The sequence below is a fragment of the Trematomus bernacchii genome, unplaced genomic scaffold, assembly GCF_902827165.1.
Source record: "Trematomus bernacchii unplaced genomic scaffold, fTreBer1.1, whole genome shotgun sequence".
Lineage (NCBI taxonomy): Eukaryota > Metazoa > Chordata > Actinopteri > Perciformes > Nototheniidae > Trematomus > Trematomus bernacchii.
The window spans coordinates 123,231-265,588 of NW_022987828.1; the positions used below are offsets into that span (position 1 = coordinate 123,231).

Genomic DNA, 142,358 nt, shown 5'->3' on the forward strand with positions numbered 1-142,358 from the left:
GTTGGCCGCTAGATGGGGCAGTTTAAAATGAGGGTGTAAAAGTAAATTAGTAACCAAAGAGACGTTTCACAGGTCGCATCAGGTTCACACACACTGATGTGATTAAAGACTTTCCTTCATTATCGGGAATTAAGAAGTCGACCCAGTGTGGTCACTGCTGGGCCATTTATCGCCGAAAGAGTCAAGGCACCTTACAAGGAAGGACATGAAGTGTAATTGTAGCAAATACATCAAACATCATGCAGGTGCATTGCAAAGGATTTAAGTATCACTTGACTTCCTGAAGCTTAACACCCTCATTTCATTAATCATTGATACTTTCTTTTGCATTTAAAATGAAGGTCTAAATGTTTTAAAGCCGTCTCTACTGAATAAAAGTCTGTAGGCGAAATACTGAAGACTTGGGTCCATTTTTTATTTTGCTGGAATATAGCAGTTAAAGTTTAATATAGCCCACTGAATCCAAAATATACTCATGGAGCCACTTCGTGCATGTGCTACCCATGTATTTGTCTATAGGCCTCAATAACTACTTAAACTACTCAAATTTTGAGGTGTAGAAAACATGAGTAACTTTATATTTCTGCTCCAGTTAAGATGGAGATATATTTCTTCTTACTCACAAAACATTTTGAATAGCAGCAGGTCGTTTTCAGATAAAGATAGAGAAAGTGTGTGCAGCCATGCTTGTTGCTATCTAAAGCTGTATGCTACTTGCTCATCAACATCATGCTTAAAGTGAAAACAGGTAATATTTACCATGCTCATCATCTTCGTTTAGCCTGTTAGCATGCTACATTTAGCCTAAAATCTGTAAACAAGTAAAAATGTTTGCACCTCTGCAAGTAAACATTTTTGCACCTTTGCACCTTGTCTGGAAGATTTAGTTTAACTGGATGTTTGGTTAAACAGTTGATATAACACCTGTGGTTAACATTAGCTTAAGAGATTGTAAAGTTTTGTTCTACATACAACATAACATCCGCCAGTACAAATACCACACTAGTGAAATTAGATTTGTTTACCTTCCTCAAAAGAGGTGTTTGCTCAGTAGCTTAATAAAACGTGATCACAACAACAGTCTTTTAGTTTAGTGGTTGTGACACAAAGTCCTGCAACAGTGGTGTAGTTTGTTCATAGCAAACGTTAGCTTCGTACCTCTTGCAATTACATTTAAGCTTCAGAAGAACATGGGAATAGTTTGTGAATATTGTCTGCTGAAGAAAATATGTAAGTGTCATAAACTTGTGTTGATGACAGAGCCTATTTACTGCAATAATCCAAAATTCAATAATAAACAAACATGTGCCTTTTTACTTTCCCTGCAGCACTCTTCTTCTGTGGCCACCTGCAACATTATACATTAATGCATCAGTAAAAATAATCATTGTACCTGCATACCTCTAGTCGCTACTTATACTTTTCTACTCTATTAGGTACATTTTGATTGCAGGACTTTTTATATTGTTGTCTTGCTACTTTTACTTTAAATGTTTCTACCACAGGCAACAGAGGTATGCTAGCCTGTCCCTAGAGTATTGCAGTCCTTTTCCACCAGGGATTATGTGACAGCCCTGCCTACAAATTTACAACAAGCGTTCTAGTGGTTGTACACCTACAAAAATAAATACAGTATTTATTTACCTCCAAATAGTTTTTTCAAAACGTCATGACGGCAGCTCCAAAACCCTGCCTCCTGCCCGTGTCAGGTTGAAAAAGGAAATCATTAATATAGCATTAGAAGCTGGCTGTGAACCCATAACTGCCCTGGGCTCCCATCAGCATACATGCAGCACTGTTCTCCAGTGCTACACCTTCCCCGAGGTTCAAATGTCATCCTTCACTGTCATTACATTACTGCACCCATTAACTATTGATTATCTTCCACTTCAGCATTTCGAGCCCTCCTGTGGAAGTGGCCCGCATGGCTCGCTATACCCGTACTCCATGGATCAGGCAGAGTGCCCACCTCATGGTTTTTACAGTAAAAGAGGGGGAAGTAAAAATCAAAGGGGGTAGGGATAAAGCAGCACAGACTTCACTGCCCTACCTGCCCATTAGCAGTATGCTTGAGCGGACAACTGGAGGTTAAGTTGTTCTTTTCCAGGACCCGTGAGAATTTGCCACAACATGTGCTGAATATTTACTGTGAGGTTAGCACAAGTTTGCTTCTGTTTTAAAGAGAGTGCAGGTCGAAAAGTTTGTTTGGGCAGGAGCTTTGTGTTCTCTGCCATCAACAAACTGCCCCCATAATACCACGGACTAGTCGGTGCTGGATTGTGTTTGTATAACTGCCAAAACCTGTAAATGTCTGAGTGTTGCAGACTGCTAATGGCCTCCGATACCACTCTATTGTTTTCTATATTTCTGTTTCACTGCTGTTTAATGTTTTACATGTCCAGGCTGTAAATGCACAATTTCTTTTTGGAGAAATATAAGAAAATGGAGAATAATATCTGTTTGCTATGAGTCATATTACTCCAGGTGTCTGGTTTTATACAAGTCAGACAGAAACACGGGATAAATGTAACCTTTTCATGTCAGTTTGTTTACAATATGTCAATGATTTGCAACAACAAAATGTGAAAATTAGATAAATATCACACCATATCAATAGCTCAAACACCTCATCCACTGCATGCATACATAGTCTCAAACATAAAGATTTCGTTTGAACAAAAAGAAAAAGAATGCAAAATGCGTTTTAACTGTAATTTGTTGTATTGATTTTTATAATTACAGCTCAATGCTTAAGAATAAACAATGCATCATTTAACAGAGTCGATGTTTGTATTTAAGAGTTTGATTAACAAAAATGTGAAGTATGATTAAAAGAAAGCAACCAATCTGTATTCATAAAAAGTCCCATTTATTTCAAAGTCATTTCATCAACGAATTTTACAAATCTGCATTGTTTGGGGGTAGACCCACATCAGAAACACATGAATAAAACATTTATTAAAATAATTGCTCAGAATCCACTTCAGACGCTGAAAATTGAAGCATTCCAGTCATTTAGGTTTGGAAAAAAGAACAGGAAACAAAACTAGCGTACAGAAACAATGAATGAGTTATGCCAGTCCCGCTCTACAGGATTACTGTGTAGAGTGAAATCCACAAGAATCCAATGTGGCTTTAGGATAATCCCATCAGAACGGCAACAGCGCAATGCTACTACAGAACACCCAAGCCTGTTAGCACTGAGGAGAGCCTATAGTGAGGAAAGGTTAAGTTGACAATCCATAAAACCATAACAAAATCTTAAAAAAAATACTAAACACACTGACCTCTACTGTACGAGACAAACATTTTAACAGCCTGCTGCCAACAAAGCACCATACTCATGATACTAGTTTGCATGATCTAATACAAAAGTATTGTAAACTAGTGACACTGATAAAAAACTAAGTCAATATTTGCATCATGTAAAATACCTCTCCTGGAGTCTTCATATAAAGCTCTGTAACATGAATCCATTGGAAAAAAATTCCTTTTTCCAGGATACTAATATAAGCCTGAGTTACCAACATTAATTAATTCTTATGCATGTCCACAAGATAATACTGAGTTAATATGCACCTCTGCTGCCAGTTTTAATTAATGAGGACATGTTTTAACACAAACACCCTTTCAGTTCTGTTCTTAATAATCTTCCAATTTATGTGAAACAAGTGCTACACTGGCAAAACTTGCACACACTGGCGTAAGCTATTTTTAAGCCTCTATGGTCATTTTAAAATAATTTCTCATCATTTTTTATGTCTTGCCAGTCAGCTACACTGACTAGACTAATAAAGCTGACATCAATAAGGAGCGAACTTCTGCCGGTCAGACTTTTTCATGCCGGCGGTTGACATTTTTGCAGTGTAAGGGCATAAACCCTGAGCTAGGCTGGAAGCGGCTGCTGGGTGGACAGCCAGGAGAGTTTTCATGCCAAGCAGGCTGGAAACGGGGACGGCGTAATGTTGGTTTTGGAGGGCTTGTAAGGTGGAGGGAGAGTGAACGTTAATGGGGGCTTGGGTGTTTGCCGCCAGGACGGCCATAGAGGTAGCAGCATTGGAGGGAGCGGACTGAGAGAAGCTCATGTTGAGGTCAATGGGGGTCGCAGAGGAAGCGGCCTGCATGGTGTATTTAGCCATCTCTAAGCTGCAGGATGTGACGTTTGGAGGGGGGGGGGGTTCAGATGGTGAAGGGTTAAGAGGAGAAGGTGGAAAATGAAAATGGGGTGAGACAAAAAGGAGAAGGGAGGTGAGAGAAAGGAGAAAACATGAGTATCAAAGAAGGAATGTGTTAAAAAAGCAAAGACAATAAGGATTTGAATGCAGTCAAGAGACCGGAACAGTGAGATGGAACAAATCCAGCCTCACTCTGAGCACAATAACTCTGCCCTCTTAAAAAGCATGCTGTTTGGCTGTCTTATCATCAGGCTGTGGTGTGACGCCCTGCTGAGCACGGCCACCCTGCCTGAATTCTTACCTGGCGTTGATGAGGTACTGGGCGACGCTGATGCTGGCCGGCGAGCCTGTGATCGTGACTTGGCGCATGGCTGAGCCATCAGTGGCACTGGCAATTTTGATGTGAGCTCCAGAGACCTGGCGAATCTCATTGATCTTACTGCCTTGTCTTCCAATTATGCAGCCAATAAACTAGAAAAGGGAAGAATGGAAACATGTTAATGGCAAAACAGTTCATGTTTCTATGATTTTCAGGAAATAGATTTCAAAACAGCATGTGGAAGCAAATGCCAAACAGCTGTGTGATTGCAGCACCTTCTCAAAGTTATTTCAGAAGAAGACTTTACTAACATACCATAATGCTATTGTAAGATGACTTGAAATACTGCAAATCATAACACTACAGGCTTGTTTGACATTTGGGGAGATATACATTTGATCTTTTTCCCGATAATTAGATAGATCATAGATACAACTCCCATGCCTGTAAGGCAAATACAAAGCTAACTTTAGCAACCAGTTAGCTTAGCTCTGCACAAAGACAGGAAACAGATAGCCACGAAATGAACATTTGTCTACTAAACCTCCTTAACACATGCTATTTGCTCAAATGTTATTATTTACTACACTCCTGAATTAAAATCTGACACTTGCAGAGGTGTGCCGCATCTAAAGAAGGTAACATTTTAAGGTTTTTAGCAAAAATCTGTGTTTGGGGAGTAATGAGCATAGAACTTTACATTAAAATGTACATGAGCTGTTTTAAACTTGGTCAACATTCACCCAATTCTTCAATAAAGAATTCAAGGTAACAAAGGGTGAGTAATTGGTAAACAAATTATCATTATGTTAGTCTATTATTCCCTTATCCACCAAGTGCCCAAGAAATAGTCCATAACCTCAATAAAACCACAACATTTTGTTTTTGTACAGATTAAACAAACATATCAGATATAACATGATAACTAGCCAGCCACCATTATGTTAAGCTAAGTGTGTGCTTTTTATAATATGTTTTATGTAATTGCCCTACAGTATGTGTGTTTTTGCTATTGCTGTTTGCACTGTTGCACATAGCAATAGTCCCTATCTGGGCATATTAGGTTGGACTTGAGATATGAGAGTTATCTGTCCTCCAACTCTCCACAAGAATGTGAATCAACACATTTGTCAAACATTTCAACTCCTCAATCTATGTCAAAGGCTCGGATAAAACCTATACAACCCAACATCACATGTCATTCTGAGATTATTATAGATTCTGGTGATAGATTATAAAGAAACCTTATCTAAAACTGAAGTAGAATAGCGAATAGAATGCTGTATATTATTGTTTAAATGTTTTCTATTTTTGGTAATATTCTAGCCACAACAAATACTAGAATGATAATTGTGGTGTGTTTATGCAACAATTCAAGTTAATAAATGTATCCAAAATACCCAATTAAAGCTGTCATCCTAGAAAGTGTTAATGCGGTAAGTAGCATGAGGATTAGCGGTGCGGGGAGAACACAAACACTGTGACACTTACATCATTAGGTATTGCCAGCTCTTGTGAACTTGTGAGGCCAGATGCATCATATCCTGCAAAGTAGGACAAGAGATGTGAACAACAGTATGGCACTAATGGCTTCCATTTTCACTGCATGACAAGTTAACCTACTTTATCTAGTTTATCACTGGTACACTGCTAAATTAGGAATGTGAGAAAATCTTTCTATAGAGGCACATATAAACATCTTCAGCACACATTCTATGGTTTACTTTGCTACAATAAGATAAGCTACATTCTGGTAAAAGTAACAAGTATATATATATATATAAAATCAGAAATGTTGAAATGTTGTGTCCTGAGTTAGTTGTGGCAGAGTTTATGAGTACGTGGGGGGGCTGAGGTCAGGGATGGTTTGGCCGAGAAGACGATGTTAGATTTGGAGGAGAAATGTTGCAGAGGTGGAGGGTGGGGTCGAGAGATTAGGATTTGTTTTTTGGAGGGGGAAATCGGACAAATGGAGCTGAATTTCTTGGTGAGTATATGAGAAATAGTTAAATATTTACCACACTGTAAATATTTCTGAAACTTGTCACATTTACCTCTCAGAGAACTCTGTTTTAATGTATTTAATTCGGTCTGTCACATAGTGTTAATACATATTTCAGTGACTTACTTTCAATATTGCTGATAGACTATTATGGTGGCTTAACCTTGAAAAGATCCCTTTTAATATGATTTTGTTTTATCTGGTACAAATAGATTCAGATGCCGAAGCTTAACAGGTCAGTTTTTGTTATATGCACATCTCTGTTAAGCCACCTTCTACTAAAAGAAACCTGTGCGAGTGTGAAAACTCTGAGAGAATGGAGATATCGGTGTTCCTCTCTGAAGTGACAGGGGGTGTTGATGGTGTGATTCGAAGAGGAGTGAAGACAGAGGGATAGATGGACTTCCCCGGGGAGCCGTGGGTACGTACCAGGGAAGGTAGGGTTGCTCTGCCCAAGGGAAGGGAGGGGGATATGCTGCATAGCCAACTGGTGAAGCTTGGTCAACTGCAGGGTAGGAAGGAAGTTAGAGCTAACCAATCAATCTGGATTATTTCAGAGGAGCTGACAGCTACAATACAGAGCCAATCTGAAGTTCACAAACATCACAGATAGTGTCAGTGTGAAGAGATTCATTTCATTCAGAAAGCATGCTGGCTTCTCATGGCAGTCATCTGCAAAAATACAGTCACATCTACAAAGCTATCACTGATCATGAACTCTTTAAGATCTTCACTTTCATTTCAATCGATGCATGCTGCTACAATGTGTTAGTATTAGTAATGTCAACAGATCAGGGTTACTGAAGATTCATCTTTGCAGAGTAGGGAACACAGAGGGCAAAGTGGTGGCTTGGAAGGATTGGGCAGAGGGAAGGTCATAAGGGCGGGTGTCACTCACTCAAATGAGCATACTTACATCTTGATGCGCAAAAGCATACTGCCCTGGAAATGCAAAGGCCTGAAAGGAATAGGAAAGGAGATGGGGTTATATAACTGGGAGGTATAGACATGTTCGCACATGCCATGTGAAATGTGAATTTGTCGCCAGGGCAATCTCTGAGTGCAATTCTGAAAATCCATTCTCTTCCTCTTTTCCATAGCTCTAATGTGTATGGATTTGATGGGATTTCATCTAAAATGTCATCTGCTGTTTTTCCCCCTGTTTCACCATGGCCAGAAATCCAATAACACCAACAGATGTCTGATAGGTCAGAGCAGGCTGTGCCAAATTCAGGACAGCGACTAGTCAGCTCATGAGCTAAAGTCACGACATATTTTAGGTCTCACACTGCGTGGGGAATTATTAATGTAAATGGCTATTCATGTCTCCGGCACATTACAGCTTGTCCGAATACTTTCTAATGTGATCATTACCTCATCTTACTGCTTACAGCATTACAATATGAAAAGCTTATCGCTGTATAATTACACAGATGTGTCCCTCTAGTGGTGAAGAGGGCTTAATGATCTGAGTCTGAGCTCCCACTAAAAAGGAGCCCATTCAATTGTAATGTTAGAATCTCAGTTATCGTACTACTTACTTGTGCAGGGTGTTGCTGTGCTAATACTGCATGGGCTCCAGCAGGAATACCCTTAGGACGGTAGGGTATTGTTGCTCCTTTTGGTGGAGACTGGAGACACAGCATTGCAAACAAAAAAGGCAGAATTTATACACCGCTGGGAAGGAGAAAATAGCTCTTTCTGACACTGATGCATTTTATATCCCTTTTATACCTCCCGCTGAATCTTTTTATTCCCCTTTCAATCGGCTGAGAAAGTTACATGAGACCTTGGCCCGCAGAAATTCCTGATACAAATGTGAAAATACTGGAAAATAGGTCATTTCTTTTGACAAAACAAAGAGAAAGATTGAATGCTCTAAACTCATTCTTCCTACTTAAATCTATAGTTCCAATTCTCTAAAAAGAATATAAAAAAAATGATAGTATGCTATATATATCAGGGATTACCAAAAAAGGGTACGTCTGTAGTTAAAGAAATATTAATAGGGGCCCTATTATTTATTTTTTGGGGGGGGGGGGGGGGGGGGGGGGGGGGTCCCTGTCCTGTAGTGTGTTATATAGGATTTTGTGCATGTAAATGGTCTGCAAATGCTAAAATCCCCGCCCCCCGGAAACACTACCATTGGACTCCTTAGTTTACTTATGTGACATGGTGACATCACTATGTAACACTCTCACTTCTATTGGCTAGTGCTCCAACACATTGTATGTAAGGGGCGGGACATCTCTAAGTAGTTGACCAATTACAACAGAGCCGGGCCGAGCTAACTAATCAGAGCAGACTTCAATAGTAAGGCCCCTTTAAAAAAAAAAGAAAACGGAAATTATGATTTAATAGAAAAAGTATATCAACATATTTGTGTTAAGTACAAATATTCCTTTGACAAGGTTTTAGGGGTATAACAGTCAAATAAATATATTAAGAGTAATAATGTGTTGAACATCCTTACAAATATTGCCATTATTGTTGCTCATGACTTACTGCAACAACCTGAACACAAAGCTTAAGCCGTGCAGGAGTAAAAAAGTATAAATGCACCAGAAAATGTCCTGAAAGTGCTACTGAATACCTTTTACCCCCCTGTAAACAAATGTGACAGACTTGACGCCAAAATAGAGTTGTTGGACGTGAGGATCATCTGCTGTGTGACAGTGCTTACCTCCAGCATGACAGAGCAGATGTGTCTTACACACTGAGTGATGGCCTGTGGAGTGCCGGAGATTGTGACAGCCCTCTCTGTAGAGTCCGGCAGCATGTCTCCTGCCACCTGAACCTGAGCGCCTGTGGTCTTAACATGGACAGACAACAGAAGACACAAAAGCTATTTATTGCTGAAAAGTGCTCGCCATCACCCAAATTGAAATGCGGTTTCAAGCACCCCGCAAATTACCCCGAACACATTTTGACATGCAGGGAGCAGCTGCAAGCCAAATAGCAATGTGTGCTCCAATATTTGAAGAGGCGCACAGAAACATTGTCCATTCAGAATGAGTATCCACCCTCCGCCGATCTTTACAGGAATAATCAGTGGGATTTTCATGAGCAGAAACCCAAAAAATACAAAAAATGTTAAGGCAGAAAAAAATAAAAGTTTGACAGGAGTGTTTGATACTTGGTATCAAATCAGCAGGGAGGAGATTGCGTGTCCCCGTTTGGGAGCAGGAAACAGCTTCCCTATATATAACAAATTATTAAATAAATAAAAGAACCCCTACCTCTCTGATCTCCTTGATCTTGGAGCCTCCTTTGCCAATCAGGGAGCCACACTGGCTCCCTGGGAAAACCAGGCGCAGTGTCACAGGTGGCTTGCTTGTCACGTTACTGTTTGTCATCGCTGCAGTAATATCCTGAGGGAGAATTCAAAAATATGTTTTTCAGCCCAGACTGTAAGAACGTCAGCTTGATTTGACAAGTTTCCTTTTTCTGCAGACTGTGAAAAAAGGGCATTCAGTGCACTTAAAAAAAATCTTTAAAAGAATCTTGCTCTTGTGTTAAACAATATAATGTTATTGATATCTTAAAAGTTGCAGTGGGTAGTAATGGGAATTATGTTATTGGAGCAGGTTATATAAACGTAAAAAAGTACATTAATATAAGGAATAATATTCTGCACCGGTCAATAAGCAATTCTGTTCGCCTGCTCCACCTCTCCTCTCTGTCTCTCACACACACATCACACACACATCACTAGCAGTGGGGTTTGTTGCACATTCATTTCTGTGTACCTCCTCAAACTTCTGTGCGATCATGGAGAAAGCTCTGAAGATGCCCTCTGTCGGCCCTGTGATGGTAACTATTCTCTCAGGAGATGATCCCTCAGATATGTTGATACGAGCGCCACTCTGGAAACACAATTATTCAGCCTCAATTTTGTTGTAATTGATATGCCAGAACACATTAAATTAAAGTGAATGCTCACCTCCTCTCTCATTTTCTTCACTGTTTCTCCTTTCTAGAATCATGTGGGAAAATACCAAACAGGACAATTGATTAGTTTCTTTAAATGAAGACACTTGGAAAGAAAGCAGTATGAATCAATAAATGCTGATGGATTGTAAAATAAATATACCTTCCCAATTATGCTGCCAACTTCCTGTGAATGAAAAGATTACAAGGCTTAGCAAACAATCACAATTTCTTCTCAGCTTTTCACATCCAGAGCAGGAGGTAATCATTTTTACAACAATGACATGCTATTACCCGACCATTAGGTTATTACTACAAAAATACAGTCAATTATTTGAACTACTTCCGCATCTGTCAATGTTACCTTCCCATGCATCAGCAGCCTGAGAGTCAGCGTGACATTCAGACTCCCATCTGAAACCATTTCCTCCTTGTCAGACATTCTGTGTTTGCCAAGCTTAAATGTAAGCTCTCTGCAATAAAGAAAGAAACGTTTAACACAAATCCTGAGCATAACATTAACTCCAGTGTTCCAGGTGATTCAGTAAATTATCTGTTAAATAAAGAGGCAATCTACAACATTGGAGTTTTATTACAAAGTCAAACTGTGTGAAGAGGACTGATGAACGTTTTAATACACGTTTTGCCTTCTCTGTCTGTTAAGTCATTGTGTTCATCATCACTGCTCATGATAACTACCCAGTTCTTCTATGTACAGAATTACAGCCCCATTGGCGAGAAATGTATCATTGCCTGTGCTCAACAGGATGTTTTCTGGGAAAGAGTGACCAGATGTTAAGATCACCGTTTAGATTGCGGAAAAAGGTTGGACCCAAATGCAGACTACAAAAAAGGTAAAAAGGTCTATAAACAAAAAGCGAGCTTTATTCAAAAGCCGATGACAAAAAACATGACATGAACATAACGAAAGCATAAGGAAGAAACATTTACCGTAAGACTGACCGTGACTGACATGGAGGAAGACAGGAAAAACAAACAATGAATCGACCAGGAAACACAGGAAAAGACAAGACTAAATACAGGGTGGAACAAGAAACAGCTGGGTAAAGGAGGGAGAAACACAAGGGCAACAGGTGAACACAATCAGACAATCAGACACACCAGGGAAACTAACGACAGGGAGGAAACACAGGGAGAAGGACCAGACAAGAAACAAGGAGGAAAACATGAATCAGGGAGAACAGAACAGCAAAATAAACCCAAACATACAAAACTAAAAACGTGACATAACATAAGAATCGTGACAGAACCCCCCCCTCAAGGGACGGATCCTAGACGTCCACAAACACACAAACAAAGTCCAATACTTCGAAAGGGGTGGGTGGAGGGGGTCCGGAGGACGGGTCTGGGTAGACAGCCCAGAGGCAAGGCAGAGGAACAGAAGGTGGTCTCGGGCGGACGTACCGGGGGCAAGGCAGAGTTCATGGAGGAGGTCTCGGGCGGACGGCCCTGGGGCAAGGCATAGTTCGAAAAGTCAGGGGGCCGGGCTCGAGGGCGAAGACCACGGCTGGGGAACTCAGGAGGCCGGGCTCGAGGGCGAAGGCCGCTGGGGAACTCAGGAGGACACCGCAATGGGACCCCTCCAGTGTCAGCTGGATCGCCGGAGCACTGGGATCGAAAGCAGGAGCTGGTGGGACCCCTGGCGGGACAGGCGTAGACGGAACTCTGGACGGAACATGGACTGGTGTCAGTGGGACCCCGGACGGAGCAAGAGCTGGTGTCGACGGGACCTCCAACATGACAGGACATGGTGTTGGTAGGAAATCCGGCGGCGCAGGTGTTGGCGGAACCCCCAACAGGACAGGATATGGTGTTGGCAGGAAACCCGGCGGAGCAGGTGTCGGCGGGACCCCCAAAGGGACAGGACATGGAGTTGGCAGGACCTCCGACGAAACAGGTGTCGGCCGGACCCCCAACGGCACAGGACATAGGGTTGGCAGGACCCCCGGCAGAAGAGTAGTCGGCGGGACCTCCAACGGCACAGGACATAGGGTTGGCAGGACCCCCGGCAGAAGAGTAGTCGGCGGGACCTCCAACGGCACAGGACATAGGGTTGGCAGGACCCCCGGCAGAAGAGTAGTCGGCTGGACCTCCAACGGCACAGGACATAGGGTTGGCAGGACCCCCGGCAGAAGAGTAGTCGGCTGGACCCCCAACAAAACAGGACATGGAGTTGGCAGGACCCCCAGCGGAACCTCCAACGGCACAGGACATAGGATAGGGACTTGAGAGGGGACTCGAGAGGTGACTTGAAAGGGGACTTGAGAGGGAACTCGAGAGGAGACTTGAGAGGGAACTTGAGAGATGACTTGAAAGGGAACTCGAGAGGAGACTCGAGAGGAGACTTGAGAGGGAACTCGAGAGGAGACTTGAGAGGAGACTTGAGAGGGAACTCGAGAAGGAACTTGAGAGAGGGCTGGAGTCGGCCGGACAGGGACCATGGCTGTGGGGACCGGAACTGAAGCCTGGATCATGGCTGTGTGGGCCGGTATTGGAGCAGGGACCATGGCTGCTGGGCACGGAACCGGAACACGGAACCATGACTGTGTGGGCCGGCACTGGAGCACAGAAACATGGCTGTAAGGTCCGGTTCTGGAGCAGGGACCATGGCTGCTGGGGCCGGCACTGGAGCCGGAACCATGGCTGCTGGGACCGGTACCTGAGTACGAGCTGGCTTCCTGACCTTGCGTTTTTTAGAGGTCTTTTGGAGGCTCCGTGGACCTCCAAACGCCAGGCGGGATCCCAAAAAAGGGTCAGAGAATGGAGACTGACACTCAGGGCTACGCGAAAAAACTCAGAGCAATTCAGGCAACGAGCTCCTCAACCATGGCACGTTGTCCACCTCCATTTGTGCTTTTTTGAGGACAGCCTCTTTGTCCCTTTTAGCCGAGGTTCTACTCCACTCAGCATAATGACACTGAAGAGTGTACACTAGGGAGATCAAATCAAAATCAAAATCCGCTGGGTCCATAGTTGGTCGGTTCATTCTGTTAAGATCACTGTTTAGATTGCGGAAAAAGGTTGGACCCAAATGCAGACTACAAAAAAGGTAAAAAGGTCTATAAACAAAAAGCGAGCTTTATTCAAAAGCCGATGACAAAAAACATGACATGAACATAACGAAAGCATAAGGAAGAAACATTTACCGAAAGACTGACCGTGACTGACATGGAGGAAGACAGGAAAAACAAACAATGAATCGACCAGGAATCACAGGAAAAGACAAGACTAAATACAGGGAGGGGTAATCAAGGAACAAGAAACAGCTGGGTAAAGGAGGGAGAAACACAAGGGCAACAGGTGAACACAATCAGACAATCAGACACACCAGGGAAACTAACGACAGGGAGGAAAACACAGGGAGAAGGACCAGACAAGAAACAAGGAGGAAAACATGAATCAGGGAGAACAGAACAGCAAAATAAACCCAAACCTAGACATACAAAACTAAAAACGTGACATAACATAAGAATCGTGACACCAGACACAGCCAATGTGAAAGCTTTCATTAACTGTGCATAAGCTGCATCATCGTTGTTAAATCAGTCTGCAGCAGATAAAACAGGCCTCAATTTGAAACTGTCATGGCTCATTACCTTAACTATTTGGAGTGTAAAGTAGCCAGAAAAGTTGGAACAGTTATTGTAATGCAGCTAAAAGGCTGAAATTGATCAAGGGGCTGATGTTCTCTGAAGAGTTGTGGATCATTGTTGTCATCTGACCGTGTTGATGTGAACGGTTGAAGATAATCCTATCAGGTGCAATCTTCACATGGGACTGTTTCTTTAGTTCCGGCTAAACACAAGTTGTGAGAGTCTCTTGGATAAGATAAGATACAAAGGACCAGGAGATGTGAGTGTGACTGTCTCTTAATATCACACCACACAATGTCGGCTCTGTTGTAGCCGCGTATCCAATTTGTTGTATTTGCAGAACAAATAAAGAATGTCTCGATGCAGTGTAGGAAGGGCAGTTTATTGCACAATAACAGACAGTGAGAAGACTTCACGTCTAAGAAGTGCAAATGTCACCTTGTTTATTACACCATCGTGGTTCTGAGAAATGCTTTCACCAGATTTATTTTTACACCAGGCTTTGTACAAGCCACAGTTGGGAGACATTGTACACAATTTAATTTAAAAAGGGGACTGTTTACATGGACTGAGTGAGCGGAGAGACTTCACCTAGCTATTGGCATATTGCAAAAGTGGATTTACTTTCTTAGATAAAGGGCGGGAAAAAGGCAGCAGTTACAGTACATTAGAAGATATTGCTCCCTTGTCTGTATGCTAGATCTGTAGCAAGTTAGCTTACTTTAGAATAAAGACTGTAAACACCTTTCTTGATGCTGTCAAACTACAACAAAAATACCTACAAAAACATAAAAAAGATGATAACATGTAATATTTGTCTCGCACTTTACTTAATCCCTGTGAAGATGAAATACACCTGATATAATCTGTTAACAAATGACCTTAACAGGGGCTGGATTTTGATACATTTGGACAAAGCCAGGCTTGCTTTATCCCCTGCATCCAGCCTTTATGCTAAGCTAAGCTAAACGGCTAATGGCTGTAGCTTCAGATTAAATAGACAGATATGAAACTGGTATCAATCTTCTCATCCAACTCTCATAATGAGTGCTTCCCCAAAACATCAAACTATCCAACATACCCTGCTTAGATATTCACAGAAACCAAGAAATACAGATATCTCTGTTGCCATTTCACACCTAAAAAATTACCAAGATAAGTGTGGGTTTCACTGAAGTATTGCTAACTCTGGGGATAAAACAACTGGCTGAACTGGAATGTGACCAAATCAGGAAATAAATCACACTGAATTTTTCAGAAGCAGAAACACATTTACAACAAGATATTGTTCTAGCAGCTTCTAGTATTTATAATACCCGAATGAGCTAAAGGACTTACAAGTGGAGGTTGTCATCAAGACACACAGCTATTCTTCTCTCTCTGTATCATTACAAAGTTACAGTGAATACATCAAATAAACAGCACACATCTCTGTCTAATCCTATAGGCTGGGATTTGTTTAGTTAATGCTAAGACCCTTTTGACCCATTTCTGTCACCTCTAGCACGTCAGCGCCCACTCAAGACTTCCGAACAAAACACTGGTGCACAATAGCACCCTCAGAGTATACATGATAAAACAGATATACTACAGGAATCATCCTAGAGCACTGACAAGCAGACATGTGCTTCAGACAATGAAAAAAAACAGGGCATTAATCCTTGAGGGAAATAGAGAACAATGTGTAAGTGGATTACTTGAGAGGTTTCATAAGAAAATGTATTCAAAATGTGAGGCTAAAACAAAGCCATGTTTCACATTCTGAAAATTGTAATGAAAAGATCATTGTATTTTAAAAGATAATTACATACAATAGTGCTACAGTTTAGGGTGAAAAGCCCTTTAATAGAGAACATTGGTATAATGTTCTAAACATTTTGAAACAATATGTGTTAAATTATTTGTCTTTATCAAAAGGAAATTATTTCAAATATCTACATTAAATATCTATTTATAACCATCAAATATCAGACCATAAACATGGGGCCATGCAGCATGGCAATCATCCCTCAACACAAAGGTTTCACTATCAGAGATTCATGTCTGCATTAATGTGAAAATTACTATCTCTGAAGTTAAGAGAGCAACAAAGTGCTTTTAGACACAGCAGAGTGGAAAACAACCAGCACAAATTAACTAATGGGAGTCAGGAGGGGTGCATTAAAATGAAGGCAGACACTCCCTTTAGTTTTAAAGAACCAAAAAGGACGGCTAAATAAAAAGTTAAACATCAACTTTGTGTCTGGCTAAACCCCAACATTACTGCAGTCTGCAACATTGTTGGCGGTTGAATCTGAGCTGTGAGGAGTCTGACCCTGGCAGTTGTGGCTCAGCAAGAGGCCTGTAATGAAAAAAGAAGTTCAAAGTACTGACCTTTTACAAATATTTGCTCCTTTTCTGTATTTCTGGAATCTCCTAAATGAACAGCCTTTTAGTTTGTAGTCCGTGTTCAATGTTTGTCCCTTTGTTGTCAGCTATCCACAGACTGGACAGATGGTTCCCTCTGCCCTCAGACCGGCTGGAGCGGAGGCTGGCTTTGCTATTAGTCCCTCAGCTTAGCCCAAGATAAGCCCCTACGTAGGGCAAGTGAACCCGCATCTCTTGCCTAATTCTCCCTGTCACAGGCACCAAAGAGGCGTTCCTCTGCACGGAGATCCACAAGCTGCGAGGCCTGAGGGCAGGGCAAAGAGGCTCTTCGGCTGGACACTGTCCAGCACAGATAGGGCAGGCTACAGTTACAGCTCACACAACAAAAAAATTGAGAGGTCTAGCCTTTTGCAGGCATCAAAAACACACATGGAGTCACTGAAGAGAAGCTTTGTTAACCGATGTTGCTCTGAGACTAACAACTCTGCATGACTGCTGTGTTCTTCATTAGATTTTCAGTGAACTTCCCGCATGCACAGGGCCGGATTTTCTCTAAAAATAAATCTTCCTGTATGAAATCGGTGCTTTGTACAAGGACCCCAACTAATTGAGGGCTGGGAAGGACAATGTAGCGTTTGAGGTATTTAGTGATGTTAAGCACAATGTCTTCATGGGGTGCTTCTCCCCCCTCACTGCCTCTGCCCTCCCCCACACCAAGCCCTTCTGCCCTTGTAATGAGGCCATACTGGATACAATACAACCCTTCTGCAAAGAAAAAATGTATTCAGCTGAGCTTCAAAATTGTGAAGGAAATGAATCAGTGAAGCATAAGTGGCAGATTTAATTACTACTCACTGCGTTGCACGGGGACAATGATGACTGCTGTAAGCCTCATGGCCATCTATCAGACATCTAAGCAGGCACATTTACTTCTCAACTGGGATTTCAATACAATTTCAAAATGGTATCCCTGTTATTAAACGGATTGAATGTCCTTATGAGAACACAAAGATGAAGATAATCTTATAGCAAAGGTCGTTGCCATTCTTCTCTTTTAAAGGGACTTTTTGGAAATGTGGGGTTAAGTAAAGGTCATTCAAAGTCCAGAATAAGTCTGATAAAACGTGAACAACCATATGTCTTTTTGTTTTCAAACTACAAACATAATCATAACCACAACAAAGCTGTAAAATCTGTCAAGGGCATGTTGTCTGACAAAGTATGTGACAGTTATTGCTATCCTTTTAGAGACCATGGATGATCAGGCATTTCATGCCAATTACTTGTGACTAATGTCCTCCTCCTTCATATACCTTTGCGTGGCAATGAGATTAAAGAGTCTGGGATTATATGTAATGGGATTACTGTGAAGTGATTTCTGAGACTTGTTGGTGGTGTAATCAGTTGCAATTACTGAAAGCAGCGTAGAAAAATTATGAAACATAAAGTATGAAAAATGAAGAGAAATGCAAGTTATAGCTGAAATTATTGTATCTAACTGAAACATTCATATAAAATACATGGTTTATCATTAGCTTTAATAACACTCTGCAGGTCTAATAACCTGAGATGAAGTAATCATTACAATGGAATAACATCAACTTTTAACAAGGTGATTGCTTCATGTGCATCTTCCTTTAGTGCAATGAGGACTTGGGTTTAAGTTAAGGATATGGTTTAAATACTGAAGATCAATAAAGGTTTACCCTAAAAAAAACAAAGGGGGAGGGGTACCTTGAATACACTGATAAAAGATCAATATATAATATTTAAATTATTCTTTCTTTTTCATTTGAACTAAATATAACATTTTCAAGCCTGGTGGACTGACATGACCCACTTAAAATCTGATACATTACCACTTGTGAAAATTACAGTATTGTTAACAACGTTAATAGACATTTTTTTTTTTTGGCGTAGAAAAATCTGTGTCTTTATCTTATTGTATGAGATTAAATAAAGATGTAGAAAACATTGTTTCTCCCTTACCTCATGGTGGAAATCCTGCAGCATCCTGCCTGTGTATGTGGTATTATTAAGAGAAAGAAACTAAGAAGATACTTATTCTTTTCAAATGTTTTGCAAAACAAACTTAGTAAACCCTACTGTAACGTAATGCATAGCAGGGCTATTTTTATAAAACTTAAAACCATATAAAAAAAAAAAAATTGAAATAAATATCAGCTATTTCAGTCTGTAGGCCTATTTGTTTGCTTTTCTATGTATCCTGTCTATATATTTGTTTCTTTTCTATATCTGTTTTGTACGGTGGCCCAGAAGTGCAAGACACCACAGCATTTCACAAAACACCACAGCATTTCAGAAAACACAACAGCATTTCAGAAAACACAACAGCATTTCAGAAAACGCTACACCATTTCAGAAAACACAACAGCATTTCAGAAAACACAACAGCATTTCAGAAAACGCTACACCATTTCAGAAAACACAACAGCATTTCAGAAAACGCTACACCATTTCAGAAAACACAACAGCATTTCAGAAAACACCACAGCATTTCACAAAACGCCGCAGCATTTCAGAAAACACAACAGCATTTCAGAAAACGCAACAGCATTTCAGAAAACGCAACAGCATTTCAGAAAACGCTACACCATTTCAGAAAACACAACAGCATTTCAGAAAACACCACAGCATTTCAGAAAACGCCGCAGCATTTCAGAAAACACAACAGCATTTCACAAAATGCCGCAGCATTTCACAAAACGCCGCAGCATTTCACAAAACACAACAGCATTTCAGAAAACGCCGCAGCATTTCAGAAAACACAATAGCATTTCAGAAAACACAACAGCATTTCAGAAAACACAACAGCATTTCAGAAAACACCACAGCATTTCACATTGGACGGAAAGGGTATTCCTTTAGGGAGAACACTTCTTGTTTGTGATTGGACAGAGCCAGCCAGAGAAGCACTGCTGTGATTGGTTGTTTTTGCTGCCAGTCAAGAAATGACGCTTCGTGATTGGTCAGCACCCGAGCGCAACATGTCCCAACACATCAACCGTTAGCTGTTAGCACACACTCAGAGCTCACAGCTCCTCATATCTGTTCAGAAACTGGACAAAAGTTAAACAAGTACAAACCACAGACTGTCTATGTCATGGCGAATACAGTCGCTGCTTTATTTATGTCTGTATGACGCTGTTGTGAGTGTGGACGGAGCAGCTACAGGTTAGTTTAGCCTGATCGATCCGCCCCCTCTCCAGCACGTCTTGTTTGAATGACAGGAGTAAACACAGGCAGCTGCGGTGTTTTCTGAATGGAATCGGATCCATCAGGCTAAACTAACCTGTAGCTGCTCCGTCCACACTCACAACAACGTCATACAGACATAAATAAAGCAGCGACTGTATTCGCCATGACATATACAGTCTATGGTTTGTACTTGTTTAACTTTTGTCCCGTTTCTGAACAGATATGAGCTGTGAGCTCTGAGTGTGTGCTAACAGCTAACGACTGATGTGTTGGGACATATAGCTGTTAGCACACACTCAGAGCTCACAGCTCCTCATATCTGTTCAGAAACTGGACAAAAGTTAAACATGTACAAACCACAGACTGTCTATGTCATGGCGAATACAGTCGCTGCTTTATTTATGTCTGTATGACGTTGTTGTGAGTGTGGACGGAGCAGCTACAGGCCTGATCGATCCGATTCCATTCAGAAAACACACATATTAAAAGCTTTTCGCCTGCCGTCTTGTCTGCAGACTTGTCAAAGCATTAATTCATGATTTTTACTAACCGGTATCAGTATGTAGTTACTTCGGCATCACTTTGAAACGTGTATTACAATTAAATCACGGTCAATATGTTCATTTTGTTGTAGTTGGTATCTCCCATAGGATTTACATGGAGATACGCCCCGCCCCCTCTCCAGCGCGTCTTGTTTGAATGACAGGAGCAAACACAGCTGACAGCCGCCGTGAAACTCGAGCGATTAGAGCGATGCGAATATTGGGTAGTCTACCATAGTATTTACATGGAGATACGCCCCTTAAAAACCATGAATTAATAAAGCATTAATTAATGTTTTTTTTGCATCGCTCTAATCGCTCGAGTTTCACCGCAGCTGTCAGTGTTTACTCCTGTCATTCAAACAAGACGTGCTGGAGAGGGGGTGGATCGATCAGGCTAAACTAACCTGTAGCTGCTCCGTCCACACTCACAACAGCGTCATACAGACATAAATAAAGCAGCGACTGTATTCGCCATGACATAGACAGTCTGTGGTTTGTACTTGTTTAACTTTTGTCCAGTTTCTGAACAGATATGAGGAGCTGTGAGCTCTGAGTGTGTGCTCACAGCTAACGGTTGATGTGTTGGGACATGTTGGCTGTCGGGTGCTGACCGATCACGAAGCGTCATTTCTTGACTGGCAGCAAAAACAACCCATCACAGCAGTGCTTCTCTGGCTGGCTCTGTCCAATCACAAACAAGAAGTGTTCTCCCTAAAGGAATACCCTTTCCGTCCAATGTGAAATGCTGTGGTGTTTTCTGAAATGCTGTTGTGTTTTCTGAAATGCTGTTGTGTTTTGTGAAATGCTGTTGTGTTTTCTGAAATGCTGTTGTGTTTTCTGAAATGCTGTAGTGTTTTCTGAAATGCTGTTGTGTTTTCTGAAATGCTGTTGTGTTTTCTGAAATGCTGTAGTGTTTTCTGAAATGCTGTTGTGTTTTCTGAAATGCTGTTGTGTTTTGTGAAATGCTGTTGTGTTTTCTGAAATGCTGCGGCGTTTTGTGAAATGCTGTGGCGTTTTGTGAAATGCTGTTGTGTTTTCTGAAATGCTGTTGTGTTTTCTGAAATGGTGTAGCGTTTTCTGAAATGCTGTTGCGTTTTGTGAAATGCTGTTGTGTTTTCTGAAATGCTGTAGTGTTTTCTGAAATGGTGTAGCGTTTTCTGAAATGCTGTGGTGTTTTCTGAAATGCTGTTGTGTTTTCTGAAATGGTGTAGCGTTTTCTGAAATGCTGTGGTGTTTTCTGAAATGCTGTGGTGTTTTCTGTAATGCTGTGGTGTTTTCTGAAATGCTGTTGTGTTTTCTGAAATGCTGTGGTGTTTTCTGAAATGCTGTTGTGTTTTCTGAAATGCTGTGGTGTTTTCTGAAATGCTGTAGTGTTTTGTGAAATGCTGTGGTGTCTTGCACTTCCGGGCCACCGTAGTTTTGATGTCTATAATCTGTGATTCTACAATTTAGGGTACATTCCATGTCCATTGATGTCCATTGATGATAATTATAATTATTCTAACAATTTTCTTCAAAAATATCATATTTTGCCTATTATTGGAAAGCATGTTATAATATCACACAAACATTATGTGCATCCTATGCTTTATTTAGCTTGAAATGTGTCATGATGTTCTTTGTCAGTTTTTGCTATGTCCGTTTTTCAGTTGAGGGTGTCTTGGTTTCAAAATAATGAATAAAAACCATTAAAGTAAATTAAAAAAATTATTCATTTATTTCAAAAGTCTAAATACTAAAGAATAATAACATCTTTTTAATTGATTTCCTCCTTTAAATAATTTAAATATCTTAATATATGAATGTCCGCAAAAGTTCTGTCAACTATGTTACTAACAGAACTCCCCCCTTTAACTCAAAAATGGTTTGTCCCAATACCATGTCACCAGCATCACATGATGCCATGTTCCTCTTTGGCAGACATTTTGAACACACTGTGGTGATTGTCCTCTAATTTTTTACAATATTTTATGTATAATAGCACATTGTCAATGAGTATATTAATTGACCATCAACAATGTTAAGTACATTGTTATGGTTTACAATTGTTTAATGATTTTAATTCAATTATATGTTCAAATGTGATGTTAACCTGTTCAAGAAAATGACATGTGGTCATCCAGGCAAGGCCTACCATTGAAATGATGGGTCAAAATAGGGAAATTGTCAACTAGGTTACCTGTCAACTAAGTTACCCAGTACTGTAATAACTGTAGTAACTTAGTTGACAGGTAACCTAGTTGACAATTTGTATGACATGTAGACGTCATTACACATCATTATCAATGGAATTTTGCACTTCTGCCTTGAAATGAACATAGTGCTGATGGTTAATAATGTGTCCAGTCAACTATGTTATTTGCGTCAAATGTTTGACTTTCATTGTCAACTATGTTGCACCACATTTTTTCAAATTTAAAATATCTAAAATAGTGCTTCTGATATCCTTTATAGTATAATGTACATCTACACAGGTTGGAGTTTTACATGACATCTCTTAAAACTATCAAAATGACCTGTATGGTAGTTTTATAATACAAAATATCCCTAAACGTAATGACAGTGCTGAACATATCACATGAAAAAACAAAACTTTAATACAATTATTTTTTAAACTTTAAAAAATCTTTGGATATATGGTAGAATAGACTCAAGAGCCTTTCAAATTTGATTTTACTTGAAGTGCAGGACTTAATCAAATGATTGTAATGACATCAAGTTTGTCTGTAACATAGTTGACAAACTGAGTAGTGAAAACATCCTTTCCCTTAAAATAAAATAAAATAAAAAAATGTTTAAGCTTTGCAACTAGTGGATATGTTACACTGAGGAATATACTAACTTGAACCACTGATTGTTCTATTGAGAAAGAACACTTTCTTTGTACTGTTTTGTTGATGTGAAATGCACCCTAAATTATAGAATCAGTCTGTATACTGTAGGTTATCACAGTGGGCTTTATTCTGTTGTATTTGAAATATACATATTAACAAACAAATCATGATACAAATAGTTATTGGTAAAATGTGTGTTGGACCCCACATCTACCCAAATACAAGCATAATGTGTAAACATAGGCTATAGTAATTTTTTATAATATAGGCCTATAATGTTCATTATTTAACATACATTAGAATGAAGTTGAATACTCACTGAACATTTGTAAATGGCTTTCTTATTTTCCTTCTCTGGTGTTCTGCCAAGCTAGCTGCTGTTTGCATTGCACTCCATATTAAGCAAATTTTAGCTAATATTGAGCAACATGCTAATAGCTATCTAAAAAATAATGCTAAAAATGGAAGGGGGAGGAGAGTAAAAAAAAAAAAACGTTCAGTCACATGATAGCAAACCAGTTGTTACAGAAGTCTTGCCAGCTGTGCTGACCTCCACAAAAAGTAAACTGTAACGTATTCGTCTCACGTGTTAACATGGCTGTACCTACCAGAAAGTAAGTAACGTTAGCCTCGAGCCGGTATGCAAGAGGACTCTAAGGAGGACTATGCTCAGCTGCAGTACACCGGACTTTGAAACGTGTCAATGAGTATAAAGCAGTAGTGTCTGTCGAAACGCCTGAAACCACAACAGCCCCGCGGTCTGCTCTGTAGCTGTCTAACCGAAAAGAGGTCGATGGATTTCCAAACACTTTGCACTTTTAACACTTTTAAGCGGTGGTGGAGTCACTACGGTTATGGGGAAAACTTACAAGACGTGATTGAGCAGGAGTTCAAACGCACTAAAGGTAATGGCTGTTCACAAGCCGCAGTGACAGGCTACTCGTCTCTATATTTACATGGCTGCTCTACTCATTCAAACAGGGATAACATATCTGGATCATGCAGCAACTACACTGTACCCAGAGTCTCTGGTCAGGGACTACTTCCAGGACATTTCAAGGAATGTGTATGGTGAGAGAAATCACATTAATAAATCCCATCAACTGTTTATCTTTTTCTAAAAACTAAAAACATTTATTTGTATATGTTCAAATAGGAAACCCCCACAGCCATCACCCCAGCAGTAGATTGACACATGACACAGTGGAGAGAGTCAGATTCAGGTACAATCTATGAATACATATTTTTATCAGGGCCCCTTTTCTGGATGAAATAGGTGTACATAAATGTTTTGGTGTTTTTACAGGATATTGCAGCATTTTAACACCACCCCTGAGGAGTACTCTGTGATTTTCACTTCTGGATGTACAGCCGCACTCAAATTAGTTGCTGAGAGCTTTCCCTGGAGTCCGCAGTCTGAGAGCGAGGCTGGGAGTCTCTTCTGCTATTTTACTGACAGCCACACCTCTGTAGTAGGCATGAGAGGACTGACTTCTGCCCAGGGAGCAGTTGCCCTGCTTGTCTCCCCTCAGGAAGTGGAAAACATGGCAAAGGATGAGGCTCAAGGTGAAGATGTTATTTGCCAGACGGCACATCTTTTCTGCTACCCAGCGCAGAGCAACTTCTCTGGGAGGAAGTATCCCCTCAGCCATGTGAGAGGCATCCAGACGAAACACCTTTACCCAGCATGTGACCACCAAGGACGCTGGTTTGTGCTGCTCGATGCTGCATCTCATGTCAGCTGCTCCCCTCTAAATCTACAGGAGTGCCCTGCTGATTTCATTCCCGTCTCCTTCTATAAGATATTTGGCTTCCCCACAGGTCTTGGGGCCCTTATTGTCCGTAACAACGCAGCAGGCATACTAAAAAAGACTTATTTTGGAGGAGGCACAGCAGCAGCTTACCTTTCTGGGGAAGATTATTATGTGCCAGCTGCAAACATTTCTGACAGGTAAAGTACTGTACAAGCCTGCTAAATCTTAGATATCCTTTGAAAGCTGCTGCAACCTTATTTTAAAATGCACTGTTTACTTTTTCGACGATAAAGGTTTGAAGACGGGACTGTCTCTTTCTTGGACATTATTGCTGTCAATCATGGATTTGAAGCTCTTGACAGAATCACAGGTGCTGTATGGAAAAACTTAAAACATATTTTAATAGCAGAATTATAATACATATGCAATGTATTCATGATCTGCTTAAGGTTAACATCAAGCCTCCCTGTGTTCATCCCTTTTTGGCTCCAGGGGGAATGCACAACATCCAACAGCACACGTTTGGCTTGGCACGCTACACTTACATGCTGCTCTCAAGTGTTTGCCATGGCAACGGGCGACCAGTGGCTCAGATATACGCCGAAGGCCAGTTTGAGAGTCCAAGCACACAGGGCGCAATCCTAAACTTCAACCTCAAGGATTCTCATGGACAGATAATTGGGTATTCTCAGGTGCATTCAATAAATAGGATTTTGTTCTATTTCACAACAGTTCAATTATTGCATATTTATGCGTAGGCAGCGCTGTTGAATATTAACACAATTGCTCCGTTGCCCTCAGGTGGACAGAATGGCCAGTCTGTACAATATCCATGTGCGAACAGGTTGCTTCTGCAACACCGGGGCCTGTCAGTCCTTCCTCGGGATTAGCAATGAGCAGATAAGGAGAAACCTGCAGGTGAGAGTCAAGCAAAAGGAAAAATGTCAAAGTGTGTGTGTAGGTAGAATAAAACATTGTCTTTTCTCTCCTCAAGGCCGGCCACGTCTGCGGAGACAGCATCGACCTAGTGGAGGGCCAGCCGACCGGATCTGTACGTGTGTCCTTTGGCTACATGTCGACATTTGAAGACTGTCAAAAGTTCCTGAACTTTGTCTCTGAGTGCTTTGTAGAGAAACCAGTCACAGTGGACCAAGTGAGACTAGAGAAGCTAAAAGCGGCCACAGCAGCATCCCACGGCGTGAATGAAGATATTCCAATCAGAATAACGAATGGAGAAATATGTAAAGTAGATGGGAAGGAGAAGAGTACAGAAGCACTGAGGGGATTTGGACACCGAGACTCAAACAGCCACGGGGGGGCTTATACTCTTACCAACATCTACATATATCCTATTAAATCCTGTGGGGCCTTTGAGGTTAGAACCAAACATTTCTGTCTTTTTAAAATATGTTTCTGTCCCCTTCTTTCCTATTTCTCTTTGCTTAGACTCTGCTGTTTCTTCATGCAGGTCCACGACTGGCCGGTAGGACCGCTGGGTTTACGCTATGACAGAAGCTGGATGGTGGTGAATGGAAACGGCGTGTGTCTGAGCCAGAAGAGGGAGCGGCGTTTATGCCTCATTCGCCCCGAAGTCCACCTGCCCTCAAACAAACTGCTCCTGCAGGCATCAGGTCAAGCAGTGTGTCTGCAGCTGACTAAAAATAAACACCACTTTTAGACATAGGAAGTATCAATCATTTGGATTTCCTATGATAAATTCCATTTGTTGAAGTATTAATGTTTGTTTTTCAAATGACCTGCAGGGATGGATACCATTTCGGTTCCCCTGGAGAACAACACTCAAACGCACACGAGCTACCGGGTCTGTCAGAGTAAAGTTTGTGGTGACAGGTGAGCTGGCGGTGTTAAAACATGTGAAAGCAGCTGCTGCAGGAAATACTGTGACACATATCACTCATATTTTTCACTCGTATCAGTGAATTCTCTTGCTACATTGTTCTTGCTGTGGCATTATAAGGTCCCCTGCTTTCTCTTTAATATGAAATTCCAGTTATTTACTACTTTTAATGGAAAAACAATGAACAAGAGATTATATTGATTTACTCAGATACCCGTATGACAAGTTTGTATTGATCTAATTGTCCTCCACTGATTTTTGGATTAAATGCAGCACCAGATAGTGAGCGGCATAAAACCTTGTAGATTTCCCTCGGGGCCTCCAGATCATAATCCTCCATCTTCCTCCAGGGTGGAGACTGTCGACTGTGGGGATGAGGCTGCATCATGGCTCTCAGACTTCCTTGGGCAGCCATGCCGCCTGATAAGACAAAGTCCTGATTTTACCCGAGACATGAAGAAGAAGCCTATTGGAGGTACCTATATAAGCATCTTACCTGCTCTGCCAGTCTTATTTCTGTACTGTGGATTTATCTGTTATGCTGTACATGAGCAGTCCAAGGTCACATATCCTGTTATAACTGCCTGGCTTAGGCTGCGACCTTGCATTCCCTTCTGATGGTCACTTGGAAATGTCCTCTTTTTCTCCCTTTGCAAGTTGCTCTTTTGAATAGAACCAGTGTATTATGTAAAAGGAAATGTGCCATTCAGGCTAAGATTGGCTGATTTAATGATATACACATATACAGTGGTAGAAAGTCAAAAAGTAAATACACTAAAGTACCATTTATTGATTTACTCATATTTTAGTGTTTCAATATCCATCTACTTTATACTTCTACTCCACTGCATTTCTGTGGCAAATATTGTACTTTTTACTCCTTTACATTTATTTTGCAACACAAGTGATCTTACATACAGAATTTAAATACGTGTATACATTATAATACATTTTACTGTCTACAATACAGTGTGAAAATAAAATAGAGCTTACATAACACTCGGTCAATGTATTTATTATAATGTAATTGTTATAGATTTAGATTTCCAGCAGTATATAAGGTAATAAAATGAGCTCCACTTTCACCATCTGCAGCATTAAAGTGATGAACAGTATTAAAACATCAAAAATCATAACTTGGTAATTGATATATATATATATAATCCCTGACATGACGTGATGCAACTATTTGCATTCTGAGTAGCAATCCTTATTACAAATATACCGACTCTTTTGTCCTCCCATAATATCTAAAAGCTTATTAAGCACAGTGAATTTGAATTTTGAGTGAATTTACCCAAATCACCCACCCCCAATTCACGCATGTTGAATTGTGAGTGCACCCTTTTGATTAAAGGAGCCCTATTATACTCATTTGCAGGTTCATAATTATATGTTGAGCCTCTACTGTGACATGTCTCCATGCTTTAATGTTCAAAAAGCTCTTTATTGTTCTCATAATACCTGTGCTGCAAGCACCTCTTTTCACCCTCTGTCGGAAACCAAAGCCCAGTCTGCTCTGATTGGTTAGCTGGCCGGCTCTCTTGTGATTGGTCAACCTTTAAGTGATGTCCCGGCCCTTAGCCTATTCGTACAATGTTTTGAAGCGCTAACCAATAGAAGTTTGAGGGTTACGTAGTGATGTCACTATGTTACGGAAGTAAACAAAGGAGTCCAATGGAGGCGTTTCAGGCAGAGGGGAATGTGTGGGAGAGAAACCTTTGGATTGCATACCCACAAAGCATAATAGAGCTCCTTTGATATCTACAAAAAGAGTTGCACTTGTTTCTCCCTCTGTAGTACAGCAGAAGCTCAGTTTTGTTCCACAGTGAAGATGCATGCTGCAAACCAGAGATTAAAATGTTTTCCTCGGATTGAACAAATCACTGGAGTAATATAAACTCTTTCCTTTCTAGCTGCCACCACCACATCCCTCTCCCTGGTGAATGAAGCTCAGTATCTCATGATCAACCGTGCCAGTGTGGAGCTCATTCAGAAAGTAATGAGCAGCAGGTTGGAACACAGGATTTGTTATTCAAAATAAGCAATGCTCTGTAGAGAAAAAAAGAATCAGGATCCGTCTACGCCTGTACATTTACATTACAATGGATCATTTACAGAGCGACGCTAAATAACATGCAATTTCCCCCACTCCCTTCCTCAGGCAGGACGACTCCGAGGGCGATCAGCTTCTTGACACACAGAATGTCATTAGCCGCTTCCGAGCCAATTTAGTAATCGCTGGAGTAGAACCATTTGAGGAGGATAATTGGCCACACTTGATTATTGGCAACACTAGATTTGTGGTGAGCTAACACTTCCAGATACATGATGAAATCTTCAAATGAATTAAAGGCAGATTGCTCTAAAAAATAACGTCCTCCTCTTTGTGATGAACCCAAAGGTCGCAGGTCAGTGTGGAAGGTGCCAGATGATTGGCGTAGACCAGGAGACTGGGGGCAGAACAAAAGAGCCGCTCATGTCTTTGTCTGCCTACCGCAACGGGAAGGTCAGCCAAAAATAATTACTGCTCATTTGGGTGCTATATGAAGTTAAAATGTGCATGAAAAGATTAATGAGTTGTGTTTTTATATATTTTTAGGTCACTTTTGGTGTGTACCTGACCCATCAGCTACCAGAGGGCTCCACTGAAACAGGCATCCTCTCTGCTGGTTCCCTGATACAGACACAGTCCTTGAAGTAGTCATTTACAACTTGTTTTTAATCAATTTTTCAGACATCTTTTGTCCTAATCAGTACGTCTGCTCATCACGTAGTAAAAATCACCTGTCAAACACTGTGGGGAGTTTCTATTGATGCTGCTCTCTTTATTTGTCTGTGCAGCTCTGGTGGCTTTTCCCCTCTCAAGTGTCCTTTTCACACCAGAGCATTCAGATTAGATTCTATACAAGTCTGTTTTAATGGGAAGTGAAATTCGTTTTCTGGATATTTTTTTAATATAAAGTTTTTTAAATACGTGCAATAAAGAAGATGTGAAGTATTAAGTGGATGATAACATCATAAGTGTACTGTATTACTGTTATTTGAGCCAAAACATGTCGGACTCGATGCAATAATCGCTGCTCACATTAAACTCAGACAGTTTATTCCTGTGCGGGATTATATTGCTTTTAATTCCAAACACCACTGAACACTGTTACTGCTGCTACAAATCAATAACATATATTGGTTTAATGGAAAAAACCTTCCAGGCACTGCGTGCTTAGTAAATGCTCCAGAAATGGGGTGGATACGTTTTATGACAAAAAGAGTATACCATTTATTTATTTATACAATTTACTTTTATTTTAGAGTTACACAGAAAGTGCACATTAATAGACAATTCTGTAAATGTGCGTGGTGTAATGAAAGCTCCAAAGCAAACATAAAATACATTTAAACAGGAATGCCAATACATAAACCATAATAGAAAGCACACTTCAGGTTATTTCCTGTTTAAGATAACTATGTGTATTTTCACAGGGACATTTTGGCCATCAGAAATGATGTGCTCAGAGTTCTACCAAAAGTAATGTTATGTGCTTAACTGATCTGTCAAAGTCTGACATGTCTTTGTTATAGAAATCAGTAATGGGGCTGCTGTGTGTCACTTGGTTTTGTACTGCTTGTAGCATGTTTACCTGTATGTGCGTGCCCACATGGGGCATAGAAATGACATGTATAAAAGGAGAGAATGGTAATATAGAGATGGATGACAAATTAAAGCCTCCAGGATATCTTCAGCACTCCTTGGTATTATTTCTCCAAGTCTCTGGAACTGTAATGGATGGATGAACGTTATTCTTCTAATATTCCCTCATGTAGTCTTTAATTGACTAGGATATATGAATCAAAGCATGTCATGTCACTTCATTTACTCTGCTCTTTCAAAACAGTCACTCAAAATGGTTGCAGCAAAGTTTGTAACTGTTTTAATCAGTGATGTTTTACTTTCTATCCAAATGTATTTTCCTCTGGAATTGTATTGTCTGAACCATTCAACTTAATAACAGTTGAGACTGTTACTGTAAATCTATTATCTAAATATCTATTTTAGTTGCATTGCAAGAATCTTTCTGAATAATGACAGGAAATACATGCTGGTTAACTGTATTGACTGTTTTTAAGGTGGCATTATGTGTAACATGTATTGTGCTTTCTACTAAACACTGTAAAGCAGTGCTACCTTAAATCCCAGGTGCCTCCCCTTCCGCGCGATTAAACTGCACTTTGTGCAAACTTTTTTGCTGCCAAGTGACACAGAAACACTAAGGAACTGGGCTAGGGGTTAGAATAAATATTAAAAGGGCATTCATTTGATAAATTAAACGGACTTCACATGACGAGGAAGAGGGTCGTCAAACAGCATGGTGCATCCTCCGCAGCCAGCAAAGTTCAGAGCCGGGTCCAGAGGGATGAAGCACCGTGAGTTAGCTTGTCATTATTAAGTCAGAGGTTATACTGCTGCTAACTCTGCATTGAAGTGCTGCTGGGATTAAAGTCGATATCGATTTCTCTTCCCCCCTATTGTTGTCCTAATCAACTAAAAGTTCGATATTTTAGAGATTTCATGATTGCATTTTTATTACAGTGACCACAAGTTTAAACTTAAAGGTCCCATGTCATGCTTTTCAGGTTATTACCCGTCCCCTTGTGTGTTATGAAGGTTTGTATGCATGCAAACGGTCTGCAAAGTCACAAACCCTCAAAGTAGGCTAAAGGCCCTGACACACCAGGCAGTCACCAGAGAACTCGCCGACATCCGACACCGACAGATCCATCGACGAGTTCTCCTGCGTATTGGCCGTGTGTCGCACTGAAATACACCGCTTTACTACAGCCGAGCACGTACGAACTGCGCATGCGTGAGTGGCAATAACTCTCCTTACCAGCAGGCGGCGGTAGTGTGTATTCGTCATTCAAAATAGGCAACAACCGGAAGACAGAGAAGAAGAACAGACTGATATACTATGGCCCAATCCCAAACCACGCCCTACGCCCTACCCCTACACACTCCCCCTCCGTGACGGAGTGAACTCCGTGGAGTGACACTCGCAGCTCAACGAGGCTCCCTCCTGTCAGATGGAGGGAGTAAATACAGCGGCAAGCTTTGGGACAAACTCCCCTCTCTCCGGCAGAAACAGGAAATGCCGTAACTGTATGTAACAATGGTTTCAAATCAGCATCTCTTTGACAAAAAATGTAAATTAAGAACTCAAATAAAACTCCAAACATCTTTCATTGTGTTACTTTTTTGTAAAGCTCTTTTAGTTTTAAACCTGATGTTTATAATTTTCTTAGTTTTTGCAACAGTCTGTAAATATACACAACTTTATAATAAAATGCACACATTTACCTTTTTCTAGATTAAACACAGGTATGATCCTAAGTTAAAAAAATATGAGGTTATCATGAGGTTGTTAACATCGCAATTTATCAGTGGATGTTTGCTGGAACTACTTTTTAACAGCGTGTTTCCTGACGGACACACACAGCGTGACTCCGGTCAGGTAGAGACCAGTCTCAAGTCAGCACCGATGCAGACTCGCTGTTTGAGGGCTTGATAGCCCCCTCCACACCTCTTCACACTCGTTGGTTTGGAACAGCACTTAGGCGCCGTTTACACGAGGAGAAAACGGCTTGTATCTGCATAGTTTCGCGTGCGTATAGCCCTATTATTTAGACGAGGCCGATAGAAACTGACCACACAAACGATAACGGGTCTCAAGGTGGATAGATTTGCAAACGAAACGCTCTGGGGGGTCAACCGAGTCCGTTTAATCGCCTCTATACGAATATTGCCTGAAAAAATAACGACAGCCCCGCCTCTTCGCACCTCTTCCCACCTCTCCCCCGCCTCATTGCTGATTTGTTTCTACAACAACAACAACAAGAATGGCGGATCACAGGGTTGCTGTTGTGCTCCAGACGCTACTGACCATGATTAATATGTTAGTGCTACAACTACGGTGCTTCTACGACAACCACAAGCAACTAGTGGACATGAAGAACCACATACACGACATGTGGCTAAATCCACCGCGGAGAACAACCAGAAGGGCGACCAGGAGAAAGTTTTGGGTAAGACCGGGCAGAACTAGCAGTTGGTGGGACAATTTTGTCAATGGCGTTGTCGTGGACGATGAATGGAGGGAGAACTTCCGCATGTCCAAAGCCTCTGTCGTTGCCCTGACTGAAGAACTGCGCCCATATATCGAGAAGAAAACTACAAACATGAGGGCGCCAATTGATCCACTGAAAAGGGTTGCTGCGGTTCTTTATTACCTGAGCGACGAGGGAAGGCTACGGAAGACTGCTAACGCCTTCGGAGTTTCCCGCCCGTCTTTGTCCCTCATTATTAGGGAGACATGCAGAGCGATCACCATCCACCTGGGTCCAAAATACATCAAGCTGCCTTTTACTGAGCCCGAGACCGCGGATCTGGTTGAGGGGTTCCATTGTACACATGGCATGCCACAATGTTTAGGAGCAGTGGACGGAACCCACATCGAAATCAAGCAGCCATCTAACGACTCCACTAGTTACATCAACAGGAAAGGAAAATATTCCTTTAATGTACAGGCTGTCTGTGATTACAGGTACCGATTCATGGATGTCGTGGTAAAGTGGCCTGGGAGTGTGCATGATGCACGGGTCTTTGCTAATTCCAAGCTAAACATGTACTTAAAAACTGGAAAGATCCCTGCTCTGAAAAAACAGATTGTGGACGAAGAGGAGGCCATACCATGTATGTACATAGACTGTACATTTTTTTTAAAGGTGTTTATTAAGATGTGATAAACATTCTTTGTTACATTCCCTGTCCTCACTGTGCAGCTCCTTCAGCGACAGGCTGCTGTACAATATTCATATACCTGGCTAGGTATATGTACCTGGCTGCTAAATCTGAGGACTGTTACAGGATTTTTTGTATTATATCCTAACTGTTTTTAGTACTTTTTAATGCATGTCACATGTGTGAAACTAAGCAAATAACTATGTGATTCTCCAATGTCAAAAGTGTGAAACTAAAAATAAAATTGGCTGCAACCACTTCCAGACTTTCTTTGAACTTAATGTGCAACAAATGTCATCATCCTCATGAATGAAGTTATATGGCCCATTCTACCGAGTCAGGTTGTCCATATATATTTTGTACCGTATTTATTTACACATATAGTAAAAGAACCGTACATTTTGATATGGTATTTTCAGACTGTATTGGCCACTAGCGAAACATAGTACATACACTGTAGTAAAAAACTATTATATTAACCTGTTAAGATTGTGTTACCTTCCCTTCTCTAAATAGTATTTTAACCAATATTTGAGGATTTTCAGTAAAAGTAATATAAGCAAATGTTGAATCAAAGTTGAATTTATACAATTCATAAAAATCATAATGCAAACTTTCTTTGTGAAATGCATAATACTGATCATATTGATTCCAGAGATGAAATAGAAGGGAATGAGGCTATAATGGGTAATTTTTTTGGTATTTTGAGCAAAACACTTCATAGACATGTTTTTTATATATCTGAGACTATAATATATGCCTAACAATAGTTTGGGCTTTACCATTAAGGCCCAATGTGACATATCACAGTTCAGATATTTGACACTAGGGGGGGGTTACTTTTCATAAATGTGGTGTATTTAGTCAAAATTAGGTTTACAAGGTGAAAAGGACTTACAGCCTCCCACACACTGATATAGATATCTCACTGACTGTAATGAGGGAGAAGGAAAGAGAGTGAGGAGAGTGCTTGCGGAGTACATTGACCCTTACATGAAAGACAAGACTGTTCTTTTATTTTAATAAGGTTTTTTATTAATAACATTATTTATAAATGTGTACACAGTAAAAGGGAAAAAAATACCTTTGCTAGCTAAAAAAAAAAGGCTTAAAAAAAAAGTGATTCTCCATTTGTACAAAGTCTGGTGGAGTTAAAAATAAAAATGTTTACAGACTTCCTTTGACCAAAAAGTGCTGTGAAAAAAAAAGAAGCTCACTGCTTTACTGCTCCTCCTCATCCAGTGACCGCCTGAATGAATATGGAGGAGATTGTTGCTGTGGGGTGTGTGGTACAGAGGGGTTTAATCTTGGTGTGGCCGTGTGTGGCCTTCGGGGTGGGTATGAGGGCACCTGGAAGTGTCCATATCCACTGTTGTTAGTATGAACTTGCATGAACTGGCTCATCAGGGAAAGGCCATTCTGTACAGTCACATTAATGTTGTCCATGGTGTTGTTCATACGATCCATGCTGGCTGCGCTGCGGCTGGTTGCTTCCTCCATTAAGTCCAACATCCGGCTTTTTAATCGCAGCTCTTCCTGCACCGCATGTTCAGCTGGAAGCTTCCTCTTCATGCGGTCACTTCTGTGGCCGTCCAGCCGTGCCTATAATAAACCAGAGAAAGTTTGAATTAATACACAATAGGACCATAGCCACCAGATAACAGAACACAAAAGGCATGTTGTGAAATAGCTCTCAATACATTTTACAAATAAAACAGCTCTAAATACTTTCTAATTTTACCAAGCTTAAACCGGTTCAGTTTTTCAGTGGAAGGTACTGCATCATAGTATATAGCAAGCCCTTTAAGATTGAAATCATGAACATACCTGGAGCAGATCCCTGCGATGACTCACAACCGCAGCAGTTGGCAGAGTTCCGTTGGATCTACTCGACTCTGGCAAATCCGTGGAATGCTCCAAACTCGGGGATGAACTTGGTCCGGGCAACGACTCTTCCATGTCGAACAAGTCCCCTTGTACCTGTTTTAGTTTCGCTGTAAGCTGGCCCTGTGAAATTGTGTTCTTCTCGTGAGGGAAATCTTTTTCAGTCGGGGTCCTCGGATATTGCGCCTGAAATAAGTCGGCTATCTCCGTATATTTAGGCTTGCAGGACTCCCAGTCTACATTATCCTGTATTTTTGTCGTCTTATACTCAAGTGTTACACTTAAAAGAAGTTCCACCTCGTCGTCGGACCACGAAAATAGCTCCTTTCTTGCGCGAATAACAGCCATCTTCGTTTGTTTGTTTTGTTTGTGCCTCACACACATCCGGGGGGGATCTTATACTCGCTGCTTTTGGTGTATTTTGTGGCGGAAGTTACAGCGCCACTTACAGTCCCGCCATATGTACTACAGCTTTCGAGCGGTCTCGTGTGGAAGTACAGCGCCACTTACAGTCCCAGCATATGTACTACAGAGTTTCCAGCGGCCTCGTTTGAACAGACACGTTAAATGAAACAAATGCATGTGAACGGAAGACTTTTTTGAATACGAATACTGTGCATAAAACGCAAACGGCCTCGTGTGAGCGGGGCCTTAATGTGGCGGACCCTCCGCGCGAACGCGCAAACGGAGGGGTAGTGTGTAGGGGTAGGGTGTAGGGCGTGGTTTGGGATTGGGCCAAACAAATAGCGGGTGCCGTTCCATTTTCACTCTCGTCCATCGAAAACATGTTTTAGAATATAAAAATACATGCATGATGAAATGAGCACATAAAGTGCAGACATACTATCAAATCACAGTTAATAGACCTGCATCTGATGATCGCAGTGTTCTGGCGGGTGTGTAGTTTATTGAGTCAGCAATGTAATAATGGCCACTTCTTGCTAAATTTACGATGAGATGAAAAACCGGACTTGACCAAACAAATCACGGAGCTCTCAGCAGAGGACAGCCGGGGACGCTCCCGCCGATATCAGAGATGTCCCTGCTATGTGTGGGAGGTAAGAGAGGACATTTAAATCGTTTGTTTACGTCCCTCACTTCCGTTTCGCTTCTCATTTGCTAGCTGAACAGCTGATCAGAGTGGTTTCTTGGCCCGATAGCTTGTGTCCAACACCCGGCCGATTCAACATGTTGAATCGGCCGGGTGTCGATCGTGAAAGGCCAAATAAGGCGTGTCACGGCCGAGGGTTCGGGACACACCAAATTGACTTTGGGCGACAAGGAACCCGTTTTCGCCCAACAACGCAAGACGGCCGATATCGGCCTGGTGTGTAGGGGCCTTAAGGCTACACCCTGTAGCGAGTAAAACTCTAACACAGAAAATGGACCAATCCGTGGATCCGTTACGTTACGTCCGCGGAGCCGTTAGGTTAAGTTTTTGGATTTGGATTGGAAAAGAGATTCAGAGTGTTGGCAGTACACTTTAAAGGTAGGGTAGGTCCGTTTGAGAAACCGGCTCGAGATCGCTAGAATTTGAAAATACACAACCGGAGAAAATCTGCCACTTCCTTATAGAGCCCCTCCTCCAACACACACGAACGCGCACATGACCAATGAGGGCACGAGATAAGTTTGTGCACAGATGGAAGGCTGACAGGCAGGTAGGCCATCCAGTTATTTTAGCCGGGCCGGCTAAAATGATTGGTCGTACTTTTTACAGTATTACGGCTTCCACAGATGACATTTTTTTATGGATTTTTTGTCAAAGCACTTAAGATATTCATTGCTATCGGGATGTTAAGAGCATTCCATGGAATATAACAAAAAGTGTATCTCGAGCCGGTTTCTCAAACTTACCTACCCCACCTTTAAGGTAACAGTGACATTATTATTTCTTAGAAATATTAGAACAATGTGCAGTAAAATAGTTGTCTAGAATACAAATGGTTGCATTACAGCACACTGCAGTTGTGCATTCATTAGAACAATCTGGCATGGGGTTTTGGACCTCTTCTAAAAAGGGTTGGGAAGTTAATGGTATAGTAGAAATGTTAACTCTTGGCAGATGAGGCGATGAGTTTGATGGCTGTTGAAATAGATGACCTCCTATATGTTTCCCTCGAGCTGTGAGGAGGAATCAGTCTTCGACTAAAAGGGCTCTTCTGGCTGAGTAGAGTGTTAATGGAGGGGGTGGGCTGCATTGTCCAATAATTGGCAATAGCCTGAATAGCATCCTCTTGCCTGTTGCCTCTAGGGAGTAATGACGGACTCCAATGGCAGCCTGCCTTCTTGATTAGATTACACAGTCCTTCTCTCCCATATTAATCCTGCAACCACAGATTGGTGGGACATGTGTGGAGTGGATCTCTACATGCCAATGGGCTTGAGTGTACATTCTCTTGTACATCTGTTGTTTGAATGGCGATGTGTTCATTCACTGTCGACACACTGAAGCGCATTTGAACAGCGAACCAACCATAGTGTCAGTCAGTAACTAAGACTCTGAAGTGAATTGGGTTTTGAATCAGTAAAGTTATTTGTGGTTTCCACCTTGAGACATTACTATTGCTGAGTCATCCAAAAACGTTTGCAGCTCAAACGAAGCAGAGTTGCAGTGGGAGTGAAATAAAGTGAGCCGAATTATCAGCAGAGGTACTATATACAAACAGACTGTGTCCTAGAAACCAACCATACAAACTGAATGAAGCAGATTCATGCTCCAAATCTGTGTTTCTTCAAAGCTGTTTGGCTGCTGCTAATGTTTTCTCAGCTCGTTTTACAGATGACTTAAGATCCAGGCTTCTGATGACTAAAGTCCTTAATCCGGTTAAAATACACAGAATTAACAACCAGTATCCCAAAACTGTATAATTTAGATGTGGATTAAAACTGGAAAATAAAGTCCATTTATTTATTCCAGCACATGCACATAAGGATATGACTGCATTAAAGGAGAGTAAATAAAACGGACAGATACTTAGATAAAAATGATGTATTTCTCTGGGTTTTAAAACTGTAAAATGTAGGATAATGTAAGTACACAACTAAACAAAAAAAATGTGTCTTTAGAATTCTAATGTGGAAATGTTTTTTTGGAAATTACACTTTTAAATTAACAGATGGTGTTGCATGGTGCTCTTACTCCCCTCAATTGCAGTCTGCTCTTGTTTGGCTCAGTTACAAAAATTACAATTCAACAAGTATTTGAGTCAGTATGAAAGACAACCTGGAGGGTCGTCTGCCATTACTGACACGAGTTATATAAACTGATGGCCAGATGGTGAGCGGTCACATTGATTTCTGTCTGTTCTCAGGTCCCGGTGGTGGCTGAAAAGAGGCTTATTGGCCCTCTTTGTTTTCTTCATTTTGGTGCCCTGCTTGCAGAGGACACTCCCAGAATTAATCCAGCACCTTGTTTACACTCACAGAAGTATGTGAATTCCCTCTTGGCTTCTGTGAAGTATTGTAAATATTCAAGTGGATCACACAAAAAATGGCCGCACTTCTCTTCTCTCCTGTTCGTAGTCAGGGTGCCGTTCTTTACTGACCTGAGCCGACCCTCTGATCTCTCCCTTAATCACACCGTCAACATGTACTTAACATCAGAGGAAGGAATCTCCCTTGGCGTGTGGTGAGTATAGGCCACGTTTTAAATGTTTTTATCATAGCTATAAAAGGGCTAGGACCTTTTTAATGATCCAGTTATCAGTTGTGCCTTTAAGCTGCTTTATTGTTCTGCACTGTTCAAGGCACACTGTCCCTGAAAGTAAGTGGAAGGAGGCACAAGGGAAGGATTTGGCATGGTACCAGAACACTTTAAGGGATGGAAGTCCAGTTTTTATATATCTTCACGGAAACACAGGCACAAGGTATGATGAATAATGCATTCGTGTTAAATTGATCCCAGAAGAAGCAGATATTAAATGTTTCACACAGCTAGACATATTTGGGAATGTTTCAAAAAAATGTTTTTTACTATTGGCCCCTGTGTTATCTGTGAATCATTCCAACAGGGCAGCCGCTCATCGGATCGGAGTGGCAAAAGTGAGTGATCGCCGGCACAAACATATGAATCTTTTGAAGGTCTAAAAAACGTAAGAAGCAGCAATTCTGAAGACAAATAAGCATTATGTGTCAACAGGTATTGAGTGCACTTGGTTACCACGTGCTGGTGCTTGACTACAGAGGTAGGTGAAAATGAAGATTTATGACTCATCTTCTCAACATATTTTCCATCTCCACGCTTCTTTGGCTTTTTATTGATTGTAATACACCAACCTCTCACATTGATTTAAAATCATTTGCAGGCATAAGATGTAGAGTGATGCACTTGTGCTTGATGAGTTGTTTGTTGTTAAGCCGTCAAAAGACAGTAGTTCAATTTAAGGTCAGACGCTAGTGCAGGTTTCCCTCTGAGTGGCTGCCCCCTGGTGGCCGTGAAGAGCATCTCTTGGGATCTGACGGTGAGCTGAAGTTGATGAGAGAAACTTTACAGGGTTTGGAGATTCCACCGGGGAGCCGACTGAGGCCGGTGTGACCACAGATGCCCTCTACGTTTACAACTGGGTCAAAGAACGCAGCGGGGACAGCCTGGTCGTCATCTGGGGACACTCTCTTGGCACCGGGTCAGTGACAAAACACTCCTTACCCTCAGCATTTGTCTCAAGTAGAGACTTCCACTTAACTTCCACAAGTAAAGTTAATTCAGGTCAATGTTATGAATGTGTATAACATGCTTTTCTTTTTTTAAATATTGGACTTTGATGTACTAGACACCTCTCTATCCTTTAGTTATCTAATTGCTGTTGAAACAAAACATTTGCTGTTCCTCTTATTTGATATAATACCTTGTAAATGTTTATAATACAGCAACGACTTACACCATTTAACCTGAGCAGGGATGGGCATGGCTGAACAGATGAAAGAGACCCACACACAGAAACACAACATCTAACCATTGGAAATCATTGCTGTGCAAAACACTTTGAATTCAGCACAGAATCACTACAAAGGAGACTGTTAAGAACAGTTGTTTCCCCTAAATATTGATTAGTTACATAGCTTGATTGACTCATTGGTCCTTAATGTTTCACCGTTTCAGGTCCAGTGTATTGAAATGCCAGTGACACCTATGCAAAGAAAATCATAAATAGTGAGTGTTAGACAAATATTGATACAAACTTTAGATCTCATCATATGAAATACTATCATGTCTGTCAATATATCGATGTAAATGTTACTTTGCATTATATTTGACAGTGCTGTACACATGAAGGCTTAACAATTAGCTCACGTCCATCAAACTCAGAGTTTGAGCTGCTTCCAAAAAATAAACAATAAAACTTATATTCCCTTATTATTAAATAAGATATGTGCTCTTTTATATAATATATAACACATTTTTGGCTATACTTTGTATGCTGTCTGTTGTGGTACAACATTTGGTATGTTTTGTCATATGCATTGTATGTATATTTACTGTACTTGGGAGAAGAAAAGGACACATTTTAATGGTGTAAAATAAGGCAAAGTAGGTCTTTTAATATGCTGATAGGAGAGTAATGTTGCATAGAAAATTATTTAAATCACAAAAGGTTGATTAAGATTAGCCCACAGCTACAATAAACCTGCTAACATCAGAACTAGCTGAACTGTTAATTCCAACTACACTAAATGAGACACTGAGGATGTTTCTCTTCTGTGCAGAGTGGCCACTAGTGCTGCAGTTAAACTGCATGAGCAAGGTAAGTTGATACCAGTGTATTTTGGAAAATGGAAATAAAAGGACTCTTGATGACTGTTTCCTGTTTTCAGGGAGGAGTTTTGATGGTGTGATTCTGGAGGGTACATTCAATACTAAGGGACAGGAGATACCGGCTTTTACCTGGGTAAACTCCTGGAACTTGTCACTTCTGACATGTGGTTTGTGCATTTCAAGTAGCTGCTTCATCATTACGCTTAACCTTTTAATGTATTATTTTCTTTCGGTTCTAAGTATTACTGGAGGCTTCCAGGCTCTGGATACTTATTCCCAGATCCAGGGGAAGAAAACAAGGCTTTATTTCCTTCTCAAGAAAAGTAAGTTTCCATTTAACGCTTGCTTTAAAACAACAGTTAATCAGCTATTAATATTGTTATTACAATTAAAATGCAATGACTTAATAATATGGACTTGTTATCTTGCAGTTTGAAGAAAATGACATGCCCGATCCTTTTCCTCCATTCAGAGGACGATCACTTGGCTCCTATTCAGACTGTTCAGGAGGTATTACCGGAACAGAAAGCTGTAATAGATTAGGTGTTTTCTGTGGGATAGATTTTTGTTGTAACTGGACCAAACTTTCCTTGCTTTTTTTCTGTCCCAGATGTATGAGGTAGCAGTGAGGGCCCAGAATGCAGAGCGGGTCAAGATGGTGCCATTTGACGGTTCTCTGGGGTATCTGCACAACGGCTTATATCGAGACCCCCATCTGCCTGACAGCTTACAGTGAGAAAACATTTCACTCATTGACATTCAAATGATTTTATATTGGCAAATATGTATCTGTTCATATCTTCAACATCTATTTCATCATGTCTCCTCCGCAGGAAGTTTGTCCTGTCGCTGTAAAGTTGGAAGCAGAAGACTTCAGACACACATTGATCACACACTACATTCCAATCAATTGCTTTTGTCTTTATGACTGCATTTGCACAAATATGTGATTTTCTTTACTTTTCAAATTTGTATTTGTTTGCCAAAAAAATAAGATATAAAACAATCATAAAAAAATGGTGTGATTTGTATGAGCCATTGTGGCAGAATCCGCCCTCTGCTGGGCATTGTGGTGTGGTGATAATGCTCATCTATAATTCCCAATAATGAGTTTTGTAATCCAAGGTTTAAGATGTCTATGTTTTTATTTCAGAACAATACATGGAGAGCAGCTGCTGGCAAATGTCAGAAATGAGTTGTGAATGTCTTTCAATTCAACCACAGGATATAAAGTGCATTCCTATCAGTTGAAAGAACCTCAGTTCAAATGTCTTTGCCGTTCAATTATAATACATCTTTATCACTGCTGATGTCAACAAGCAATGCATTGGTCCGTCTATGTGTAAGGCACTTTTACATTTCACTAGCGTAAAACTCCACAGAAGATGTCCTCCTTGCACAGATAGTAACTCCCTTTCACCTCTCAGTAATTCACATTAACAGGCCTAGGATTAATCCATATACATGCAGCATGCTGGAAGTTGCATTGATGAAGGGACGTTTTATCCATGCTTCATATTAGTTATTTTAATAAACTGTATTTTTTAAACATGTCTTATTTAGGGTAAGTCCCTTCTGCTCATTCTAGTGATTTGTATAATGTATAGTTGACGAACCTGTCAACAAGGCCTTCCAACCTCATATTGTATTGACACACATCTACATTTATATGCTGTCTACTGATGTTAAATCAGTGTATTTTTCTTTGATATATAGGGTTAGAGTCTAATTTGAATTCTTAATTCAGTTATATGTCACATTTGGGTAGATGTTAAAAAAACATTTAAAACTCAAGAGCATGTCGTCAATGAAGTGGCATCTGTCTCCTTTTGATGAGAAGGTCTGACCACATTTGTAGAAGGATTTATTAAAGGGGAAAGTGTATTTGCAGTACCTTTGAACTACTGCTGTAGATGGAAGATTGTTAAAAATATTGCCCTTTTTATTATACTACCTAGGTGTTGTGGTTGTGATAAGAGAAGTAAATAGCTGTATTCATGAGTTGCACAGGGAAGTTGTTGAAGGTGTTTTATGTTCTCAACAATCCATCTATTCATTGGAATGTTTTAAGTTGTGGTATTATGTTATCCAAACTATCCCCAGAGTGGTATCATGAAAACCCCAAATATATTAAATGAATGGTTGACGCTGTGGTGAATGCTTTAAACTACACATGTAAATGCATGAAAAGTGAAATATTGTTTTGAAAACTTCAGACCCATTAGAAGGACTCTGAACAGTGAATATACCTGTATGTTGTGCGCACGGAACATGTTTCGTGCACCTCCTCTGTCAAAGGTGAGTTGAAGCTCCAGTCTTGCCAGTCGGATGACGTGGCTGAAGGTTGCGGGCGATGCGCCGACAGAGTTTCATTACTCACCGTTTGATCCATCGCTTTTCACTGTGACTGGTTGCTACGAGTCACGTGACTCAAGTCAGCCAATCCTATGTGGATGCGGTGTGCGCTCGTGAAGCGCTTACGCCATATGCGTACGAGAGCATCCCTAAAATTGCCTCTGTCATACAACCAGGAAGAAGGTGGGATAGCCCTACAAAGCTAACATCCCCAATCTTTCTGCATACTTTCTCCGAAAATAATGGGGTCTTCCAGGTGGAAGGTGGCGGCAGCCTTTCTCGCTATAGTGGGCTCTTTATTACCTGTCGACGCAGATGAACATGAACACACGGTAAGACGCCGTTTTGAGAGGCCGATTGAAAAGGGGGAGCCTTGAAAATAATGGACGTTTGTGCTCTGTGTAACCTGCTAACTGTAGCTGCGACGGCTAGCTGCACACAAGAAAACAGAATTACATACACGACAGAGTGCACGCCTGGGCCTGTTGGGTTATTTATCGATACTTGGCGAGCTATTAAATATATAGGCATTGAATTAGCGAGCTAACTTGTTTCCACTTATCGGCCTAAGTGCTTAAAGCTAACGTTTGCAGCTAGCTTGTTAGCACGTCTTCCTCACTGGTCTTCACAAGCTTCCCTTGAGCACCGAAGGAAACTGCAAGTTAGGCTTGCTAGCGTTAGTGAGTTGTTCAACAAAATCAAGGCTACGGCCGTTATAAACGTGAAAGGCTTTTAGGAAATCCAGACAAACAGGATTTCCCCGAAGTGATGACTGCGATGGCTGTTATTTCAGACAATTTTACATATGCCGAAACAGTTAAACGTCATGGCCTCTCGTTATTTATTCTGTTCCCTTCGTTTTATTACACACAGACGCCGTAATTAAAACTGATAAACACATGAATAATGATGTATTAAAGTGTCTTCGTCACTTGGAATGGCTGTTTTAGGCATGAATTCAGTGGAAACTGATATAGCGTTGACGTTTACTTCCTTATCTGCAGCGTCGTTAACGTACACCACTTTTTGTGTTGTGTCTCACAAACGCAGTGATAAGTGTGTTGCATTTTCTTATGTTTGAATGAATTTTAATGCAAAAGATTAAAAGGAAATGTGATGATAACGTTTCATTAGACAAGTCCTTTTAACCTCAGTGTTTAAATTAAATACACCTGTTTAAGTTTGGTCATTATTATGAGGGTAAACATACATTCAGAGTTATTTAAAAGTCACACTTTATCTGTTTAATGTTGAAAAGCTAGAATATGAAACCACTTAGACTAGAATAACTGGTATAGCATTCCTGGACTTCACAATAAGAGTCCTTGTGTTTCCTCTGCAGTACATAGATAAGGAGGAGGTCGTTTTGTGGATGAACACAGTGGGGCCTTACCACAACCGGCAGGAGACCTACAAGTATTTCTCTTTGCCCTTCTGCGCGGGCTCCAAGAAGACCATCAGTCATTACCATGAAACCCTCGGAGAGGCTCTGCAGGGAGTGGAGCTGGAATTCAGCGGCCTCGACATCAGATTCAAAGGTATTCTGCTGTTACAATGACTTATTGGGCACAAAACTGATGAGAGCATTGCAATACTACTTTGACATTTGTCTCTGCATTTGTGGGTGTACTCTGACTTTCCCAAACATAATTCTCACTTGTTATCTATGATTCTCGTAGATGAAGTCATGCAGACAACATACTGTGAGATTGACCTGGACAAAGCCAAACGGGATGCCTTTGTCTACGCCATAAAGAATCATTACTGGTACCAAATGTACATAGATGACCTCCCTATCTGGGGTAAGTGATCCATTTCTTTAATTTTTCAAAATTTCCTTCAAGGCTTGATATACCTCTAATAAATTGGCGGATACTAAATACACATGCTTTTTAGCTTTCCTTTTATTATTACTCTATAAAGTACTTATTTTCTAATGGTATCTTCCATTCTGAGTTCATTTTACAAAGGTTGGCAGTGACCCGGCTTCTTGTGTATCAGTGTGTTTATCTTGTAATTGGAGAAGTTAAACCAGTTCTTATTCATGGGTGGGACTATCCAGTCATTCATCACTGGCCAACTCACTAGAGGAGTTACTCTACACTTGTATTGTGTTTGAAATAGCTTACTGAAAGCATTCAACTCATTACTTGTGGTGGCTCTGAGCAATTCTTGCTTGGTTTTTTGTCAAGAATCTCTTGAACAATGCAGTGTTTTGGTGGATTAGCTGCTGTCTTCAGTTACATTTTTGACAGATTGTTGTTGTCTTGCAGAAAACTGTATTTGTGATAAATGCTGCAACAAAAAAAAACTACTCAAAAACATCAGATAAACCTCCTATTTAATTATATTATAATATTTTTATTCACTGGAATGCTTTATGGAAAATGTATTGGTATATGAAACCAATTTGACATACCAAAATAATTAAATACATCATTAGAATGTGTTAAAAAGAGCTTCACTGTCAAACTTTCCTTAATGCTGCAACTGTGACAAGCGATCACTGCAAAATTATTATACAGTACGTGGTTATAGCTTGTACAGAGGCGCCACTCCTACTCAAACAGAACCGTCCAGGCTGAAGTGGTTGGTAGTGGGTGGGACTCTGGCATTTACTAAGACCGTATTGTAAGTTGCACACACAGGCCTTAATCGCCATAAACAAATATAGACTTTAACCTCATGTCCGGTTCGCCAGCGTGGTAATCAAACAATTGCTCTTATCACGTCTGAGACGTTGATGTTTGACGTAGGTTATGCAGCAGCATTTGTAGTTAATCACTTCTTTCCCACAACACACTTGCAGCAACAGTGTCTTATGTTAGTTAGCCTCCTAAGGATGGTTAACTTGACTAAAAACATTGCCCATCAAAATCTATTTGTCCAGTGTTCAAAGAGAATCATATGTTTATTGCATCACAGATAGTAAAAATCCTGTCTTCTGTGAAAATCAAACAATCTTAAATAAGGTCATGATCAATAATAAAGTTCCCCTACTTAAATATAAAAGAGTAATAGCAACATTGGGATTAAAATGTATAAATGGCAACATTGTATGAGTGTGTTCTTTATACATGATAACACGAGCATCCTGTTGAGTCGCTTCAGAGCACTTGTTTTGCATTAAACTGATCTGCTCAGAGATTTTGCATCAGATTGTTTATGGGAGGCCAGTAGGGGCCTGCTTTGTTTGCCCTGTCCGTTTGACCACTTCTGAAAGAACCAGAATAATAATTCAATGCATGTAAATGTTATTAAAGGTATTGTTGGTGAGGCGGATGAAAATGGAGAAGATCATTACCTGTGGACGTACAAGAAGCTGGAGATCGGCTTCAATGGCAACAGAATTGTTGATGTGAATCTGACCAGTGAAGGCAAAGTCCGACTTGTGCCAAACACAAGAATAGCCATGTCCTACTCTGTGAGTACATGATCCACACAGTGGTTCTTTTTGTATTGTACTATATTTCATTACTCTAGTGTTTGTCTTTTAATCTCATGTCGTATAAAGTAGTGTTGCCTCGGGTAGTCGTATAAATGAAGTGTTTATAGTCAAAATATGAATGTAAACCCTTCCTGTCACAGGTGAAATGGAAGAAGTCGGATGTGAAGTTTGAAGACAGATTTGACAAGTACCTGGATCCATCCTTCTTTCAGCACAGGGTGAGTTGTATATCATTGTTTGCGCTGCATCGTGTAAGCCGAGAGCGCCGGTGGCTTGTTTTAACAGGGCGCTTATGATTTATCACAAAGCACAAGTTGAGCCTCGTACTGCGAAAAGTTTGGTGTAATCTGCCGGTCTGTTCACTTTTGGCTGACTCTTTGACTCAAACTGCTTTTGTAGCAGGCCATCAGCTGGGCTCTCTATAAAAAAGGAAGTTAGACTGATTTTCATTTAATCTATATATTTTTGTATCCACCAGCTAGTGGAAGATACGTTTGTTTCCTGCCCTGACTTTGTAGAGAGAAGCTGAGCCAATTGAGAACAAGCGTTAAAAAAAAAAAGCAGTATTTTTGTGATTTTAAATACCCAGATAAGAGTAATGGATTCAGCATGTTTTTTGATTACTTTTTTCGCACAAATCAATAGTCCATGGTTTGTTATTGAGCCTTTTGATATTTGGTACATTCTGGTTTTGATAAAAAAATCTTTAGAAAATGGTTACTTTTTAAAATAATAATAATTTTTCTTTACTTTTAGATTCACTGGTTCTCCATCTTCAACTCCTTCATGATGGTGATTTTCTTGGTGGGTCTGGTGTCCATGATTCTGATGAGAACACTAAGAAAGGATTACGCCAGATATAGCAAAGAGGAGGAAATGGATGACATGGTAAGTTATAATGAGCTTTAGAAATTAGCACATTGTTATTTGTTGATGTTAAATTTGAATTAAAGTGTTTATTTTTGTGATTTAAATTCCTTTTCTCTTTCTGTTTTCCCTATTCCTATCTTTGTACTTTAATATAAGTGATGGAAGGTGTGATTCCATGCTGTGTCAAATCTTTTTATGAACTTTTTGCATTGTCCCTGTTCTCCATCAGGACCGAGACCTGGGAGATGAATACGGGTGGAAGCAGGTTCACGGTGACGTGTTTCGGCCGTCCAGCCATCCCATGATGTTCTCCTCGCTCATCGGCTCCGGCTGCCAGATCTTCTCCGTCTCCTTCATCGTCATCATCGTTGCCATGGTGGAGGATCTGTACACCGAGTGAGTAGCTAACCGCTAACTGCCTGGTAGTACCTTATTGTTCTCATTGTGTGTTTGGGGTAAGATAAGATGATCCTGTTTGATAAACCCTATGAAATAGGTAGAATGGTTTTCTGTACAAATAAGGAAAGAGACTGAATGAATGGGACATTAGAGGAAAACAAAAAATGGTATTGCGTTAATAAAGGAAATAAATGGTTGTGTTGACCGAAAGTTACTCTGCATGTGTTTTTTCTTTAACGTTATGTCGAGTGTAATTTAAAAGGACACTAAACTCATATTTATTGACAAGCTTAGTTTAAAATATTTATTATTGATTTTGGAAAAACAGTCCCTTTTTTAAGCGCTCTGTTCAAATGTAGCTTAGAGAAAGAGATGTGTGTTCAGACGTCAGTGTAGGAAAACACAATTGATGTGAAGTACCAGCTTTAAGGGGAATCTCAGACGCTGAGAGAGTAGTGACCTCTCAGAGCTCCACTCATACCTCGGTTCTCTCTGCAGGAGAGGATCCATGCTGAGCACAGCCATCTTCGTGTATGCCGCCACCTCCCCTGTCAATGGCTACTTTGGGGGAAGCTTGTACGCAAAACAAGGAGGTAATACAAAAAAATGTCAATGCCTCACATTCTCTCCTCTCTTTATTTCCTGTCATACATGTCTCACGTGATTCTGTTTGATTTGTCTGAACAATCCAGGCAGAAGATGGATAAAGCAAATGTTCATCGGAGCGTTCCTGATCCCAGCCATGGTGTGCGGGACGGCTTTCTTCATCAACTTCATCGCTATCTACTACCACGCCTCCAGAGCCATCCCATTTGGCACCATGGTGGGTTTTGACACAGTAACACCTCCCTAAAAACCACAAAGATATGAACAACATCCTCCCAGTCAACAGCTTCAGTTTGTGTGGCTGTGCTGCCCTGTGGTGGAAGTGATAAGATGTAGACTTTATCTATATCAGCCTGGAGCAATGACAAGGTTTTTTTTTTCATTGAGTTAGTTAATGTTCAGGCTAGAAAATGATCCTTTCCTCATCTGAGAACATTAAAAACAGATCACATCCTATAAAATACATTCCACATGACGCCGGGACCCTAACTCATAGCAGTTTCTCAACTCTGATGAGTTTAATTGTGCATTTACTGCCAAAGTTTCCAAACTGAAAAGCAAGAAAACAAAACCATGAATGCTTTCCAGATAAACTCCTCAGATACTTAATTGCAAACAGCTGTTTGTCGGCTCCACACGCCAGAGTTAAGTGTCTATCAGCTAGTGATGTGTCGGTCGCGAACGAGCCGGCTCAAAGAGCCGGCTCTTTGGAGTGAACGACGGGAGCCGGCTCGCGCCCGCGAACGAGCCGTTTTTTTTTTTTTTTTTTTTTTTTTTTTTTTAGTAATACAGAATGATATGATGATCTCCGCGCTAGAGCTGCTCCGTGCATGCATGCAGTGACATGTAATATCCAAGGATTAGAGACTGTTGGATGCTGCTGTTTTGAGCATTGCAATACATTTATTTGCATTATGTTTTTTATGATTAGAGACGGTTGGATGCTGCTGTACTGAGCATTGCAATATATTTATTTTCACTATGTTATTTATTTATGATTATCCTTGGGCTCAGCAAAGACTTGATGTCAGCTGTTGCTGTCTTTTTTTCGATAGTTAATACTGAAATAGAGCCCTGCTGTTTTGTCAGGGCCCTTTCTTTAAATATAATTTTAAAATGTCGATACAGTAGCCCCTTTTTTTAAATGTCTATGCTTAAGTTTTTGTGTTGCTATCTGCTTTGTGTAGCGTGGTTCTACAAACAAGTCTGTGCATTCATTGGGTGGTATCAGAGAGATACAAGGGTCTGTAAATGCAATGAAAACAATTGGCCACAGCAAATAATTGATATTAAACATGTAATTTTTACTTTTGAATACTTCAGTACAAAGGATGTATTGAATAATTTAAGTGATATGTGTACACATATAAATCATTAGTCAAAACAGGGCTACATTTGATTGAATTATAAAAGGTATAATATGTGGTAAACTGAAGAGCCGTTTGGGAGCCGAAAGAGCCGGCTCTTCTTGGTGAGCCGAGCCAAATGATCCGGCTCACCAAGAAGAGCCGGAATTCCCATCACTACTATCAGCGCAACATGAGATCCATCAAGTGTCAAGTAACGATCTTAAAATCAAACCACCAAATAGCCATGATCCAACTGCAGCGTTATTTCATCCGAAAACATTTGGGGCAGTCGTAGATTGTTTTGGCTAAACCTGAAGGTATTCTGATAATAACCGCATTACTATATGCATTTGTCATCACTTTGTCTTATTTATTTGCATTTGTACTTCTATATCAGACTATTTGATATAAGGGAAAGCTAACAATCAAGCATCTTAAAACAATTGTAACTGTCGATTGTAGTCCTTTGTGAAATAGCGATGCTTATAGTATGGAAGTTAACACTTGCGCCTCTATTGGCTAGCCCTCCAACACATTGTATGTAATAGGCTTAGGGGCGGGACATGTATAACTAGTTGACCAAACAGATCAGAGCAGACTGGGCTCTGGTTTCAGACAGAGGGTGAAAAGAGATGCTGCAGCACAGGCAGTATGAGAAAAATAAAGAGCTTTTTGAACATTAAAGCATGGAGACATGTCACAGTAGAGACACAAAATACAAATATGAACTTGAAAATGGGCAACATAGGGCCCCTTTAAACCAATTGAATTTCTAGGACACAGTCAAAAGGACAGTTGAGATGGTGTATCTGAGAACACCCTGTATATTAAACGTGCGTTTCCTGCAGGTTGCCGTCTGCTCCATCTGCTTCTTTGTCATCCTGCCTCTTAACCTCGTGGGAACAATTCTGGGGAGGAATCTGTCCGGCCAGCCGAACTTCCCCTGCCGAGTGAACGCCGTGCCGAGACCCATCCCTGAGAAGAAGTGGTGAGTGTGGCCTCACACATATACATACGTTTGTTGTATGTTGTACAGAGCCTAATATAACATCTTAAGAACTGTTTCTTTGTTTTTTTCTAGGAAAACAAATATGTTTAATTTACAATTATAATAAACAGTTACAAAAGCACATTTTGGGTATATTAAATGGAGACATAAGACTCACTGCCACAAGAGCTTGAATAGGTACAGTCAGATAGCTAAAAGGACTGCTCCATTTTCTTTAACATAACAGGCCTGGAACTAGGACTAATGTTTAGTCTCCAGCAAGCTGTATGGCAGCAGCTCATTTGAGTGCTATTGTGTGCTTCAGTTTGAAGTACAGGCTTTTTACTAATAGATGTTATTTTGTAGTAAGGGTTTGTACTTGGAGAAGAAAACGCTGTACAATGGTTCAACCAGACAGACGATCTAAAGAGCAGAAAGAGACAAAGATAACCCTGAGCAACAGTTCAATAAGAATAAAAGAAAACAACCAATCAGTGGTTGAAAATGTGGAAGCGTAGCAACGAAATGTGTGCAGATTAAGATAATAACAGGTTAGTCTCGAGTTAGCACTATTGGAATACCAGCTGAACACACTCTTCAGTCTAACCACTGAGTACACTGCAGAGGACTTAAGGAAACAGCTTCCTGAAATATTTCAAGCCCAATTGAGTTGCTACGGTTCAATAATGATGAAGGGGCTCTTAAACTATTGTCGACTGAAAACAAATAAAAAAATCGAAGGGGTATTTGGGAAAAAGATGGTTCCTGCAGTGTTTTCTCTGTCATGCAACAGTGGGGAAATCGACTGAATGAAAGTTTGAATCATTATTTTCTCCTTCTTTTTGAGCATTCACTATTGAAATGTAAATTCAACATTTGAAGTTTAAATAGCCGTTATGGAAAAATGGAATGGAAACGTCGATAGAATAGCTGATTCTACAGATACTTGAAGTGTAGCACCGGGCATGCCGTGTTGACATCGCTGTGGAGAGAAGGGTGATCAATAGGCAGTGAGGAAGTTGTACTTGACGCATGAAATGAATCCTAAGCGTTGTAGGGTTGGTGTTCAAGTGTTAGACAAGTAGGAAATGGTATTGCTGTCTACACATCCTCTCAGGGTAATGAAAAATATCAAGCAATAAACCGAGTGCTTTAACATTTACAGCCTTCAGAGGCTGTGTGGGCAGCTGCCAACAGGAAGTGGTAGCTGTGAGACTTATTTTGAGTTTCCAATCTGTCTCCATTTTCCTTCTCATAACACTTTAAGTCACACACCCTTTGTTACCTTGTGTCAGGTTCATGGAGCCGGCTGTCATCGTCTGCCTCGGAGGGATCCTTCCGTTCGGCTCGATTTTCATTGAAATGTAAGTCATTGCTGTCGAACTGAACGTTTTCCTTTTATGTAGCAAGTGTATCTTTGCGGCAGGTGACATGTTTCCTGTCCTCTCTTCTTCAGGTACTTCATCTTCACGTCCTTTTGGGCCTACAAAATCTACTACGTGTACGGCTTCATGATGCTGGTCCTGGTCATCCTGTGCATCGTGACCGTGTGCGTCACCATCGTGTGCACGTACTTCCTGCTCAACGCCGAGGACTACAGATGGTGAGAGTTTGGCACCAGTGTTGACAGCAACTTTCCCCGCACCGTGAAAGATACAATATGTAACTTTCCTGCATATAATGTCATCAAATAGCTAAGCAGATGACGTTTTTTTTGATGAGTTGTGTATTTTAATACCCTAATGTTCCAACTATTTACAAACCTAGCGAAATCCATAATTTGAATCGCGTGTAGTGCTGTCGTTTCCTCTCTAGGCAGGAGTCAGCATCGATTTATGACTTTCCATCTAGTTTGAAGCTACGGGTTTTTATTGGATACACTTTGAAGATTGTCCATTACAGCATATTTTAACCAGATAAGGGAATTTAGTCATGGGGTCTCAAGTTATCAGAGAAACAAGCTGAACAAACTTTAGCATCTGCCAAACACCTTCAAAACAACTCCTATCATTCAAATTGTCACCCAAACCCATTGAATGAAAGACCCATAGTAGGAAAGTAAATGTTATGCGTTCAAATTAATGTCCTAGAGTTTAGTGTTGGGAAATAATTGACTTCCCTTGCAGTCAGCCTCTTGTTCACCTGCATTAGTGTCTAATCCAGAGCTGAGAGAATGATTAATGAACCAAACAATGACCTAACTAACTAACTTTGGTTTTCTCTCTTTTCTAGGCAATGGACAAGCTTCCTCTCCGCTGCATCCACTGCTGTTTATGTTTACATGTACTCCTTTTACTACTACTTCTTCAAAACTAAGTAAGTTTAACACTGTATCAACCACACAGGTCATATACAACCAAGAGAGTACAAAAGCAATGAAATGCATTTGTTAAATGTTTCTCTTTGGTGTATTTCAGGATGTACGGGCTCTTCCAGACGTCCTTCTACTTTGGCTACATGGCTGTGTTCAGCACCTCTCTAGGAATCATGTGTGGTGAGTCTCAAATATAGTTGCTTTAATACTCTAGGACCTTCCAGAGTAAAGAAATACATCACTTCTCGACTCATAATACTCACAAAATTCCATTTACTTCAAAAAGTAATTGCAAAATATATAGCTTTACTTGGAAAATACTGCCTTTTTCATGAATGTAAAAGATGTTTTGGCAAAACAGTTATGTGAATATGCAGAGCTCCGTAATATGTTTCTGCAGCTTCCCAAAGAAAAAGAACCCTCTTAAACCTCTTACCTTTCTGTGACGTTTGCTTGTATAAGTGTTCCAGGTCAGACTCTGCAAACCTCTTAGCTGCACAAACCCGTTGTAAACGTCTTGTTTCAACTTGATGAATGCTGCCTGTTCATGAGGAGCTGCACGTTCCTGAAATTGAATCGTTAGCACAATGATCCCGAAGCACAAAATTGGCTCGACGGCAGGCGCCCGTCTCTCACACGCCGAGTTGAATCCCTCGGGCAGGAGCACCCGTCTGATTTCTGCTTTAGGCATTTAAACAACAGAGAGCAGATGGTCAAACAAGAAATAAACAGTTCATAATTATTCTACTATGGATTGCAGCCGCATCAATCAGAAAAGTTTTTAACAGCTGCTGGGTGCACACAGTGAGAGACGGCTCCCCAAAGGTGAAGCCAGCTGGTTGGTTAGTTAAAGTGCTTGATTTGTTTCTGAGCCGTGCCTGTTTTTTTAACGTCAATATTGCTAGTGATCATGTCGGTTTGATTGTGGGAAGCAAAAACTTCACTATGCAGCCAACTAGTGCTTGGTTACAGGGGCCCTATTAGGTCTTAGGGCTTTTCCCTTTCTGTACAGTAATATATGATTTTGTGCATGTTAACACACTTCCCCAGCCACAGCTGGTACTGTACATCTTTCTCTGTGTGCACCACCTCCTTCAGGGTTGCTGGGATGTCACCTTTATTGGATACCTTCACCAGTAATCATTTCCCTCCTCCTGTGATGGATTAACCAACAAAGTGCTTGCAGTTGCTAGGCCACCTTAAAGAAACTCACTGAACTCTGTTGTTTTCCAGGTGCCGTTGGATACATGGGAACAAGTGCCTTCGTGAGGAAGATCTACACAAATGTAAAAATTGACTAAAGAAGCGAAGCAGCATCACAGGGATATAAATGCATTTGCCTCGTGTATCCTGAAAGACGGCGGGCACAAGTCATTCTTTATTCCTCTTTTTTTTCCTTGCAAAGAGAATGTGAGAATCTCACTTTGTACAATGTCGTTTATTTTTTCTTCGTTTTTCTGAATGAATTTCAACGCCGCAACTCAGAATCTGCGGAAAGAGATTTCAAACACAAGGTTCTGTTTTTATGAGTTGTTTCAAACAAACGTTGGGCAAATGTTTAAGGCTGACATCTTTTCCAACCCAGTCCCACCTGAGACCAGAGAACATTCACGTTTATCGCTGGGATAGTGTAGCTCTCTTCAGTGAAGAGGCCTAAGTGTATTGAGAGCCTACGTTCTGTTCTGTTCTGTTCAGTCAGAATATTGGAGTTGGCTTTTGCGCCCGTGTTCTGACTCCATTTCTATTTTGTATTCTTGAAGTCCCTTGAAATCGTTAACACGCAGTAAAGGTGTTTGTTTTGGTTAATGTCCACTGCAAAAAAAGATAAACAAGTCAAGAGTCATTCCCCCGTTTTGACGATTCTTAATCCCGTTACAGTAGCAATCCATCCAGTTGTTGAGGGAGATTTTAGTCCTGCTGTAGTTTACTGTGCAGACGAGAACAGAGGGACTTATCAACGGTTGAGGTACAGTAAGAAAACCAATTTTTAAATGGATGTTTGATGTGATCCCATTTCCCCGTTCACCCGGGGTTTTCTTAATGTTTGGGTTTGAATGAAGTCTACTTGTAAAGATAATATATGGATGGGTGGGAGTGTATATAACCTTAATAATGTACCTTTAGACGTAGATCCCAAATGTATTTTCGTTGTACAGATTTACTACAGGGTGTCTTCTTTTTTTTTAATCTAAACAAAAAAAGGTTTTTCTTTTCCTCGTTTGGGATGGGGCTGGTGGCGCTGTTACATCTTGCCTGATATTGCATGAAGTTTTCACCAAACCATCTGCTCAACAAATTCCACTTCTGTCGAGATTTATGTTTTCCCCTCTCTGATTGTGAGTATGTTCTCAAAATGTAAAAGGTACATTTTGACGGCGTGCTTGTGGACTCTTTTTATTTTGATTTCTTATATTATTTAAAGCTTTAAAAGCCTCTGCATCCTCTGGTAAGCCATTTCCCCTTATGTTCTTTTCTAATGCTAACCCCAAACATAATTTGTGAATGTCAGAAGCAATGAGGCGATGGCTTTGTTTCCGCAAACATACTGTACAAAGTGAAGTTTATGTACACTTAAAAACTAGATGTTTTCATAACCACACACAGTGCTGGCTGCGGAGTGTTTCAAACGCTTTCCCCCCCATTTTGTGTAAATACAGTATGTACCCTACTTGTATGAGAAGTGGCAATGCCTTTTTTTTTTTCTAATTTCCAGTTCTCCCCACTGAAGTTGATTTTGGCACCTCATGTTGTGTACCAATGTCTGATTAGACATTCTGAACCTGCATATTAACTTGCTGTAAAAAGAGAAAATAAACATGTTTATGTACAGGGGTTATTAAGTGTGGTTTCACTGAGGCTACATATTTTGGAGTTACTAGAGATGTGTTTTACTCTTATGCCAATGTAAATTACATTCGGTTCAATCAGGAGGAATAGCAGGGTATCACATTCAGTTTCAAAACAAAGAGCTGACATTTATAAAGAATATATTTATTAGCGTACTCAACAAATGGATATTTAAACTGTAAACTAAGTGTACATTTATTGTTAGAGTTATGAGCTCCGTCTTTAGTTGACTTTTTCAAAGTACTCCTTGGATCCTTCTGGTGTTGGTTTGATCTGAAAAGTAAAAAATATAAACTGAATGAGCGTTAAAAACTGATTTACTTGAAGCACAACAGTTTCTACACACTTCTAACAACATGATAAAAGAAAAGACCGTTTGCAACAGATCTTAACACTGCAGTGTCAGTGCATGGGTTGATGGTGTTGGAGTCTCATGGCTTCAGAGGTTGAGAGACTCACCGTCGGGGAGTCAGGGGTCCAGCTGGCTGGACACACCTCACCGTGGGTCTCCACAAACTGGAAGGCCTTCACCAGACGCAGCGTCTCTTCTACACAGCGGCCCACTGGGAGGTCGTTCACACTCATGTGTCTCACCACGCCGTTTGGATCGATGAGAAACAGGCCTCTGAAGGACAAAAACAAAATAATTAATCAAAAACACTTCTGTAGTTCTCTACAAAACAAATGAAAAAACCGATGACAAAATGTACACTCACACTGGCATTAAGAAAATGAAAACAGTAACTATAAAATGCATTTCCTGCAGAAAATGCATGTGAATGCTGTAAACTGAACATTTGTGGCTGAATGTGGCTGAAAAAGCTGAATATTTTATTAGCTGAATGGTAGCTGCTTTTAGCTACAAAAACCAAGTGAGTGTGTTGCTGAACTTAGCGGAGAAATGCAGAAAAGTGAAATGATTTGAATCAAAATTGTTACAGCTCAAATGCATTGCAATGACTTTGTTGGAAACCTGAAAGTAAACTGGAAGAGTAGGAAAAATAGTGAAGAAGCTTAATATAAAAAAAAGGTATAAACAACATGTATAGCCTCAATGTCCTGAAATAGCTGAATACGTTAATAGTTGAATGGTTTCTGCAGCTGAAAGTAGGCTGAAGAAGTTAGATATTAAATGTAAGTAGTAGTGAATGAATGTTTACAAACACCTGTGTGTGTAAGCCCAGAGATCAAAGGTTTCCATGGAGATGTGCTGTGAAAGGAGAGCCTTTCCATTTGTTCTGAATGAGATGAACCTCTTGCATTTCTAACTTTTGTTGAAAAAAATAATACAAACCTCCAGTGTTTGTGTGTGCGTGTACCAGTCTGTCTGTGGGCGTGTCTGCTCTGATTAGATGATGTCACTCAGGTTTGTGGCCCCAATCTGCCCAGCAACACCATAGTTACCAACTGCAGCACTGAGTCCCATTAAGAATGCATTGAGGATTATATCTGACAATTTTTGCCACCTGTTCAAAAACTATGGCTCCTATAAAATAAATTACCAGACCGTGAGCATCAGGGAACCCCAATGAACTGATATGTTTTTTTTTTAAGTTTTGTGTGTAAAATGTGGAGATGGGAGCAGTTTGTTTAAAGTTTACTTCTCTCTAGTCTGAAGAAAGATCCGGATTTTTTTTACATGGGAGTCTATTGGGAGCTAGGTGGACTTTTTGACAAGTTTTTGTCTCTTCATGCCCTCAAGAAGCATTTTGTTTAATATCTTTTCTTAATCTTTTTTAATTTTTCAACGTAGGAGAGGTTTTCCTATGTTTTTCATGAAAAATGATGTCCAAGGAGTGTAGGGTTTGTGAATTATGGCAGTTTAAAAAAAAAATGTAGAGCTTGTAAGAATTTCAAGCTCTCCTCCACTCTAGCTGTGACATCACGCACTCTAAGCCTTAACGAGCTGCCCAATATACACTCATGTTAAAATCTGAAGAAGGCCTCTTTACCAAGCTCCAAACTAAGTTAAATATCTCAAAAAGTGGAAAAGACATCAAAAATCTGAAGAACAAGTTTTATAGCTGAAGGTCTTGTTATCATTTTAAAGTTGGAATGAAGTCTCTAGCATTTGGCACATGGTGTAGTTAAAAGAGAATTTGAAGGTTCCTCCCATTGAGTTCCATGTTAAAAAAAGAGTTTAAAAAGCTGAATATTTCAAAAAGTATGAAATATTTTGAAAAAGTTGAAAGTTTCCCATCGATTGCTGAAAAGGCTGAATAGTTTGATATTTGAATGGTTTCTGTAGCTGAAAGTATGTTGAAGTTATTGAGAGCCAAAGTATTGGTTGAAATAATAAGGGGAAGAATAAAGATTCGAAGAACTATAATGGAATGCTGTAAACAGCATTCGCACTAATTAGAAATGTTTGGATCACACAATCGTACACAGCGACCGCTAGAAAATAATTGTATAATTCTAACAATTATAATGTGGCGTATACTTTATCTGCAACCGTGCAGTAACACTGGCTTTAAACAGGATGAATAGATGTGCATTTGAATGCTGATATGTCATTTAATTGCCAATTATGCTTGAAGCTTCCTAACTATTCAGTTTTCTACCCTTTGTTGTAAAAAGATAAATTAGTGATATTTCCGTTGTCAGACGTGTATAAATGGCATAATAGACGTACCTCAGTGCGATGCCTGGACCCTCCAGCAGCACCCCGTAGTCTTTAGAGATCTGCTTGTTGAGGTCGGACAGTAAGGGGATGTGGATGTGACCCAGGCCTCCAGTCTGACAGAACACCAGGAAACAACACCTGTTAGAATAACTGACACTACTACTGCAGTAAACACATCAGACATACAGTCAGTCATTTGCCAATGCTCCTTTGTGACCCACATCAAAGAATGAATGGAAAAAGTCAGCGAGTTGAACTCTGCACCGTGTCAGTTTCTGAATAATGATCAAAGAGGGGGAGCACCTTGCGTGGCGTGTTGATCCACGCCAGGTGGGTGAAGTGAGAGTCCACAGACACGCCCACCACCTCACAGTTAACGTCGTGGAACTCGTTGGCCTTGTCGCTGAATGAGATGATCTCTGTCGGACATACAAAGGTGCTGAAACAAAGAGAGAAAAAAAAGATTCAGTGAGGAAATATTATCTGACCAAATTCACACCTAAAGAAAATTAAAGGGGCCCCATTATGCTTTTTGGGGTGTTCCTTTCCCTGTAGTGTTATATAGGTTTTTGTGCATGTAAATGTTCTGCAAAGGCTCAAATCCCAAAGTTCCCTCCAGAGGGAGTTTCTCTCCTACACACTCCACCCTGCCTGAAACACTTGATTTGACTCCATTGTTTACTTCGGTAACATTGTGACATCACTTGATCCAACACATTGTACATGATAGGCTAAGGTGCCAGCCAGGTGCTGCAGCAAAGCAGAATGAGAAAAATAAAGACCTTTTTAAACATTGAAGCATGTAAACATGTCACAGTAGAGGCACACAATACAAATGCACATAATATGACCTCTTAATTAAGAGGACTTTTATTATACAAGTCTGGTTTTACAGCCTGTTGTGGTTGGATGAAATGTTATGTTTGATAAGTAACTGTGCATTTGCATGGACATGTGGAACTGAATTTCTCTTTCTTACATTTTTGCTTTACTGTAAGGGTTGGCTGGGACTGCTCTCAGGTTTTTTTTGTAAAAGTTTATTTTTTATTTTCCTTTTACATTAAAGGTAGGGTAGGTAAGTTTGAGAAACCGGCTCGAGATACACTTTTTGTTATATTCCATAGAATGCTCTTAACATCCCGATAGCAATGAATATCTTAAGTGCTTTGACAAAAAATCCATAAAAAAAATGTCATCTGTGGAAGCCGTAATACTGTAAAAACCACGAAGGATGGCCTACCTGCCTGTCAGCCTTCCATCTGTGCACAAACTTATCTCGTGCCCTCATTGGTCATGTGCGCGTTCGTGTGTGTTGGAGGAGGGGCTCTATAAGGAAGTGGCAGATTTTCTCCGGTTGTGTATTTTCAAATTCTAGCGATCTCGAGCCGGTTTCTCAAACTTACCTACCCTACCTTTAACTGCTATTTTACTGCTTTTTTTTCTCATGTTACCGTTTTATGTTTGGAAACAAATGAATAACGTTTTTGTTTTTTTCAAACGAGATGACTTTCATTCAACAGTCTACTGAGCTACATAAAAGTATAATATCACTCAATGTGCATTTCAATCAAAGGGTATTAAGAGCCCTTCTTCTTTTGTGCATGTCACAAACACTCACAAGTCCAGTGGGTAGAAGAAGAGGACCAGGTATTTGCCCTTGAAGTCAGCGAGGCTCATCTCCTTGAACTCGCCATTGCTGACAGCTGTGCCCTTGAAATCAGGAGCCGCCTGGGTGACAGCAGGGGCCCATCTGGAAGAGCCTGATATAGAAAAGACCATTTATTCTTTCTAACTATTTGCTTAGTAAAACCAAGGGAACATACAGTGTATAGTACAGAGAACTCTGTGTGCAATCTTATTTATAACATTGATGGAACATGCCTGTTTGTGCAACTGTAAAGAACCTGACAGTGTATACAGTAAACTGATCAGTAAGTTAACCAAACATTTTTTTGAATATTTTACATGTGCTAAGATAAGGCGTAAAATGTACTATTGAAATACATTTAAATAACAAAAATGTAATATTCTGATATTATTGCTTAGCTATAACCTGAGGACTTGCTTTTATAACAACTCCAGAGAACAATAAATGATGTATATTATCCTGCACATGAAGATAACCGCTTCTTGACACTGAAACATATTTGAGAGAACAATAGATTTGGTGATTATTTAGTGAAAAACTTCAAACAATAAACACAATTGGCCAAACCAATCTCCCGTGTTTTGCCCTCAAGTCAAAGAGATTAAGTTTACATATTAAGTAATTCAAATGGTTGCAGATACATCTTTAGACGGACAATAAATGGTGTGTGCTGTAGAGTTTAATCAGCATTCGACTGTATATCGTGTGACTTCAGTACATACTGGTAGAGAAACCGGCTCTCTGCAGTGACGGCGCGCTGAGGATCCTCCTAGCTCCAGACGCTCCACGCTGACAGGAGGCTGTGACTTTCAACCCTCCTGCTGCAACCTTAACCTTAAAAATGTTTATAAATTCAACATGAACAATCCAGAAATACACTGGAAAGAAAATATCAAGATATTTTGTGAGTAACTTGACAACACTTATGTCTAAAGGATGAACCATCCATGTCTGTTTCAATTGTATTGAGACATATTAGTCCTATTTGATTATTTGTAGATATGAAGCCCCATATGTCATTATTATCAAAGTGTATGTTTTTTTGTATATATATATATATATATATATATATATATATATATATATATATATATATATATATATATATATATATATCTGCAGTTCTGTTATGCCAACATGGACCACCACGTGTGATATAAAATGCTTAGTTTAGGATAATTCCCGGATTTGTCACTCATAATATGAAAAAGACGACGCTGCACTCAGCCATGGAGTTTGTTGTGATCACACTCTGAACAGTGATATCACAGCAGGAATCTCCATCAGCGGCCAAGAGCAGAACACCTGCTGAGAAAGCTCTAATTGGTGTTAATAACGAGAGTGAGGACAAGCACGTTAAAAATAACTGCAGGTCTGATGTGAAGTCAATGTTGTGGAATTAGAAAATAATGTGTCCGTGAAGAAAATCCAAAAGATTCTATATTTATATTGCATTCTCTGACAGGTTAGTTAACTAGTATTAGTTAGGGAGTGTTCTGTAATAAATAAAAGGATGATTTTCTTTGTATTTAAAGTTGATCATTTAACTAACTTTGTCTTTTTAAGGATATTGTTCAAGTTCAAACATGTTACTGCTACTCTGATTATATGCAAATATTACACAATACCTAAAAACATCAAGACCAGGAAAATATTACATGTATGTGTGGTCGTTAGCTGGCACAGTGTAACATTGAATTTAACATACTTTTGTATGATGTAATGCTATTCTAATTGGGGGGAAAAGGGTCCATTGTGTGGAATGATTTATAATGTAACACAATATGCAGATATACTCAGCAGATTGAGAAACAAACATACAGAGTCGGTGGCTCAGCACTTTGAGCTTTCACAGACACAAGTCATGCAGCAACATAAAGACGTTATTAAATCACATTCATATATTTATTTGCATGGTTAATATAACATAATTGAGTAACCTACCAAGCGAAGCTACTTCTGTTGCTACAACTTTAGAATGAATCCTTACATGCACTGCTAAAAAGATTTAAAGCTCCCATGTCATGCTTTTCCGGTTATTACCCGTCCCCTTGTGTGTTATGAAGGTTTTTATGCATGTAAACGGTGTGCAGAGTCAAAACCCTCAAAGTACACCCTGTAGCGAGTAAAACTCTAACACAGAAAATACCTCCCCAAAACGCCTCGTTGGAGATACGTCACTGCCCATTTGATTCTTCCGGGTACCGCATGATGTCATGCGGTACCCGGAACGAAATGGACCAATCCCGAAGAGCTATGGCCACACCAGCAGCGGCGTGTTCCTCCTCCAGAGGTTCGAAGAACCGGCATTTCACAGACGAAAGCTTCCAAAAACATTGCCCAGTTTGAGGCCGGATATGCACAGCTTGTTTGGACCGTTTGGAGCAGGGGAAGATCTGGGTATACAACCTGTAAGTTTGCATTGTTATTTGTGTATTTATCAAACAAGACTGTTTAAATGTGTAAACTGTGTTGGACTGCTAAGCCATTGACACAGTGCTAACTAAGTTGCTAGAGTTTCCATATATCAACTCTAATATCAGCAGATGGCCTTGCATACATGTATCTCATAGCAGGAGAATGTCTGCATTCACACACAAAATACCTATTGACAGTATACTCCGGGTGATTTGCCGGTCAGTCGCGAAACGTAATTACATTATAGCTGGCGTAGCGATCTAACACACGGAGCTAGAGCTAGTTTCGGTCAGAAAAACATTTTTGTGATGCTACGTTGCTAGCGTTTAAATATATCAACTACAATGTCAGCAGATGGCCTTACATGTTTGTCATGGCAGGAGAATGTCTGCAGTCACACACACGGAATACTCATACAGTATACTGTACTGTGATTTACCGTACATTGTGACCGTACATATACTGCATGTAGCTAACGAGGCTAGCTGTATGCTAGCGCAAAACAATGTATTCATGCAAGTTACATTGTATGGTAGCAGAATACCCGTATACGATTGCAATTATAAACACGTTATTGCTAGCCTAATATGAACCACTAGCTTTTGTTCATAGTAGTTTTATTACACTGCATTATAGTTGCCTTTCCTCCAAGCTAACGTTCATATCGTGTTAGCTACCAAGGTAAACAAAGCTAGGTTAGCATATTAGCAGGCAAGCTGTTCATTACACAACTACTACTAACTAATCTAAAACAACTAAGTTTCTCTAATATTTTGTGATTTGCATTTGATTTCGTCCAGCCAGATCCTGGCGGACAATCCATGACGGGGAAGGGATTCTACTACTACTGAGGCGTCGTGCTAAAAGGCACCGCACCGACTGTGCGCAGGCAAGATGCGAGGAGGAGGAATGAATGATATACCGTGTGTATATATGTATATTTATGTTCATTTTGTACATTTCTAAAAATAAAGTTTAATGGAAATACTTAGTAGGCCTATCCTTTCTTCCCTGAATTCATATATAGCAAACCATGATTTGATTTCTCATCAAACAGTAGTAGTTTATAACGGGTAAAAATAACTTACTCTTTGTTATGAGAGTAGCTCGTAGGCCACAACGGAAAGACAAGGAGACATACACGAGTTTACAAAACCACGGCACATTTATTGTGGTAAATGCAAAGATAGGTGGTTGAGAGGATCGCAGAGTTAGTCTTCCTGCAGCCGCTTTGGAGAGAGACTGTGTCCGGAGGTGTCCGTGATCGCGCTGATTACCCTCTTCAGCTCCACCCCATCGTAAGACAAAGGCCCTGGGGCCGTCACACTCTTCTATAACAACAGTTAAAAATATATATGTATATAAAATATACCGCTGTACCGACGCCATGATAAGACTGATGTTACGCTGAGAGCAGCCGGGAAAAGCACTGACATGGGCGCAGCCTCTCTGGTGGTTGACTAATCAGAACGAGTGGCCGAGCTGACCAATCGGAGCACACTAGGCTCACAGGGAGGGGGGGGCAAGAGCTCCAACGAGTCGTTTAGTGGAGAAAGTGAATACTGCTGAATACACATGCTTGACAGAGATGCTGTATGCGAAACCAATGTGAGTTTGGAAAATTGCACAGTATAAATCTATTTTAGTATACCTCAACAATGTAATTATGATCAGTGGAAATGGCCATGACATGGGCCCTTTAAGAAGATTAACTGGATATATTTTGTAACCCATTTTAGTACACAACAGCGACCGCGGACCAGAGGTTTGTCAGCACAGTGTCAGTTGGTGCTCGGGTCATTTAAATGTGCGACACACGTGCGAGTACACAAATACATCGTTTCCTGCTATTGACACAGTTATTAGTTAATAATAAATAGCATACTAAGAATAAATACTTTAAATATAAACATGTGACGCTATGTTGGAGAAGTTTCACTCACAGATGTCCTCAGAAGTCTCCCGATAGAGGCTGCCATTTTGGATTGTCTGTCAGAGGAGGGCGGCCGGTTTGTTAAACCGGTCGTTGCGTCATGTACACACGTGCTCGACGTGAACCTGTGCTGAAAAAATATGAACATAAAATTATTCACTTATATGACATTCTGCACCAAAAAAAGTTATGTTAAACTGATTATCCGAAGATACCTGGACCCAGTCACTGGTAAACAGGATGCTGTAAAAACTTTAAAGAAATCATGCTGCTTTCAGGTGCTCGTATGTACCATGGACATTAAGGTCCTCAGGTGTTGAGAAAATGATAAGTGTACTCAACCTCATAGCACTTTGCATTAAAACTTGAACCAAAACATGCTTAAAAAATGAAGGCTAAGTCACTGACCTAGTCAACTGAAATAGCAGTCTATAAAACCATTATTTATTTGAAAAGGTTGAACATATTTTACTTAAATATTCAATTATACCCCAAATGTCCCTTGCATTTTTTTTGTATGGCTTTTCTTTAAATCAATAAATAACGTCTGTGAAGTTTTGCGTTTCATACTTTTAGCATCAACTGCACTCTTAAAATTAACATAACTTGGATACATCAGATTTTTCCGATGTCCTCGAATGCAGCACACAGTACACAGCCGCCCACAGCTGAACACGGGGTTGAAGGCGGAAGTATTTGCTAAGGATTTGAATTTGACCTTAAAAAGCACAACAATACATGCTGGTTAAATGTGTGCTGCAGAAGGGTTATTGTGACTTATTTAATTTCTGAGAAGTTAATGTGTTCGTTGTCCCAATGGATCCTAATCTGTTCTTTTGGAAAAGCGAAGGACAGGTAACTGTACACACACGTTTTTTATATTCAGCTAGAACTGAAACCGGTGTTTACATATCATTTCAATCAATGTACTAGCACTTTAAATGGTTTGGCTTAGTTGAAGCTAATGTACCTACATGATTCTTGTTACTCTGTACCCTCCTGGTTGAATGCACATTGTAAGTCGCTTTGGATAAAAGCGTCTGCCAAATGAAATGTAATAATTTCATCCGAACGTGTTTTTAAATAAATGTTCCTTTCCTTTTTTCAGTCGTTCTTTAGTCGGTTCAAGATCTGGGTTAATATTCTTGATCCCACTTCCCTTCTTTCCTCTGATGTAAGTAGCTGTCACTACAGTGTTCATATACTGTGAGATGTGTGGAAGAATATAATGCTTAACAAGTGATGCTTCTCTCTGCAGGCCAAAATAAAGAAGGCTCATGGTCTGAAACTAGATGATTGGGTCAGATTCTTTTTTTTTTTAACTTGAATTAGCTATGGTCAGATGTATGAACCTGATTTATTAAAATCTGTTTGTTTCTTCCTGTAGGATGAAGAAGCAGTCACCCTATCACTTGTAAGTTTTGAAAGAAAAACATTATGTCTCTGAATGAATTAGAATTCAGTCATGTTTTCCACAATAAACCTCCAGTTCAACTTTATATGTCTTCAAACAGAACCTTTACTTAATTACGAATTTATTTTGTATGTGCTGCTTTTTAATGAGCGCTCTGTGTTTACAGTCATCTGTCCATGCTGACTCTGGTGATGTTCTTCCACTTATGCTCCGCCCTGCAGGTGTGGTAAATCTAAGCTTTGACACATAGTTTGCATCCATTATTAAATATGTTCGCATTTTTATCATGTAACAAGTATAACAACTGTATCACTAAAATAGATACTGATGCCCTTACTTCTGTTATTTTTTATAGCATTTTTGTCCGTATCAGCACCTCTGGTATGTTGGTCATCTAGTAAATATATATAAAATAAATGACAACTTAAATTGTTTTTTGAGATAAAGGTTGTTACATATACAAACAAACCTCTTTTTCAGGTGGTCGCCGGCTTTTTGCCTCACATCAATGTGAAATATGCTCTGCTCTGGCAGGTAAAAGCATATTCATCATATTAATAAAAGTGCAGTATATTACATGTGGATATTATAACACAGTTCATTCAAAAATGCATTCTTTCAGTTTTTCCTGCAGAGTTACCAAACTAGGTTCACCCTTGCAAACAGAAATACTTCATCAGAAAAGGTAACATACATGTACATTCTGTCCTATCACATTTTCAACGTGTTTTATGACAAACTGTACTTTGACATTTTGAATAATTTTTTTGTCATACTATATCATTACATTGTTCATGTTTTGTATGAAAAACTATACTTTACATTTTGTATTGTTTTTTTTAATGCATCTTTACATTTTTTAAATATTTTTTAAGATCTACTACTTTGACGTATTTTTGTTTTTTGTTTTATGGTAAATAGAGTGGTGCAGTGACGAGTCCTGAAACCCGGAAGTGAGTTAGCATTTTACCACTACCGGTTCCCTCGTCTCAGAGCCAATGGGATTTCTCCATAGGATTTTGGAAAATAGCTTGAAATAAGATCTGTGGTTGACACAAATTTAAGAGACGGATCACGTTTTGTTCTACGACATTAAATACATCAGCAGTGACCCCACTGGTGATTTTTGAAGAGTTTACGTGTCTGAAAAACGATGGTTGTTAAGAAGTGGCTGAATAGGACTACAGAAGTTGTTGAGGACGTTGTACGTCATTACGCCGAACTCGTAAACACTCCCGCTATGTTTTTTTGACCCTGTTCTGCTTGAAAGCAAGTACCTGCGCTTTTGCAAACTGTTTAAAGGGCCCATGTCATGCTTTTCCGGTTATTACCCGTCCCCTTGTGTGTTATGAAGGTTTTTATGCATGTAAACGGTGTGCAGAGTCACAAACCCTCAAAGTACACCCTGTAGCGAGTAAAACTCTAACACAGAAAATACCTCCCCAAAACGCCTCGTTGGAGATACGTCATTGTCCATTTGATTCTTCCATTTCATTCCGGGTACGGCATGATGTCAAGCCGTACCCGGAACGAAATGGACCAATCCGTGGAGCCGTTACGTTACGTCCGCGGAGCTGTTACGTTAAGCCCCCGCTGATTGGTCCAAATTGACCAATCCACGGACTTCCTCACACACACATCTGTGTGCAGGGAGGCGAAATTCTCTCTGCAGACCCATTCTCACAGCGTTTATTAACCTTTTTCTTACTCAATATCAAGCCACGCTTATTGTTTTTACTTCGGCTGTGAGTTTGTGTGTGCTCAGGATGAGTTTGGCTGTGTTTGGCTGTGTATCGCTAACAAGGAAACAACACCTCCACGGAGCTCAGCGCGATTCACAACGTCCCGACCAATCAGAGCACACTGTGCTCACAGGGAGGGTGGGGGCTGGAGCTATTGGAGCTACAACGAGCCGTTAAAGGCAGAGAGTGAAATTCAGTGAACACAAGTAGTTTACAGAGATGCTGTATGAGAAACCAATGTGAGTTTGGAAAATTGCACAATATAAATCTATTCTAGTAGACCTCAACAATGGAATTATGATCAGTGGAAATGGCCATGACATGGGACCTTTAAACAAAAGCTTTTACAATTTTGAATCTGTATTTTTGAATATCGATCTTAAGTTGGCGTGACGTTGAAGTCGTACGACCCTGCTGTAGTTCGTTTATAGCATAACGTTAGCATTTTGCTTCTGGCGATTAGATTTATGATTAGAAAATTATAAAAGTAGGGTAGACATGTGGATATTATCCGGCTGAACAAAACGTGCATTTATCAAACAGGTTTGTTTTCCACAGACCTTATTTCGAGCTATTTTACAAAATCCTATGGAGAAATCCCATTGCTTTTTTGTCGAGGGAACCCCGGCGCAGCTTATTTCCGGGTAAATACGTCATCCCTGCACCACTCTATTGTCTTGCAAGATAATGTTATGATATACCATGCTCTGAATTTGTTACAATGTACTACGATATCACATTTTTATGACCTATTATACTTTGACATCTTAAACATATTTGTATTATGTGCCATAATATAGGAAATGTTCTGTATGGCATACTATACTATCACATTTTTATGGCATACCATATTATGACTTATTATTTTGTTATGCCATACTATATTATAACATCTGTAACATGTGGCATACTAAATTAATTAGATGTTTGGCATACTATACTATTACTTTTTTATTATGTTTTTGAAAGGTGTACTATACCTTTTGCTATGACATACTAGGATTTTAATATTCTTTGAATGCCTTAATATACTTTGACTTTTAATGACATTTCTCTGGCATTAGTGCATATTAAGCTTCCAGTCCTCGCTCTGTTCCTGCTCCTCTTCATCTTTATCTCTCCCCAGCAGAGTAAGAAGCTGTCTTCGAAGCAGCTTCTGTTGAGCGCTGGAACCGTTTGCTATGCAACATGTGCAGGGGTGTGTATAACCTGATTGTAACAATGGCAACTGTGCCATGTTTATTATGATGTGTCGAGTAAACTTTAGAAAATGCTGCTTTTTAAAACCTTTTTTTGTTTCAGTCCCTTCCTCAAATTATGATTTATAAACTTGGTGTAAGTAGTGAAGTAATCAAGGCTGTCTTAAGGACCATGCTACCAATCCCTCTCTCAGGTAAGTATCTATGAAATATAAATACTGTTCCATAAATCTGAATACTTTATTTTGCATGTCAGGTAGTATATGCGTAAATTCCCCCCAAAGTAGACAAAAAGTACTTCATCATTTTCATTTCCATTTAATTGTGGATCCAGTATTAGCAGGTAGGACTTTTTAAACTAACATGTGTGTGTACCTCTCTCCAGCTGCTGTGGCCTTCGTCAGTGTGTACACTGTCAGAAGTGAAGAGTCACAAACTGGGATCCAAGTGTTTGATTCCAATGGAAATCTGGTCGGCCTTTCTAAAGCAGCGGGACAAAAGGTTAACAAAAGAAGAGCAAAAGGACAGAAATACACATTCCTTTCCTTTTGAAACATAGTTCAATTGTTCTTTATGTCCAGGCTGTGAAGGAGACTGCACTGTCAAGAGCGGCGCTGTTCGGTACAAGCGCTGCTGTCCCTTCCCTCCTGATAACACTCTTATGGAGGTCAGTCACGTTTACAATAAGTTACATTTACCTGGTCGGACGGTCAGATTTAACCAAATAACTTGTCCTTTTTTAGAACAAGAGTGATCCAGAAGAGCTCTGTGCTGATCGCTCCTCTCCGTTACATGAGTATTGTGATGGGTTTTGGCTTGATGATCCCCGTCTCGTTCAGTCTCTTTCCACAGCTGGGCACGGTGAGATTCAGATCCTCCTGTACTGAAATGGTTTCCTTGTGATGAACTCAGCTGACGTTAGCCTTGTTTTACAGATAAAGAAGGACAACGTGGAGAAGAACCTGCAGGAGGCAGCTTGCGACGGACTGTTATACTACCATAGAGGACTCTGAGGACCTATAAATACACTAATCTACCAAAACACAGGTTGCTATTACTCGGTAGTATTATAATAAATGTCTTCTTTAGCATCATGCAGCTGAAAATGTACAACGCATGTAACACACTCAAAGATGCCCAATTGAAAAAATACAGTTTGAGACATTAAAACAGTCAAAACGCTTCTTTTTTTATATTAAATGTATTTATCTGGAATATTAATTGTATTATACATAGAAAATATTACATGAATTCATTAAAATACATTTATTTTCCAAAGTTAAATTAGCATTTATTGCACTGTGTCTGAGGCACAAAACCATCTTTTTGGCACTGTGCTTAAAAAAACATTCGCCTGTAAAACAAAAAAAAAAGAAAACCTGGACCTTAAGACACATGATTCAGTATAAATCAATATGGACATGGAAACACTAATATGTGATCAGCTGCATATTGATGAGGAACACCTTTTGATTAAAAGTTTTAAAAAAAGCCTTGTACATCACGATATGCTTGTCATTAGTAAAATACAAAATGTGAGTTAAAAAAATGATATAAACACACATTATGATCCGATAACCACAAATGTAGTTTCTATCAATAAGCTCTTTAATATTAATAATAACTGCATTTCAGCTCCTGCGTATTTATATCTATATCTCTTTACAACGTTTGCACAATATTCCCATAAAGGAAACAAAAAGGTGATGTATGTACGTGCCGCTTTGCACTGTGGGAGCTCAGATTATTAGATGTACCAGCTGAAAAGTACCAGTTTATTTTCCTCCGTTTCACACAGTTAGAGAAAAACACTGTAGATCCTTATTGTCCTTAACTACTGATTTCAAAAACAAGGCTAAAGTTATTTCATATTTGTATGTCATCAAATCCCATGAAAACACCTAAATCAACAGTCGGTGTCCAACTTACTTTTTTTGGCACTTAGTTCCAAGCCCACTGATACATGCAGCAAAACTAATGTATTCTTGAATTTATAAAATAAAAGGCTATTTCCTTAAACAGCTGGGCAGTGTAAATGTTAACAACAGATACCTCAAATAGGATTAGATTGTGCACTTTTTGGGACTATTTTTTTGCTGTGGATGAATACACATTTGGTGCAGTAGTGAGTATTATAGTCAGCAGTTTAGGATTCAAGTCATGGTTGTTTTTGGTCTTTTCAAGGGATTTGTTGGCAATCAAAAATATATAAACATTTATTTATTGGTACAAGTAAAGATCTGAGTCATGTGACACTTTCCTACCTCACATGAAGATAACTGTGAGAAAGTGTCTTCTGTTCACTCTCATAAGAAGAGAGTGCGCACAAGCCTTTAAGACCACAGGAGATGTCCCGACATATTGAGAACAGCAGAGCCAGAGTCCATGCTGTAGACGGTAACATCATCCTGCAGCAAGGAGTCTGAAAAATAAAAAACTATATCCGTAAGAGCTGCTCGGCAGCTGCCAAATGAAAGAGGAAGTTCTCTGTGGCCGGGGGGAAATGATGCAGCTTTAAACTTTCCAACGTGATTTTAGAGTCTTCACACTGATCAGCCAGGGCCGCCAAGTTAGCCAGGATCTCTTTAGTCTTGACAGAAATATCCTGTGAATTAATGAGTGGGTGTCAGATTCAGGACGTTAATTCTTGATTTCAGACGTGTGTTCTGAGGGAATCTCACCTTGATGACCTGACTGTCTGACCTCTCAGTATCCTCCGCAGACTGCACGATGAGAAGTCCCACGTCTTTGTGCAACTTCCCCATAGCCATGGCCTCTGTGGGGGGGGGGGAGACTTACACATCAGTCTGAAGGAAATGCTGTCCTGCTCTCTGTAGAATCAAAGGGCTCTTAAAAACATACTGCTTTCTCTTTGAACATACCTTTGGCACTCTGGGATACTGTGATGACGCTGTCCGGGAGGTTCACATAAACATCAAACAAGTCCGATCTGTTGCTCACTTCTGGATCTACAAACCCCGCTACATATCCTGCGGAGAAACATATTGGTGGGTGAATAATTCATTTCCCCAGCTTGAGATCTCAGAGCAGATGGTGGTTTATCATCAACAGAGAGGAGGAGAACTGAGAGTAAATAAAGAATCCTCACCCGGGCATTTCTTCAGATCCTCTAGTTCAGTATCAGTCAGGTGAACGTACGGGTGGAGGATGGACCAGTCCTTCCTGTGCCAGGTCAGAGTGGGCAGGACTCTGAGGGGACACACAGAAAGAGTTGCACACAGAGGAAAATACTCACCTCTACAAATACAAATGTCTAGCTAAATAATTGGAAAAGGGATGCCAATATCACTGAGATAACCCATTTCACATCTTTGTTCATGACATACAGTCTATGCGCACCTGAGGATAACAAGACTTAATGTTTTGAGCAAAGATGGATCATTTAATTTTCCATAGCTCTTTTTCTAACCAAATCTAACTGATCAAACTGTTATCACAGTAATAGTTATGACTCATTTGGGTTGTCTTCTTAGATGCAGCACTTGTTGAATAATTGCAATCAACTGGGCTTTCTATTATCTGCAAGACTTTTAATATTAGAATTATACATATTTGATTCTGTAATTCATCTGCCCGATTTATATTGCCATCCTTAATTTTGAATTTGAGTCTAAATCGCACCTTGTAAACTCCAGCAAGGCTTCAATCCGAGGGTGATGGACAACGATCCTCTTCTTCAGCATGAGAGCCGTGTACAGGATGATCGTCTCCAGGCCAAACTGAGACACCACGTCTAGAGACAAAGAGAGAACGCAGACATGAAGTGCACTGGATGACCTGCTTTTACTCCTTAGGAATCCAAAAATGGACACTGACAATGTTTTAAAACAGCTGTCTGTAAGATCAGGTGACAGATCATGTGACACTTACAGTAAATTGCTTTGTTCATCTTTTTTGTAGATAATAATTGGTAGATAATATTTTGGTGGCTTCTTAGCAAATCTGCTGCATATGCACACACCACTTTTCAGTTGTTTTACTAGAGTTTTTGAAAACTACCTTTTTCATTTCACCTCACCAATTTTTGACAGTTTTGGTTGGATACATTACATAAAAAGCAGATAAAAAAACATCTTGATTCCAGGTTGTATTGCAGCAAAATAGTGAAAATAATGTGAATTATTTAGCAGGGGAATGTACTACAGTGGCATGAACAACGTATTAGTGGGACTTGTTTATTTTTATTTCTGCATGAAAGTTTAACAATCACAAAAGGATCCCAACATACTGGTTAGTGTTCCTCTTGAGAGACTGAGGTGTCTTACCTTTGACTGAACCAGCCAAGAAGGCTTTCCGAATATCGTAGTCCTTTATTAGAAACGAGCCGTTTTCATCACTCTGGCAAATTCCTTTGGTGAGGACGGTGACGTAAGCCTCCATCATCTTCACTGGGCTGCCATGTTTGATGTACATCCTGGAGAATACACAGTAACACATCCTTCAAATTAAAAACCCTCTTGAAATAAAAGTGTAACAACAGTGTTATCTGAGCTGAACACTGTACCTGCAGAGGATTCTACTGAGAGCAGCATACTTCTCAGGGTTGAAGTCTTTTGCCGTAACAACTATTGAAAAATGAGTGACCTTGAAGGGAGAAAAAAAGAGACAAACAATAAACTATAGAAAGATAGAAAAGTAACTCATGTTCCTTGATGGAGATTCTAGTAGCAGCTGACTCTCTGGACAGTCGAGTGTACCTTGTTTAGCGCTGTGGGTTCCTGCACCTCCACAGTGCTGATGTAGAACCAGGTGCGACAGAACTGCCCGAACACAAAGGTGTGGAAGTCCCGGCTGTCCTGAGTCAGACAGCACTTGCTGAGCAGGACTTGCCTCAGGTCTGAGCTCACAGAGGGATAGCACCACACCCACAGAGTGTCTCCGTTCACATCTTTCTCTGGGCAGAGGGAAAGAAAACCAAATAAAACATCATATACTAATGTCATAAAAAATAGATAGCCAGTAAAGAGAAAGTTACTTTTTTAAATAGGGTTGTATGAATAAGTCCATAGTCAGTGTATACCTACAGTAGATGACTGTTGGCATGCACACACAGGAGTACTAGCATTGAAGCTAAGCAATATCCTGCTGTGAATGAGGGCAGCAACATATTTAAGCCACCTACAATTAGGGCCACCTTAAAAAGTTAAAATCCCTTTAGTGTATGCCATATTAAGAATATTTTCACTGTTTACCTTTTCAACAGTGAGCCTTTTCTGACTGAGACCTTATGCTGTTAAATCCATGTATGCTCTCTTCACAGCCACCATTGACCAAAACAGTTACTTTACCTGGCCGAACATGGGAGTTGCTGGCTGCCTCGATTGGTTAGTTTTGCTTTCCTCAAAGTCACAGAATAACACAAACAAACAAATCAATCAAGGAATCGGTGGACCAACAACTTTAGTTATCAACGTACAACTAATGTTTTGTTTAATGTATGTGTTTGGTGGCTTTGAAGAAGACAGATAACTACTTCAGATCCCTGTCGAAAGTTGTGTCTGACCTAAAGATTAAAAGACTAAAGAAATGTTTCTTAATATAGCGCACACTAAAACTGATGTTTTAGGTGGCCTTCCTTTTAGTTTGCTAAAATATATTTTGCTGTTGCCAATTTCTAAAGCACTACACTGCTTTCCTTCCATGCTGGTGCTCCTGCCTACCAAACTGGGGGGCATTGAGCTCCATCGACTGCAGTAATACACTGATAAGTCACTGACACAATCCGAACTATCCCTTTAACATACTGTCATGCCAGGCAGAGCTCCCTGGGAGCAAATCGTTATCACATGGGGCTCCGTGTTATGGGATGCGTTTAGGAACTCATTGACCCTGTATACTGCCTGACATGCAGGATCAATTAACCAATGAGGGACATGCAGGCCTGCTGATGACAGTTTTGGGTCACACTGATGTCATGTGATTCTCCTGCACGTAATGAGGCGCGAGCTACACTCGGAATCCTAACAAGAGACGATTGTTGAAATGAGACTTACCGATTAATCCAACGCTTAACATAAGCTGTGTTTCAGTTGCTGCCATATTCCATACCTAAAGGAGTTGAAAAGCACAAGTTAAATGAAGGGAAAACACCAACAATCCCCTTATGCACGAACTAGTGTCACAGTGAAGTACCTTGAGAGCTCCTGCTACTTCCGAAAAGCACAATGCTATGCAGGACAGATGTATTAGGACAGTAAAAGTGTTGTCAGTGGCCTGGGTGTGATTTCTGCTGTTAACCGTCACGTCAACAGACTTTCCTCTCTGTGCGACTTCTCTTCCTACTTCCGGGAAAGGAGGATTGTGCAGGAGGAGGAGACACGGTGCTGACAGCCAATCACAGCTGCCGAGACTTTCGCTGTACTGGTGTGTTCAAGGTTGCTGAAATTATTCGACTTTTTCTCAATTGAGCAATTTCTCATGGTATAAAGAGCTCTACATAACAGCAATATAATCAAATACATAAAATAATTCTGAAATACACTAAACTCAGTTTTAATTTACTGTCCATAGCAAGTCCATAAACAATGACATTTTGATAGATGTTTTGAATTTGAAGCAAGTCATTAAGCCATAATGCTTCAGAATACATTGTTAATTGATCAGCATCAGTATCATCACCAACTGCACAATTATTGGTTTTAAATAAAAAATAATTGTAGTAACAATTCACTGCAGAGTGCAGACACATAATACAGCTACTACTAACAACTAAGTGAGTCACCAACCAAATACCTTTTGGCATCCAGTCCTTGTAATACAATGGTTTACATATTCTAAAATGAAACAACTATATCCTATGTATCAAAATCCTTGTGTATGAAAATGAATGATTATCGTCTAAACTTCTGACCTGGATCAGTCAAACTTTGTACATCAGCTCTGTAATATAACCTGATTGTCATAAAATATAAATGTTGATGTTGATATTGTTTTAAGAACTCATCATATGAATGACACAGGATATCCTTAATCTCTATCGGTTGATACTGAGTCTAGTTTGCAGTGAAGGCTACATAATTGGATATAATCGACATGTAACCCGGGTTACCTGAACACACCACCGGGCGAGCGCATACGGGAACTTTATACACCCAGGGTTGCCAGGTTTGCTGAAACCGCTCTTGCATTGGTTTTGGTTAAAATTAAGGCTATTAAAAATAGATTATTTAGGATTAGGCAATTCCGTACACTTCATGGTATTTCGTTATATCTTATTTCAAACACTTTATTTAGCTGATACTTTTTTTTAAAGTATCAACTAAATAACCCATGGACACTACCAGTGAGGTAGAAGTTATGTGGGTTAGGGTTAGGGTTAGACAACACAATTAATAATATTTGGTCAAAATACAGAAAAAACACATAATCAGGACAATAAATGCTGAAACCACAACATTTTAACTCAAACACAAATGCCACAGAAAGTCAGTGGCTGTTAATAACAGTTTTTAACCATGAAGTCTATAAAAGATGTGCCTAATGATTAAATCTGCACAAAATAAGTTGAAGAGATAGTTTTTTTTACAAACAGACTGTGATTAGTTTACAAAGTTTACATATATGAATATTAAGATGTAAACACCCTGAGAATACGGATGGATTAAACCTTAATATCTAATAATTGTTCGCACTCAGTCCCTTCACGTGTAAGAGGGATAGTGCATGACTGCTCTGGCAACCCTAGCAAGGCCGCTCACGAGGCTCTTCCTTTCTCAGCCAGCACCGTAGCAGCGGGTGAGTGCGTGGCGTGGATGGACTGGTGAAATTTGTCAAAATTCACTCTACTCAGCCAATTTGAGTCTCACTAGAACGCCGCAAACATGCCGGCGTATTTTCAAAGGCCGGAGAATGCTCTGAAACGAGCGAACGGTAAGTGGAAAGACAACATCATGTTGTTCAAATGTCAGACATTCATGCTAACAAGCTAACGGTAGCTAGCCTTCGTCACTGATGCTCCGCTAGTTAGCCTCGCATGCTAGTAAGGCGGGTAAGCCATATGTGTTCACGGCTAACCGGCTCTGCGATGTTTGTTGTACTTACAATTGATTGCGGCAGTGACACAATACATATCAGTAGTTAGGTGGTCATCAGATGACAGTTAACACTCGTGTCAGCTTTAACACTGTTTTTACAATGCCTCAGCTGTTGGTGCTTTTTGTTCTTGTAGCTTTGATGCTAATGTCACGTTCACCAAGCACCATGGGCCTAACAATGTCAGGCTGATTTAGCTAACCACGGTAATAGAGCTAATGCGAAAATCCTGTGGTTTAGTGGTTATACTATGTTTTGAATGGTTATTAATGACATGTTATGAAGCTAATGTTGGTCTATTTCTGGATGTGTTTACACAGAGTTTCTTGAGGTTGACAAGAAGCAGCCAGCTTTGGATGTTTTGTACGATGTCATCAAGAGCAAGAAACATCGAACATGGCAGAAGATCCACGAGCCCATCATGCTCAAATACCTGGAGCTCTGCGTGGATCTTCGCAAGAGCCACCTGGCCAAGGAGGGTCTCTACCAGTACAAGAACATCTGCCAGCAGGTGTGTGAAATGTGTTATGTTTGCACAGATGGGGTAGTTGCTTTTGTCAGACTTTTTGGAAATTAAAGTGGAACATCTTGCTTTCAGGTGAACATCAAATCTCTGGAGGATGTGGTTAGGGCTTACCTGAAGCTGGCGGAGGAGAAGACTGAGACCGCTAAGGGGGAGTCCCAGCAGATGGTCCTGGATATTGAGGATCTGGACAACATCCAGACTCCTGAAAGGTGAGGATGATCAAATGCAGAATATGTTTCGGTGAAGCATAAAGGGGCTTTAATATCAATAGTTGGATATCGTTTAATTTACAGATAGAAAAAACTGAATCTAAACGTATAGTTTTGTCCGATGATTGTGTTATACAGTTTACTGGTTTCACTTTTAACACTAAGCTTGTTGTCACTTCAGTGTTCTCCTGAGTGCTGTGAGTGGAGAGGACACTCAGGATCGTACCGATCGCCTGCTGCTCACTCCTTGGGTGAAGTTCTTGTGGGAGTCCTACCGCCAGTGCTTGGACCTGCTGAGGAACAACTCCAAGGTGGAGCGCCTGTACCATGACATCGCCCAGCAAGGTATTGACACACATGGAATACTTTTTATTAAGGATGTTTTGTTTTTATTACATTTTCTATTGTCTAAATTGCTACCATATGTACAAATGATAACCTATGTACAAAAAATGGCATCAGCACCTATTTTTAAATAAAAAACAGTTTCTCATACATCGAGTAAAATGATTTAAATCAAAACCACTAATTCAATAGGTTTCATTATAAAAATAAACATTTTAATATTTCATGTGAAAACTGCTTTTATCTATATGGTTTTAATAAGATTATACCAAGTTATGAATATATTCAAATGTACTCAAAAAGAAAATGATCAAATAGAAATTCAGCCATACATTAATGTATGTAATGTTACACAACTAAATGCTGATAATAACTGGTAATCTTTTTTGCAGCATTCAAGTTCTGCCTGCAGTACACCCGTAAAGCAGAATTTCGCAAGCTGTGTGACAATCTGCGTATGCATCTGGGTCAGATCCAGCGCCACCACAACCAGAGCACGGCCATCAACCTGAACAACCCGGAGAGTCAGTCCATGCACCTGGAGACTCGCCTGGTGCAGCTGGACAGCGCCATCAGCATGGAGCTCTGGCAGGTCTGTACACCATACACTGATTTTGTCTCAAGGGATTAATACAACTTATAATATAAAGTGTATGCTCTGTATGAAAACCAAAAGGCAGTATAGTAAATACATGTCTTCCAGTGTATTGAAAAATGTGACATACTCAAAGTGAAGCATTTATAACAATGTAGTACTGTTTGTCTTTTTCCAGGAAGCATTCAAGGCTGTTGAAGACATCCATGGCCTGTTTGCCCTTTCCAAGAAGCCTCCCAAGCCCCAGTTGATGGCCAACTACTACAACAAGGTGTCGACTGTGTTCTGGAAATCTGGAAACGCTCTCTTCCACGCCTGCACCCTCCACCGGCTCTATCACCTCTCAAGGGAGATGCGTAAGAATCTGACCCAAGATGAGATGCAGAGGTATTTTATTTACTATCCGTGTACATCTTTTGCTTTTGGTAGTGAACAAATGGTTAATGATGCTTACTTTGGATCTTCAGGATGTCCACCAGAGTCCTTCTGGCCACGCTGTCTATCCCCATCACCCCCGAGCGCACAGACATTGCTCGGCTGCTGGACATGGATGGCATCATTGTTGAAAAACAACGCCGGCTGGCCACCCTCCTGGGCCTGCAGTCTCCACCAACCCGGCAGAGTCTCATCAATGACATGGTACAGCATCTGCATATGAAAGCTTTGTTATGTATTCTAGGTTTCAACAGTGTTCCTCAAACCTTTTTTAGTAGGTACAAACAAAACTCTTAATTGTTTGCTTTTTGTGATGAGTAAAATGGTTTGAAATGTGTCTTTAACCTGATCTTGTAAGGCTGTTAGTACATATTGCTAATACGTTTTTATTCTAATGTTTTTATTCTAGGTGAGATTTAACTTGCTGCAGTATGTTGTACCCGAAGTGAAAGAACTGTACAACTGGCTCGAGGTAGACTTTCACCCTCTGAAGCTGAGCGGACGAATGACCAAGGTAAACATCTTGCAACAACCAGCTTTATAATACGGACATTATACAATCCATTTTTGTCATTTTAGTTGCAGTTCATTTACAAAACTTTGGATGAATTGATTGTAGTTGGTCATGTATCATTAAAGCACATGTTAACAAAGTTATTCTCCCACCAGGTGCTGAACTGGGTGAGAGACCAGTCTGAGAAGGAGTCTGACCTGCAGCACTATGTCCCTCACCTGCAGGGTAATACCATCCTGAGGCTCCTGCAACAGGTAATTCACTTCAGTCTTTTCATTCCACTGGAATGCTCTCCTTAATCCCTTCTTAAAATATAATAGCTGAATCCCTCAAATTTGTTCTCCATTGGTTTTATTAGGTTGCACAGATCTATCAAAGCATCGAGTTCACCCGCCTGGCCTCATTGGTTCCCTTTGTGGATGCCTTCCAGCTGGAGCGCTCCATTGTGGATGCTGCCCGCCACTGTGATCTGCAGGTAAGGTCAACCCAAGGAGAGATCCATAAACTACTGATCAACCTATACAAATTGTATAACAGTTGAGTGTGTTTTGATTTTTACTGTTTTGAACAATTCATCAAATATTTGCTGTTCCCTGTAGGTCCGTATAGACCACACCTCTCGAAATCTGAGCTTTGGCTCCGACCTGAACTACTCGACCAAAGAAGACGCCCCTGTCGGTCCATTCCTGCAGAACATGCCATCAGCGCAGATAAGAAACCAGCTGACTGCCATGTCTTCTTCTCTGGCTAAGGCCGTCCAGGTCATCAAGCCTGCCTCCATCCTGGTGAGTTCCCTTCCTACTGAACTCTCATATACAGGCACACAGAAACAGCAATATTAGCTTTTTACCTACCTGCAAATACAGGTATCTTCATGTGATAATAATTCTATACTAAACAGCATTTAAATATGTCTCCTTCTCAGCAAGAGCGCGAGGAGCAGAGCCAGCTGGCAATGGCTGCCTATCTGAAAAACGCACGCAAGGATCACCAGCGCATACTGGCTCGCAGACAGACCATCGAAGAGCGTAAGGAGCGCCTGGAGAGCCTGAACATTGCGCGTGAGAAGGAGGAGCTGGAGCTGCGTGAAGCTGAGATGCAGAAGGTTCGCAAGGCCGAGGAGGAGCGACTGCGCCAGGAAGCCAAAGAGAGGGAGAAGGAGCGCATCATGCAGGAGCACGAGCTGATCAAGAAGAAGACAGTCCGTGAGCGGCTGGAGCAGATCAAGAAGACCGAGCTTGGAGCCAAGGCCTTCAAGGATATTGATATTGAGGTAATATAGATGTAACTCCATGTTGCAATACATGTTCACTGTCATATTCGGTTTAAAGTTGAGACTAACAAATATGTTCCGTACAGGACCTCGAGGAGCTGGACCCTGACTTCATCATGGCCAAACAGGTGGAGCAGCTGGAGAAGGAGAAGAGGGAACTCCAGGAGCGCCTGAAGAACCAGGAGAAAAAGGTAACTTGAGTGAGGCATCAGTGAAAACATCAGTCACTTAGGTGAGAACTGGACACTAATCTATCTTTCTCTCCAGATTGACTACTTTGAGAGGGCCAAACGTCTGGAGGAGATTCCTCTCATCAAACAGGCTTATGAGGAGCAGCGAATCAAGGACATGGAACTATGGGAGCTCCAGGAGGAGGATAGGGTATGTACATAAAAATAAACACGTGCATAGATCTCATAAATGAAATAAACCCAGGTGAATTTCTAGAATAAAATATTTGTATCTTTTCTTATTGTAGATCAGTAACATGGAAGTCGAGCGGGAGAAGGCTCTGGAGCACAAGAAGCGCATGTCCAGGATGATGGAGGACAAAGAAAGCTTCTTGGGCAAAATAACTGCTGCTCGTAGCTGTGTCTATGAGGTAAGACTTAGTCCTTTCATCAGCTCATGTTGAGTTACTTATGGCGCATTTCCACTGCAGCGCGTAGCATGGTTTAAGCGTGCCGTGCCAAGCCCGGCCCGTTTTTGGTTGCGTTTCCACTAGGGGTAGTTCCGGCTAACGGGTACTTTTTCACAGTTTTTCTGGCTCTCCAAAATCGTGGTTCTTTCCGGGCCAACAACCGGGCTGAATATGCTAAACTAGTGAGAGAACCGCTGGCAAGGGGGCTACAACTACAACAAGATGAACATATTTGACCGTGATTTAATTGTAATACACGTTTCAAAATGATGCCGAAGTAACAACATACTGATACCGGTTAGTAAAAAACCATGAATTAATGCTTTGACAAGTCTGCAGACAGACGGCAGGCGAAAAAACCTTTTAAAATGCGTGTTTTCTAAATGGAGATCGGCTAAGCTAACGCAGTATATGCTCCGACCGTCCACACTCACAACAACGGCCTATACAGACATAAATAAAGCAGCGACTGTATTCGCCATGACACAGGCAGTCTGTGGTTTGTACTTGTTTAACTTTTGTCTAGTTTCTGAACATATATGAGGAGCTGTGAGCTCTGAGTGCTAACAGCTAACGGCTGTGTTGGTTTTGTGGTTCGCATTGAAGATGACGTCACGCCTCCGCCTACACTGCGTTACTATAGTTACTGCCCCAGTTCCTAAACTGTAATGGAAACGCAGCATAAAGTGAGCCTGGCCTACCAAGGCCTAACTATACCGTACTAAGCCGTGCGAGGCCCTGCAGTGGAAATGTGCATTACAGCAGTCATTTAGCTTTTTGCAACTTAAGTGCCCCCTTGCTGGGGCAGCAAAATCGTTTTTTGCTAGGGTGCAGTGGTAACAAATTCACTGTTCTGTCTTTGAAGGAAAAACTGAAAACCTTTGAGGATCGCTTGGTGGAGGAGAGGAAAAAGCGCATGGAAGAAAGGAAGAAGCAGCGCAAAGAGGACAGGCGTAACAACTTCTACCGTCAGAAAGAGGAAGATGCTCAGCGTATCCACGAGGAGTCACTCAAGAAAGGTATTTCTTTTCTGTTTTCAAACTTTCATGCTAAGAAGCAAAGGAGGACATTTGGGTGTTCTTTTAGCAGTTGTAGATAAAGTTGTTTTTGGGGTTGTTTCATTGGCCTGATGACTTTCGCATGGGTATTGGAATTGGACATCACAAATGATCAGTCAAGAAAGAATGTTTTTCTTCCAATCAGCGAGGCCACTCCAAGTATATATGTTTTTCATCCAGGCTTAATGCTGTCATTTTGTCAAGGTTTGAACATATAGTTTTCTGCTTCTCTTGCAGAGCGTGAGGAGGCTGAACGCATTGAACATGAGCAGCGAGAGGAGGAGGATCGGGAGTACCAGGAGCGTCTGCGCAAACTGGAGGAGCAGGAACGAAAGCAGCGCGCTCGTCAACAGGAGATCGAGGAGCGGGAACGCCGTCGTGACGAAGAGAAGCGGGTCCCAGCGGAGGAGAAACCCAAGGTACAAATAGATTAGCACTTATTTCTTGCCTCATGGTCAGAGCCTACAGTTACTGACAAGAGCAGTGGGAATTCTAGGTTATTTCTCTGTACGTTGATCATGCTATGTTACCAAGGTAAATCGGGACCATAGTGCCTGGAATAGAGATACAATTCAAATAAAGAGTTTTTTCAAAAACTAAATTTGACTTTATTTTACTGCATTATGAATGGCTTTCAATCAGTCAAATATAAAATGAGGTAAGGTCACACCTGTGTATACATGTTGCTAGTTAATGAGATCCACCTTTAATTTATCATTATAGTTTGTCAGTTGGAGCACAGATCTATCATGTCAGAGTGAATAACTGAGTGCTAAATAATGGACAACAGGCCAAAAAAAGTGATGGGGCTGTAATAACACAATGTGTGTTGATCAATATGTTTTGCTTATACAGGATTGGAGCGAAAAGGAGGTTGCAAAGGACACTGAGAAGGAGGAAGGAGGAGGAGGGTGGAGGAAGCGCACGGCTTTGCCTGACAAGTAGGTGTTGGTGCCTCTTATTTTCTATAAAAATTGGTTGATTTCTATTTGTTTGTTTTAACACCATTCGGAAAAAAAGGACAGGCTCTCCTAACAATACCTTTGCTCTCTCCAGGGAAAAGAGACAGGAGGATGACAACGAGGAAAGAGAAGCTCCTGTCAGGCGGGCGGAAGGTTTCCGCAGGGATGGAGAAGACAGAGGACCCCGTCGGGGGGGCTTCGATGACGACAGAGCCCCCCGCCGTGCCGAAAATGAGGACCGCCCCATACGCAGAGGCTTCGACGATGACCGTGGTACACGTAGAGGTTTCGAGGAGGACCGTGCCCCGAGGCGTGCTTTCGATGACGAACGTGCCCCGAGGCGTGGCTTTGATGACGACAGAAGTTCTCGCAGAGGCACGGATGACACCTGGGGTCCCAGGAGAGGAGGAGAAGATGAAGAGAAGGGTGGAAAGAGAGGCGTTGAAGAGGCTCCACGTCGTGGTGAGGATGACAAAGCACGGAAGCCCTTGGTCAGGCCTGGTAAGCCTGTGGCCTTTCAGCTGGTAATAACTGAAAGACCTGTCTTAGTTAACTGTAGCAGGATGATGAGAAAATGCATGTGTTGCAGGTGGTTGGCGTGAGCGAGAGAAGGCTCGCGAGGACAGCTGGGGTCCTCCCAGGGACAAGTCCAGGGAGAAAGACGATGATACTGAAGAAGAGCCCAAACCAAGCGAGCGGCGTCCAGTCAAGTGAGCCTCACAGACTTATTCCTTTTTGTAATAATGCGGAGGACATCATGACTAGGTTTTCTGCAAGGAGTTGTGTTAATTAGTTTGACAATCTATTCACAGAGAGGAGAGTGTCTGGAGGAGACCCGGCACAGAGGAAGGAGGAAGCAGCTGGAGAGACTCTCGAAAAGAGACCGCTGACAGTGATGATCGTCGAGGAGGGCGTGAGGAGCGTCAGATCGAGCGTCCGCGTGTGGAGCGTCAGATCGAGCGTCCGGCAGAGCGTCAGATCGAGCGTCCGGCCGAGCGTCAGATCGAGCGTCCTGCCGAGCGTCAGATCGAGCGTCCTGCCGAGCGTCCTGCCGAGCGTCCTGCAGAGCGTCCTGCCGAGCGTCCTGCAGAGCGTGCTGCAGAGCGTCCTGCCGAGCGTCCTGCCGAGCGTCCAGCGGAGCGTCCAGCCGAGCGTCCTGCCGAGCGTCCAGCCGAGCGTCAGATTGAGCGTCCGGTCAGAGAGAGCCGGGATGAGCGTGAAGTCAGAGCCCCACCCAGAGAAACAGAGGATGGTAAGCAGTTTGACTTCAAAATGTAACCGCTGCATGAACATCAGGGATACAGCTTTGCTGCATCATTTGTTTTCTTTAAAAGATGTGAAGTCTTGTTGACCTATGTGGCAGTGTTGAGCTCAACCAGCAGAGGTCGCTTTTACCCTCATTTCTGCTAGAGCCTGTGTTTGAGGAAGAGTCTTGCTTGTAATGTCAAAATGTTTCTGTTGAAACCTCTCCTAATGAGCGTCCTTGTTTCCGTAAGGAGCTTCTTGGCGTCGTGGAGGCGAGGAGAAGCGCGAGGAGAAGCGCGAGGAGAAGCGCGAGGAGCGTCCCAAAGAGGGTGAGACCGAGGAAGAAAAAGCCAACGCTCGCCGCATCAAGAATGAGACGGATGATGACGGCTGGACCACTGTCCGCCGCTGAGCAACATCTGCATCCAATTGGCTCAATGAAATTGGTTCTGAAAAATAAATTTGGATTCCCATCAGCCAGTTATAAATTAATGGTCACACACTTCTAATACTCATGTGCGTTATTACTTTGAATTGAATAATTATAGACAATAGTTTTCCTGGGGATTTCTTTTTCTTTTATCTCCATTTCTTTACAGTTGTTTGAACCAGAGGCTCCCACCAGCCAGAACACCATCAACCAATGAACTTGTGTGTGCACTTTGGCCTCATGCAAACCATCAGAGTAAGCAAAGCTGCCCCCAGTGGTTAGGAGTATTATTACCTTACATGAAGAAGTAAACCTAACTATACTGATAACATAATTACCTGCAACAACTTTCTATGAAAATTCAGAGCATCACCAACTGCCTCTTTTTAAATAATTCCCATTGCATAGATGTTATGATATGCCACAGATCCACAACTCCCTGTAAAGGCAATGACAGGAGTTGGTCAAATGCTTCAGTGATCTCTGCTCTTCATGCAATGTTTCAGATGCTTCTTAACCTGTTCAAGAACTAGATACATTTACATTTGATGTGCATGCTTGCAGTATTCAATTGATCTCGCCTGATATCCAGTGTGTGGTTTTATCTCTGCAACCAACGGTACCCAACCAGGTTGCATGTCAACAGTTAAAGCCTTTATTAATAAAGATGTTTGCTCACCACCTAATTGTTCATTTAATCTTAAATGATATATCACCTATAAAGATAGCATCACACTTATTAGTTTAGTGTCTAGTGTACAAAAATGTCACAGTTGTTCCCTACGTGGGGTAGGAGGATTGACCTAACCTTATAAAGTAGTAGAAGTATTAATGCTATTATTCATTTTAAGTACCTCTGTAAAAACTAAATTGTGAAAGTACCACTTGACTTGGAAATAGGTGTCCACTTCAACATCTTGGATCCCAGCAGCTGACGTATTAGATCCACCTGACCTAACTTCTTCCTAGTGCAACACCAGTAAAACTAAACTATTCTTCATCATGTTGTGGACTTGCTGGCTCTTCATCATTTTAAGTTACCCTAAAGCTCTTCAAGCCCCGTTTTGGTTCCATAGTATACACCATTATGTAACTGACCACTAGAGGTCGGTAAAGCTCCGTGCAGAGGACACGCGTCTCCCTGTCAGAGCTGCTCTGGTTCATGTCCACGATCAGCAGGTAACTCAGGAAAACTCCGAAAATATGAACATGCATGCAGCGGTCAGTCAGCCACTTAGAAAACCAATAACATCATGTTAGAGTTGTTTAAAAAAAACTTCAACCATACTGAACTAAAACTAAATATTCCGTCACAACAAATGGCTTTGAATGTGGCTGACCTGCCCCGTTTTAAAGCGTTGTATAGAATAATGTTACTACTAATAATAGATAAAATAATCATCAAGATTTTCATTTATTTCATTTAATCGTTTATTTGGCAGGGACAATGCACAGTAATGAACACTTAAGACATTAAAATGTGTCAAGCGTAACAGTGCCAGATTTAGCTTTGAGCTAATTTCCATCCGCAGTCCCTCACATAAAACATTTCAGAAAATTACATTTTACAAACAATAAAAATGCGTGTCATGTGTAAGACATTGACATTTATTTGGTACGATTTTTATATATAAAAAAAGCACCTTTATAAATTCACTAAAGAAAATAAAACATCCAAACTGCTAACGATTCCTGATAATTACAATTGAATATGACACATTTTAACAATGTCCATTCAGTTGTATTATGTGATGCAGGCCTACAGCTGTTAAGGCTTTAGTTCACAGCCTATTGTATTCTACACAGACCTTTAACCTGGACGCACAAATAAACCGACTGCTCCATAAGCTGTATATGAACAAGTGTGTCCTATATAGTCATAACAACAATAATAATGCCATACTTAAATAACATGTTTACTTTGACTGCGACTTCAATTTTCTTGCATCTGAAGTCGTTCTAAATGCATTTCAAGATCCCCACCAACACTCAAGAAACATGCAACCAAGCTATACAAACTGAAAGAATATATACATTCAAAAATATATAAATACAATGTTAATCACAATACGTTTTTGTTTTCATTGTTATGGCTGCATCTTTTAATTATTAGTGTTTTTTGGTTTTATATGAGCAGCCTTATGTCTAACTGTGCGTGTTATTAATGTTTTTCATGTCTTTGTGAGGCCCTCGGCGAGCGGCATGGCTGCAGCCTCGTGCTGCTCTCAGGGGGACAGCTGCAGTCACAGGTAGCCCCTCCAAAAAACACCTGAGCGTTTTCATTCAAAAACACTGGCAACCAGCGACTCATGAGTGGGAAGGTGTTACTGACATTTGAAGACTGACACTATCCTGTTTTATTGACAAAAGCTCGAAATATAAAGTCTACCAGAGATCCCACCCAGCAGAAAGTGCATTCTTTAATTTGAATCGTACTAATAGTATCTGAAGAAATTAAAAGGAGCTAGGACCAAACAAGAATTAAATACAGAAATATAGTTAAAAATGGAGACATAAATGAAGGCCAATTAAACAGCTGCTGTTGAGTATTATCCGAGCACGCAGCATCGACTATAATAGACTTTAATAGAGTTGATTTGATGTTTGCGCAACATTGTTGTGCATAATTAAAAGTAATCACTTGCTAATACTAACACTACACGCACACCCACCCAAAAAAAATCAGTTTGAAGCTGTCATAGCCATTAAATGCAAATAAGCAGGCTACCTTGAGCTTTACTGGTCCAGATGAGTGTGTTAAATGTCCTGGAGATATGTGCGCGTGAGTAAGTGTGTGCGCGCGTGTGCTCTGGACGAATCCGTTCCGTGTTGCGCGTTCGAGTCCGCCTCTCCGCGCCCCTGCTTCCCATTGACGCACTTTTTAAGCGTCTTCCCCTTCTCCACCTTAAGGCGAGCAGTAGTGGCAGCGACCAATCACCATGCCATTACAGCCTTCAGAGGAAGCTGTTTATGGGACTGCAGCGCTAATTAGGCTCATGAACTAACAAATCTGCCTGCACGAACCCGGCGAGGAAAACGATCATATCCATGGATTAGTCTGGGAGTAGCCGAGCACTTTTTATTTTGTGGCTTTCTCGACACTGCAAACTTATTTACTGCGCAGAAAACTTTCCTCCTTCCTTGGGTGTGGAGTATTTTTTAAAGCGAGAGCGCCTACCACAGCTTCACCTTAAACTGGGGAACCTGGACTATCAGACAATGTTTCAGCCTACACCCAAGAGGTGTTTTACGATAGAGTCTTTAGTGGCGAAGGATAATCCTCTACCGCTGTCCCGCACCGAGGAGCCCATCCGGCCAGCGGCACTCAGCTATGCAAACTCCGGCCAGATGAACCCCTTCCTCAACGGCTTCCACTCCGGCGGCAGGGGCGTCTACTCGAACCCGGACTTGGTGTTTGCGGAGGCGGTCTCTCATCAGCAGAACTCTGCCCCGATGCATTCGGTGGCCCCGCCGCACGCTATGTCCGCTCACCCGCTTTCCTCCGCACACAGTCCGCACCCTCTTTTTGCCAGCCAGCAAAGGGACCCCTCAACTTTCTACCCCTGGTTATTACACAGATATAGATACTTGGGTCACAGATTTCAAGGTAAGTTATCCGAATGCTTCGTTTGGCTTTTTACGCACGATCGGCAGGGGATTGATTTTCTTCTCTCCATCGAGTACAGACAGCATAAGGAATCAAAATATGTAAAGCTATAGAGAGCAGTTTTTCAGCATGTCATGTCCAAATTTCAGGCCAAAATATGACACGTATTTACCGGATTATTTCGCTAAAAACATGACCCTGTAGTGGATTTCTTCATTTAAATAAAGGGAAATCTCGAGGAAAATGTAAAAAGAAATGTGGCCGTGGCTTCTTAAGCTGTTTAGAGAGACTATTCAGGTCTAAAAAAATATTACTAGAAATGGTGACTTGTTGTACACTGTAGTGGAGGTTATTTTTAGCATTGGATATATGATCTTATTCATGCGTAAAAACGAAACTAATGCAACTCGTTGCTCGGCAGTTTATGCAAAGACTTAACTCACATTTTAAATAAAAATACAAAATGCAACAACTAGGGTTGTTATTTATTTAATCTATGCTAATTATTTCAGGCTGACGTGAGTAAAATCTTTGGGTAATTTGGATTTTATTAACTGAGTTGACTTGGCCCCTTGCGTTTGTAGACTAGGAAAATGTGTTTATTATTTAATGATTTTGTTCGCTCATTTTAGGTATTTATATTCGAGAGTATTTGTTGTTTTCCTGACAAATAAAAGTAAAATTAACACAATTTAAAGAAATGCATTCTAAATTAATGTAGGCCTATAAAGTGTTTTTAGCTGCTGTTTATTTGAAAGTGTTCATGCTGCTTCCATTTTACCTGTTATAGTGTTTACATGGGCTATTTTTGAGATAATTTAATTATAGGCCCAGGATTACACCCCTGCTTTGTGTTTCTTTATCCCTTTACTTCATGCTGTGTCTCACACATTTTAAATGAAAAAGGTCAACAATAGGAAATAATTTAAAATAGCATATGTGTTGGATAAATGATCTCAAGTTAATACTTATATCCAGCTCCTTCTCATGTATTGTTATCATGCCGTATTTCCAGTCTGCCCTCTGTACACTATTGTTTCCTAGCTGTGCGCAGGCCTGCTTGTTATGGACATGTTAAAATCTTACAGAATAAAAGAAAGGTCATGACTGATCCTCGTTTTGTGCTCGTTTCCAGGTAATGAAACGAGTCCAGAGAGCTTCCTTTTGCACAACGCGCTGGCAAGAAAGCCCAAAAGAATCCGGACAGCTTTTTCACCCTCGCAACTCCTGCGGCTCGAACACGCGTTTGAGAAAAACCATTACGTGGTGGGAGCAGAAAGAAAACAGCTCGCCCACACCCTTAGCCTCACAGAAACTCAGGTAAGAATTTTTATTTTATTAACATTAAACATGTTGCTGTTTTCTTTTACCTGGGCAGTGCGCTCATTTTATTTTGAAATTGATATATTGCTTTTTGGTGTGTTGTGTCATATTATTGCCATTAGAATTGGCCTATTTGCACTTTATTATTTAGTAATTTAAAATATATATCCCTCACATTATGGCTGGTGGACTTGATATATATATTTTTACTTTTGGCCTTAAACGTGGCTCCTTGCGTAAGGATGCATTTTGAATCAAGCTGGTATAAAAACAATGTATCTTAACGTATGACAACAAAGAATAGACATTTAGCAAGCAAAACAATAATTTTAAATAATCAGCATACAACATTGTTTCTACAGACCAGAGTCCATAAATGCATGTTGTCAATGGCAGACAGAGGCTTTCTGTTGGATCCGATCCACTGTCATTGTATAGGCCTAACCTCATTTTAGGAGGGGTTGAATTACTTTGTTTTGGGGGGAGAATGTTGCCTTTCAAAATGGAGGGCAAATTAACCAGTTAACCATTTTATGGGATAGGCGATACAAAGAGCGAGGCGGGTTCAGTGAATTCCCCCTGCCATATTTAAGATGCTGTTTGAGCCCATCAGCCGCTGTCTTTTGTCCGCTGCGGCTGCTCTGGGCGGCGGGGCCTTTGGAGGGACTGATGGGAGAAATGAACCATCACCTACTTTAATTGGCCCACGGAAGGCTTATTAAATGCACCTCGGTTGCCATTCAAGAGATAAAAAGGGGGCTGCCGAGTGACAAAGCAGGAACAGACAATTTATCGATTTAGATGTTGTTAATTCCCCGAGGTACCGTTTAACAGAGCTCAGTCGATTTAGAGCACTGTGTGAAACTGTATGTTAAAAATGTCACTCCTTTATTTCTTATAAACGTTCACATGCTGGCAGAAATACAATTTTTTCGAAACAAATGTTGACCTACTTTACCTAACTTTTCCCAAACATCATTTATTTTTAAGAGCATATTAAGTGCAGTATTTGTGCGTAAAAGTAATATTATATCAGCTTTAATTTGAGGATTTAAATGCATGGTTGACAATATAATTAATCCATGTTTATTCTGGAGGTTGTGTCCTCTCTGATCACCACTGCAGATCACAGTTTACCTTATTTTGTATTCTCATTCCACAGCTGCCTGCTTGCATTAAGCCCTGCTACAATAACAATGTGTCCCTTTTACGCGTGGTTTTGCGCACTGGCCAATCGCGGTTTATCTAGTGACACTGATCAAGTTTCTTTTCTTTTCTCTCTATTTTTTTCTCCTTTTCAGGTAAAAGTGTGGTTTCAGAACCGGAGGACGAAGTTTAAGCGACAGAAGTTGGAGGAGGAGGGCTCGGAGTCTCAGCAGAAGAAGAAAGGATCGCATCACATAAACCGGTGGAGAATGGCGACTAAACAGGGGAGCAGCCCAGAGGAAATTGATGTCACTTCGGACGATTAAAAAAAAAAGAAGACTTTATTAGCTTCTGAGTGATGGAGGACATGGATAAAGGATGCCGTGTAGAGACAGTGAGGGGGTACACAGCCAATGTCACATTTCAGATCTCCGGATCGGCAGCTGAGGGTGAGAGAAACCCGACATGTGGCACTGTGTCACCGCGTGGGTCTGTCAATCCAAGTGACCTAGGAAATGTGGCTGACAGTGTCTCAGTCCCCCCACCTGAACCCTTCCACGCACCGACCCCCACCACTACAATCTCCCATCTACCGCCACCTCATTTTTTCTCCAATTCATATTGGACGTTTGCACTTCAGAAGGTTTTTTTTTGTGAAAAAACAAAAAAACATTTCCACTCCAAGATACCAAAACACCAAACAGCTTTTGTAAAACTTGAATTGCATGGTATAGTTTTTTTTTCTCCTGGTAGTTGTTTTTTTAATTTGACACGTTTTTTCTCAAACCAAGAAAAAAAAAATCAATATTGTTTTTAACTCTATTTTCAAACAGAGATGTCGTGCTTCTTCCTTTTTACAAAGTGTGCAGTCTTTAATTAATGATTCTCGTGTAAAAGTGATTGTGAAAACATATGAAGTAGCGGTGCTGCGTTATAGTGTTTTTTTGAAAAAAGAAAATAGAACAAAACATTTGAATTTCGATTTAAAACAAAAAATACTTTTAATAGAGTGAATCAGACTACAGATAAAGTACTTAAATGGAAGGTGTCAGGGCTTTCCTTTAACCTAAAGCTTTACCAATGTGTCGCTGTGGCCCCACGCAGCCTTCTGTCAGGACGTCCCTCCAGTGAAAAGTTGCCACGAAGGACTAAATGCAAGAATTGAGAGTTAAAAAAAACAAGCACTGACCGTATTCCATGTACAGAAATGCTAAAAGTTAATGTTTCTGTTAAACCCTCTTTTACAGAATGTAAATAATGTTTGTGTTTGTGTTAAGTTTGCTACAATTTTAACACAAAGTATACTTCCAAGAAGTATGTAATTGTCAATATTTTGTCAATAAAGTTTTATCAATATGTTGCGCGCAGTAAAAGTAAAGACTTTTGATTATAGCTGAAATATGGCCTCTGGCGCTTTAAGGGCAATTATCTTTATTTTATTTTGTGGCATCAAACGGAATCGTTTTGGATTTAGTGTACAGTGAGGTTTTTAAACTAAATGCTGCAGCCTTTAATGCTCTGCGTTTGTTTCTCAGCCTGATTTTTTTTTGTGGGCTGCTCCGCTGCAGCTACAAAGAGTCCCCACAAGCTTTTGTGAAAGTGCAAATCAGTTTGGGCAATTATCATGCGGGTAATATGAGGGGGAAAGGGGATGCATTGCCCAGTGGTCCACTTTAATCTCTTAATCCACGGATCCAAGGGGCCTTGGTTGGACATAATTTAGTACAATCTGACTACCCCTCACGACGCGATAAGGAAGGTTGCAATGTGCCGCAAAATGGGATCTTTGTTTAAAATCTTGTCCTGTAGGCTCCATCCTGCTGCAAGCTGCTAGTGTTTTTGGACTGAAAGGGAAAATAACAGGATTTCTTTAACTAAAAAAAATATATATATTTACATCAGGAAATTATTTTCTGTTTACACACAAAAAACCTAGGAAACAATGCACCGTTAAAAAAAAACATTTACATTGGATTATGATTTTTTTTTCTTTATTGTGAAATCATATCAACTCCAGTGTTGTCTGCTGCGAGGTTTGTTTAATTGTTTCCTAAACTAAAAGGGGCTGTTTTTGTGATTTTGGTTGGGGTTTGGAGGGGGGGCATATAGGGAATTCTTAATCGGCCCATAGATTATAACAGCAATAAAAATCTTTAGAGAATACCATTAGCTTTGGAAAAAAAAAACTAAAAGCTTTATTACAAACCCAGCTTTGAAATAGGGGGGATTAGAGGACTGAAAGGGTCCCACAATAGTTAGAAGAAAAGGTTTCATGCTAATGAGGTTAATGCCCTTTGTATCTCCGGACTCCACAACTTCATTACTCCTATCTCGGGCAACACCGAGCGGCTCAGAGCTTCACAATCCACTCGAGCTTTTCCCTACCCTGCCTCTAAAGAAGGATTTGATAGCAGTCCTGTTCAAACTAGATAATTATATCTTTTCAAGTTGGAATTAAGATAAAGAAAGTGCAGTGGAGGCGGTGAGCCTTGATCCGCCGCAAACAAATTTGGCGCACTCTCCCCCCCTCTGTGCGCCTGTATGGACACACAGGAGACAGGACAGCTTCTCATTAGAGCTGGCACAGTTTGATTCATGTAAACGCGTTTGTTTTTAACCTGGAATTATCTACACAAAAATGTAAATGTAGCAGCAGTTATTCTATTGGAAATATATGTTTTCTGCTGATATGGTTTTAAAAATGTAAAACTAAATGTTGCCTAATGAAAAAAGCGACTGGCTTTAAATTCTAAATTGCAAAAAAATCTAAAAGCACCCATTACAATATTTAAATTATAAAAACATTGTAATTTAGAATTTTAGAAATTATAGTGCACTTTTCGATAGATTATTCTCGGTCCAAAAATTCCAAAATGATCGAATAATAAATAAATTGCGCATATTTGCAAACCACAAAGCTTGGCTTTACAATTACATGTATTTTATTGCGTTTAAAAAAATTCAAAACGCCATTCTCTTAAAATCTAGCCAAATTGAGAGTAAGGTCAGATGAATGTAATCGGTTCGGACAGAATTCAAACAGTGTGTGTTAAGACGTGAAGTGGGCCCTCACATATCAGATCCCTCTTCCAGACGCTCGTGCTGTGCGTAAAGGGCCAGCTGTGGGGACCTTTGGTGACCCGCTTATCTAAACTTAAGCTGCTCCGCTCCGTCCAGGGGCCAAACTCTCCATAAATCATCATCACAGCTCCTGAACTGCTGGATTATTCCTTAAATATTCACCACCGAGCCAGGCTGGGCATTTTGGACCTGAGCCCCCGCCGCATGAAACATTTAGGCTGAACGTGAAATGATTATCCGCCATTGAAAAGAGTAGTCGGTCCTATCAAGTGACCCCACTGACCCAAAACCTCTAATCTGCAATTAGTAGCTATAATTACGTCCGCTGACACCACTAATGTGGATAGTGGCGCGGGGAGGCGATAGGCGCGAGACAGGACTTGGTATTAGAGCTGAAAGTCAATAATTGATCGAGCTAAGATAGGAGAAGTGCTTTTTGAAAAGGATGGATTAGTTTGTCAACATAATGTGTAAGATTTATTTCATCTTCCGGGTAAAACGTTCCTGGGGTGGCACCTGTAGGCCGTGCTGTCTCAACGCGACGTCAGGACTAACTTGATCTGTCCTGTTTCACAAATTGCTTCTGAAATTGATCCTTGAAACGAGAGAATGAAGCCCACACAATTCCCTTGGCCTTGACATAAGGTGCAGCGATAAATATACAAGACTAATGAGCAATTACTATACAATCACCCTTCAAATAGCTTACATAATAATAAATTAAACATCGGAGCCTAGGATTCAGTTTCTGACTTTATTATTAATAACGAGGGAGGGGCGTTTGCTGCCATGATGTGTTCGGATGATTATGTTTTCCGAGCGCAGCAATTTTCCAATTCGCCATCGGGAACACAGTCAGCACTTATTGACTCGGACTGAGTCCACGGGCTTTTTACTGGCATCGACATAAGTGCGGGAAAATCATTTTAGTAACATGTTATTTTTTCATTGGTATGATTTTGAATTTACTTCTCACAGGGTGATCTTAAAACGCAGCATAAACCGGCCTGCTGCGTTCAATGACATAATTCGTTCATCGTTAATGCCTAAACTCGATTTAATTTGCTTAAATGATACATTTAATATGGTGTTGGGCAGTGATATGTCAATTATATAATATGTACATTTGAATAGCTATTAATTTTTTCTTTCACTACCCTGTTTAGCCTCCTAAATTTCCCTTTTCATTTTTATCCTACATCACAATTAATGAATTCAGAGCAGGGTTACAGACACACACTAAGAGGCTGGCACCAAAATGCAATTGTTAATAGATGAACGAAGCCTAGAGCCACATTACCAGCTCTCTGACAGACCCAGCTCTGCTCTGTTCACTGAGGTCACCACAGACAACACATGACCAAGAGATGTCGCAGACCTACAAGTCACAAATGGCCTTTTTACTATGAAATATTCATACTGAGCTGCAATTCTGAAACTGTAAACTGTTTCCACCTGCACAGACGCCTCTTTCTCCGTCTGTCAGGCTTCTTCTCGGCCTCACTCCCACAACACCTTAGTTTGGGAAGCCTCGTATAGTCTAAGGTCTCATAAGCTGTTTTTTCCTCTTTATTACTTTCATTGGCTGCAACAGTAAACATTTATTTCCATAGCATTAATATTCTTATGACCTGCTGCTAGCCCGTGGATTCCTAAGGTTTATTTTCTTTAATGACAGGGGGAATTTGGGCTGTAATGTGATGCAGTTTCATTTGCATATAAGTGTTTCCCTGCACCAGCTCTGAAGAGAGCAATTGTCGACCCCCTGTCCTCTGAAGTTCCGAACTCCAAACATTTTATAGGTTGTATCTGCAACATTCCCCTCAGCGCCCTAATGTGTAACACATGGCGGACTGTACACCTGATAAAATACCTCAGGGGCCCTGCAGTTTGGAAAATCCTCAATTCGCTCCCTAAATAAAACAAACAATGGCCTCACTAAATATATCACATGTGCATGCTGAGCTATTTTGTGTCTCTTGACCTGCGAGTCCCCTCCCACATCATCAGCACTGATACCATGGCACAACCAGCAGGTACTTTGGAAAATAATACCGCAGATTTGAGAAGCTCCTGTTTGTACCTGCTGCAGGCTAAATATGGTGGAGGTGAAGGGCTTGTTGGAGCTGAATTGTTTCATGATTGTTCTTCTGTCCATAGTTTTTGGTCTGGATATGATCACGTCCAATGAAATCAGCTCACATCCAAAAGTGGACTGCTGTTTCATATCTGAGAAAGTGCTGCAAATGTGGCTGCAATTACAGCTGAAATGTAATATAGCTGTGAGTGTGTGTGTTACTGACCAGACAGGTGAAACTGTGGGCACCTGTTCCTCTGTCCCTGCTTTCACCCTCTGAACTTCGCTGTGTCTCCCCCTCTTGGTAGCTGGGAGGGAGAAAAAGCTACCCCCAAAAACCATGAAATATCAAGTTTCTGTTGGCTGGGTCTGACGGCAGTTGAGTGCTCAGTGTCTGGAAAGTGAGGCAGCATACTGGTGGTGGACTTCTTGGACAGCGCCTTGGAGAGAGGATGGTGCATCGCTTTCAACACGAGTCAACTGAGCCTATCACACATATTTAAAATGTAATATTAGAACTATGGATTTCTCATGAAGTGCTTTATAATAGACAGGTGTTGACTAAGTGAAACGTAAAACTTAAATAAAACCCTCACTAGGAAATACTATTCATTTTTATAGCATTACTGTAAGTTATTAATATGAATTTGAAATTTGGTGTAAGTAATGCAATGTGATAATCATACACATGTTTTGTATAACTTATTAACATTACTACGACATCAGTGTGCAGTGTTCCATATTACAATTAGACACATTTAAAGCAACATTTACCTCGTGCAAAAGACTTACATGGCATATATGTTTATTTTTACTGTATATTTATAATAGAGACAATTATGGACCAATGCAGCAGTAATAGCTTGTAATAGTTTGCAATGCTCCTTAATTGATGATTCTAAAATTAAATTAAAAAGGCAGAAATTCAACAAACAAAATAATACACAACTATTGCACAGACACACATTTTGTGGTGCCTCTTTTGCTCATTAAACACTTTTTTTTCTGAATGCGGAACAATGACAACAATCAACCAAAAACAAATTCCTAAAACATTATAAAATTCAGAAAAAAAAGTAGTTTACTGCATAAATGTTTAAGGCTATATATTTAGCTATTTAAAAACATAATTAAGAACTTGCACAAAAAAAGTGCTGTTATTTTTTATTTTTTTAACTTGAATGAAGAACCATCTCATGAGCCTGAGAATGAGATGTTACACTGATCAGAACACCTTAACTGTTCTAAAGACAGCATTCATAACACAGTCAGAGGTATTATGACATGAAGTTTCAGCTTCTTCTTGCTTCATGCAGCGTCTTTATAAATGCCCGGCTCTTCTGCCAACTCTTATGAGCTTTTCAAAATACACTGAAGTTATTTGTGGCATCGATGCAAAGCAGTGCCAATTCTCTGGTCGGTGATGTCATAAACAGGCGCTGGAAGTTGGTTTAAACATGACTAATATTCACAAACAATATTTTTGTGGGAGCTGCGTGGGCATCTCTTGTGTTTGTGCATACGCATTTGTGGGCAGGCAGTGGGTTTCTCTGCATTCTCCGTTCTTGCTAGCGTAAAAATGCTGCTCGACAAAATGCTCTGTGGGTTTGTTTCAGGGGAATTGGATGTCCTGGGTTGTAGGGACAAACATTTTTGATTATACGTTCAGAACAAACACCTCTCAAAAAGTGGTTTTTTCTCATTAGCCTGAGAACTGAAGGCTCCAGCAGAGATGAAGCACGACATGGAAGTGATATTCAGAACATGATGTTGGAAAAAGAGACAAAGTTTGTTGCTTCTTCGCTTGTTCTTGAATTTCCTGTCATAAAAAAGTGCATCCATGTGTTCAAAATGTGCTACAGTGTGCTGATGTGTCTGACATCTAAACAGCCATGTAGAAAGAGAAGAAAAGTCGTTGGGTTATTTGTCCTGAGCGTAAACACAGGGTTGCAACATGGCTGCTCAGAGAGCTGGAGCATTGCTTGACAGGCGGTGTAAATGATTGGTAGTAGTAATTCAGGTTGTGACATCTATTATGGGCCAGTGAACACCTTAACACCTCCACAGAGAAACTAACCCAAATTATACTTGCTAATCATTCACTCATAATGTTCTTCCTCCACACTGCAGAGCTTAGCCATTGAAGGAGAGGGATGCTAACGTTGTCTAACCATCTCAAGAGCAGTTTCCGAGAGCCGCCTTCTAATTAATAACAAGCATAACTTCTTGCGGAGGGTTTATGTAAGCTTAAGGTGAAATAATTACTCCTCCAGCAGCAGCAGCAGCAGCAGCAGCAGCACTCCTCGTACACCAGGGGACTTTGAAGTCGGACCGATGGTTGGGAACTCTCCAACATCACCGCTTGTGCAGCACTCCATTATGCATTAGCAGCAAGTGAGATGTGTTCTGTGCCACACCTGACTCTAACTGGTGGTAATGCTCACTGGCTAAAGTGCTGTCTACTATATAATTGGATGCAGTGTGAACTCTAAATGCATGTAACACACAGAAATGACTGGCAGGTGACTTTGATAATGTGTGATGATCTGCATCACTTTCTCAGATTAAAGATCCAGGAATATAAAACAGCAGTGAGAAGAAACAGGTGCAACGCAGAGTGTAGCATGTATGGACGCCGAGGTAATGGTAATATCTGTCTTTTCATGTCCAATTACTGCAAGAGCCGGAGCCACGGCACATGGCTCTTGCTGTAGCTTTTGTCCTCCCCTCCCCCCGCGGGCAGTCCTATGTGTTTATAAGCGAGGTATAATGGTAGCAGAGTGTGTAAGTGCTGCAGGTTATTTTGTATTTGGAGGTGAGGACATGGCAAATCAGAGCACTTCACACATGAAAGGCAGTAGTAGGTCCATTTAATTCTCTGTCCCTCTCTTACCCTGGATCTCGCTGTCCTTTTAGGGGGACTCCAGAGGCTAGTTAAAAGGTGTCTGATTCTCACCATGAATCTAATTAGATCTCTGACTGAGGTCTTAACATCTCCTTTGAAAGAAAAAAGAAAAAGAAATGCATGGAGGAATAAGGTGCTAAAGCCCCTACCCTCGCCTCCTCTGCACCTTGGCCCGAGCCGTCCCCTGCTCCATCCTTTCCTGGAGAAAAACAAAGTCCTGCAGGCTAATGAAGTTTGTAATTAAGGAGATTCTGTCAGGCTGAATGAGTAATTAGGACATGGTCTCTCAGGGGTGTTAATGGTGGTCAGGCTGCATGTATGGCCTAAGAGAGCACCCTTTCATACATCACTAGGAAACGAAAGAGGAGGGCTCTGTTTCCTTTCAGAGGGAACATATTGTTGTTAATGCTCTCGCTATATTATAACATGTATGGTAATTAGGTGTCATTAAAGATCAGAAACACATGCAAGTAGATCCGTAGAGGATTTATTTCTAGCTTATGTTTACATATGTCTATAGGAAACATTACTGTATATGTTAGCCCGTTAATTTGCGCTGTGTTTCTGATGTGTTGTGAAATCAGATATCATTTGAGGGAATTGGCTGCGGGACAGGACCACGCTCTGTTCTCGGCGAAGACATCTCCGTTCTAATTATCACATTTACTTCAGATTGGTTGACTGTGCTGCTGATAAAGAAAGTTCACCTGGCCTCAATTAACTATATTTATCTCAGATTATCCCTCTATGAGATTTCTGCTCTGGCAAAAAGATTAGCGTTATTAAGAGTCGCATATGCAGGATGAATACATTTTCAGACAAAGTGACATCTCTTAAGGATGAGAAATTAAATCAATGAAATGGGAATCAAAAGGAAGTAGCTGCGTGTTCTTGGGATTCTCCAGCAGCGGGCTTTTTTTTTAGTCTGCTGTAAAATCACAGTTTACATCCACTGATATGCTCTTTTCATTTGGACAACAAATTGAAAAATTCAATTTGGTAATTGTTTAACTCTTATCTAAAGTTATCTAGGATTACATGTGTTCACTAAGACATGGTAGAACAGTAGTGAGCTGTACTTCAATCTCGCGATGCGTATGAACATTTACATCTAGAGTGATCAGACACTAAGGTCTAGTCCACAGCTACACATGTATTTTCAAAAACTTATATTTTTCAATGTGTTACGACCTTTTGTCCGCAGAACGTTTAAGATAAATACATATTTTTTTGGGTTTATTTAGTCCATCCAGGACGATTTTCATTCATTCTTAAATGTTCATTGTTGACATGTAGACAAGGAACATTTTTGGCTTGTAAACGTGTGCGCCGTTGATGTGGCCAAAATAGTGCTGTCCTTGTTAAAGGGCTTTTTACATGTTCCATTACCAGAATGGACTAGGCAATCACTGCAACATTATCCAACACTACAGCAACACAGACCCACGCCTATGTCGGCAGATTGGACGTAAACTAAAAATATTTGACTAAATACCTGTTTACAGATGGGGCCTAAGATACAGAACATTATTACCCCTAAGCTAACTAACCACACACATAATACAAAGGAGCAGATTAGCGTGTTTCCAAACTGATGTCTTTGACAGATACAGTAGAAAGAGCCACTTCAGAGGTGGAGCTCTTTGATCTCTGGTTAACCTCTACATTCTCTGAAATCATTTACACTGTTTAGACTGGGAAGTGTCCTGCTGCGAGGCACAACACCTGGGCTTTGAACCCGTGACCTCACATCTGAGTACTCTCGCTGAAGCCCCTGCTGCCTCCCGGTCAGCTGGAGGATCAGCGTGGACAGACAGGCCCAAAACTCTTCATTTCCTGTTTCGCCTGCAACCAACCCTTCCCATACTACACAAATAAAAAAAATGCTACCTGTATTTCAGGTAACAACATAACCACAGTACGACCTTTGTGAGGACAAGTCATGTTTTCACTGTAAATTCACAAACCAGTTTAGAAAGAAAAGGAGTGGAAGAAAAATAAAGAACATGGGGGGGATTGCAGTAATGTTTCCTTTTTATTGCCATTTCTTGTTTTCTTAGCATTGCTCCCACAGACACAAGACAGATCTGAGTTGCAGACTCATTACAGGTTAAGTAGAACAGGTGTTTGTCAGCTCCAGGCAGACCTACGTGGATGAGGCCTTTTTATGTTGGCTACTTCCTCACACATTAGTCTTCAGCCAAATTGCTAGTGTAGGCTTTGCCCGGCCCATCCCTCATCGTCCAACCTGACCTCTCTCCCCTCCTCGCTGCAGGCGGGGCTGGAGATAAAAAAGCCGAAGAACGGCTCAAGGAATCCTAAATATTAGTGGTTGTAAATCAGCCCCCAGTGGCCTATGAATAGCAATTATCTTTTTCTCACTAATAAATCCCTCCAGTCACAGATAAGATGGTTTCCCTGCCTAACCTGCAGTAAAAACAGCTAAGTATTGAGCAAGCACAAATGGGAGGGGTGCAACAAATAAATGAGGGCTCTTTAGCTGTGGATTACACTCAGTCATAAGAGAAAATATGTAGCCTTTTGTGCTGGTGGCGTGCATGCATGTACTGAGAGGGAAACGGCGCATGATCACAGGACTTTGGGAATTCAGATGATATCAAGGAGGCGAGCTAGAACTCTTATCAGCCTTATCAATAACTGCTAAACACGATTCACTTCAGTGCACAGTGACTTTCAGCTGCCAGAAGTGCTGAAATGTCTTGAAAATGTCACCAGTTGAGGCAATGCGGTGAGTGATAGCAACGTTATATTGATCTGATAGGAACATTCTTTGATTTTGATCCAGAACAGGTCAACATGGGCAGGATTTAGCTATTGTACAGCACTACGATTAAAACCATTTCTTCAACCATAACTAACTTCTGTCCTCTGCTCGGTGTTACCACTGAGAATAGGTTCCCTGTACCTCTGCACTCCACTGGGATTTACAAGGCTTCCTGGTCATCATCTATGTAGGAGAAAAACACGGCAATCAGCAGCGGTGGGACTTTTTTCCCTCTATAAGGTGACTGAACCCTCATTCCATGTAAAGACTTAAGTTAACCTCATTAAGCTCGCTCACACACAAGATACATAATTATCCCTGAGAGGATAGCCAGTGCTAATACAAATTAGAAAGATAATTAAGCTACTGAGACTGGCCATTGCATCTCCCAGAGCTTTGGACCCATAGAACCATTATGGGGAATTAGAGGCTTTGTTTACAGTCACAACAACAGCCTTTTTAACAGTGGCCATGTTTGTTAAAAGTCCCATATAACCTGGGTTCAAGTTAAATGCGCCTTATTTAGTCACCAGGAACATACCTTGCACAGGTGTTAAAGGTATAACCTCACAAGAGAAACACGATAATGTGAATTCCTTTCTGTCCACAGTCAGTCCCACCTCGCTGAAAACAAAGATCCTCAAGTGACAGTTTGAGAGAAGTGCCTTTGGGCGCTCATAAAAAATCAATCTAAATGACAATTCACCTCTGTAGTGTGCAATTCTCTGGAGCAAGGCAGTTTAGTGCCCTGAAAAGTATTACAGCTACTTCAAAGATGCCTTAAATGCCTCCTCAAGCTAGAAGAAACATTTCTCTCTTTGCCTTTGGAAACACTCAGTCAAACAGGAACAATAAATCTGGCTCATTTCTACATTCCTCTTGAGATCATATGATACTTGTGTAAAACTGCTCTAGTCTGTGCACAACAAACATACATGTGGACAGCCTGCTCTCTGCAGCGTCACGATTAGATCAGGGCTGGACGTTTTGGGGGAAATATGTCAAGAGAAAAAGATAAGTACACACAGCTGGATGCATTTTGGAGCCCAATTCCCCTTTGTCATAGGAAGAGCACACGCTGTGGAAGGCCTAAATGAAAATGCTGTTGCGTTTGAGTGCACCATGGCAATTGGAGGAAAATTGTTGCACAGACTTTCAAAATGCAGCACTACAGCTTGTGGTGTTGAAGAAGTTTTTTGGCCGTGTGCGGAGGACAGCTCTCTTCTCTTTCATGGTGAGGGGAGTACGAAGGAGAGGAGCAGGCTGCTGGTTGTGTGCCAGCTCTGCCTCCTGTGGTTTCACGCATAACAACCTTGCATGTGCACAGCTCTGAGTACAGCATTGATTTAAGAGGGTACTTCTTCTTTCCACAGCTTTAGCAAAACAAGCCCCTATGTTTGGATAGACCCGGTAAGCAGCTCACTGACCTGAGCAATGGGTCAGATTAAGTCAGACTCCCCCCTCCCCTCTCTCTCATCTCCACCCCTCCCTCCCTGCCGGCCCAGTGCAGAATGAGGAAAGGGAAAGTGCTCTTCAGGGCAGGAGGGCCAGTAAGCCAGGTCAAGGGAGTTGCTCAGGAAAACAGGAAACTGACAACAGAGACAAATGATAGGTCTCACCCAATTGCCACAAAGGTTGATCATCCATAATTGCTGCGAGAGTAATACTTAAAGTCTTTAAATGATCATCATGATATTTAATTTGAGAATGGGAGCGGTTTTCCTTCAGCAATCACCACAGCTCTGTATATTTCCACTGTTTGTCACCGGGTGTTGGTAACCAATTTGTTCAGGTAAATATGTTACCACTGCAGCCACTCTGGGATAACCTTGGAAAAATGAACCTATGAAAAAGCTTTGACATCAAAATAGCAAACCATCCGTTTTAATCCACAATTAACGAATCATTAACTTTTGAGTGTGTTTTTCTGCTAAATCACAAAGCAAACATTGTGACATGGAAACAGTCTGGACTGATATTATCTATTGACTCTGCTGAGAGACTGACACAATAAGTTAGTTACATATTTTCTCTGGAGGGAGGATTGTATGTGTGTCGCTTTAGTGAGTGAGTAAGGGGAGGTGAGTAGAGAAGCTGCTTTTGGCCAAAGGCAAAGATAAGCGTAGGGGAGTGGAGGAGGAGGTGGTGGTGGTGCTGGGGGGGGACACAATGGATTGAGCCAGGCAATCAGTGAGCAATCTGGGGCGGTGTTTAGTGGTCCTGTAAGATCTGCTAAACTAGCCCTAATTTCCCCTGTTGTAGGAGATGTGTGAGTTGAGGTGGAAAGGGGCAGGAGGAGCGGGGGGGGGGGGGGGGGGGGGGGGTCCTTTGGTCTGTCAGAGTGGAGTTAATCTGAACCTGGGGCAGCACGTTCACTTTTGATGGAGGCCAGAGATAGGACGCAGAGGCGGAGGAGGAGGAGGGCAGGGAGGATGAAAGATCACCCACACCTGCGAGGGGCTGCCGAAAGTTACAACTCACTCAAAGAGGCCTTTCTACTGCTGCTCCATTTGTCAAGGGGTGATGGGGGCAATAGCAGGGGGCTTCACTCCATTTCTCTTTTCACTGGTGGCTCATCATATGCACTCACAGCCACGGGATAACCATTACATTGATTTGTCTTTTTACCACTAAATCTTTTCCAAATGCAAATATATTGCATATTTGTGTCAGCCTGTAAAGCAGCTGTTAAAGAGGTCGCATTGAGGTCTGTGCACTCCATCCTTGAACTGTTTAACTATCACAACAGGATGAATGCAACAGACCAGACTCAAAAGCTAAGCAAATGTATTTCTCCATCACTCCATTTGTGATTCACCGTGGCCCCTTTTTGGTTTCGAGAGGTGTCTGTGTACGAAATCCCCCATAATCCTCTTGGAGGGAAATATGAAGAACCACCCCGAGAGGTTTGCACTCGTTGGCCCTGCGTCTTCCTCTCATGCACTGTGAGATTCATCTCTGCCATCAAGAGCTTTGGTTGAACTTAAAGAGCCAGGATGATTCAAGCTCCTTGCTTTTTGCACCATAAAACACTGGGATCCAGAGAAGTCAGTTCTGTCTCTCCATAAACTATGATATCAGGAAGAATTATTCACTGCTGCGAGGATTTAACGCAGAATGTCAAGAGCTTTGAAATGAGGATGAACACTTTGTCTGTATCAATAACCATTTCAAAGTCAGAAACAATCATTTCTGTGGACATGTGGAAGACACATTTTGGTGGTGTATTTATTTAAGACAGAAACTAGCAAGTTTCTAAATGCATTAAGGGTCGGACTCTGTTTGTGGTGAGTGTTTGCAAATGCAGCCTCCCAATAAAGAAGGGAGGAGAGCATTAATCCCCCCCCCCCCCCCCCCCCCCCCTGTCGGTTTCATCTGGCCTTTTTTACTCTTTGCCAGGGTAATGCTCTCCCCTCAGCTGGCAGCTCAGACTGCGCCGGGAGCGCAGCACATCTGGATCTGAAGCCGAGGGAGGGATAGTGTTTGTGAGAGTGTGTGTTTGACGGAGAGCTTGTGAGTGTGTGTGTTGGGCAGGTGGGCAGCACTACATGTACGGGCATATTCTCTGAACTATGAGGAAAATGCCCTCTGTGTCCCGACATGACGGGGTGAATTCCCAGGGAGAGGTAGCTGCTCATAAACAAAAACATATGGTGCAGCAAAGAATCATGAAGATTGTGTTTCCGTTGCCCCAGAGTCCCTGTGAGACTTAAGCATCAACTTAAGTCAAAGAATGAGTGTATTCTGCGAGACAGCAAATCTGTAAATTATTATCCAGACAAGGGGGAATAAGAACGTCTCTTCCTGAAAACAAGGCGAGCTCCCAGCTGGGAATGAACCTGATTGCGTTCTGCATGCGTAGATTTAAAACGGGTAGCGTTAACATGCACTCATGCTAACATATTGAGATGTTTTACAAGTGAAGCATGCCTGTGAGCTTTGACATTCCTGCTAGACGCATTAGCTTTTAGGATCTGTGACACTGCAAAGTGCTCCCTCTCCTTGACACCACCAAACTCATATGTGGAATATTTTGTGGACTGTGGCCTGGATTTTCATGCCGTAGAATTTCACTTGCAAATCAATTTCCATATGTCCGTCTGTGCTTTGTAACTGCATGGACGAACAACTGGAGGGTTTGTGTGCCTGTGCCGTGAGCAGTACCAGAAATCCTAGTTTTTTCTCTCAGTTATTCTAATGAGACTCTGTTCAAATATAGACAGGAGAATTGCTCGTGCCATATATAAACAAAGCAAAAATCCTTGTGTTTGACAAGTGAACTAAAGGAGGCTTGTATATGCTCATCGCAGGTGCTAGCAGCGGCCTCAGGCGCTTGTTGAATAGATGCAAGAGTGAATATAGGACAGAATTCCTGCAAAGCTAACAGGTCAGGGACTATCCACCTTATAATGGCATAGTGTTGTGAAAAGCAAGTGGAGCAGCAGCTCATAGATCGCATTTCACGCTCTGGGCCAATTAAGCTTGCTTTAAAGAACGTCAAGAGCCCCTGAACATGACCAAAGGTTAGAGATGGATCTGTCTGAACCCTTAACACTAAAACCATGGAAGTATGAACGCTCATTGCCCTGCAGTTTAGCAGCATGTGGCCACAGCAATCATACACCAAGAGTCTTGCAGTGAAAAATAATGGGCACATCTTTACACCCTCTAGTCCTTCACACCTGCTTGCAATGTCTTTAGTTATAAACTGGAGGAAGTAGTGATCCTAGCAAGAAACAACATTCCAGACTGAATCACCTGTAGGAGCCAGCTCATCATTTCCTTTGTCACTGTTTGTGAGAGAGGCACCGTTTCATTGTGAACAGCTAACTGGTGATGCTGGGTGTGAGAAAGTGTTGCTGGGGTATTTCGCCACATGGAGGGCAGACCAATTGTGTGTACAGCACCGTCTCTGTAGGGATTAGTGGTGCCATTAAGTGGCGATGAGTTGCGGTGGGGGGCCACATCCCCTGCTCCCTCATTAAATTGCCGGCAGCTGCCCTTTATCACAGCTCTGCTCCACCATCATACTGTACCATCAGCAGCCCCTCAGCACCCATGGTGCCAGTCTAGGACCTTTGACCTTCATGAAATCTCCTTTGGTAGCTTTAAGAAAGTTTAATTGCAGGCTATTGTGAGACACACTGTTTTTGTCTCATGGTTTTCCACTGATGATGTGTGGTGTACTTCTTAAAGAGACAGTTCCCCCCAAAATCAAATATACATATTTTCCCTTTTACCTGTAGCGCTGTTTAACAGATCGTTTTGTGTGTGAGTTGCACGGTGTTGTAGAAGCAGGAAGAAATATTTGTTGGGGTGCCATGGTTGCAACGGCATCTGGATTGCAGTCCGTTTTTGTCTAGCGACATTTTGAGCGACTTATTCACACCATCAGAGAAAAGGCAAGATATATATATATATTGAACTATTATTTATTTGTAATGTTGCGCCGTGGACAGGGTTGTCTCTTACTTATTTCAAACAACACACTGTTGTAATGAATGTGCCATGATGTCACCAATATGCAAGTATGCATTTGTGTGACTTTAGTAGCTAGGTCTGGCTACTTTTATTAGAAAAGAGTGAGTATGTTTTCTATGGCTTTGTTGCATAAACCAAGCCTTTATTTTCCCAGCAGATCAGACCCGGTTGCAGGCAGATTTGCAAAGTGAAAGCAAGACTTATAGCAAACGAGCCTTAACACAGATAGTTTCATTATTACATATCCACTACATTGTGCAATACACATCTAGCCTTATTATTAAAGATAAGGAAACTAGGATGTGAATGGTTAAACTATTGTCTTCACTTACAATATATTATATTGAAAAAAAGATATCTGCAATTTTGTTATTTTCAATTGTTTCTGCTACACACAATTAACTTATTCTGGGATGTCACCTGTCTGTGGATGGCGTCTAACCACTCAGCAGGTGATGTGTGTGAACATGGAGACTAGGATCGATTTGTTCTGTTCACGCAACGACAAGACAAAGATCATCACAGCGAAACGGCAAATGTTTCCAAGAACAGCCTTTTCTCTTACAGACACAGCTCATAGCTCTGTGATCCATTACACACAATTAATCCATCAATTTCTCTTTTAAGTGTGGATGTAAAAGAAGAGTGTGTGCTACTGCAAGTGTGTGCCACACAACGGTATATGCAAAGATATCAAAAGGGATCCATAAATATTCCTGGGATCTAAACGGCTTTTGAACAGAGGAGATAGAGGTGTGTTCAAACACCACCCAGAATGCCCTGCCTCAGGCTGTGGCCGCGGGGCAGAGATGGGTTGCTCTGTAGACGGAGGGGGAAATGATAAGTGGGACAGACAGTAATGACTAGCTCCACATGTCTTCCTCCAAAACGCCCACTTTTGTGAAGTTTGTCATTTCCTTAAGGCATAATTCATTTCTGGAACAATGAGGCCATGAATTGGATTTAACTTTTGACATAATAAACACCTTAATACATATGTAACTGGATGATCTTTCGTTACAAAAGTAGATTTAACATTTCCACTGTAATCCTTAATCACCATGGTAAAGAGACAAGCAGTGAGTCCGAGGCAGTTTAGTTACAGTGTTACAGAGTTACAGAGTACAGCAGCCCTGCCCCGGTGTCAGCCCCGAGGCGATGGAGCTGAGGTGAGGTTTCAGAAATACAATCATACACACATGGATTTCTGGGAAATTAGAGTTTCACGTGAATGTAAGCATTTACAGGTGGTAAATATCCTGTTGGATTTCACGAATGTAAAAGCTTTAGCAATACACCCACAGGCTACGGGGCAGAGGAGACAAACACATACACACACACACACACACACACAACACACACACACACACACACACACACACACACACACACACACACACACACACACACACACACACACACACACACACACACCACACACACACACACACACACACACACCACACACACACACACACACACACACACACACACACACACACACACACACACACGCACACACACGCACGCACATTTATGCTGGAATTGAATTCGTTTTCAATATTAAGCCATTCAGTTTCATTTCTCCCCACCACCTTTAGTTGGATAATCTCCTACATCTTGAAACAAACACAATTTCACTGACACGCCATATGAAAAAACAAGCTGTAATATGCAATCTATGGCAATCAACAACTCAACTGGTGGATAAATAACATAAATCTCTAACCTATGTCAATTTCTGATATCTACACCGTGGAATATGAGTCTAATTTCAAGGTAATTAAGATGATCTCTTTCCCATTTATTTTTTCAATTTATGTGCCTTTTTAGTAATATCTGTTTCTATACATCACTCCTGGAAATAGTTAAATCAAATTTGTACCCCTTGAATTGGATATATCACAAACCTGATTGCATTTGCAAATCCACCTTTTTTTTCTGGGGTTTGACTTTAGTCATGCTTTGTGTAATTACATGGCCGAGGACAGCGCATGGTTTGAGACAACAGGATCACATCGATAATGGCTGAAGTAATCGCTCATTCACAGCGTTAAAGTTTACACTGCTGCCGGAATTCTGTGACTTTTTCATTGTAGCGGAACAGAGATTGTAAAGATGATTGTTGCCACTCAGCCCCTCCAATTTGTTATTGAGTGCATTGCCATTACCTGGAGAGCCGCTGTAGTTAAAAGAGAATAACAGCCATAATGGAGATCTCTATCCAAGGTTACATATCTGATCGAGGGGCTTCAAAGATCAAACAGTCAGTCAAACAAGAGTTTCTTTTGATGTTGTGGACAGCTTCTCTTCAAAGGTGTTGTCTTCATACCGCCATGAAGATGTAAACATTGTTGCTGCTAATGTAGTTGGTCCTATTCTGTTTGCTTTCAGGGCTGAGCAATTTTTTTTATGCAGAATAGCCCATGGAATCAGATTAGGGACCATTCATTACATTGTATTAAAAGTGAAACATGTATCTAATATGTAGGAATCACAAGGTGTAGCTACATAGCTAAATGCCATTCGCTTCACTGGAGCATTGAACAATTCCAGACCATAAAGCAATGTTTTGTATTAGCTCACTTGCAATACTTATATTAAGTTTCACAATAAAAATGTTTTTCTTCCAATCTTAGAAAATCCTGCACAAGTTTGACAGTAAAGACTGAACTTATTTTAGTTAGGTTTTTTTTTGCCATTTTTACATACAGTACAAATGGCAGGTAATTTTTACAATAGTCTCTTTAAAGGGGCCCTATTATTGTTATTTAAAGGTTTCATATTTGTATTTGTGCCTCTACACAAACATATATAACACACTTCAGTAAAGGGAGAACCCCAAAAAGCCCAATAGGGCCTCTTTTAAATGAATATCTCCCACTTTATTTTGCACATATATAAATCAATTACAAAAATGGCAATGGTTAATATTTTGACAGGAATGTGTCTTATCTTTGACTTGGCTTGCATCACCTTGATTCCGTTCCGATGGAAGCGGTTATTATCTGGCAGATGATGTCTGAAATGTAGAGAATATTAATGATGAATGCAACGCATGCCCAATCACTTCCCAAGAAAAATTACAGAGGATTATTTCTGAAAGGGAGAAAAACATGCCACTTATTAAATCATTCCTCTCCCCCCCTTCTTCATGCTTTTCATGGGTGGTCAACAGTAATCAGTTTACCGTCGGGCTCTTTCAGGGTGTTAAGACATCCACTTTTCATTTGCACAAACGGTATGATAGTTTCAAGCACCCATTTAAATTAATCCCCCTTAAAGTTTTGTGCCGTCCCTCTAGAAAAAACAAACCACCCACTTTTAATCTGAAACCTATGGTGTTTTTTTGTGAAAGAGGATTTGCCCATAATTCTCATTGCCTGCACCCCCCCCCACACTTAGGGAAAACACATATGCACCCCTTTCGCACACATATTCAAACACACACACACACACACACACACACACACACACACACACACACACACACACACACACACACACACACACACACACACACACACACACACACACACACACACACACACACACACACACACACACACACACACACACACACACACACACACACACACACGCTGACGCACACAAACTGTATAATTTATAAAGCCTAAGCTCTTTCAATACTCCAAAATGCCAGATAAACTTTTCTCATTTGCTCCTAATTTGGTCACGCAAGATAATGCCAACATCTGAAGGCTTTTTAAACTGCTTTTTAAAATGCATTCCTGAAAGGAGCTGGCACAGGCACCTCTGCACCTTGTCAGCTCCAATAATTATTTCCAATCCGGAGCTAGCCCTTAATGTGCTGATTAATCCAGCCCTCTCCTTGCTGTGAGATGCATTCAGCTCCATTAATTTTTCAAAAAGGCCTCACTCTCTTTGCTGGGAGCCCTGCAGATGTCAGGGCTGTGGCAAAGAAAGCCATTAGAAGTTAACACCTCCCACTCCCCAGAGACTGGCATGGACTTCCCCCTCCCTCATTCTAATGCCAAGCAGCCGCATTAAGGACGTCAGCTGCCAGGCCTGGCATGCCCTGAACTTGGACATCACCATCTAAGCACCATCCCCCCTTTAAAAAAAGAAACCAACCCTAATAAGAGTGGTTCGAAGAAATCAACATAATGAGAAACATGGCCGGGTCGTGCTCGGTCTCTCACAAGTGATGTCAACATCTTCGCTTTCATTTCTTGGGAATATCCAGGATTCGTGGAGATCTAATGTCGTGTGTCACTGTTCTTATCCAAACTCTCGGCTCAGACATTCCCAGCCAGGTCTCAGATCTGCCTCTGTGAAAATGTCCTTTAGAACAACTCGCTCACCAGTGTGTTCGAATTCAAAGCGATTTGAAATCCGTGCTCCAACCTCCTCTCACTCCAGAGCTTTGTGCGGCTCCCCCCTTATGCAGACTGGTTACAAGCTGTCTCAATTGAGGAAATCCCCCCCTTCAACCAGCTTTTATCTGCCGATAGGTAGGTGAATGGTGGAAATTAGGATTCCTGGAGAGACTTGGGATGGAGAGAATAGAAACAAAGACTTCCCCATGTCGGGAACCGATGTCTCTTTTTCCACTGCTTTTCCCTTTCATCCCAAGGGCTCCTGTCAGACAGAGGGAAGGAGAACGAGAGCACATATAATACCTTTTAAGAGGCTGCCAGTTCTCTCCCATGCGATAAGCTCTGCTCAAATCACAATGGAGTTTCAGGACCCTGCAGTCACCCCACTGTAGGCCTGAGAACACACTCCAGCATACACATCAACACCGATATGCAAGCCGCATTGAAATATAGCACAGTAGCTAATTACACATACAATGTTGGATCCAACTTGCACTTAAAGCTCGGTTTTCTGGGGATAATTTCTTACAAATCAATTTTAGGCTTTGACTTTAGCCTTTAAAGCCATGATATAGTAAAGAAACATTTTAAACATACAGCATTAGCGGGACAATAATCTGTAAACACAATGCTTGGGTTGCCAATATGGAAGTGTATAACTCCACTCAACAGTGGAGATACTATGTATACAGTATTCTGTATACAATCCCCAACGCAAAGTATTCAGAAATCTGTATAAACAGAGGCTGTGTCAAAATCCCAGCCCTTTTGAATGTTAATGAAACGGAGGTGTTAGGATGTCAAAAATCTGTCCAATAACGATAACAGTACAACTCCTGTTTACACTGAGCACGCTTCAGCTCCCGAAACCCAAAGTGCAGCCTCATTTACGTGCTAATGTGGGGAGGCAGATAAAGGACGGAGGAGCGATCACATCCCTGTCAGAGAGTCACCCTTTGAACCATCCCTCATGCCGGTGGAGAGGGGGGAAATTAAAGAGCCTCAGCAGGTTTACCACCTTTCAAACACAACTCACGCTCCACTCAAGTCCTCACAATTGTGACAGAGAGAAAAATAACCCGTAATACATGCACACACACACAACAAGCTTTTAGTGCGAGAGTTCACTGTCGTGTTTGTGTACGGAAGATTTTCTTTGACAATTAATCCAAATGATTGTTTGGATGGAACAGAATTAGGTTCAGGTTGATGTAATGTACATGACAGCACTAAACACAGCTATGCTTTGTATGAGGCACGGATAGTTGGACAGTTTGACTTGTTAGCAAATAACTTTCTGGGAAGAAAGGGACTGAAATAACATTAGAACAAATGTAAAAAAACTTGCTTAAAGAGGCATGCATAAATATTTTGACTTTCTTTGAATTTTAAATACACAATGGTTTAAAATTCTACGTATAATGTGTCTCATAGTGGACGTATCTCTGTGGTTTCAGCTCTAAGGAACATTTTAGAGACTTATCTCATTGTTTTGGTTTTACGCCCCCGACTTCTCTCTTTTGATAGAGTCTCACAGCACTCATCAGCGATAAATCAAGTTAAGCTTTTACCTGCCTATGGAAAACAGTGGTCAGACAGCTGCTGAGTTAGGAGAGACAAAAACAGAACTGAGATGGGAAAATATTATATAAAATTCATAATGTGGCAGAAATAAAGCCCCACAAGAATGCTAATGTTACTCATAATACATAACCATTTGTAATAATAATGTGTAAATACATGACCGTTATCTAAAATGTTTGCAAAGAAATATTTTGTTCTATCCCTGTTGTGTTAATGGGAGGGGGGTCCAACAATTGTTATTACAGCTTGAAAGTTATTCACACTAATGCTTTTTCTGTAGTTTTTAGAAGAAATTATTTCCTTATTTTACTTTTCTGTCATTAAAGGCAAGTGATGTGAAATGTTAAATACTGCATTAAAGAACATTTTCATCGAGAGTGGATTCTGTAAAATGTTTCCAAATCTGTACACCGCAGAGAACAATACAATTACCAAATAGGAGGAACCAACACTCCCAAGACTTTCTCAGTTGTGGTGCTGAAGCCTCTAAACTTAAAGATTTACTGCAGCACACACATCATTTTAGACTATTCCAGTGTTAATGTTTCATTTTCTGACCTTTATGATGCCATTTGCATTGTGTTAAGGCCAGATGAGGCGAGAAATGAAACATTAACAATGTAATACCAAATTGCTTTGACTATTACAGGAAAGAACTGGGAATAAAACACTTTGTGATGCTGTCTGGACTGTTCCAGTCGAGTAAACCCCACCCATCTGGTGCGCTCAGATGCTTAAAACAAATGAACTACTTGCACACTTCATGACCCTGATCTGTTTGGGGTTAAAATGAGGTAACAGAGGACTGATGTGTGTGATCCCAGCTGCACTGCCTCCTGGAGGAGTGGCTCTGTTGAAGAAGGAAGTGAAATCACAAAGTCCTCATGTAGCGTTTAGGTGCACGGAAGTCTTGAACAAATAGGCCTGGATGTTCTCCATCACCCCGCGCCCCGGCCCTCCTGCTCCAGCCGTCCTGCTAATGAGAGCAGCCAGCCAGGCCACATTAGTGGTGCTGCATTAAATGTTCCCACATGTTTCTGAGGTCTAAAGTAATGCACCTGTACATTTTCCTCCTTTTGTTAATATTTTACATGCGGGTTTAAGGTCAACGTTACTGAGTCTAAAAGGCTGGCGCGGGCCTGTGGTCACTGTTTGATACTCCTGTTCGGTTTTCATTCACACCTGCTTACAGTTTTACAGACATCCACTGCTCTAACTTAAAGGTGGTTGTGTAATGTGTTCACATAACTCATATTAACACCCACATAAAAGCTAACTCTGAGGACGTTTTACGGTGTAATAATTTCCCAGCTGCCTGACTGTGTTCATGTAAAAAGAAGACTTGAAATATATGATTGATTGAACATGTCTGTTACAGTCCGGGCATTTTATTTTCATCCAACTATGCATGTTTGCTGTGATTGGCGCAGTACGAAGAAATGTGGCTTTGGCATCATGGTTACTTTCCTGACTCAAAAGGAAACTGCCCAACTGGTAAGATGAAAGACTGATTTGTAAAATATGAGTTCCTTTTCCTGTAATTCCTGGAAAAGGATCAGGCTCTAAAAGGCCTACATATTGAATACAATTCAGTGTAATTATTCAGGGGAGAATTGAAAGTGGAACATTCAGGCCTTTATCCCGTGTATTATTCAGGGAATTAACAGCTAGAGAGCTATCTGCATTTGGCGAGAGGGACTAAGTAAACACCGTAAATGGATGAACCAGACAACCTAGAATCTTACTAAATGCAATCATTAAACATACCCGCATTTTCATTAACTTTTGGTGTTTTTGCTCAGGTTTGATGTTGTCCCTCTGAAATCCTGTTAATGTGAATCCAGTAAGCATAGTAATGTTATGATGCATTTTAAAATAACTATACTATGATGTTTCTCCTCTTTCTGTCTTCTATTTGGAGATATTTTGGCGGCGACAACAACCAAAATGAACCCCCAATGGCTGGAGTTCAAAGAGGGGGCAGGACAGATTGCGAAAGAATTGCTTTGAGTGGTGGATCGGCATCGCAGGAATTTTTTAATTTCCTGTTACTCAATAATTCTGCTCTAGTTAGGTCCTTGGACAACATCCTGCACTGTACCTTGTCTGATCAGACCAATCCATTAGACAGATGCAGGGGAAACATGCTTTAATCCTTTATCATTGGTCTGCGACATGGTGGACCTGTGTGGCTACCTGGCAGGCTGGGTGAAGTTATTTGGGAGGAGGTCGGACAATGTGGTCAGAATCAGTGATGTCACACACTGGGGACACACCTCAAACCCCCCCCCACCCACCCCCAACACAAGTGATAATTTTATCCTCCAGGCTTTTTATGAGCTCATGGTGATAAAAGGGAACGATTCTGCCGTCTTTTAGTGGGGAAATAAAGAAAACAGTCAGATGAGAAGCAGAACGAAGTGAGCAGTAAGTGCTTTACAGTGGGGGCGTTGACTTCCAGGCCTCCGGGGCTGTGGAGCTGGTTTTCTGGTGAGGATCTTCCCCTCCTTAACCTCCAACCCGCCTCCCTCCCCACTGCGCGTTCGTCATGGCTGTTCGGGGTCAGATAAATCACCTGCCATCGCAGGTGCTGACCTGTTGTTTATTAGTAAATGTCTAAAGGACAAGTTTTGAAAGGGGGAGGAGTTGAAGAGAGGTAGTCAAGGGGTTAACGCGCTAGTCTTAGGTCTTAAGGTTGATTTAGCAGGCCCTCTGGGAGGCTGCTGTACTACCCTGAAGAAATGAATGCCAATAAAGCCTGCAGTGACTGATGTTTGAAAGCGTCTTAATTGTCTTGTTAAAAAGAAAGACTTTGGTATGTAGGGAGAAAATGTGCTCTGGGTGCTGAGAGTTTTCATAGCAAAAACAAACTCCACATTAAGACATTACAGCCGAAAATGCTACTGTCAAACAACTTTTGACCAACATGGCAGAATAATGCCAAAGTTCTGGTACAGTGGAAAACTTCTCAGAATATTTGAATTTATATGAAAATATATGGATAGTATTAAAGAGGTTGATATATTTGTACTTCTATGGTTTATGATTATTTATAAAACCTAGCACACAAACTCAAACCACAGTTAGGCTTGTCATAACAATTATCGTCTTATCGTACCATATTTACACAAAACATCTACCATTTATGCTGACTTCAATATTGCCTACTCTGTTTACATGCATGTTGGTTTTCATAGTCTTCAACCATGAATAAAGAGTAGGTTTTATTTTCCAAATATGACTTCAAACATTGCATATTTCTGTTAACAGAGCCAGGGAGTCCATTTATTTATTTGTTTTGTAGTTTAATTTGATTAGTTGTATTTATTTATGAAATTTATATTTTGTTCACATTCCAATTCCATTGTCTGAATATCTTTAAGAATTTAAAGTTCATTGCCCTTTACATCTGTGGTATAAAAATGCTCTTAAATTGACAATAATCATTTATCACAATATTTCTGGGACAATACATCGTCCAACAAAATGTTTTGTTTCTCGTGACAGGCCTGACCTCTGTGCCTTATTTTAGAAACACTACAAACTGACAGTTAGGAGATACCTAGTTTTCATTTCATTTAATAATATGTCATGTTTAAATGGTGGAGGATTATAAAGGGATTATTAGATGAGAACGCTAACTGTCAGAAATGACAGACAGGAAATTACTCCCATCGTTGCTTCAGAGGTGAAACAATAAAGTTGCATTTAGTATAACCTTTGAGTCAAGTTGGGATTGACAGCAGAGTGGGATCTTCAGCTATCTAATAAATGACACTATTGTCTCTTCACTCCTGACGAGTTTGAGTTTAAAAGAGACCGAAGCACTGGAGGCCTTAGCATAACACCCGCGCTGCCACCATCCAACAATGACTGGCACCTTCCACCAAAGGCAAGTCAACCGTAACATTTTTAAATTAAAATAATGATTGTCTAAACATTTATACGCTTGATTTCTGTGTACATACGACTTTGTCTAGACAGTGTGTTGCCATAAAGCTGACAAAACAACATTAGCCTGTGAGAGCGGCGCAAAATATCTGTATCAAGTGATGTCATCTGCCCATGTAATGTAAAGCTAAGATTGAGCTCGATCAATTAGGATTTGCAGCAGAGCAGAAAATAGCTTATGACGGAGCTAAGGTGGAGGAATGTAAAAGGAAGAATACACTTTTCCTCTGAAACACTCTGTACCTTTGCACACAGTGGTTGCCTGCATTATTTTACCTGCATTATAATACTGTGCTTCTTTTTTGTTAAACCAAGATCATTTATACAGGTTTTCTGGAAATACTACATTTAAAGGCTCAACAGTTCCATCTATACATTTTGTAGGGATACATTTCATTATAATAGTATTATTGTGTGCAGAACAGTCCCATATTAAAGGGGCCTATGCGTTATGTTATGAGTGTCTTGGAATGTTATATAGGTTTTTGTGCATGTAAATGGTCTGCAAAGGCTAAAATCCCCAAATCCCCTCCAGAGGGAGTTTCTCTCTCACACACTGTCTGAAATGCCTTTTTTACTTCCGCAATATAGTGACATCACTACGTTACACTCGTTTTTATTAGTGCTCAAACACATTGTATAAGATATGCTAAGGCGCGGGACATCTCTAAGCAGTTGACCAATCACAACAGAGCCAGCCAGCTAACCAATCAGAGCAGACTGGGCTCTGGTTTCAGACAGAGGGTGAAAAGAGGTGCTGCAGCACAGGCAGTCTGAGAAAAATAAAGAGCTTTTTGAACATTAAAGCAAGGAGACATGTCACAGAAGAGACACACAATACAAATATGAACCTGAAAATAAGCATAGTAGGGCCCCTTTAATTTGGGTGGCCCCCCATTAATAGTAAACCTATGTATTGTCTTTTTCATTTACTGTATTGTTTATTTTTCGCTTTTTAAGTTTCCTTGCTTTTTTAACATTTAAGATTCCATTTTCAAACGTTGTAAAGGAGGGGAACAAATGCTACAGTGTCACCTTTTACTGTTTTCAGTTTTAAATGTACCATGACTCTGAGTACATAGTTTACTTTTTATTGCGAGGGAACATTGGCTGAACAATATTTAAATTCTGACCTTCTGTAATCCAGGGTTGAGGCAGAGGCATAGTTGAGGCGTCCTAATCTCCAGGCAAAATCTCTAACTGTCACATCAGTGAACCTGTAAAGTTGATATTTTCATAGCCCATAATTTGTAGCAGATATTATCAGTATGGATATCAGCACGTCAGAGTGAGTGAGCCCGTTAAAATGACTTATTACCTGCTCAATCTGGCTTATCACCTTCATCTAGTTTCAAAAGCACCGTCTCTAACAGAAAACTTCCTCGCGGTAAGTCTGCACAGCGGGTCATTCCCAGTGACAGCTCAAATCATGTTTGTTATTGAGCAAGAGGTTGAGAGCCAAGGCTTGACGGGCAGGTGTAATAAGCCAGGGAGTTGAGATGTCACCCATGGGTGCAGCCTAGGGCGAATAGGGCCTAGTGAGCGTCTAAGGATTCCTGGGCTATAATGTAACTCTTTGTTCAAGTTGTACTGCAGAAATGGGAAATATGTTCGTGCTTGACGTGTTCTTGTAATGCCGCGGTAATGAGTGTCAAAAAGCAATGGCTATTCCAAATACCTTTTGGCATCATGCGTCACTTTGGTGTCAAAACCACAATCCCCAAATGCAGGTGTAGCCATAATTATTTCACTTAAGAATATGTGATTTATGTCAGCTGTGAGCTTTGAAGTGCGGGAAGCATACATATTACTTATAAGTCATTTCCGCATCAATGTATTTGATCTGTCAGAGAGCTGGATAAACTTCAGTGAAATTGATTGTGCTGTAATTTATTATAGTACATGCAGCTATTTCTACACACAGCTGTAACTGTCAGCCTGCTTTTATTAACGTTCCAAATACCCGAGTGTGTGTGAATGATCAATTAATGACTGACTCATTTTTGAACAATTACCTAAACATGCCAAACAGCATCTTTCTGTGTATATTACCACGACACAAACTCATCTTTCCATGTTTTTTTTATCTACCCTATTTAGGGGGGGCGGGGTACACTCCACAATGCTAAATGCTGTTAATCCTGGCCCGAGGCCTCAGACAACAGAAATAAAATTTGCAGCTGCCTTAATTACCAGATTTAAAAAACAAACAATAAATCTGCCTTAGATAGAGATGCTGATGGAAAACAAACAACCTCTGGGCTTACAGACAGTTATCGCCATATTCTGATGTCTTAGGAAGATTAGCATAAAAGCCCCATATGTTGTGGAAAAGGCTCCTATGCGGGGGGTTGTGACATTTCAAAAGTGTGTGAGTCATAGTTTCCAAAAGTTCATAAACTCTTGCTTTTTGGAGCAGGAGTCAGCAACAGCGCTAACTTTAAAGCGTTTTGTTTTCCCCGAGTTGATTGAGAGATACATCTCAGTCATTGGAACAAGGTGTGTCTGTTTCACGCATGAGTGAAAAAGCTCCCGCGGGACAAAGATGTGCTCTGTTCTGTCCTGACCACCCGAGGATTGCAGCCCAGCTTTTGAGGTTTTGATTATATTTTATGAGTCCTAATTGTGACTGACCTGGCCCGCTGGAGGCTTCATTTCATTTGAGGGAAGAAGGGTCCGGTCCTTCCTGCTGACTGGGGCATCTCGTCCGATCTGCGTGGCTGTCTGCTGACCTCCACCTTCACAGGACGGTGAGGGACACGTCTCAAGTTCATCCTCCCCCTGGGTGGTATGGCTCTCAGCTTACCTCCACCTGTCCGCTGGGGCCAGCTTCTCCCTTCACCCCTCGCCCTCCAGCTTCTCTGTGAGACTACTTAACATACCCCGCTCAGCTCCTTTTACAGCTCTTAAACAAAACTCAGCCTTTGTTTACCAACACTAGAAAGGGAGAAACACTGCTTTCAAGTCTGATTTTGTTGCTACATTTCATCGTTTTTATAATAGGATTTTAATGCAGCTATAAATTAACTTAAACATCATCAAATATAAGTTCAAAATGAGGCAACACTGAGGACTTTTTTCACACTCCCGTCCAGTGGCTGGCGCTCTCTTTAGGTAGTAACATAAGAATGTGAGTCTAACCCTTTATTAAACTGCGGATTCCTCATTGTTTGTATAACCTCGAAGTGACTCCAGAGTCACATTTGTTCTCTAGGCCTCTGTACAGCAGAAAATGGCCGCTGCATGACCAGATCCTCTTTGATGCAATAATGAAAACAAATGAGTGTAACATGATAATATATTGAGGGGTGCCGCAGTTTCAAAGCTGACATCGCGGGGAATTGAGGTGCAACCAGGGAAACGCTAAGCTATGTTTGTCATCACCCTCGACATTGTCTCTCGCACAAATTATTTCCTCCAGTTCACTTCGGAGTATTAGTCTTCTTAGGGGTTCAATTAATCAAAGGAAGCCCGGTTCCATATGCCTCTGCAGGGCGACTCTGACTGACCCCGGCATCGCTGCAGACCTAAAGCCATACTTCATTATTCTTTTCCTGCTTTAAGCTCCAAGTGAATACCAGAGAAAACTGCAAATCATGTTGGAAAAATACCATTTGAAAAAAATAACATTTTAGCAACCCCAATTGTTGCTTAACCCCCTAGAAATGATGTCCATTATGGAGCTCTAGATAGGGTATTAGGACATGACCCAATTTATCATGTGTGAATTGGGTTATGAGCCTTATCCTCTTTATTTACATAAACATAATTTTATCTCTATAGGCTCGGTATTACCTGCTATTTAAGTAGACTGAGTTATTTTCTACACGCTCACCTGTTGTTCTCGTAAGGAAACCAATGCCTCTCTCTGGCGGTATAATAACATTCCCGCTGGAGAGCAACAGCTTAATTCACTCTTATCACTTTTGGTTGTCTGGCTTCCAGTCAAGCTGGGGTCCAAGAGGTGAAATGAGTTTGGCAACCTCAACTCCAGGCGCGACAAGAGAACACACATCATGGTACAGTTAGTGGAAAAAGGGAGGGAAAATTGCCTGCATAAGCAGGAAAGATAGAGTTTCATCGTTTCTCCACTAAAAACGCGCACTCGTCTTTGGCAGACTTCAAACACTTAATCGGCAATCATTTTTCAATGAGCCCCAGAGGAGAACATTTTAGTGCTCCACCAAACAGTCTGCTGCTTTGTGCTCTCTAATCCCTCACGGTTATGCATCATGGGGAGCTGGTGGTCGTTCTTTAGGCGGAGGTTAACCCCCACCTCCAGACTCACAGACAGACAGACGGACCCGCAGCACTGCTCCAGTCCTCGCCTCTACCACCTCTGCTCATGCCTCACCCGCAACATCTGTATCCATCAGGAAACACTCACTTTCTATTGGTGCAGCCCTCAAATTAAGATTGTCTTTTGATCTGGAGGCTGGACAAAATGCAAATGAAACTTGATCCCATAAATGGCCTTCTCATCTGCCTTGTTAGGCTCTATGAAGAGGTTTCACCAGCCCCTTTGGATAGAGCCCTGCCTCTTCTGGACTTGTATCACACATGTGACTGCCTCACTTCAGAGACACCCCCCCCTTCAATAGAAAACACACACAAACTGTTCCCTTAACCCCTGCTTCACTCCCATCTCATCTTTTGCTTGTGCTCACAATCTGAGACACAGTGCTCGGGAAAATCATATGCAAGGAAGCCAATAATCTAAACAGCACTTAACCTGGCCGGTGGAGGAGAGTATTTGTGTGATGAGAAAATCTCCAGGCTCTGGCTCTGTCTCATTAATGAGAAAAGATGAGCGTTCCCCACTGCAATTAAGAGTCAATCTCCTGCATTAACTCACCGCCCCGCGGCCACACACGCAGCACAAAGACAACAGGCCATCCACTGTCACTCATTTTCCTGGGGTGAGCCGTGCGGAGAGCACTCCCAAGATATATTAAATTAGATGCTCTGTCCTTCTTGCTCACCTGCTGAAACCTAAACGTGGAGAATGTAATGCTGCAAGGAAATCCAATGAGTGCAACTCCAGCTCTGTCTGACATCTGATCACAACACAGTAATAAGTGTGCAGTGTCCCCAAGAATTACATGCATTACAATCTGAAATTCACAATAATGTTACACAATAATCACAATGTGTAACAATAATAGCACGTGTGTTTATGATCAGATTTAGAAGCATCAAAATAAAAACTAATACTACCAAAATGGCCCATTTAAAAAAATACATATATAATAATTATTCACTCTATTTACTCTAATATCATTCGGTGCCGGTTAGCCCAATTCCACATAGGGACCAATAAAGTGTTCCCTTTTGCCTTTTTGTTGTTGCTAAAAATGTTAGGATGTTATTTTTTGCAAAGCTTTGATTTGTATTAATTTGAACTCTTGTTTACATTCATGTTTGCTTACTAGCAGTCTTTTTTTTCTTTTTCTGGGCAGATTATTGCTAACCAAATGCCAAGCAGCGGAATAGCTTAAAAGAAAGATGTGGATTTGCCTCCTGAATTTTAACAATACATACAAAACTAGGACACACGAATAAAAACATTGCTCTGTAGCACAACTAAAAGTCAGAAACTCCACAAGGCAACATTTATAAGAAAGGAAGTCAAACTAAATATTTATATTTTTCATCTACAGAAACTCTTTGCTTCTCTTATTTTAAACACAGGTGTATGCCTCACATTCTAGAAATGAAAAACGCCGGGCGCAGCAGCATATGACACTATTTTAGACTGTGTAACACTCAATGGAAAAGCAGGTTTGGACTACTCACCATTGTAATTTGAACAGCAAACATCATTAAGCACTCTGAGCGCAATATTCATCAAACAAGATTACTGCAGCACTCAAAAGGAGCGCAATGGCGGGCGACAACAAACAGTCATTTCAAAGAACACACTGTAGGCGTGGTGGCAGAAAATCTCAGCAGAAATACTGAGGATAAACACGCCACTTGAAAACCCTTATTCTGTTCATTATGTTACATCATCATTTCTGTGCAGGACTACTAAACAGGGTCTATACATGTCTAATGTGTCTGTGTGTGTCTGAGTGTGTGTTGGTGGCCATGGGGGTATTGAAGAGTCTGACAGAAAATAAGAGACAAGTGGAGGGATAGGAGATTGAGTCGGGGTGGGGTGGGCTGGCATAATGAGTGACATATTGTGAAATCTTTACCTACAAAGCAGAGTCTTCTTCCATGCAAATGAGACTCACTGGATAAGGATCTGTTTGATGGGACACATGCGGAATATGAGGCAGTTAATTCCCTCATTAGTATTCCACAGAGCTGATTGGCAAAGACCGCAGAGAGCCAGCCGGAGAGCATGTCTGCAAAACCCAATATTGATTTGTTTAATGGTGTCAGGGAGTCAAAAATCACAAATCTCCTGTCAATTGTTTATGAGGCTGTTTAGCGGGCCAATAGATGCCCCTCGCTTAATTAATACCTCATTACGGAGATGTGATTATATGCTTGAACTGTTAATGGGGCCCCAGAATTTCAAAGACCACCATAAAAGGTGTTTTGACAAACAGAGCAGGGGAAAACGCCATATCTGATGAATCCCAGTGTGTTTGTTGATTTGGGACTCTTTGTTTGTTTTCTTCCCTTTTTATGCTTCCATTATTCACAGCGTATACGTGCTGGAAGGCTCAACACTTTTTTCGAAAATGCTTTCTACCACTTCACAGCATGATGGTACTTGATGATGGCGTTTCCATACATCAGGTTAATAAATATGAATAAATAGGAAGGAGTAATACTCATATTGTGAAGATTTAAGTTATTGAATTAAATGTTCACTTAATAAGAATGCATGCATGTACAACACATAAACACCTACAGGATAGTGTACATAGTGTCTGCAATAAACGTAATTTAAAAATGATTATTTACAAAGACGCCATAGAGAGATGTCAGTAAATGTCTTGTTACAAAAGGCAGAAAAGCAAAGGGGCTGATGTTCACCCAGTCGAGCACACATGGCTGATCTGAAGGGCTCTCTATTTAAAGGCCCATAAAGAGAGTGATAATGGCAGAGGTTTATGAGGACTCAGCCCAGTGAGACAGGCTGTTACTGCCGCCGCCGCTGTTGTTGTTATTCCCACTGTTCCTCGATGGCCACTAAAGCGGAAAAATGGATCCCCACTTTGGGTTGAAATATGAAGCTGGGCTTATTCTCCCTCTCTTTCGCTTTTTGTGTGAAAGGCGCCCAGGCATTTGCCTGCATGGTTATGGAGTTAAATGCTCAGCTCCATGGCTGGGCTTCTGCACGGTCCCCCCCCTCCATTTCACTCCCCCTGACAGGATTAGCAGGTCTCCAGTGTTAGAAATACATTAAGTGGACCTTTGCAGTCACTTATTATGCCTGATTATGCAGCTGGAATGGGCAAGGTAGGCTCTGTTTGTAGTTAAATAACTTCTCAGATGCTTTTTTTTTTTTTTTTACAGCAGCAATCTTCAAAGCATGAACGGGTCAGTGGCTCAGGCACAAAGCTGAGATTGATTTCCACCCTCCTACTCTTTGTTCCCGCGGTTTAAAGAGGACAGGTTCTACTAAATTAGTTTGCCCGTGTTATTAATGGAATAGCCAATTAAACTCCCATACGCTGGTGTCATGGCAAAACAATGCAGTCGCACAGCAGAGGCTAGAACAGCAGGGTTAATGAAATGGTTAACTTATGCTGATGTATAGATCGGATTAGGCTCCATCTGGGCGGTGTGCCACAGAGTCCCAACAGCTGTCCATTTTCTACGTTAGTACAGCAGTCTTCCGCAAAGTGATGCATGCTGGGAACTTCGCAGGTCAAGGCGATATATAACTAAGCATCGAAGTCACCAGAGGCTGCAGACGTGCCGAATGTTGACTCCTCTTGTTTTGACAGCTGGGACAAAACAACCTGAGAGTTTGGAGCTAAAACAAGTGGACAATTCAGCAGTCAGAGAAAGTTTCCGTGAAATCAGCAGAGAAAGTGAGATTGACAGGGGGAAGGGGGGAAAATAAACTTCACCAAGAAAAGTCTACAAAACAGCGATAAGACATTTGTATAAGTGTGTGTGCATGAGGAAATTGGAGGTCGGGTGTTTAGGTGGTTACAGAGACTGGCTTAGTGTCAGCTGTGCTAAGATTGTCCAAAATGAGAGAATATTCACCGTCGCTCCAACAATGAAACCCAATCCCCTGTTCTTCCTACTTACTTGAGTTATTTTCTGTAACGCCAGCAACATTTTGTTATTCATTCATTATCTCTGACAATGTAAATGACTCATCACATTTAAAATGGCTCCCTAAGGGGAACAGACCCCAGGAATGATGTGAATGAAATCATGGGCATTTAGGTTACGGCCCAGTTCCCTTAGCCTGAAAATCCCAGTAAGAGTGTAAGGCAGAGCGGAGGGAGAATTAGTCTTCCTCACTTGATGGCTGTTATACTTGGCCATTTCCTGACCCACTGAGAATAAAGCTCCAATTTATGGCAATTATCCATGTTAAAGACGGCACCCATACAAATTAGCAATAATGCCAGAGGTGATGAGAATGTGCGAGTTGCTATTATCATATTCTTCGGCTCGAATACCTCACATGAGCAGCTGATCACAGCTAAAAATGCCTCTACACATGTTATCTGTAATGGGAAAGCTAAATTGATAATGTTTCTATTTATGTGCTCCTGAGAAGCGTGTATTTGTGGCAACGGGGAGGGTAAAAGAGGACTCTACTCCCAGAACAGCTGACACAAGTGATCCGTTATTTCTTGGAGGGGAGGTCAGGCACATGGGGCCTCCTCACATCACACACCTCGGGCCATGACCACTCAGCAACGCCCTCCCCATCCAGGGCCCGGGCCTGTCACATCTGGCCCCAAAGACCCGGGACGTTTTCTTTCCCCTGTTCAAAATGCACCAGTGGTTCCCATTTAACACCTGTTCGCCCTAATTTCCATTTTCGGGGACGCTGTGGATTTCAAATCATTTATCACTTCCCAAAGTGCTTCCACATGTGCGCTGCCTTTCCCAGTGTGCGGGGTTCCTGCCTCCGGCCAACCTTTTCCAAATGTATTAAAATTCAGTTTGGTCCAAAGAAGTTCAGACACTGATGTTTCATTGTGGTGATGTCTGGTAATTATTAGTCTAAATTACGGCTCCGGCATGTGACTTGACAGGGTGGACTCCATGTTTAAAAGGAGAGAGGGGGCGAGGAGGTAGGGCCAAGGTGGTCTGTCACGCTTTGTGCACTTTTATAACCGTGTTCCCCAACACTGGGATGTCAGTCAGACTGAAACAGTTTCGCCACCGTGGAAACACTTGTGTGGTTAGGGACCTGAGAGGGTCCACTGGGGCCCACTGCGGGGCAGCTGGGTGAAGGCTGTGTCAAAAGCACTCCACTGTGAGGGGAAGACTCCCACATCGAGCTCTGATGAACATTAAATACCAACTGCAGTCCGGTTGATAAGGTCAGAGTTCATATTGTGAAACCAGGATTAGATCTCAAAGTGGAAAACGTTTTGAATGAAAGTGAAATCAGATTATGTCTTGGGACTCTTTGGTCAACAGTCCCTGAGCCTCAGCAGCACACCAATAGTGTGTAATTGGCTTTGACAAAATAGGATGGGAGACATGCAACCTACTTGGAAACTTCAGTGTTGTGCATGTTGCTTAAAAACATGTTGAAGCATCGACCGGTAACAGCCCCTCCTACGTATGGCTGTGTTTGTCGTTGTCAAGTCAATACTTTGAATAAACACATTTAAAGTCAGGGAGGGCATTTTAATCCCTACATATGCAATGGAGTTTAATCTCAAACAAAAAATGCCAAAGGAAAAAAGGAAAAAGCCCTAAATTAAGAAAAGAAACTGTAGTGTTGTCATTATATTTAATAAAAACCCAAAACCATGGTAGGTAATGAGAACCTTATCATCACCACATTTTCATGTTCAAGGGTATGTGTACAGAAGTGGGAGAAAAAAGATATTTCCACAAACACAAACAAAAAAGGTTTTTTTTTTATTTCAAATGTATTCTAATTAAAAAAGGAAATTGCAACATTTGTGTTTACAAAGTAAGTTTTTTGACGCGCTAAGCTCCATCTTCAAGTGGCGAATGTTTGAAACTGTACTGTAAGTGCGCTTAATTAAAGTGGGCTGTGAAAATGTGCACTAATCAGATATGGTTGGTTACAAAGTCCATGAAATTACTAATTAGAATTTCATTAAAAGGTACCGCTTTATCATCTGAGGAAATCGTAACCTTTAAAACGCTTTCAGGAAGGCAGTGTGCCTCTTTAAATGATTTAAAAGAGAGGAACGGCTGGCTTTTGATGTAATATCTCATTTAGGATTTGAGCTAAATTGGACCATTTAAACATGTCATTGTTTTGGACGTAATTTATCAGACTAATTAATGACAGTTATTGCCTGGGTTGGGCGGCTGACAGAACACCAGGCTCCTGCAGGAAGAGATCACAAAGACAGACGTTTAGCTTGGATGAAAACACACCATTAGGAAGCATTTGCCAAGAACGAGTGGCCTTTTTTCTTCTTTTTCGCCTTTAGTTAGACTACCTCAGATGATTAGCATTCATATTTCAAAGTGTTGTGGAGAATACAGTTTTTTGGTGCTTGTTTTAATCAATGTGTAATACAGCATTTTTTACAGCCTTGCATTCCATGCTGTTGAGTAGTTTGGGCAGTTTCTGTGTTGTCCACGTGACCTTATGCCTAATTACTATTCCTCCCATCAGTGGGTCAGGATGGGCTGTGTTAGTTAAAGGGATCATGTGTCAGCACTGTTTATCTGAGAGACAGAGGCAGTGGAAGAAAAGACAATCTGTTCCTCTGCTAATGACCGGCTCATTTAAACGCCACAGAGTTCACCCTTTTCTACTAGAAAAGAGAATACTATGCAAACTGTCGACATTGGGCAGATATGTGCAGAAAGCTGATTAGTTGATAGTTCACTTTGGAAACAGCCATGAGTCAGAGGTGAAAAGTGAAAAGTAATACTGCAGGTTTCCCCTGTGTCATGCCCTCTGCAGATGTTGAAGGGGGAAAGCAGCAGAGAGGTGCATTATGGGGCCAAAATGTTCAGTCTAACTGGATGCAGTTTCAGCGTGTCCAACTTCAAGTGAAATCGGGAAGCTGATCGATTCCTACTAAAACAGGGAAGGGAAGTCAATCAACAGCAGACTCCCATTAAGTTAACTGCCAGTGTGGTGCAACACAAGGCATGTCGGGAATGCAGCTGTTTAATTTGCCCAGCAGGCTTCATAAACCTTTGCCTTTGAAATACCAACCATGGTGGCAACATTCTGTCCTACCGTCTACATGTGTACACACGTAACGTATCGGCAAGTGTTTCTCATGCAACCTAAATGATCACAGGATACTTATGGGGTTTTTATTTTTTAGAAAGGAATAGCTACACATTTTTTTTTTTGTGTATGGTATTGTACTCCCATATATAATCATTAAACTGACTCCTTAAATGAAAAGCCCAGAACACTGATTCAATTGATAATCACAGACACTTTAGTTGATTGTGCTTGATGCCTGAGGCCAAATGATGTCGTTAGTTTGATTTGTGGCACACCCTGGTTCCTCGAGTGGAAACTAATTTGCACCTTCGCATGGGTGACACTTAGGCATTAGCTTGTGAGTGTGTCAGTACCTGTAATTAAAGCAGATGGTCAAATAACCCTGTCAGGGCTGTTAACAAAGTAGGGCCTCTACATGGTCCTAATTCCCCGCCCGTTTGCAGAGCAGAGCCTCGGCCAATTCCCCCCGCTCGTTGTTACAGAGGAGTTGTTTTTTCACTCGTTTGGGCCCTATTAAAGCTGTGGCTACAATTAAGGCATACAGTAAATAGACTTGAGGACAACAGAGAGGACGTTTAGGCGACAGTCTCTGTGACATGCCAGATATGACCCTAAATAACTTCAAATAGGGCCTTTTAATACCACGCTGCCTAATCTCCACAGCACAGGTACTCATGTTTGAATGACCTTCAATCAGTCACCGTAAAGAAAGGGGTATTTCCTCAATAATTTGTAGGAAGAAAGAAAAAGAACACCATGGGAGGTCACTAAATTAAAGCCGTGACAGATCTGCGGTTGGGCTCATATTTGAAAATTACCTTACAAGATTCCTATTAGACCATTTTCTCTAAACTGGTTCCAACTTTTGGGTCCTTCCCCCCTTAAATTGTGCGATGTGTTTAAAAGCACCACACTGAGATATGTGCTAAATACCAGCTGAGCGAAGAAAAAAAAATCCCCATAACTGTCATTAAAAGGATCATAGAGTATAATCATGGAACACATGCTGTAAGAGCGCATTCAGCAGACCTGTGCAGTCACTATACTTTCTGACATGATACTACAGCACATAATGCAGCCTGTAATTATCTGTTTCCTGGAGGTGGAGAGCTGCATAAAACTGCCATGAGCTCCTGTGTTCCTCTCATAAAACGCTTTTCTCCTCTTTGGCAATGACTCACTGCGCTTCGACGAGGAACTTAAGCAGGTTCACACCAGGAGGGGCAGCCGTACAGCAGCCATCTGGTTAGGAGAACAAAGACTTATAAAAATACAGCACGCTGACATTTACTGTACAAACCTGTATACTCTTACATGCTCAGTCATATGGGTGAGGTAACACACTTGATAAGCTTCTGACTGAACCGCCATCTAGGACTGGGCTGTATATCGATATGACTGAATATTGATATTGTGATAAAAGACTACATATTGTTTCAATTTTAGATATCATTAATTGTTTTCTATTTCTTGTTTTAAATGCTGCATTAAAGTAAAGTTAGACTGTTCTAGCTGTTTATTCTTTAGTCATTATATCCTCATAACTAAAAATAGCTTAAAGCACCAATTGTAAACCCTCGCTGTTGTCACAATATCGAGGTATTTGGTGACAAAATATTGTGATGTATGATTTTCTTCATATCGCCCAGCCTTACCACCATCAAGCTAGCATGATTTATTCCCAGGCTTTTATATCAGGCCTTAAAATCCCCCAAGACAGCTGTGAACAGCCAGGAATACATGATACTCATATCTTTAAGCAGCGTCAGATAATTGAGGCTAAATAAACATAATCAACACGGGAGATAATGCTGTTGTCCACTGCCAATGCCTTATCTAAGAAATTCTCTAGTGAGACGTCATCATCCTGCTCCTCACACTGGTGGAGGTATTGAAGCCTTTTCTTAATGATATAACAAATGGAGGCAGGGAGGGTGTGTCTGTGTGTATGCGAGTGCTTGTGGTGGTAGAGGTAGAGCAGGAGGAGAGAAAGAGACGGTGAAAAAAAAAACATTAATTATTAGCCCCAGTGGGATCTCTTATATTCTGTCTAGCCTGGACAACACCAATTAATACAGCAATTATTATCCTGGCCCGTAGCACAGGGTTGACTAAGCTGGCTTGCCTTCTGACGATTATGGCGTGAGGGGGAGCAGCAGAAGAGAGGCATGCTGGAGCGAGATTATTCATCTCACACTAAACCCCTGCTTTTATGATGCATGGGTGATGGGGGAGATAGCCAAAAGAGCCAAAGAGTAATTTAGTCGGCACATTTCAACTCAGCATTACTGCAACACAATCTCCCCGTAGATTAATTTCTGTTGGGTGTCATCTTTAAGGGTGTAAAGGGAGCATCAATTCGATAAAGAATGAACCGCGCAGAAATGTTCTCATATTTTCGCCCTCCTCCCGAGTAACAAGCAGGCCTAAAGCTGCACTTTAAGTCTGAGACCCTCCAGATCCTGTGTGACAGGTGCACAGTTCACTGCTACTCCTGGCCTCATACCCCCGAGGTCTTATTCTAGGCTGTGACCCAGCCCTGCACTGCATTCATTTCCTAAACATTGTCTTCTCCCCTCCCCTCTCTTGGCCCTGATTCCTAAGCAGTGGACGCAGATGTAAGCAATAGCTCCACCTAGTTTCTGCAGCGCAGCTCTCTCCCTCTCTTCACAGAGTAGCACACTGGCTGAATGGGGCTCGGATGAGAGGAGATCTGCCGTTTCAAATAAAATACTGCTCCCATATTATCCCGCTACTCCAGTCAAATTATCCACTCTGCTCTATTCTTCCCCATCATCCTTTTGGACAGGAGAGCTCTCGGTGTCTCTTGTTCTATTTTTGTGCCTCCCCGTCCCCGTCCCGCTCTCCTGCTGTGACAGGAGCATCTTAAGCACATATGCCCCTTTTCCCCGCAGCCACTGTAAAATCTGTGCTGACAGCCAATGAAAACAACACGGATGCTTGCATGTTATCTTGACATGGCCATGTTAAGCTTCGCTCTCATGATGCTAAATGGTCGTCATAAACCTTTTAAGATCTGAGCCGCCTAATATGGACTTTTATAAAAACATTATGCTGTGTAACGTGTTTAGGTTGAGCAAGGACATACAGTAGGCAGCTACCGCTAGCTGTCACAGAGTCAAAACAATGTGTAAGCTGTATTTAAAAAGAAGCAGCAAGGTGTTCACATAGATCCCCTGAATGTACTGTTCCTTATGTTACAGCAGATTTTAATTTGGAAGGTTTTGTACGTTTTAAACGATGATTTTTTAATGTTCCAAAATAATGTTAGACTGTCTCCTGCGCTCTAATCTACCTCCTTTCTATGGGATCAATTGACAAAACAATTACAGTCTACAGGATCTAGTCTAACAAGCCGTCGGAGTACTAAGAATGATTAGATGGCGGGTATTACATGAGGAACCCATCTTTGGATTAGTGATGAACACAATAAATTCTGAAATAAGTGGAGGAATATGTACATCCCTTTCATGGAAGACGCTTAGGTGATTGCTGCCACGAGAGGATTTGTCAGCATAACACAGGATCTCAAACAATAATGTGTGTGTGATAGGACACCATGGAACACATTCATAGCAGAATCACTGCCTGTTGTGTAAATGGATTTCTCCTCCGTGCAACCGAGCGAAGGGGCCAAAATAATTCTGCTCGGTTTCATCATCGTTTAGTTGAATACATTAAAGCATCAATCGGAAAAAGAAAGCAGCATTTATTTCTAAAAAACTCAAAGTTGATTCCATCTGCTTCCATCATATCACATGTTTTAGTTGGTAATTGGTGGTTGTTCTTTGCAGCAGGACGGTCATTTATTTACAGGGTGTTGCGTTGCTCCTGGGCACAGAGAAGCGGCCATGCCTCTAAGAGGAGGCGCTGTCATTGTCACTGCGAGGTGTAGGATAACAGCTCTTGAGCAGGTTGTAATTAGAGTGGCACAGGTGTAATGAGGGTGCAAGATTCCTGCTCTGGGAGCCGGTGCCAAACTGGACCGAGGTGCCGATGGCACACCGCTGAGTGGCATCCCAGCCAGAGATACCGCGCTGTCTCTACCTGTGTTTCGGAGCAGACAAACAGACACCTGATAGACTTGTATCAGACGATCGTATTTGAGTCGTTGAATAATTGTTCTGAACTGGAGAGGTTCCCAACAGGTGGTAATGATAATAAAACTAATAATAATAATGATTGTGAGTTATTAAAGTGATTCTCAAGAGACAGAGGAAGTGCTTTGGCTAAAAAGCTAAGTAAAGACGTGAACAAATTTGTGGTTTGTCGAACGTAACTGAAAATGTTTGTTTACCCTGGATGTTATTTGAAAAACATTTTCCTCTTTTCCTCAGATCACATTTTAACTCGCTCTCGAGATGTGTAACGCACGCACGCACGCACGCGCGCACACACACACACACACACACACACACACACACACACACACACACACACACACACACACACACACACACACACACACACACACACACACACACACACACACACACACACACACACACACACACACACACACACACACACACACACACACACACACACACACACACACACACACACACACACACACACACACACACACACACACACACACACACACACACACACACACACACACACACACACACACACACACACACACACACACACACACACACCCCCGCCTCTTTTTGCACTCTTGGCAAAATGAAAACTTCTGTCGGAGATTGAAATTTATATCAGTTTGTGAGGCGCAAGCCAAAATGATCTTACTACACATTATTTTGATAAGTTTGGTGCCAGAGATAGAGGAGAAATTGAGGAAAGAGGGAGGAAAGTACCCAACACTCCACAAAACAGATAAGTGCAAAAGCCAAGATTCTTCTCACTGCTCCATCAGTTAGTGCTCAACCTGACCCTAAAAAATAAAACCAGCCCTTTTGATAGAGATGCCTCTTTGCATAATATTCCACCCTCAACTATACTCTCTAAACGGCACACCATTTTCTCAGAAGTAATAGCATCACAAAATGGTCGAAAACAAACTGTGTTTATTTAACACTTAAACAGCAATGCACTAATTCTGTTTTATATGTTTGTTTATTGTGCATATGTGTGAATGGGTGAATGCTGTATGTAAAACCGCTTTGAGGAGTCATCAAGACTAAGCGGTATATAAAATGCAGATCATTTACTGAATGCAGTCAATTTAAAAGTACCAGGAATAGTAATCGCAATTTTATTGATATCGCAATATGGAACTAGTGCAATATTGGTTAAAAGCTAAGTACTGAATGTATGTATATATTTATATATGTATATATATATGTATTTTTATATAGTCTTAAAGTTACAACCGGCCCTTTGAGTGCAACCATAATGATGATGTGGCCCGCGATGAAATTGAGTTTGACACCCCTGATGTAAATGGTCTACAAAGGCTAAAATCCAAAGGTTCCCTCCAGAAGGAGTTTCTCTCACACACTTTGCCCCCACCTGAAACGCTTCCATTGGCCCCTTTAAGGAAGATGTGAATAATGATCCTTTCCTCCAATATCGTGAATCATATCACAACTTCAATAATAGTCAATATAAATGCAATTAGATCATTTTCACAAATCGTGCAGACCTAACCAGGAGTTCGACAAAGTACAACCTGACACTAGTGTACACATTTGAACTTTAAAATTAGTTTGTGAGCAGTTCTCTATCTGACGCCTGGGAAACAACACACTAGATGAATAGCAATGAGATGATGGGGGGGAAGGGGTTATGTTTATAAAGTGTTGACATATAATTTACTTCCAATCTACTTCCCCCGTTTATTTTATTGTCTCAATGAAGAGAGAACCTTTTTATCTGTGGCTGAACCACCACCATGAAATTCTTTTTCTTGGCTGTGTGTTGAGTGAACCACAGCTACACATTGTCAGAGCTGCAGCACATCTCATTACCCGGGAGAGAAAGGCACGGGGGCGAGCTGTGGTTGTACTGGTGGGGTCAAGTCAGGGTTGAGTTTTAGTGTACTGTAATGTTGAGGAATAAGAAAGACTGATGGAAGTTCAGGCTCATAATGTGCTAACTTATTGTACTTTTACTGGGTGATATACTTTCTAAATAGTTAAATATTCATAGGCATTTTATTCTAGCATCTGTCTGGCATGTGGTGAGTCAGTAAGGGTCGGGGCATTCTCCCGAAGTCCTATCGGGCGAGTGGGAGCAGACCCCCACAGGCTATGAACTCCATAATGTAGGCCATCACAGCAGCTAGCCTGTGTAAGTATGACTTCTGAGGGGCTTCCAAAATACCATGGCAGTGCTTTCATTTCCCCACCACTCGCCAGGCAGCCGCAAGAATGTCAATACGAATGAAAGAATGTCTCGGGGAAAATGTCGAGAGGATTAATCAACACCTGTACTCTTTGGATATAGATTTACAAACGGCTCGAGACTAAGAGACAGTGCAAACTATGCAAAGCAAGGCTCTCTGCATTCATCATACTGGGAGCAGAAATGGATCTACCAGGCAAAGGCTTAGTGGTGCAGTGATATGGAGATGAGTGAATGTGTGACGTAGAGCAAACTGGGAAAGGTCCATGATTATACTAAACTGTGAGGGGACACCCTGAATGGGCAATAGGACAGGGTCTTATAATGATGGCAAATGCATAAACACAAGTTTATGATGATTATTAAAAACCCTCTCAAAGGTACGATTTTAATCATTTAAATGTTTTTGTTATAACATCAATAAAAATGTACCTTAAATGTATATTAAAAATGACTTAGAGTGCAAAATGCTCCTTGTGAGTGCTTTATTATTTCCTTATTGGTCCAATAATAGGTAAGTACTAATTTTATATAATATCTGGATATGTTGGAGCTGATTTTAACTGCTATAAATTATGTTGGGTAGTTTATAAAAATGTTTATATTTATTTATATTAATATCTTAAAAGAATGTTTCGTATGTAAAATCTTGTAACTAGTAACTAAAGCTGTTAAACAAAATCTTATAAAAACTACAGTAGAAGTATAAAATATCATGGAATATAAATACTAAGTAATAATTAAACCACAAGGGAGTATATTATTTAAGCATGTGTACTTTGTTACTTTCAGTAACTGCAAATGTGTTCAACATGAACAAAATGACAAGCGATTATGTAATAATTCAATAACTCAATAATTCAAATACAACCCTGTGAGATAATAAGTCAACTTCATATGTTTATCTATTATTAATTGAAAGCAATTACTAATCAAAATCTTTCACAAAAGAAGTCGTTACACAAGTACAATTCATTCTAAATCATAATATATCTTGCCTTTTCTATGATATTTAGTGTGATGGTCAACAGATTCTAGTAAATCAAATCCGCTCCAATCCTTATAGTGATTTCAATTGTATTTTCTTAGGCAGCTTTTACTGTCTTCATCATGTCTTCCAAATGTCTGCACCCAAACATGTCAGCATAATAGTTATCACCAATTGTGCTTATCAGTGCTCACACCTATTACGTTCACACTTTTTATAATGAACAAATTACTCAGCATTAGTGCAGCAGCAGCAGAGGCGCTTTGTGACCTAACACTGAGTAATACACAGCTATGTTGTGTGTGCTGATATGTGGAGAGCAGATGATGTTATGAGGTGATAATGACCGAGCCGGGGTAATTGCTCTGCCAGCAGGAGACCTGTAATCACGCCGCTGTGATTATGTAATGGACCTCGCTGATATTGAACAGGTGAGCCGAGAGCGGGTTGATTCATTTGGAGCATCCACAACAGGGACCTTATTAACATGCACACAAATATCAAGATTACACTGCTATTAAGACAATGAAGGCAGTACAACAATACCATACAGATGATGTCAGCGCTATTAAGCCCTTAATATGATCACATGATCACAGAGGTGTATGAGGGGTTTATTATCATCATTAGAGATCATGACATGTATTTAACTCAAGGTTCAAGGTTCAAGGTTCAACTAATATACAAGTTGTGTTTAATATGTTAAATTGGAGATGAACCTAAAGGTACAATATGTAACAGTTCTGTATATTAATGTATTTTAATCGACTACACCTACAGTCTTTGTGCACTTTCATTTTATATATTTTTCAATATTTATTTTTGTCTCCTGTAATGGCGAGGTATGCACTTCACGCATGCGTCAGCTTTGTGGTTGTCTGTTAGAAGATGTTAAAAATAGTTTATTTTAATCGATTGCCAAGCCATATTTTTTATTTGATTAAATCTCGGACGCTTTTAACTATATATTTGAACCCAAGTAATGATTTTAGTCATCTGATGCCTGGATGTTATGTTGATAGCAGCATCCAAACAATGTCAGAGAAATATTAATGTTGAACATTAAACTGCAATGTTTTGCGTTGTTACTGTTTTTTCTCACCACGTGCGTTTGTTATTGAGGAAACCTCCTATATGATGAACAATGGAGGCATCCTAACCAGGAGAAGCTGACTGCAATGACGGCATAAGGAAAACAGTTCCATGATCCCACGCCACTAAACACGCCGACGGCCCTAAACACCAACTTCCGATTTGTTTGGATTGAGCGACTCATCAATAAGACACATTGATGCATTGGCTGACGTGTTATTTCATTATGATGAAGGCAGCACTGTAATGTACTTTTAACTGAGTCCGGTCTACACCGTCCTGCACTATACACTACTATCTCCTTTTTTAGTTACATTTGATAAAAATGACAGTACACCCATGTTTCAGGAAATAACTGAGCCTTTTAAACTGCATATTTGTGAGTCATCTCTAAAGATTTATTTTGAAAACTCAATCTCCAACACCACAGCTACATCACTTGCACCCAATTGCCTTTCCACCTGTGTGTCAGATGCAGTCAGAGTGGTGAGAACGTTGAGCAGAGCTGGACCTCCCTCACGCTGGCACACACTGGCCCCGTCTCACCACCCCCCCCCCCCCGCTGGTCGGACACGATCTGTCTCCCAGAACAGGAGGATCCCCGATTCCCAAGCAAGGTGCAGCGCTGTCACTGCCCTCCTCTTCATTGCTTGCACCTGCTAAAACATTTGAGGTATTTGAGCAGCAGGGCAACACATTTGCTTTTCATTTAACCTGCCTTTGGAGACCTTTGAAGTACATAATAGTAGAGCAGCGTAGGCCCCCCTCCCCCACTTAATCATTTACCTAGTAAATGCGCATTCTCTGCAGCTAACCCATCAAGCGGAAAACGAGTTTGGCCCGCTATTTCTCTCTCCCTCCCTTTTTTCCCTCCCACCTTTCCTCCCTTGCTCTCTCTTTCTGTCGACCTGTTTTGCTCCATGTGTCACTCCCTCCCCTTCCCATTGTGAGACCCTCACTCACCCTCACTGACTCTACTGTATGTGAATGAAGGGAGGAACGGAGCCAATTGTTGGCCACGTCTGGGCGAGAAAGCTTTCAAGATATGGTGTGGCTGGCAGCCCATTGATACAACATGGCTAATTATCTTTTGCGTCCAATCATGGAGAAATGTATTGGCGTAGGGAATACAGCCTTTGTGTTTTGGGCAACATAATGAGACTTCTGTGCCTCAACAAGAAACATGAAAAAGATCTGGTCATAAATTCAAGCTGGGACTGGAGCCAGATTTGGCAGAAATGTTTAATCATCTTCAGTGATAATAGCATATGCTTGATTTTTTTGCTTGTGAATGTCCTTATTAGACAGATGGGACTGCCTGAGTGTGAATGTGTGTGTGGGTGTGTGTGTGTGGCTTACACTATCCTATAATCAGAAACAGTGAGGTGGTTCAGATGATTTGGGAAAATGTGCATGGCAGCTCAGAAGCAACATCCAAATATACAGTATGTTGAATAAACACTGCGACGCTCCACAGTGAATGCAGTAATGGCTTTAATGGATGAACCCCAGTCACACACTAAACACCTTCACCTGTGAATGCTCACCTGTGACTGGGAGCCTAATAGACATTATTACACACATTAAAGACAGTGCCAAAAATGGGAAGATGCTTCGCAGGGGAAATGTGCTTAGGAAATGCCAAGAGGCAACTTTCCCCACCAGCTTTATAAATTGCAATCCCTGTGACTGTGAGCAACAACAACAGCTGACTGACAATGTACCTGCTGCAGACAGTTAGGGCTATTTATGCAGGTTTGTAATTGCAGCAATACACTCAAACATTCTGCACTCTTGAATGTCCTGTTCATATACTATGGACTAACTTGTTTTCTCAAATATTTAAGGTTTATTCTACAGTTTCATTCTGAGTAAATACAGTGAGACGGGCAAATTGAGGATGTAAAGAAATCAGTGTGAACATAAATGTTGATTCTACCACTTCCCTGCTCAAGTTCAGTGCCAAGTTGCGTACCATACTCCTCTAAATCGCTTAAACAATCTGGCTTCATGTCGGCACACATGAAGGGCGCTCATTTTGTGAATCGAGGTACAGGACGCAGGTGAAGTAAGTGTGGCGCATTCAAAGTACTTATGGAAACAGGCTGGGATTAGGATGAATCTATGATCATACTCAGGTGTGGTTGTAGATGCTAAAATAATCTGGCAAATCAACGCTCTGCCCAGTATGAGTTGGCTGGGGTCAAAAGTTCAGAGGAACTTTCTCCAAGGTATAGTTGCTTAAAATGATGAAATAATCTTTGACCTGATCCGCCAAATATTTAGGACCTCTGGTAGGGCAGTGGTCAATTGTCTATTCTACGAAAAAAAGAAATGTAAAAGGTTAAAACAATATGTTCTAAAAAGCAGGCTTGAAGGCTTGAGGTTTACAACATTCAAAGGAAGAGGATTGAGCTTGAGTTGCGTAACAAACTAATAACAGAGGTTCCTTACTTTGGACAAAGATGACAAACTCTTGCTTCATCATTGTCAAACGCATCAGATCTACCTTAACGGTCCGAGACACACACATCACAGCTTACAAGAGAGCATTTATCGAAGAACAACGTGAGAACATGTCTACTGTGTCTTGTCCGAGGAGGCGGAACAACCAGAGCAATGTTAAATAGAAAAAATATGGTTTAGAACGTGAAGAGGGAGATCAGAAAGGAAAATAATTGTTACTAATCTGGATCAAAACCTGCCAACATCATAATACCACTGTATTTTATGCTGCCTTTATCAAAGCACTGAGATGAGGGTTTCAGTTCTTTGTGATTCTGGTGTTGTCTCCTGCTTTCGACAATCACGTTAAGCAGGCTGCTAACAGTAGATTGATTTTTGTTCATATGAAATAAACAGAGAAAATATGTTTTTTAATGTCTCTGTTGTGCAGTTAGTTTGCAAACTGACGCAAAGTGTTCTGTTTTGCGTTGCAGCTCTTTGTCGGTTGTCTTTGTGAAAGCTGCACCAACAATAATACCAGTTGGAAATGGTAGGAAGATAAAATGGTTTACAAGTGATCACAGAAAACTTGGCCAAGTATAAAATTCAAAGCTCATCAGTCTTTTCTCTATATTCTCTTGCTGAGTCGGTCTTCTTTGGTGGTTACAACGTCAGAGAAGATGCAGGCTGTGCTGAAATCTGTAGCAGCTCTCTTTGTGACACGGTAGAGTCCTTCTGAGCCATCAAGCCATATTTGCTCCATCACTCCATTGTTCAAGACTGAAATCCACATTTAAATCCTCTTGCCTTTGTCTTCTTCCAAGTCACATGGCTGCCTCCCACTCTGAAAACTCTTCTGTTAGCCATTCTAACCGACCAGGCTTAAAGGCTACAAGCAACTACAATTATCTCAAATGTAAAATGCCATACCGGGTGTAGGTTCAAAGCTAAATGTTGAATTATACTAAATTTAACAACCTTTATGACCAATAAACTCCCTTGGAAAAAGCTGTAAATAAAAGTAGCAAGCTGTTCATTAAAAACCCACACATCAATAAAAATGTCCGAGGCAAAATAAACAATAGCAGGGTGTCACATCACTGGATAGCACAGCGCTAACTACTTATGATGCTATCAATGTCAGTCACATCCCCTTCTCGCATTTTACTGGGGCTTGAGTGCTGCTCTTTAATGCTCAATTTAACACAATCACCGTATGAAAGGAGGACCACCTTCGCCACCTGGCTCTTTCCTTCGGGAGAAAAGCCGGCTGAGGATCAAACTCTTGACCCTGCAAATTAAAATTGTTATGCCCCTTTACAAATGAATCTGATATGCATGCTTACTTGGCATATCGCGTTTCCTCTAACCACAGCTCCCGGTGCATTTGCAGGTTTTTTTTTTGTAGCGTATAGCTAGTTTGCTAATCAATGCTAGTGCTCCTTTAAGATTGATATATTGAAGCATGAATTGTTCTGACTATACTAAAAGGCAATGAGTCAGAGAGGATACAGCTACAGACTAGTATCAATCTAGATAGTATGTCATAGTCACTTAAAGTCTACTTCAATGAGGCCAAGCAGAATTGCCCCCGAGGGACAGAACAGATATTTCCCCTTTGGTGTTTGTTTGTGTTCATATGCATGACTGATTCTCTCTCAGTTATGTCAACCATACTAAAGAGTTTGTTAAAAATGGGAAATCTTCATGTTATTTATAAATCCCAAATAATAGTTAAGGGGTAAAGAAAGAAAGTTGAAAAAGGCACATGGGGCTTCAAATCAAATAAATCACACCTGGATCTGGGTAAAACTGGCAGAGCGCTCCTTATATCGCGCTCAAATGACTCCATTTGTTCCAGAAAATATTTTAATCCCGACTGACCTCAAACTTCCCATGAACCAGGGCCTGAACAAAAGGCCGCCCACTGTCCTTGCAGTAAATCTGTTGTCTCCCTTCTGGGCCCTCAACAGGGGATCATAGATCAGCACTGCTCTGCAGCTTGCTTCAATTTACTCAATTAACTCTGCTAAAGCACTTGTAAGTTCTGCAGATGTTGGTTTATTATCGAGGCCTAAAATGTACAAGTGGGTTCAGGAGCCCGGGGTTGTGGAGGGGTTCAAAAGGGGGGGAAGGGCAAACTAATTACAACCCTTAGTTTTAGTGCCGAACATAGATTATGATACATAAGGGTGTATATGCATCTGTAAAGCTAAATGTAGCTAAATGCTAAAAGATCGTACAAAAATTGCCTGACAATGAGTTTAATTTTCAGATATACAGAGGTGGTGACTTACAGGTTTAATCGAGCCGTTGGAATGACAGAAATCTCCACTAAAGATGAGCACACACGCTGTAGACTATTT

The 142,358-nt window shown here is 41.0% G+C and overlaps 9 protein-coding genes across 17 annotated transcripts; 6 read left to right on the top strand and 3 right to left on the bottom strand.

The window, feature by feature from the left end:
- Positions 1-2,850: 2,850 nt before the first annotated feature.
- On the bottom strand, positions 2,851-16,503 carry zgc:110045 (uncharacterized protein LOC664755 homolog). Of its 4 annotated transcripts, XM_034152378.1 has the most exons (14): positions 13,606-13,630; positions 11,378-11,394; positions 10,791-10,899; positions 10,590-10,613; positions 10,440-10,472; positions 10,246-10,362; positions 9,736-9,867; positions 9,180-9,308; positions 8,038-8,127; positions 7,413-7,454; positions 6,926-7,001; positions 5,986-6,038; positions 4,477-4,646; positions 2,851-4,146 (listed from the first exon to the last, which is right to left on the bottom strand). In XM_034152378.1, exons 1-14 carry the CDS (start codon positions 13,615-13,617, stop codon positions 3,804-3,806), a joined length of 1,347 nt encoding a protein of 448 aa, XP_034008269.1. In that variant the 5' UTR covers positions 13,618-13,630; the 3' UTR covers positions 2,851-3,803. The 4 variants fall into 4 exon arrangements, with proteins under 4 accessions (XP_034008269.1, XP_034008271.1, XP_034008272.1 ...); XM_034152380.1 differs by lacking the exons at positions 11,378-11,394; positions 13,606-13,630 and adding an exon at positions 16,414-16,503; XM_034152381.1 differs by lacking the exon at positions 11,378-11,394 and having other exon boundaries at positions 13,606-13,634.
- Positions 16,504-23,524: 7,021 nt separating this feature from the next.
- On the top strand, positions 23,525-30,363 carry mocos (molybdenum cofactor sulfurase). The gene is made up of 15 exons (XM_034151796.1): positions 23,525-23,910; positions 23,987-24,076; positions 24,162-24,228; positions 24,312-24,956; positions 25,053-25,129; positions 25,252-25,451; positions 25,561-25,677; positions 25,754-26,134; positions 26,228-26,390; positions 26,523-26,610; positions 26,968-27,092; positions 28,534-28,630; positions 28,782-28,923; positions 29,022-29,126; positions 29,220-30,363. The coding sequence occupies exons 1-15, from the start codon at positions 23,799-23,801 to the stop codon at positions 29,319-29,321; spliced, it is 2,511 nt and encodes an 836-aa protein (XP_034007687.1). The 5' UTR covers positions 23,525-23,798; the 3' UTR covers positions 29,322-30,363.
- A 499-nt stretch (positions 30,364-30,862) lies between these two features.
- On the top strand, positions 30,863-42,605 carry si:ch211-117n7.7 (uncharacterized protein LOC751622 homolog). Its single transcript, XM_034152655.1, has 13 exons — positions 30,863-31,042; positions 38,612-38,727; positions 38,823-38,928; positions 39,047-39,166; positions 39,311-39,341; positions 39,439-39,484; positions 39,793-39,922; positions 41,004-41,041; positions 41,112-41,185; positions 41,293-41,375; positions 41,484-41,562; positions 41,663-41,784; positions 41,886-42,605. Exons 1-13 carry the CDS (start codon positions 30,957-30,959, stop codon positions 41,905-41,907), a joined length of 1,053 nt encoding a protein of 350 aa, XP_034008546.1. The 5' UTR covers positions 30,863-30,956; the 3' UTR covers positions 41,908-42,605.
- Positions 42,606-43,469: 864 nt separating this feature from the next.
- On the top strand, positions 43,470-56,210 carry tm9sf3 (transmembrane 9 superfamily member 3). The gene is made up of 15 exons (XM_034152007.1): positions 43,470-43,739; positions 44,750-44,945; positions 45,087-45,209; positions 46,671-46,831; positions 46,996-47,073; positions 47,612-47,743; positions 47,955-48,121; positions 48,623-48,717; positions 48,817-48,947; positions 50,928-51,067; positions 52,363-52,431; positions 52,524-52,670; positions 53,300-53,383; positions 53,485-53,561; positions 54,615-56,210. The coding sequence occupies exons 1-15, from the start codon at positions 43,650-43,652 to the stop codon at positions 54,680-54,682; spliced, it is 1,758 nt and encodes a 585-aa protein (XP_034007898.1). The 5' UTR covers positions 43,470-43,649; the 3' UTR covers positions 54,683-56,210.
- Positions 56,211-56,351: 141 nt separating this feature from the next.
- On the bottom strand, positions 56,352-65,087 carry prdx3 (peroxiredoxin 3). Of its 2 annotated transcripts, XM_034152008.1 has the most exons (8): positions 65,069-65,087; positions 64,864-64,983; positions 61,225-61,336; positions 60,473-60,614; positions 59,158-59,293; positions 58,864-58,967; positions 56,688-56,853; positions 56,352-56,501 (listed from the first exon to the last, which is right to left on the bottom strand). In XM_034152008.1, exons 2-8 carry the CDS (start codon positions 64,897-64,899, stop codon positions 56,451-56,453), a joined length of 747 nt encoding a protein of 248 aa, XP_034007899.1. In that variant the 5' UTR covers positions 64,900-64,983; positions 65,069-65,087; the 3' UTR covers positions 56,352-56,450. The 2 variants fall into 2 exon arrangements, with proteins under 2 accessions (XP_034007899.1, XP_034007900.1); XM_034152009.1 differs by lacking the exon at positions 65,069-65,087 and having other exon boundaries at positions 61,225-61,330.
- A 417-nt stretch (positions 65,088-65,504) lies between these two features.
- Positions 65,505-70,369, top strand: sfxn4 (sideroflexin 4). Of its 2 annotated transcripts, none has more exons than XM_034151748.1 (14): positions 65,505-65,708; positions 65,962-66,027; positions 66,112-66,153; positions 66,241-66,267; positions 66,434-66,488; positions 66,623-66,648; positions 66,748-66,801; positions 66,890-66,952; positions 69,136-69,207; positions 69,312-69,402; positions 69,594-69,709; positions 69,790-69,875; positions 69,952-70,069; positions 70,144-70,369. In XM_034151748.1, the coding sequence occupies exons 1-14, from the start codon at positions 65,670-65,672 to the stop codon at positions 70,219-70,221; spliced, it is 933 nt and encodes a 310-aa protein (XP_034007639.1). In that variant the 5' UTR covers positions 65,505-65,669; the 3' UTR covers positions 70,222-70,369. The 2 variants fall into 2 exon arrangements, with proteins under 2 accessions (XP_034007639.1, XP_034007640.1); XM_034151749.1 differs by having other exon boundaries at positions 69,139-69,207.
- A 30-nt stretch (positions 70,370-70,399) lies between these two features.
- On the bottom strand, positions 70,400-75,602 carry dennd10 (DENN domain containing 10). 2 transcript variants are annotated; one of them, XM_034151746.1, is made up of 10 exons: positions 75,362-75,602; positions 75,223-75,277; positions 73,927-74,123; positions 73,734-73,813; positions 73,495-73,643; positions 72,851-72,962; positions 72,318-72,418; positions 72,091-72,198; positions 71,890-71,984; positions 70,400-71,813 (listed from the first exon to the last, which is right to left on the bottom strand). In XM_034151746.1, exons 2-10 carry the CDS (start codon positions 75,266-75,268, stop codon positions 71,646-71,648), a joined length of 1,056 nt encoding a protein of 351 aa, XP_034007637.1. In that variant the 5' UTR covers positions 75,269-75,277; positions 75,362-75,602; the 3' UTR covers positions 70,400-71,645. The 2 variants fall into 2 exon arrangements, with proteins under 2 accessions (XP_034007637.1, XP_034007638.1); XM_034151747.1 differs by lacking the exon at positions 75,362-75,602 and adding an exon at positions 74,518-74,568.
- Positions 75,603-76,923: 1,321 nt separating this feature from the next.
- On the top strand, positions 76,924-86,173 carry eif3s10 (eukaryotic translation initiation factor 3, subunit 10 (theta)). Of its 3 annotated transcripts, none has more exons than XM_034151742.1 (22): positions 76,924-77,098; positions 77,581-77,771; positions 77,859-77,995; positions 78,177-78,340; positions 78,733-78,932; positions 79,114-79,322; positions 79,403-79,574; positions 79,780-79,884; positions 80,040-80,138; positions 80,243-80,359; positions 80,484-80,669; positions 80,810-81,157; positions 81,244-81,348; positions 81,425-81,538; positions 81,636-81,758; positions 82,663-82,816; positions 83,093-83,274; positions 83,711-83,796; positions 83,912-84,318; positions 84,407-84,527; positions 84,630-85,069; positions 85,314-86,173. In XM_034151742.1, exons 1-22 carry the CDS (start codon positions 77,050-77,052, stop codon positions 85,472-85,474), a joined length of 3,870 nt encoding a protein of 1,289 aa, XP_034007633.1. In that variant the 5' UTR covers positions 76,924-77,049; the 3' UTR covers positions 85,475-86,173. The 3 variants fall into 3 exon arrangements, with proteins under 3 accessions (XP_034007633.1, XP_034007634.1, XP_034007636.1); XM_034151743.1 differs by having other exon boundaries at positions 85,317-86,173; XM_034151745.1 differs by having other exon boundaries at positions 83,912-84,279.
- Positions 86,174-88,432: 2,259 nt separating this feature from the next.
- emx2 (empty spiracles homeobox 2) lies at positions 88,433-92,918 on the top strand. The gene is made up of 3 exons (XM_034152446.1): positions 88,433-89,099; positions 90,235-90,419; positions 91,724-92,918. Exons 1-3 carry the CDS (start codon positions 88,712-88,714, stop codon positions 91,892-91,894), a joined length of 744 nt encoding a protein of 247 aa, XP_034008337.1. The 5' UTR covers positions 88,433-88,711; the 3' UTR covers positions 91,895-92,918.
- The last annotated feature ends 49,440 nt before the right edge of the window (positions 92,919-142,358 follow it).

Bases quoted from the DNA above. Each gene is read 5' to 3' on its own strand.
- zgc:110045 (XM_034152378.1), bottom strand. The intron at 10,363-10,439 runs GTGAGCATTCAC...TTGTGTTTCCAG, and splicing joins TGAAGAAAATGAGAGAGGAG to AGTGGCGCTCGTATCAACAT. The intron at 9,309-9,735 runs GTAGGGGTTCTT...GTCCATGTTAAG, and splicing joins AGATCAAGGAGATCAGAGAG to ACCACAGGCGCTCAGGTTCA.
- tm9sf3 (XM_034152007.1), top strand. From the start codon at position 43,650: ATGGGGTCTTCCAGGTGGAAGGTGGCGGCAGCCTTTCTCGCTATAGTG. The intron at 47,074-47,611 runs GTGAGTTGTATA...CTTTACTTTTAG, and splicing joins CATCCTTCTTTCAGCACAGG to ATTCACTGGTTCTCCATCTT. The intron at 48,718-48,816 runs GTAATACAAAAA...TGAACAATCCAG, and splicing joins CTTGTACGCAAAACAAGGAG to GCAGAAGATGGATAAAGCAA.
- eif3s10 (XM_034151742.1), top strand. From the start codon at position 77,050: ATGCCGGCGTATTTTCAAAGGCCGGAGAATGCTCTGAAACGAGCGAAC. The intron at 80,139-80,242 runs GTAATTCACTTC...TGGTTTTATTAG, and splicing joins TCCTGAGGCTCCTGCAACAG to GTTGCACAGATCTATCAAAG. The intron at 83,275-83,710 runs GTACAAATAGAT...TTGCTTATACAG, and splicing joins CAGCGGAGGAGAAACCCAAG to GATTGGAGCGAAAAGGAGGT.
- dennd10 (XM_034151746.1), bottom strand. From the start codon at position 75,268: ATGGCAGCAACTGAAACACAGCTTATGTTAAGCGTTGGATTAATCG. The intron at 73,644-73,733 runs GTACAGTGTTCA...TGTATTCTCCAG, and splicing joins CTCAGTAGAATCCTCTGCAG to GATGTACATCAAACATGGCA. The intron at 72,963-73,494 runs GTAAGACACCTC...CTTTGTCTCTAG, and splicing joins CTTGGCTGGTTCAGTCAAAG to ACGTGGTGTCTCAGTTTGGC.
- sfxn4 (XM_034151748.1), top strand. From the start codon at position 65,670: ATGGATCCTAATCTGTTCTTTTGGAAAAGCGAAGGACAG. The intron at 66,268-66,433 runs GTAAGTTTTGAA...CTGTGTTTACAG, and splicing joins AAGCAGTCACCCTATCACTT to TCATCTGTCCATGCTGACTC. The intron at 69,403-69,593 runs GTAAGTATCTAT...ACCTCTCTCCAG, and splicing joins GCTACCAATCCCTCTCTCAG to CTGCTGTGGCCTTCGTCAGT.
- mocos (XM_034151796.1), top strand. From the start codon at position 23,799: ATGGATTTCCAAACACTTTGCACTTTTAACACTTTTAAGCGGTGGTGG. The intron at 25,678-25,753 runs GTGAGAGTCAAG...TCTCTCCTCAAG, and splicing joins AGATAAGGAGAAACCTGCAG to GCCGGCCACGTCTGCGGAGA. The intron at 28,924-29,021 runs GTGAGCTAACAC...ATGAACCCAAAG, and splicing joins TTGGCAACACTAGATTTGTG to GTCGCAGGTCAGTGTGGAAG.
- emx2 (XM_034152446.1), top strand. From the start codon at position 88,712: ATGTTTCAGCCTACACCCAAGAGGTGTTTTACGATAGAGTCTTTAGTG. The intron at 89,100-90,234 runs GTAAGTTATCCG...GCTCGTTTCCAG, and splicing joins CTTGGGTCACAGATTTCAAG to GTAATGAAACGAGTCCAGAG. The intron at 90,420-91,723 runs GTAAGAATTTTT...TCTCCTTTTCAG, and splicing joins TTAGCCTCACAGAAACTCAG to GTAAAAGTGTGGTTTCAGAA.
- si:ch211-117n7.7 (XM_034152655.1), top strand. From the start codon at position 30,957: ATGACGAGGAAGAGGGTCGTCAAACAGCATGGTGCATCCTCCGCAGCC. The intron at 38,728-38,822 runs GTATGTGAATTC...TCCTGTTCGTAG, and splicing joins CCTTGTTTACACTCACAGAA to TCAGGGTGCCGTTCTTTACT. The intron at 41,785-41,885 runs GTGAGAAAACAT...TCTCCTCCGCAG, and splicing joins CATCTGCCTGACAGCTTACA to GAAGTTTGTCCTGTCGCTGT.
- prdx3 (XM_034152008.1), bottom strand. From the start codon at position 64,899: ATGGCAGCCTCTATCGGGAGACTTCTGAGGACATCT. The intron at 59,294-60,472 runs GTGAGTGTTTGT...TCTTTGTTTCAG, and splicing joins TTCTTCTACCCACTGGACTT to CACCTTTGTATGTCCGACAG. The intron at 56,854-58,863 runs GTACGTCTATTA...TTTGTCCTTCAG, and splicing joins GGTCCAGGCATCGCACTGAG to AGGCCTGTTTCTCATCGATC.